Source organism: Zootoca vivipara, chromosome 9, assembly GCF_965207765.1.
Source record: "Zootoca vivipara chromosome 9, rZooViv2.hap1.1, whole genome shotgun sequence".
Taxonomy (NCBI): Eukaryota; Metazoa; Chordata; class Lepidosauria; order Squamata; family Lacertidae; genus Zootoca; species Zootoca vivipara.
Window position 1 is genome coordinate 35,321,942 of NC_142592.1, and position 144,179 is coordinate 35,466,120.

At 41.4% G+C, this 144,179-nt stretch overlaps 2 protein-coding genes across 20 annotated transcripts; both read right to left on the reverse strand.

Moving 5' to 3' along the window:
- Positions 1-1,696: 1,696 nt before the first annotated feature.
- POC1B (POC1 centriolar protein B) lies at positions 1,697-34,290 on the reverse strand. 3 transcript variants are annotated; one of them, XM_035128250.3, is made up of 12 exons: positions 32,811-34,290; positions 27,572-27,656; positions 26,364-26,535; positions 25,412-25,591; positions 25,118-25,225; positions 23,213-23,328; positions 19,300-19,433; positions 17,554-17,622; positions 17,101-17,253; positions 14,567-14,647; positions 4,941-5,219; positions 1,697-1,960 (listed from the first exon to the last, which is right to left on the reverse strand). In XM_035128250.3, the coding sequence occupies exons 1-12, from the start codon at positions 32,874-32,876 to the stop codon at positions 1,862-1,864; spliced, it is 1,542 nt and encodes a 513-aa protein (XP_034984141.2). In that variant the 5' UTR covers positions 32,877-34,290; the 3' UTR covers positions 1,697-1,861. The 3 variants fall into 3 exon arrangements, with proteins under 3 accessions (XP_034984141.2, XP_034984140.2, XP_034984142.2); XM_035128249.3 differs by lacking the exon at positions 32,811-34,290 and adding an exon at positions 29,856-30,186; XM_035128251.3 differs by lacking the exon at positions 32,811-34,290 and adding an exon at positions 29,856-30,117 and having other exon boundaries at positions 26,364-26,516.
- A 6,974-nt stretch (positions 34,291-41,264) lies between these two features.
- On the reverse strand, positions 41,265-113,495 carry ATP2B1 (ATPase plasma membrane Ca2+ transporting 1). 17 transcript variants are annotated; one of them, XM_088651838.1, is made up of 24 exons: positions 112,897-112,997; positions 111,133-111,326; positions 107,667-107,850; positions 83,265-83,691; positions 79,440-79,637; positions 69,720-69,974; positions 69,514-69,639; positions 66,465-66,608; positions 63,584-63,622; positions 61,929-62,084; positions 61,537-61,751; positions 60,878-61,120; positions 59,116-59,357; positions 57,646-57,883; positions 56,464-56,643; positions 56,292-56,379; positions 55,419-55,525; positions 53,045-53,236; positions 52,627-52,840; positions 52,231-52,442; positions 49,949-50,056; positions 49,070-49,252; positions 48,668-48,826; positions 41,265-44,642 (listed from the first exon to the last, which is right to left on the reverse strand). In XM_088651838.1, exons 4-24 carry the CDS (start codon positions 83,467-83,469, stop codon positions 44,328-44,330), a joined length of 3,819 nt encoding a protein of 1,272 aa, XP_088507964.1. In that variant the 5' UTR covers positions 83,470-83,691; positions 107,667-107,850; positions 111,133-111,326; positions 112,897-112,997; the 3' UTR covers positions 41,265-44,327. The 17 variants fall into 17 exon arrangements, with proteins under 17 accessions (XP_088507964.1, XP_088507963.1, XP_088507962.1 ...); XM_088651837.1 differs by lacking the exon at positions 112,897-112,997 and adding an exon at positions 112,453-112,829 and having other exon boundaries at positions 107,667-107,814; XM_088651836.1 differs by lacking the exon at positions 112,897-112,997 and adding an exon at positions 112,453-112,602.
- Between the last annotated feature and the right edge of the window lie 30,684 nt (positions 113,496-144,179).

Below are 144,179 nucleotides of genomic sequence, written 5' to 3' on the forward strand. Positions count from 1 at the left end.
GGATGAACTCCGCCAGGGCGTCCCTACTGCCTTGCCCTCGCCACACTCCCCCAGAACTATTGCTGGAGGCCAGGCCTACAGTGCTGCTCCTCCCCACTGGCCTCTTCTGCTTGCTGCCTGTTAACTTCCAAGCCAGGTACTTGTGTTGATCCATAAATGGCTTAGGGCCCAGGCAGGCAGTTGCGGCATCACCTCCTCCTCCCCCTATATATGCCAGCTTAGTCCTTGAGATCAAGTGGACTGGAGACACCCTCTAACAATGCCATGCTTGCCATTGGAGGGACACGGGAGAAGACATCCTTAATATTGGCACCCAAACAGATATAACAGGGCTTCTATTTCAGGGGGGACTCGCAATAACTCCATCCTGGCCTCTCTTCAGGTGGGCACCATTGCCATTCTTAGAGAACAAGGGAGGCATTCATGGTGAGTTCCAGCACCTCTTTTTCTAGAAAAATAGCACTGAACATACTAAGGCATTTCCTTAAGTTGACTGGAGATGTTTTGTCGCTCTCCTAGTGCTGCAATGCAAGCTGACCTATTTTTGCCATTTGATTCTTCAGATTTTATTATGTATTATATATTTTATGATGCATTCCAATCTGTGATTCGGTTGAATTAAGAGGAAGTTATAAAACCTTCAAGACTGCTACTTTTCCACTACCATTTCCCTCTGCCATAAAACAGGCTGCTGCTTCTATGGGTGGCAATGCAGCTACAGAAGTAAAGTGGTCATGGTGAAACCACACTCACTGCTCTGCTGATGACCATTCCTATTGAAGCCACTGACACTTTGATGAGCAGAGGTCTGAACTTTAGTTTATCCAGGGAGAAGCCCAACAACAACCCCCCCTTACTCTACTGTATCTTCTCTTTACAATGCCCCCAGGCCCGAACAAACAAACAAACAAACCCAATGGAATACATGCATAATTTGTGCATGTGTGATATGAAGAATCTGGTGGCATATGCAAAGAATCTCAGATTTAGAACACAAAAGAGCACTTTCCTAGCCTGTAAGGTTTCAAATAATTAAGAAGTTGATACGGATTTCAGTTTCCTGTAGTCAGTGAGCATGATTTCCATGCAACTTGTACAGCCTTTCCAGGCAAGCTCCTTTGAGCCTGGTGGCGCCCAGCCCAAGCCCTTTTCTGTTGACCCTAAGTGCAATAATTATCCTTGAATTAAAGACCATTTATCCAGTTCCTCTTGAATATTTTAGTCATTAGGGGAATGAAAGAAATTTGGGGAAGCGAGAATTATGGCCAATGTTCCTGGTATGAAGTCTTGTCTTATTTTGCTCCTGTTTAAGGCAGACAAGGGGAAAGAGAAGACACCCTGTTTGGTGCAGAAATGATGTCCCTGCAGGATTCTTGCATGCCACATTGTTCCTGCTCTTATACTAGCTCAGGTCTGCTCGTGCATCTAGCTCAGTATTGACTAGTTGTGGCTCCCCAGGGGTTTCCTACCTGACAATGCTGGGTATAGAATACGGCACTTTCTGCTGCAAGTTGCAACCTTGTTTTTCCTGTGAGTTAAGGAATGCCCCACATGCATCAATAAGAACTCGCACCATGATGCATGGGAAAGGAATGGGGCAGATACTGTGCCGGCACTTGACTAAACATGCGCACTGGAAACAACAGAGTTTTGGACTGTGCTCATCATGTACGGAAAATACAAAATAGATTGTATATTCAGAAAAACACAAATATATATTTAATAAACGCGCACACACAAAATTACATGTTCAAAATGTTATCAATGATTTTTGGGGAAATCACTTACACCAAAGAGGCACATTTTATTTGCTTCATGTCACTGTTTTGTCTTCCTGAGAATGCATCTGCATTGTTTATTTTCAATCTCTGACAGAGAGTAACAGTTTCTCTTGGTTCTCTAAGCACTCTTTCAGTTTATCTTCCGTCAAAGTCAGGCGCTGCTCCAAGATTGACACAGTCTGTTAGGAGAACAGGGCAACAAATGCTTATTATTGATCGCAATGTTTTATTTACAAAATAACTTCTCTTAATAGGACTAAAGAAACCAGAGAAGTGCAATATTCGATTCAGATATTCCACCATTTCAGTTGCTCATGGAAACTTTTAAAAATACATGGGGTTTTTTTTAGCCGTGCTTTCAGAATGGAATATTTGTAAGTCTAACTCTAACACATCATGGTCTCAGCATCAAAATAAAACAAACTATTGGAGAAGAACTCTAAAATCCAAAAAAAAAAATTCTGGCAGAGCATCCCTATATGTGCTATGTATTCAGTTGTATCAGACTACAGCATTGATTCAGATAATAAAGCCTCCAGCTTCTATAACTCTGGAAACTAAAGTGCTGAGACATCCGCTTTCAAAGCTGATACCCAAAGGGCCACCTGAGATGTTCTGCACACACGCCAGGGTTTTTCCAAATCTCTCCCTTCCCCCAAGCAGCTGTAGTCCTGAACAGCTGCAGGTAAGGCATGCGATGTGGAGACTGCAGGTGGGGAAGAATGAGTGAAACACACCCTCCATACCCTTGGAAGTGCCTTCTCGGGGGGTCCTCAGGTCAGAAAGGGCTTGGATGAACATCACAAATGTCTGAAATACTTTGTTGTATAAGAATCCAACTTTTCAGTGATATCTGCTTTCAAATGTATTCTCCACTGTATTGTGGAGCACATGAAATTGATAGGAATTGTGTTACTGAGAAGTGTTGAGCAGCTTTTTGTGGATGTAAGACACGTTCTGTGTTTCTCAGGTACCAGTGGAAATTGGGTAATGCTCTGATAGACCTTAATTACATCGACAATAACAAAAATGATTAAAGGATGGATTTGTTTTCTTTTTCTTGGTAATATATTTTTATTTTCACAAGTTTTACAAATTTACTTAAGTTTCAAAATATTCAAAATTTTGACTTCTCACCCTTACCTCAATGATGTATTTTATTCCCACCTTATAAAAGGTAAAGGTAAAGGGGCCCCTGACCTTCAGGTCCAGTCATGTCCGAGGGAGCCAGCGTTTGTCCGCAGACAGCTTCCGGGTCATGTGGCCAGCATGACAAAGCTGCTTCTGGCGAACCAGAGCAGCGCACGGAAACACCGTTTACCTTCCCGCCGGAGTGGTCCCTATTTATCTACTTGCACTTTGATGTGCTTTCGAACTGCTAGGTGGGCAGGAGCTGGGACCGAGCAACGGGAGCTCACCCCGTTGCAGGGATTCAAACCACCGACCTTCTGATCAGCAAGCCCTAGACTCTGTGGTTTAACCCACAGCGCCACCTGGGTCCCACCTTATACCTACTGCTTTATATAACATATTTTTATCTAATACAATTATCCTCTATTTCCCCTATTACTGTTTTCATTCTGCGGCTGATGTGTTTTTTCTAGGTGCTCAAAGTACTTCACATATAAAGCTGTTTGTTTTAAATCAGTAGATCAATCTACTAAGGCATTTGCTAATTGGGGTGGGGAGGAATTTGTTATTGGGCTGAGCAAATTTATATTATTGAGGAAAACGTCTTTCTCAACACTAGTTTAGCTCAGGTATGTTAATTATGGTGGCATATCCATGCGATAAAGAGTAGCAACTTTTATTAAATTTAAAGTTCTACTTCCTTCAGTATCTCAGAAAGACATCTATACTGGAATTGACATATGATACACAATTTCTTTCGCTGACTGATCAGAAGTCCTACTTCACGAACATTATATTGGTAATTATTACAACTCTGTAGATATATTTATGATATTATATATTTATGATAGACGAAGGGCTGAGGCAGAGAGACTGAGTGTAGCCTGCCTCGGGTCAGTGAACTCGTGAAGGAGTTACCATTTGCGAAGGCCCACCTGAGAAATTTTTTGAAGGGTGGGATGTCAACCTTTAAAATAGATAAATTTTGAACTGGGGGCCCACCCAGAGGTGTAAGAAGACAGGAAGAGTCCTGCTAGCTAGACCAAACACAAGGCCCAGCTGGTCCAATGTTCTGTTTCCCACAGGAGCCAACCAGAAGCCCACATGCAGGCAGTGGCTCTTTCTCACTCAAGTCCCCCAGAAACTAGTATTCAGAAGCTGAATTATGTGCTCTGTGAATCAGCCCACATTTGGGTTTCACTGGATAATCCCAGCTTCTAATTATGAGAGGAGAAAAACACGCCTCCAGTCTGGTAGAGAAACCTGGTGACTGGGCACTCGCTTGACACACTTTCCTTGTGCACTTGCCCAACCTTATTTGTTGTAAATGAAACCTACAAAAAGAAATGAAAACTGTTTAATGAAGGGTCTCAGCTTTGTTATTTAACCACTCCCCTGGTAGCTCTAGGTCAGGGGTTGCCAACGTTTTTTGAGGCCGGTCTGGTCTACTCCACGGCAGACTTCTTGGTGGGCCGGAGCATGCGCGTGTGCTCTCAAGCTATTTCCAGCGCTCTTTTGGGTCAGAAGAGCACTGGAAATAGCGTGAGTGCATGCACACGGGCGCTCCTCTGTCCCAGAAGTGCGTCAGAAATAGTGTGCACATGCGCACACACTATTTCTGGTGCTCTTCCAACCCGGAAGTTGGTCCCCGTGGCAAGAAAAAAAATGGCGCTGAGAAAAAAAGCATGGAATCCCCACACCGATCCACGGAACAGCCGTGGGCCGGTTCCAGGAAGCTCATGGGCCGGAACTGGCCCATGGGCCTTAGGTTGCCAACCTCTGCTCTAGGTGACAAGGAATTGTATGCAGGGATGGGGCAGGCCATTCCTCCTCTGCGCCCACTGGAGGAAGCAAGCAGGCTGCCAGAGGACGGAAGCACACTCTTCCACACCCACATATAAAATCAGCGGGCCCCTGAAGGAGGAACAGGGCTATTTGTCGCTTCACCACTAGCCCCAAGGAGCCTAGTGATTTATTATTTATTTGCAGGCAATCCAATACATGCAATGGTGTTGGGGATTTACTCACAAGAGTAAGAACATCCAGCTGCTCCACAATGTGTTCCAAGGCGTTAGTCAAAACTGGAGAAATGCCTACTGGCTCATCCATGGTGTGCGCAATATATTTACTTCCGTCTTCCAAACTTGTCCTTGTTGCTCTTGTTGTTCTAAAACTAAGTGCTGCTGCAGGTCTTTGCTGTTCTAAAACTGAATGCTGCTGCATGTCTTGGCTGTTCATTCCATCTTGCTGCATGATCCCTCTCTCTTGTTGCATGGAAGGTTGAGCTAAAGGGATACTTGGCTTTGTCTTGGATTAAAAGGAAAAGCAGAGGGTGGTAAGCTTGAAAATCTTCAGCTTCGTCTTTTCCCTTCTGGGAAGCAAACCTGAGAACTGCAGTTGTTACCCTGCATACCTGTTCTCACAAAAAAGCAAACAGAGGAGGCTCATCCTCAGCTTGCATCTTTTCTCTCTCACATTTCCCCAAAAGGACTTACCAGTTTTAATAACTCATATTCATTTTTTTTATTCTCTACTTGTAGCCTTTCACTATCATGAAGTGGTTTACAAAATAAAATTCCCTGGTGACTGCTAGCAGGAAGACTCACCATGAGACTGAACTAACACAGAAGCCTAGTTTTGCATGCCCTTGAGGGTTGGTTCCAAGGCCGCAAAGGAAGTTCTGTATGAGTTGGAGGGGCCTACTAGGCAAGCCCAAGCTCTTAGGGCCACCTAAAGTAGCTCTTTAGATCTCAGTCACAGTTAGAAGGGTTACTGCACCGAAGCAGTTTTTCCTGCATGGAAACTGTTTTGGCAGATTCCAGCCTTGAGTGTGGCAACATTTGAACCTGCCAAGTACGCAGAGGTTATTACAGACTCCAATGCAAAATAAAATAAAATCAGGACTATTTTTAAATAAGGTTGTAGGGGTGGGGGGCAGAAGTATTCTGTATGTATGTTGGAACACATATGGAAATAAAAGAAACATAAAGTGAATTCTCTGTAGCTTAAATGTAAAGGTAAAGGGACCCCTGACCATTAGGTCCAGTCGTGACCGACTCTGGGGTTGCACGCTCATCTCGCATTATTGGCCGAGGGAGCTGGTGTACAGCTTCCAGGTCATGTGGCAAGCATGACAAAGCCGCTTCTGGCGAACCAGAGCAGCACACAGAAACGCCATTTACCTTCCCGCCGGAGCGGTACCTATTTATCTACTTGCACTTTGATGTGCTTTCGAACTGCTAGGTTGGCAGGAGCTGGAACCGAGCAACGGGAGCTCACCCCGTCACGGGGATTTGAACCGCCAACCTTCTGATCGGCAAGCCCTAGGCTCTGTGGTTTAAGTCACAGCGCCACCCGCATCCCTATGTAGCTTAAATGATGAAGGCTAAAAAGATAGAGCCAAGTATTTAGCATCACAAAGCATCACAGAGAAACAAATTCTCTTCTCCACATTAAACCAAGGCTAAGTTCTTATTTATTTGTTTGTTTCATAAAATTGATATACTGCTTGATTGTAGGAAAAAACCTCAGTACAGCAGTCCTGCACGAAGGTTGTTATAGTCTAGGGGTCAGCAAACTTTTTCAGCAGGGGGCCGGTCCACTGTCCCTCAGACTTTGTGGGGGGCCAGACTATATTTTTTGGGGGAAATGAACGAATTCCTATGCCCTACAAATAACCCAGAGATGCATTTTAAATGAAAGGACACATTCTACTCATGTAAAACCACGCTGATTCCTGGACCATCCGCGGGCCGGATTTAGAAGATGATTGGGCCGCATCCGGCCCCCGGGCCTTACTTTGGCAACCCCTGTTATAGTCAGTGTCCCTGCCATTTGACAGATACAACAAGCAGGTCTGGTCAAAGGGACCAGGTGCTGGTCTCTCTGAATCTATGCAAGAAGGAATTTCTTCCATGTATACCTGCCATATAGCTAATGACATCAAACACTGGTACAATTCAAAGGCAAAAGCACATCCTTAACAGAATCTATTTAACTCCAAAGTATATCAGTTGTAAGAATTTTGCCTGCAAATAAACTAAGTTGTAGTGTTCTGGAGAAAGTTCACGCCATGTTTTCCAACTCAAAAACCATCTGCATTTAATCTCTGGCCAGGCATCACACACATAAAGCATATCTGACAGCTTCCTGTGGAATACCAGGAATGATCTCATGACAAACAAGGATTTGAAGATAGGCTTTCTAATGAATCATGACGTTGGTGAGGCATGTACTTTAAAAATAGGATGGCCAGCTCCCAGTTTGCCTTCTGATGTTGAACTTTTTTGCACTGCTCTGTTGCATGCAAGGTGAAAAACACACACTCTACCTCTTATTTAAGAACAGACTAGATACGTAATATGGGAGTTCGTTAATAACTAGATCTTCACAGTGACCTATGCTTAAGGAGTAGCTATTATAGAAATAAATATCAGTATATCTGACTGCATTGTTTGGGAGGAAGCTTATGCATTTTACTTGGCAGTCTAATAGTTTATTAAATCACAAAACCAGATGACGATAATTGAATTGAATTTCGCTCAAGCAAAATAAATACAATTAGCCAGTTTGTAATCATTTCTTATTACTCCTACCATATTACTTCCTTTGTAGCCATTTGCTACTAGTCCTTTGATATTACTTTCTTTTTTCTTTATTATAGTGCCATCTGAATTCATGACACCTTACAAAGAATGAGAGAGCAGGCCTCTATCTTCAAGGCATATACAATCATACCTTGGTTTTCAAACAGCCTAGTTCTCAAATGTTTTGGCTCCCGAACGATTGAAACTTGGAAATGACTGTTCTGGTTTTTTAATGTTCTTTTGGAAGCCTAACGTCCGACGGTGCTTCTGCGGCTTCCGATTGGCTGCAGCAGCTTCCTGCAGCCATTCAGAAGCTGCGCTTTGGTTTTCAAATGTTTTGGAAGTCGAACAGAATTCCGGAACGGATTCCGTTCAACTTCCAAGGTATGACTCTGTGTGTGTGTGTGTGTGTGTGTGTGTGTGTGTATCCTATCAGATAACACCCCCCCCCAATGTGACTGTGGAAGAAAGCAATTACTATGTACGTTTTATGTATTCCATCACAGCAACCCTATCAAAATTACTGGAATCTGCAATGGCAGCAAGACTTGGTGGGCTGCACCCTAAGCAGGTTAGGTTTTGAATTGGTGTCTGACTTTTGTACAATGTTACCCAGGGATGGGACACTTCAATTTCTGAAGTATAGCACAGATTTTTCAATTAAAGTTCACATTCCCTTGATTGATACAGAGTTCAGAAAAGTGCCTGAATATACAGAATAATAAAATGTTAGTAATAATGTCAATTTATTAAAAAGAAGTGATAAAAACTACTCTCTTAAGGTTAGGCGTTTTAATATGTTCAATTTCTTGTTCGACAGACTGATCCTATGATTCAAGAACAGGCCAAGCCTTAGGATCTTTCTACTGGCTTTACACTACAAAGATTGTTTGGCGCAGGACAACAGAGGAGTCAAGAGTCCTTGCACATCACAGCAGTTATACACAAGGAAGTTTGTACTGTTTTGGGGAAGGGGAGGAGAGAGAGCACGGCCAACTTTTAAACTGTGCACTGCTTTCTATTCACCTTCATAATCCACAGAAGCTCCAAGTCTGGCACAAATGTACCCTGCCTAATTCTATAAAATAGGGAATGGATAAGTACTCAAGGGAGGCTTCCCAGGGAGACAGAAGTAGAAGTCGCTTCATATATTCTTGCAGCTTAAGCCCTAGAAATGAGCTGTAAATCTGTGGCAATGCAAGGACCCCCTAAACCACAAGCGGCAAGACTAACAGGATTACCAGCTCCCTTAATGAAACTGACATTTTCACAGCTCACTTTGTTATTATTGCTAATTTAGCATAAAGCTGGTCAAGCTTTTGGAGGGCACCAGGCCATTTCAGAACAAGAAAAAAAAAACCTCATCGACTTGATTTTATGATAACATATGCAAGGGAAATAAACTCAGCTCCCCAGTTGCTGCCTCTGCAGCTGTGGTTGGGGAAGCCGGTTTTATTTATTTATTTGCTGAGGTTGACAGCTGTGCTATATTTAGCACAACTACAATGGCATTAAATAGCAGCTGCTTTTCAGCCATGGTCGATCGGAACAGTAAGTGGGTCTATATGGTCTGTTTGACAGATCTGGGTTTGGGGTGCGAAATATGGAAAGCCCCGTGAGTGTTGTGCTTCAGATTGCAAATGGTCTTAAAGGAAGCTTCCTGAATAGCTCGTAAATCAATGGTTATTGCTTAGCATTTTTAACAGAGAAAAAAAAAATCTAGCCTATTACAGGTGTGCTCAAGGGCTGCAGATGCAGAGGCAGGAAAAGATCCATCCTGCTACAGATGTGCACAACAGGAAATGCCGATATTCATTAGTTATGTGAGCTTGATTAACCTGTCCCATCCTCTTCAGTGTCAAGTAAAGGTAAAGGTAAAGGGACCCCTGACCATTAGGTCCAGTCATGACCGACTCTGGGGTTGCGCACTCATCTCGCATTATTGGCCGAGGGAGCCGGCGTATAGCTTCCAGGTCATGTGGCCAGCATGACAAAGCCGCTTCTGGCAAACCAGAGCAGCACATGGAAACACTGTTTACCTTCCCGCTGTAGCGGTTCCTATTTATCTACTTGCATTTTGACATGCTTTCGAACTGCTAGGTTGGCAGGAGCTGGGACCAAGCAACGGGAGCTCACCCCGTCACAGGGATTCGAACCGCCGACCTTCCGGTCAGCAAGCCCTAGGCTCAGTGGTTTAACCACAGCGCCACCTGAGACATTGGAGAGAACATGGCATTTTCTACTCCAGTAGGTATTGGTTGCATATAATTACTTGCATAAAATTATACTTCTCTGTAGATATGAATGTTAAAACATTGCATTTTTATATTAAGCCAATGTTTTCCATGACCTTTTCATATGCTATATTTAATTTACATTTAAGAATGCAAGCTGAATTTTCATCTATCAGCAAAACAGGTTGAGTTTAAAAAAGAAAAGAAAAGAGGGCACCACCAGAGACTAAAATCATCAGGCTCTGGGCTCCCAAAGGTGAGAAATTCCCTGACAGGAAGTCAACTCTAAATATAAATGCTTCAGGAAGGAGAACATACAAGTGCCTTCATAAACTACAAAAATTCTTGTGAAGACCAGAGGCGCCAAAAATAACAATATGATCTCTACAGAGAGGGGTAAAGAAATGTCATAAAGGCTGGTTTTCAGTGTCCCTGCAAACAGCTGCTGCAGGAAGCTCTTAAAATGAGAAGGACAAATAACTCAAAACCGCTGAAACATTCCCACTATTTGCTATCAAAATAAAAATGAGCCAAGTTTTATTTGCAGCAAGTTTTCTCAGACCATAGTTAAGACCTTAAAGTGAAGCCTTTTGGCAATGGTGCAGAGCAACCTATCCCTTTCCTGGTGTGGAGTTCTAGCACCTTCTCCAAAAACAGCTTGGCAAGCTCTACCCCTCCTTCTTGCCTTCCCTATCTTGTCTTTGATGCACAAGAGGACATGCCACATGAATACACCACCTTTGTCAACTGGATTTTCAGTCTGAAATGGTGCAGAACTGATATATATGGAATCTATTCCAAGCTAAAGGGATGCGGGTGGCGCTGTGGGTTAAACCACTGAGCCTAGGGCTTGCCGATCAGAAGGTCGGCGGTTTTAATCCCCCCCCCCGATGGGGTGAGCTCCCATTGCTCGGTCCCAGCTCCTGCCAACCTAGCAGTTCGAAAGCATGTCAAAGTGCAAGTAGATAAATAGGTCCCGCTACAGCGGGAAGGTAAACAGCGTTTCCATGTGCTGCTCTGGTTCGCCAGAAGCGGCTTTGTCATGCTGGCCACATGACCTGGAAGCTGTACGCTGGCTCCCTCGGCCAATAACGCGAGATGAGCGCTGCAACCCCAGAATCGGTCACGACTGGACCTTTACCTTTACTCCAAGCTAAGCAGTTCACCAATGCTGACTGTACATATCCTTTCCTTACAAAAATGATTAGTTGTAGTCTCCCTCCACTTGAAACACAGAGAATACTTAGGGAGCTATTTCACTCTCTCTTAATAGTGAGCCATCTTGGCTGCAAGTCCTGAAAGACTTGCTCCCTGCCTTGCAGGCTTTTCCGCACCTGGCCTGGGAGGGCAGCGCCTGGACTGACTCCAGCTACAAAAGCTGAGTGTTGGACCTTCTCTTGTTAGCATAATGATTTCAGAATGGCTTTGTTCACAAGCAATAATAAACGTTAAGCTTCTTCTTCTTCTTTCCCTACCAGCAGTCTCGCCAGACTAATTTTCTGCACTCTGCTGTGCTACACACACACACACACCAAAATCCAGCAGCAAGGAATGTTGAGTGTCAGTTGGAAATTAAAAAAATGGAAAAGGGGGAGTGAAGAGTGTTAAATTGTTTGTTCAAGTTCCTAACAGTTCATAGAAAGGTACTCTGAACAGAACAATACCACTGTGGGGTGCAGAGATGATATGCTGTAATATTTTGTTGTAGGTTGAAATAATATTTTGCATGTATATGGATTTTGAATGGTCACAATGTTTTGCATCTAATCATCCTGGTAAACCTTGCAATAGCTCTGTAAGACTGGGAGCAACAATACTAACCTTATTGCAAATTGTGGGAGGACAAGATGGAGATGGGCAAACAATAAGGCACGAGGGGAAGGAAAACTCTAGATGTACATTGCAAAAGCACCGCGACTCTGATGGAAAGCACACATATTGATGTCATGTGTGGGACTAAGCTCAGGAGGAACAAGTTCTGCTGGTCTGAAGGACAAGGGACAGTGAATAGCACCGACTATTTTGTTGCCTGAGATATCACTGGTGATGTTCCCACCTTTCCCTCTTTAAGAAAAGTGATTTAAACAAGTGTTTCTTTAAAGGCATACATGTGCAAATAGCAGATAGCTCTTCAGAGGCCTGGGGAAGACAATAGTGTGTTGAGGAAATGAGCATCCACTACTACAGGATCAGGTATGCATGGCATTTTATTTAGCAAGGGAAAGGTCACCCTTCAGAAGCTAAATACTTTGTTAGCTTCTGCTTTGATGTAGGTCCGTAAAACCCCTGGTGACTTTTGAGCCTGAGGCAAAATTTGAATCCAGCACCTCCAGATTCACAGGCTCAGCTTGGTTTCTTTCCTGCTACACCATAAAAGATTGCAGTTTGTCTGAACCAGTTTTCAATTGTAATTACGGCCCTACTCTAGAACCACTGAATTTCTATGCCTTACCACTCTCTCCCACTTCCTTCATAACACCACTGTGTGTGTGTGTGTGTGTGTGTGTGTGTGTGTGTGTGAACCCTCTTAGATTCCAAGAGACTTTTGGCCTTTTGTTCAAACAAGTGCATGTCTCTCATTTACCAAACATAGACTGCATGTCTTTCCTCAAGGCTGCATTCTTAACATAGGGACACAATCCAGCCAGAGAGTTTAAACTGCCATGCTGATTTCAATGGGTTGATTTCAGGGGAAATGGGCATAGAATTGTTCTGTTAAAGTGCTCAGCTTCATCTGGAACATGCACAAAGGGGGAATGCAACAGGTTTTTGCATCTTGTAGGCATGGGCGTAGCCAGGATTTTTGTTGGGGGGGGGGAAGAACCTCAGTTTGCTATGTATTTTTATTGACTTTTATTGATTGGGGGGCAGCTGTCCCTTCTCCCCCCCGGCTGCGCCCACGCTTGTAGGTCAAGACAACACACACATTCCTGTTTTGACTGTGCCCATTTTCAGGGGATGGGTGTTTTGGGTGGCATAATTTGCAATGACGGGAGGGGCACTTGGCTCAGCTATATCCTATTCATTTTTTAATTATCTGAAGGCTGTGCACTCCCATATGCGGTGTGTAATGCACATATATCTAAGATTTCCAAAAGGAGAGCAGGCAGGCAGACAGACATATACATGGTTATTCTGCAACAGCAAGGTTATTTCCCTTATCACCACCCATCTAGATTATGTGTGGGTAGGTAGGGAACTGTACTATTGTCACTGAAGAGGAAAGCCTGGGCTGTTGTGCAGAGGCTCATGCTTCAATTCCCCCAGAAAAATGGGCCTTACAAATATTACTAACAGAGTTAGCTATACAAATAGGGCAAGGGCAATGTTCTAGATTCAGATCCAGCACTGCTTCTCCGTGACTCCCTTTCATTTCAGTGGGGCACATCAAGATGGCTGATGGAAGCCTTCTGTGTCCTGTTTCAACTATTTGTGCTATAGCCATCGAATGCTTAAAAAAGAAATTGTTTACATTTAATGTTAAAGAACTAAAATTGTTTGTAAATGGTTCTGTGATTCGCAACAATATTTTCCACTTTGGAAAGCAGGCACAATTTGCTACCTAACCATACTTGATGGGATCTGAACAAGCTGGGCCAAAGATATGTGCGCCTACCACATTCAAGTTTAAAGCAGGGCAGTTACAGATTTACAGAACTGCTGATTGCCAGCTTCATTAGCTGCTGGTTATGCTTACGGACTGGCAAAGGCATTTAGATCAGTAGTAAATCATCTTGTAGGTCAGCAGGAAGCTCATTATGGGCAGACAGTCCAAGTGACAGAAGCACTTTCTGAGAGTGCTAGAGTAGTAATTTCCTGTGTGAAAGGCCTGCCGCTGTTTCTGCATTCCTCAGGGTACAGCTCTCCGAGAATGCTGCTTTTCCACAGGAAGAGGAAGGAAGCAGTTGTTCGTGATGGCTGTGAGGAATTTTATATATGCCTCAGAATCAGCTGTGAGAATCAGCTTAGATTCCCAGAAAAATGGGGGAAATGAGAAGGTGTGACAGAGAGAATTGGTGATGGAGGCAGGATGTCACAGTTCACAAGCAAAATACCCTATGAAGCTACCATGGGAAAGGAATACAGAGTGAGCATCCATGCCCAAATCCCACCGATCCACCGAGGTGTTAATGCAGCGACAAAGGAATCCTCCTTTCACACAAAGCGCTTGGTAAAGACTATTAATGAACAACACAGTGGTGCACATTTTCACTTAATTTCAGAACACATATTCTAGATCTCTAGGATCTATTGGTTGCTATAGCACATACTGAACTATTATTTGTCTTTTCCAAGTGACACCTTTGGTCAAGAAAATACTCCCTAGCTGCAGTATACAACGGGGAGGTCCCACCCAGAAAAGTGGAGCAGCTCTTTGCTTGTAGTTCACTGAACCAGAGTAGCCACCAACAGCTCTTGCCCTGGCATCTTTGGCAACAGTCTCACAGGGCTGAATTAAAAACCCTAGCAGGCAGCATTTATTGGTGATGGTCTACAAAAATCACATAATAAGAAATCTGAAAATAATACACCCAAAGTTTGAAATATATAGTTGCTGAGGCACGGACATCGGAAGTCAAAGTATTTAGGAAGCAGCAACATCAAAGCAGAAGGAGAACCTTTGGGCATAAGGTAATCTGTAGCGTTTGATACCCTTGTAATTTGGCTGTAATTAAATAAATAAGGCGTGAGTCGCAGATGCTGTGCAAGATTTGGAAGTCAACGCTACCCAAACGTATGTACAGCTTTTTTATTGCTCTGGGTTAAAAAAAAAAGTATTAGAATCAATATTTGGATTATATTTTAGTTTGTAATTCATCCTTGGAAAACTTACCAGTAAATCAGAAGGCGAGGTAATATCTACGACAGGAGGGTCAAGTGTTTGCATATCTGTGACATCGTAGCTGGGATCTATCTGTTGAAAATCAGAGTTAAAAATATTATGATTGTTTCATCTACGGAAAATGGACACAGGATGAAACCCTCAAAGACCACATGTCAAGAGAATATTCTCATTGTCAAACTATTAAATATATATCAAAATCACAGAATTGGAGAATTGGAAGGGACCCCCTTTAATATAGGAATCTCAACTAGTAATCTCAGTTAGTAGCAGCCATTTACATACAGCACAATTTTCTTCCGTATGGCTTGGTTTCTGCCAGGGGAACTGGATTTCTCCTCCAAGGTGTTGTGAGCAATTACTAGTTATGAGCCACATTCTTACTTCTAAGATGAACCAGTGCTTTTAAAAACGGTAAGTAAAAAAATGTCTGTCGGAAGCCTTATCCACAAATGCAGAGTGCTAACAGCAGGACTCTCACCGTGACAAAGCATCCTAAAATCACACAAAGCACACTAAAATATATCTGAGAAAGTCAAGAACAGATCAGTCACAATAAACGACATGATGTTAAAATATCCCTCTGTCACATCAAAGCCTTTAAAAAGCTTGCTGACATAAATTTTTAAACATCAACAATTCTGTGCAATCGGCCTGGACACTGTTTTAACTTCTTCCATGGATGGGACTTCAAGCAAAGCCTCACAGAGGAATCTAGTGCAGTAGCTTCTGGATAACTGCCCAACAGGGTCCATGTGCTCCTGTCGTCATTTAAGGCATTTTGTCCAACCGAAGCTTCCAAATTTTAGCAGCTTCTGAAGTGGATCATAAAGCTATTTCTCCTCTCTTTTCCAAGTCACCAGATTTAAAACAGTTTTACAAAACTGGTGTGTGCATGTGTGTGCAAAATAAAGGATGGCAGAAGGAAACTGAACAGTTTTTTAGGTTTAGGAAATTAAGGCCCAGAGAACGTTTTATGGCAATCTCTTTGCTTGTGGCTGTAAAATCAATCCATAACCTGGTCCTTCATCACATATATTGCCCAGGTAAGATTGAAACTATAGGACACAGTGTGACATTTCCAGTATTTAAAAACATTCATTGGGGGGTGGGGGGTGGGTCATACTGGGCTGTGCAAACTATTCTTAAATTTTAGTGCCATCTAGTGTCTGTTTGCCTTAGATGACAACTATTGATTTAAACTTTCTATGGAAAGCATATACCGGTAGAGCAGGGGTCAGCAAACGTTTTCAGCAGGGGGCCGGTCCACTGTCCCTCAAACCTTGTGGGGGGCTGGGCTATATTTTTTTGGGGGGGGGAAATGAACAAATTCATATGCTCCACAAATAACCCAGAGATGCATTTTAAATAAAAGCACACATTCTACTCATGTAAAAACACGCTGATTCCTGGACTGTCCGCGGGCTGGATTTAGAAGGTGATTGGGCCGGCTCCGGCTCCTGGGCCTTAGTTTGCCTACCCATGATATAGAGCTATCCAATACTGTACAGAATCTTGGATGATACAATGATAACATGACATGGCCTGCTATCAGCATTATTACTGGGCATCAAGAATATGACTGAGAGTATTATAAACCATCTACAGTTGGTAAATAGAGAATAGCCATATTAAAAGGTGTTATTTTTCATTAATGGGAATACTTAATAAACCCAACAATTATGGTGACTGCCTTTCAGTGTGTGCCACTGTTCCCTTCTTTTTGCATGTGCGCATGTATTTCTGTCCTTCTCTGTCTACACCTGTGCACAAATATTTATTTAGTTGATAAAGATATGTACTGATCTACATTTGACTCCTAGCAGGTTAGCAAAAACGTGTAAGACAAGTAAGTACAAACACCTGCTGGAAATGTAAAGAAAAAGAAGGTACCGTTCACCATATGTGGTGGTTGTGTAAAGTAATAAAAGCATTCTGGGAAATGATATATAATGAAATGAAAAAAATGTTTTTTAAAAAACAAACCAGCAGCTTTTTTTATTAGGAATGATAGGTACTGGCATCCCAAAGGACCAGAGAAGTCTTTTTATGTATGCAACGACAGCTGTGTGGATGCTACTAGCCCAGAGATGGAAAGAAGGCAAAGTCCCGACCAGAGACTTTATGTTTGTAAAACCAAATAAAAATTATTTTCAAAAGGAAAAAAAAACTTGTACTGATGTACATGTCTGCATTAAAGGGAGGGGTGAATATTGGGGTCTGTGCTGGTAATGAGTCAATGATTACAGATTTGAGTTACTGAGTGAACGCATTACTACTTTACTGATTTGATAACAAGCTAGTTTTTGTTGGGCTTATTTATGAACATGGGGAAATTGACCATATAAAACCTCAGGGTCTGTAGTAGAGCAAAAGAGTAGATTGAGAGGGAAAGGAATGAAATAGCCTGGAAGAGAGACTGGTTGGCTGACATTCCAGTAAGCAATATTTTGCTGCAGGTCTCACTTGCAGGCAACTACTTGTTGACTTGTAAATAGTTAGATGTTAGAAGCCATAATGTTTACCTCAACAGATTGTGGTTTTGCATCATGGCGATGAGGTGATCGAGGGTAAATATCAAGAAGGTGAGGGGGTTCATCCCCATGTAATTTTCGCATGTGATTTTTAAGAACTTTCTTGTATTCAAATGCATCAAAGTTTGTTTTCCAGAACAACACCTGCAAAAAGTCATAAATAAAAATATTGACTGATGTTTAACTCACACTTACTTTTTTGGTTTTGCGGTCCTTGCATTTGGCACGAGGACAAAATAGAGACGCTGCTAGCTACCTTGCCTCTCTTAGGCAGGGAGGCATCTCAAGGCAAGACCTCGCAGATGCGCAAACAAAGGGGCAGGGCCTCCAATTATGTCAATAAGACTGTTAAGAAAGTATTAATAAAACACAGTGAACTCTTATTTGTTTAGAGCGTCTAATAAAATTATGTTTTACGTTAAGAAATCAAAATCTTTAACAAACCTGTGCATCCACACCACCAGAGACAAATGTTTCTCCGCCTTTTGAAAAGGCTACAGAGAGAACAGGTCCCTAGTCAAAAAGAAGAAAAGAAGCCTGATTAAAAATAAAATTAAAAGACTTAGTAGTGTTTATAATTTTAATATATTTTTCTCCTCCCCTTCATAATGATGCCTATCCTTTTTTTTGCCCATCATCTTTCCTATTCCAGTATACCTGAAGGAGTGTCTCGGCCCCCATCATTCAGCCTGGACACTGAGGTCTAGAGCTGAGGGCCTTCTGGCCCTCACGGTGAGAAGTGAAGTGACAGAGAACCAGGCAGAGGGCCTTCTCGGCAGTTTCATCCATGCTGTGGAACACCCTCCCATCAGATGTCAAAGAGATAAACAACTATATGACTTTTAGGAGACACCTGAAGGCAACCCTGTACAGGGAAGCTTTCAACGTTTGAGGTTGATGTCTCATTTCAACTTGTCAACTCAAAGCAAAAAAATAAAAAAATGGAATTTTTTATTAATATTGCCTGTGTCACAGGCAGAAATTTCATTTAAGCCCTTCTCCTCTTCCACAATGCAGTTTATATTGAGGCCATAACATTGTTAGCCATTCATTAGCATGGCCTTTTGCTCCCTTTTAAACAAAAATATAAAACACGGATGATGTTCATTACCCTATCCCCTGTGAAGTCCTGCTGAGCTTCATTCTAACTCTAGCCCAGTTTCAAAAGATACACAGAACTGAGCAAGACTGCATACAAATTGGAAGCTCAGATAAACATATCGATAACACCCAGCTTCACTTTTTCTATCCCTCCAACTCTGTTTAGGCTGTCTCAGGACTGTTTCAAGCTAAGTAGATACCACTTAGTAATCCTTGTAATAGCGGCTCATCTCTCAAGCAGCGGTGGAGCATATGCCCGCGTGCTCCTGAGGGAGGCATGGTGTGGAGGGTGCTCTCCCAGGCGCGGGGTAGCCACTCGGGTACCCTTTAGCTGGGGGTGGAGCAAGCCGCCCAAGGTGGACATTCAGCACACTGCCCGCCTGCGACCCCCAAGCTGTCAAAATGAAGGGGGAAAGGGGAATGCCGCAGGCAAAGTGGCGCAGCTCCCCCCTTACTCTGATGGCTCAGGGTAGGCTTGGGAGTCGCGGGTCGGTGGCGCACCCAATGAGGGCCCCAGGGGTGGTCCGCCCACTGCCCCCCTTCTTATGCCCCTGCTCTCAAGTCCTGTGTGAACTAATGCAGTCATGGCTGGCTGGGCCTGGTGTGACAGGTAGTCCAAAAAAACTACAGGGCACCAGGTTGGTGAAATCCAGGCCACTAAGTAGTATAGAAATTTAATAAATGTTTGAGCTCAAATCTGTTTCCCAGCAGAAGCAAAGTGCCTGCAGAATCAACAAGCTGCACCAGCACACTGCTCATTCACATTAAACCAAAGTTCATCTTCCTTGTGGCTTCACCTGATGTGTGAACCAGGCCTGTGTAACTCAGTTCAGTTCTCTTAGCCTTAACTCAGTGTAGGGAATCAGTTTTACTGTAATGTGTGAAGTAAAACAGCCAAAGATACAGCTGTTGAGCATTTTGTGTTTGCAAAGTTTGCTGAAGGGTTGTATTCACAGCCCAAGTGGATACATCCCAGTAACTTTGCATTTCCGCTGGAAACAATTATGTCTTGCAAGAAAGCAGCAATGCATGAGGTGGTCCTTAGAAGCTCAAGCAAACAAGAGGGTAGGAGAGAGAACAACGTGCTACCTCATGCCCATGGAGCGTGTACAAGAGCCTTCCTCCTAAAAGATCCAAAATCTTAACAGTACTGTCGCTGGAAGCTGTGAGGAGATAGTTGCCAGAAGGATGGAAAGACGTGCAGTTCACGCCCGCTCTGTGAACTGATTGAAGTAAAAAAAGAATTCAGATTTTGATAGCAAATAAAGGAGCCAATATCTGCACTGGCTAACACTGCAATCCACAGCATGCTTATTGAGAATTGTTTTCAAAGGCACTTACTCCCAGATACATGTTCATAAGTGTGCAGCTGAAAACTGATTCATTAATATAATAATAATAATAATAATAATAATAATAATAATAATAATATAATAATAATAATTTATTTATACGCCGTCCATCTGGCTGGGTTTCCCCAGCCACTCTGGGCGGCTTCCAACAGAAAAATAAAACACAGTAATCTATTAAACATTAAAAGCCTCCCTAAACAGGGCTGCCTGTTATAAATGAAATTCATTCTCTAACGAGCAACACCTTTTGTTTTAGCTCTGCAGTAATCATTGAAAGATTTTCTACCTATCCCCACCTCTAACCTTCCTGACTCACTGCCACTCTGTTATCCCTAAACTGTGCCTTTAGTTCCCTCTCAGCAGCTTCTGTGTTGCATTGTGGTTAGGACTGCATCATTCTGTTGAGCAAAACCCAGCAACCCTGTGTTCTTCTGCAGAATTGCACACAAAGTTGTTAACAAATACACAATGGTGCTGCTTAAGATGGAGACATATAACCATCAACTGAGGCCCTTCTTCCTATGCCTCTTCTGCGAGAGGTCGGCAACGTGAGAACAGGGCCTTTTCTACAGTGGCTCCCTGCTTGTGGAATGCTCTGGCTTGCCTGGCACCTTTGTTACATATATCAGGGGAAAGCAAACCTCTTCTCCTAGGCCCTTGGATAACTAAACATTCCATGGCCTTTTAAACTGTCTCAGGAGGGGAGGTATTGTTTTGTTTGTTACTAGGTTCTGCATTTTTGTGTTTTTAAATTGTAAACCTCCCTGTAATCCTTGGATGAAGGGTAGTAAATAATAATAATAATACTAATAATAATAATAATAATAATAATAATGATAATAATAAAGCTTTGTGACTCACATCAGTGAATCCAAAGTATTCAAGAGGCAGGTTGGGAACAGAAGGCACAGAGTTATCTAGTTCTTGGGCAGGGATAATCAATGTGGTGCTCACCTGATGCTATTGGACCACAAATCCCATCACTCATGTTCACTGGCTATACTGGCTAAGGCTGATGGGAATTGGAGTCTGTCAACATCTGGAGGGGGAAACGTTGGTTACTGTCCCAGGGTAAAAGTCCAGATCTTACAGCTGAATCCCTGAACCAGCTGTCTCGAAACAATTTTTAAGAAGGCTGGTTAAATGAATGATTTGGAAAACCATCCATTTTCAAGGGGTTTCAAACCATGTCTAAGGATCTGACATGGGTTTCTGAGAGAATGGCTGTACTTTCGGATTCTCCTGCCCTGGTTTTAACTGAAAGAGTCTGTAGACCAGAGGTGAGGAACTTTTTTGGTTCCATGGGAAGTATCCATATTAGATCTAGCTTTGTGGACCCACCTGTCAATCACCTGACATCCCAGTGCCATCAGGTGATTGGGAGCTTTGAAGTTTCGATGCTGAGACTTCAAAGCGCCACACAGAGCTTGCAAAGAGACCTGCACAGTGCTTTAAAGTGCCTGAGGCTCCAGCTTTCTGCAAGCACTGGTTATGCAAAAGAGATCCAGACAGCTCCAGCTCTGCTACCCATCTGCTGGTGGTGGAGCCGACATCAGCTGTGCGAGCCAATCCCATAGGCTTTGGCTCTGCTGCAGATAGTACACAATGAAATGTAAATGAGTAAACGAGAGCTTTTGGCTTCTGAAAGAAATGAATCTCCGCACATCGGCAGAGTATTATTACAGGGTTAGGGATGGGTCTTTGGGTACAGAGAATAAGAAGCTCAAAATCTGGACCCCTTCAACAACCAAATGCAAGAAAAGCAGAGCATAGAAACACAAGCTGCTTTTATTTCTCTCTCCTAGGTCAAGCTCAAAGTTTCTACTTTATTAGAGGATTGAAAAAGATACTTGTGATTTTTATCTACACTATTGTGCTGCCATCCTGTGGCTTAAAGTAGCAAGAACACTTAGTTCTTATTGAGGGAAAGCAGATGGATTCTTTTAAAGCCTTGATCAAGACCAGGAGTCAGCAAACTTTTTCAGCAGGGGGCCAGTCCGCTGTCCCTCAGACCTTGGGGAGGGGGGCTGGACTATATTTTTTTTTGGGGGGGAATGAACAAATTCCTATGCCCCACAAATAACCCAGAGATGCATTTTAAATAAAAGGACACATTCTACTCATGTAAAAACATGCTGATTCCCGGACCATCCACAGTCTGGATTTAGAAGGTGATTGGACCGCATCCGGGCCCCGGGCCCTAGTTTGCCTACCCATGATCAAGACTTAGGGCTCATCCAGACTTCTGCCTGTCCTGCCACTTTTGCCTGGGAAACTCTGATCTTTAGCATGGAATTGGAGCAAACATCAACTGGTTTTTCTGCAAGTTGGGGTTTGCTCTGATTTAGCGCTAAAGAGCAAGTATTCCAGGGGGAAACGGCAGGACAAGCAGAAAACAACTCTGACTCATGCTTTCTAAGGTGCAGTATTGAGGAGAAAGAACATGTTGGTCAAAGAGGAACGTTTCACTAAAACAAACAGCAATATCCAAACTATGCACCACTTTAAACTATAAGTAGAATATATAGCAACCGTAACTAGTTTTACAAAGGCATGTTGCTACTTGGCTACACGTTTTAATTTTTTGTCTTTGTTTTTCTTGTTCACAATGCAGGGCCGTATGAGAAAAATGCAGTGTATTTATATTTACATCTTGCCATTCCTCCAAGATGAGGGACCCACAAATTCACAAAACACATTTGGTAGCCCTCCCTGTTGTGGCATGTTTGGCAAGCTCCTGTCCTCCCCCTGAACTTCAATCTGGAGAGGAGAAGGAGAAGCTCTCCCTATGGTTGAACTGTGTATTGGAGGCACTCCAAGTTACAGCACATTGTATCACAGACAAGCCCCCACCTTTCTCCTGCTCTTGGAGCTAGGAAGGGGTGTGTGGGATTGTTCCTGCATATGGACTGTGCTTCTCTAAAGCTCAGGGTAGCATCAGAGGGAGTTGGGAGAAGGGCAGGGTTGTAGCAGCAAGTTTTTGCTAGCTACCAAGACCAGCCAAAAATCTGGGGACCACTGACACTAGGAGCATTTACTATGAAGTAAAATAGGGCAGAGAGGTTGCAGATTTTACATGGCCACAGAATGAGCTTAAGGAGCAAGCTGGGATATTAATTCCAGTCATTGTGGTCCTCTACTGTTTATCGCTGATACAGTTTGCATAGCATTGCTATACAGCTGCCATCTTTTCAGATTTACACACACAATGCTTTAGGGATCGTCATTTACTATGGCCCTAAAGTGGAAATTGTGTCAGCAAATAAAACCGAAGAAACAACAAATGGAAGATAAGGGAACATACTTTTAAAACGGCTCGTGCAATTTATATAATTACATGCTGCTATATTAGCCATATGCTTATCAAACAGTCCTCTTTTGAAATATTAGTTTTGCATTTATGTATGCTTTCAGATGCTCAGAATGCCAGATTTTAATTCCTTCTGAAATATTTAAGCCAAGTCTGTAACATAGGCTTGTTTTATTATCCCCAAGTAAAAGATACAAGACAAAGGCTTGGCCACTGAAGTTAGCGGCAGAGATATGATTGTAACTGGAAACTTTCTGGGACACAGCCGGCATTCTTAGTTACTAAGACCTCTACTACCTTTAGAGAACTTGCAAAAGGAATAGGTTTAGTAGCCTTTTACCTCGGTGCTGCTGCAATAATTTGTTTATTCGAATGTCCCAGATCTTCACTGTGTGATCAGAGCCTGCGCAAGCTATACACGTACCATCAGGACTGAAGTCCACATAGTTGGCAAATCTACAAGGAAACATTAAAAATAACGATTTGTCATTTGTTACAAGAACATTGCCATCCACTTGGCTTACTTTATTGGCCAATGGTTTTTAATGAGTTTTCCATCACATCCTAAGGACTCAGAGCCATGCTGTCTGCCCTCACTGTTGTCTTGTGAGGTAGGCGACACCGAGATACGTTTATTTATTTCATAGTACTTACATTATGATTATTAAAAAAAAAACCTCAAATCAGTTTCCATAAAGAATAAAATGAAGTTGTTAGCAGAAGCTATACGGGTATTACTGAGCAGGATTTGAACCTAGATACCCCTTGCCAGGATACAATACTTTCTCTTGACAGCCATGCTGGGGTCACTTGCATGCCAGAAAGTCCCTCTTTTCACAGCAGTGATGGGATGTTGCTTCCCTGACTTTCTGGCCTGCTTAAACTCCTATTTCCTGCTTCCCAAACTTATGTCCCACGGAGTGAGCCCCTGGAGACTACTACTGTCAGTGTTTGTCTGTGGCTGCCTTTTTCATATTTCCTACCCCTTTCTGTTGGTTGCCTGGCCAAAGAGTCGGAATCTCAGATGCTACCCCAGGATGGCTGTGTGCATTCTCAGCTTGCCTCCTGTTCAGTTTTGCAGCTTGAGGAAATCTGAACTCCTGCCTAGGAAGTGGCAGAATAGGAATTGTTGATACTGGCTGTATCAGTGGGGCTGATGGTTAGGGGCACTGTGCATGCGTGTTAATGTGCACTGTGCATGTTGCCAAGCCTAGCCTGTGCTGATCATTGTGAGTTCATTGATTCCCTCCGTCTTTGGGTGGCATGTGCATGTTGTCACCAAGAGTTCCTGACTGGTGAGTGCCATGCTAAGCTAAGTAGACTCTGTATGCCTCTTTAAGAAATCCTACTGCTGCCAGAGATTTTCTTCTCCATCACAGAGGCACAAATACAGATTGCATTTCCTACACTTCACCTCCATCCACAAGGACAAGGCTAAAGTCTGTTTAGTCTTGCCCCATGGAAAATGGCACTGATTCTAACCACTCCTTTCTGCCCACCTCTTAAGGTGCCCTGAATTTCACAAATATGTGAAACCTATGCTTTTGACCCCCTGCCAGTTTTCCGATGGCTGAGCTCCTCAAGCTGTCAATCATTCACCTCCCAAGTCCCACGACAAAAATGGAACAGTTTTGGCCATGTTTTTGCTTTCACTGTTAGAAACCCAAGCGATCTCCACCATGTAAGAGAATTTAGCTTGTGCAGTTTATGCTAGCTTAACGATACTTGGTGTTTCATTTTGGCCTGTACTCTGCTTATTTCTTTCCTAAGCTTTTTATTTTCATAACAAACTCTAATTAGGAAAACTAGGGATTGGCTTACTACTTGGAATCATCCAAATTATTATGTGCTCTATATCTAAACAGCGTGCTTTCCAGGAAAGAGAAGTTAGTAAAGGAAGGTATCTAAACACAGCGGACTGGATTGCACTAGGTTTACTTTATCTGAGACTAAGGGCTTTTCGTTATAGCCCAAGCATGGCTATAGAGCAGAAGGGAAAACTAAAGCACACGGGAAGCACATCTAATACGTTACATCACCACAGATTACTCTGAAGAGCCAAACATAGTTACAAACCCCCTTCCGAGCCTTGTCTCTGAGTTTGGAAGGTTGGTCATGGAGACAGTGCAAATGGTGTTGCACCTCCAACACTTTGCTTCTCACAACAACTGAAGAGGCCTCTAGTTAGATCTGCAAGTGTCACTACAACACTGCCACATTCCTTTCATATATGAAGACTGCTTACCCTTCATGATCTATTATATCATCAACACAGGTTTTGTTTCTTAAATCCCAGATTTTAACAGTTTTATCATCGCTGCAAGAAACTATTAATCTTCCATCTGGTGAGTATCTAGAAAGGAAAGAAATATACCGCAGCTTTAAAAATGCCTACACCTAGCATCTAAAATCAATTGCCGCTTGCAAAGTTAGTGACCATTTTATCCTGAATTGAACAGACATGTGAAGCCGTTTTAAAAAGACAAAAAAAAGTTACTGCTTTTCAAAAACCAAGAAGGCAAAGCATGCAAACACTCACTTGGCACAGTGCACCCAGTGTGTGTGCTGGAATAAGGTAAACAAAAGACGTTGGCTGTAAACACTCCAGACTTTTACAGACTTGTCGTTGGATGCAGTAGCTAGAAACTGACTGTCGTACGAGAAGTTCACGCTACGGACTGCTGCTGTATGGCCCTTTAATGGTGTGGATTCACCGTGACTGTATATAAAATATGTTGCACATGCATTAGTCCCACAACCACATAACAGATTAATCCAATTTCCCCGCCCCCCCCAACCCAAATCAAACCTAGTTTGTATCCTCAAAGAGACAGCTTCCCTTGCTTCTTTGTCCCAGTGCAAAACCCAAAACCTTTTGCACAAAGTACAGAAGACAAAAGCAGAGCTGGGGGACTCATGGGCCAAATCGAGTCCTCCAGAACTTTCTGTCTAGCTCTTGGGACTCTTAGGCCGCCCCCGGTCCTTTGCCTGCCCTGGCCAACAGCCTCTTTGGCTGCTTTTGCCTGGCTGGAATGTATCTGCAAACTGTCATAATGCATTTTGCTTGCCTCAATGGAGATATGTGGGGGGTGGAATATAGAAGCCTCCGACTTGTACCTGGATAGAACACAGTCTATTGTACAAAGGTAAGAATAACATCCATGGCTTCACGGCCCATATTTGCCTCTGGCCCCACCCACCACTTGCATACAACCTCCAGAAGGTTTCCCTTGAGGGAATCCAAGTGGATAGCTCAGTTGGTTAGAGTGTGGCGCTGATAATGCCAAGGTTGCAGGTTTGATCCCTGTATGGGACACCTGCATAATTCCTACATTGCAGAGGGTTGGACTAGATCATCCTCAGGGTACCTTCCCAAGTATGATTATATGAATCTGGCCTCTCTGAACTAGAGGAAGGAATACTATGCCTAAGCCCAACATCCCTTCAGAAACCAAAAACCCTGGAAATATTTAATTTTCAGTAATACTTACATACATGGAATCCATAGCCTGGCTGTCCTATCTTGAGAAGCAGATGCCAGCAAGTTTCCATCTGGTGAAAACTGTACACTGGTCACACCTTCCAAGTGACCCACAAATCTGAAGGCTTTGGAGTTTGGCTTCAAGTTCCATATCATAAGAAACCTATCCAAAGAAGAGGTAGCTGGCAAGAAATAATTATAAAGCTCCACACTTAGATATCAATTTTGTGTTCCAACATAAAGGTCTCAGTTACTTTTGCTACCAATTTCATGAACTGATATAAAAATAAGATACAGAATCTAATGAAGGCCAGTCATTCTAGTATGAGATCTAGGACAATAATTCCACAGCGAATTCAGCCAAATAATAAACCACGTTACCTATTTAGTGTTTGGATGAAGAATGGAAATGGGTAAGCAAACAGGGTTGTCACCACTTATTTCCATATTTTTCAAAGACATTATTGTAAGGTGACCATTGTTAAATGCACTGTTAAATCCTCTTGTCATGGAGCTGTGATGCCATATGCTTATCCTTGGTTAGATCATCATCCAAAAGGCATTAAGAGGCCTGGGGCTGAGAAACACTCAGAAGTGTTGGGATCTTGCCTTAAGTTGCCAGAGAAGGTGGAGGGCATCAAAGCAAAACCAGTGCAAGTGAAACAAAGCCTGCAATTCTGTGTGCATTTCCTTGAACTCAACTGAGCTTATTGTTTCTCAGTAAACAGGGTGTGGCACACACAGCAGAGCAGAAATCCTATGCATGCTTATTTCAATAACTGGATTCACCCTCAAATAAAGTGTGCATGGCCTTACAGCCTTACAGTGCATTTTCAATGTCACCCATAGTGCAATCCTAAAAACATCTACTAACAATAAGTCCTCCTGAGTTCAATGGGACTAACTCCCAGATAAGTGTATACAATATTACAGCCTTAAAAGACTAGTTACCCAACACTTGCACTATCCTCCCAAACTTGCAATCAAGGCAAATAAAAGTACCCCAATAAATGCAGAGGCAGGGATCTCATTTTGATACCTGGTATTTTTGTTTTTAACTCTGAAGTGTTGAAGACAAATCATTTGGGGCAGAATTCCAAGGCATTCAGCCTCGGATTTACAACTGCCCAACAGGCAAAAGCTGAATAAATAACTTAGGGAGTATCCAAGAGACCACACAAATCATTTGTTCATTCATGCTTCAACAAATAAGCTTACCAAGTGCTCTAGTAGTTGGATTGAAGGCAACACAGGTGACTGCATCTTTGTGGCCTTTAAAATGACGGATCAAGACAGGATCCTCCTAGAGGAGAAGAAAACCTTCTGTAGTTTTCAAAGTTTATTTTAAACAGTCACCTAATCTGATCATTTGGTATGCGGGTGGCGCTGTGGGTTAAACCACAGAGCCTAGGGCTTGCCGATCAGAGGGTCGACGGTTCGAATCCCCACAACGGGGTGAGCTCCCGTTGTTGAGTTCCTGCTCCTGCCAACCTAGCAGTTTGAAAGCATCTCAAAGTGCAAGTAGATAAATAGGTACCACTCCGGCAGGAAGGTAAACGGCGTTTCTGTGCGCTGCTCTGGTTCACCAGAAGCAGCTTTGTCATGCTGGCCACATGACCCGGAAGCTGTACGCCGGCTCCCTCGGACAGTAAAGCGGGATGAGCGCCACAACCCCAGAGCCGTCCGCGACTGGACCTAATGGTCAGGGGTCCCTTTACATTTACCTTTTAATCTGCTCATTGAATTGCTAAATCAATTAATCAATCAATCAATAAAATAGCACAATCAAGCTGTTAGTGCCACAAGAGTTGAAGACCCGGTTTTCACATAATACTTAGCACAAATATGAAAGCTCCTGGAAATGAGATTGCAGCTGTTTTGTCCTCCTCTATGCCTGCTGCTGCAAGCTCAGCTGTGGTTTGGCTTAGTGCGTTGCCTAAACCCAGGACTCATAGTTACAGCCAAGCCTTGTTCTATGGCTTCTCACTCTGCTATTTTTAAACAAGCCAGCTATAGAAACAGAACAATGATACCTTGTAACAATAAACTTAATACATGAAATAATTGTGTTAACCTCTATAGAAGCATGTTTTCTATTCTATAAAAGAAAATCAATCAAGGTGTCTGTTCCGAATTAATGCATTGTCTCCCTTCTCTTACTCCCTAATTGTTCGGTCAAATCATTTTCGAAGATTCAGTAGTGTGATCCTAACAGAACTTTCTAAAGAGTAATGTTTGAATAAACATGTGTAGGACTACACTGTTAGGCACATGCTAGCAATGCATCTTTCTAGTCAGCCAGGTACAAGATTCTGCCCAGCAAGGCTTTTTGTAGCTGTCCCGGTGGCCATGTGCAAGAATGGAGGTGTGCATGGAGGTGTGCATGGGGTATGTGGGATGGAAGAGCACAGTTCCGGGACTCCCCACCGCACTTCAAGCAACAGCAGTGACATAATATGACCGGCCCTCCTTTCTCTGGCTAGTGAATGAAAGGATAATGAATATTTCAAGTTAACATAAGAGCATAACAGCCCTTAAGGATCAGGCCAGTGTCCCCTCTAGCCCAGCACACTGCTTTCACAGTGACCAACCAAATGCCCACCAGGACCCGAGTGCAACACCACACTCCCTTCCTGTGGTTTCCAGAAGCATTACCGCCTCTGATAGTGAAGGCAGAGTATATAGCCTTATCCTCCTTGAACTTGCCCAATCCTCTTTAAAAAGCCATCCAAGTTGGTGGCCATCACCGCTTTGTGTTCACTTCTTGCAGGGAAGCATGGAGGAAGGGTGGCGGCAGACATCCATCAAGGTTTAGGCGCTCCTTCCTTTTGGTGCAACTCCTACCCCAAGCTAGCAGCTGAAGTGGCACCACTTCTTTCGCAAGGTCGCTTGCATTTATTTTCCTTTTCAATAGTTTTTATCGAAGATTGTGTGTGTGTGTGTTACAAAATAAAACAAATACTGTAGGTCGTTTGCATTTCTGGTCAAAAGATGCACTTCAGCTAGCTGCAGACCTTTGTTTTTGTTTATGTTTTTATATATTTATTAAATTTTCTGTTTTACAATTTAGAATACTCATTTAAATATCCTTAAAATATCAATGACTTCTCTTTCCACGGTTCATTTTACAAATAATAAATCCCCGCGTATTTTACATAAACAAAACCATTCAGCATTCCATTATTACATCCATCTAAATTTATTTACACTGTTGAATTTATCTTAATGCTGCCAACGTTTTCAATGGCTGGATATTTGTATGCGGCTCAATGCTGCACCTCCTACAAGCCACGAAGGAAGCACCGAGGATTTTCCCTCCCAGCTCATCGCAGGCAGCAGCTCTGCTAACATGGGCGAGGGGGGGTTGAACCCGGAGCTTCCCGTGAGCCCCCGCGCTTCGTTCACCACACTCGCCGACGGAACTCCCCGCGACAAGGGAAACAACGACGCGAAAGAGGAGCCGCGCCCTGAATGCCCAGCGTCGCTCCCTATACAATCCTACCAGCGCCGCCGCCATCGGACTCCCGGGGCCTCCGCTCTTCCGGCCAACTACCTTCCGCGGCCCTGTCAAAATCCCCGCTCTCCAGACCATATCAGTCAAGTCCCGACCCAAGGCTGGCCCAGCCTCAGCCGCAGAAATACGCGGGCGCTCGAGGCGGGGAAGGGAGGAGGAAGTAGGAGAGCGAAGCAACGCAGCTCGGCCTCCTTTCGAAGCCGAGCTCGCCCATCCATGCCATCGGCGTTCGACGCGCCCTTAAAGGGGCCGGCTCTCTCCGAGGACGCAGAGGCGGTTGCCTAGCGACGGCGCGCGTGTCCAGGAGCTTTCGCGATGGCCTTGGGAGGGAGAAGAGCGCAAAGCAAAGAGGAAAGGGGGAAATGTCATCTAGAACTACGGAGAGAAGCGAAGGGAGGAGTCGCAGGCCCCCACTAAAGGGGGTTTCTGGCGGGTGCGCTTCGGCCTGAGGAGCGGGTGAGAGTGACGTTAGGTCAGTTCAGAAAAATCGTACTTCATGGATCTAGGAAGGTGGGCAATTTTTTCTCAGCTCCCCTCTGGGAAAATGCATACGCATCTATGCACATATGTGTATATGCACACCTATGTTTACATGCAGAGAAAGCTGCAGAAGTTAAAAGGTATCGCGGATGTGCAAGGCTTTCTTTTCTCTTTGCCTTAAGCATGCAAACAGCAACACAACCCACTTCTGATATGTGGGAAGAGCCTGGAATATCTTGCATGCAAAGCTATTGCTATGCCATTGGGCTTAACAATGTCCAGTCTAGAATTATAAGGCAGAAATTCACCAGGACCAGGTTTTTCCAGAAAACGCACCAGCTCTTTAGCTCCTGGCGCAGAAGTTTGCAAACAGGGATCGGGGAGAGGGAGTGGCAATCCCCCCCCCCCACACACACTGACATTCTATGACCATTATGTGTTAAATCTAATTAACATTAATATTTTCCATTTTCATGCTAAGTTGGGTAAAGTTCACCGCAAAGTCATCTTCTGAAAGAACAAGGGCTTTGACACTAAGAAAAAAATGTGATAGTTACAGCAGCTTGCTTTGGCCACCATGATGCACACAGGGTTTAGATAAGAATTAAGATTTTTTTATTTCCAGCTCATTATATAAGTTTTTAAAACTTAAAACTGTACTGTGTAGTTAGCCTACCCGAGTGACTTGCCAGATAGAAAGGCTGAATCCAAGTGTTCATATTCAGAGACTCACTACACCAAGAACAGTGATACTAGGGGACCTAGAGAGGCAATCTGCTTGTGGGGCATGACAAAGAGCTCACTCACACCAATCCTGTGAGGTGGGGCAAGCTGGGAGGCACTGCTGCTTATATTTAGTCCTCGATAGGCTAAAAGGAAAGGTGGTGTAGAGATCCAGACTTCGAGTAGTTATAATGATCTGAGCTGGTGGCGGAGATACTATCCTAAATCCCTGATATGTTACAAGTAGCCAGAGCCCAATCTTCAATTCCCAGCATCTCTCCTTGAACGTCTGGAGGGTAGGAAAGCAAATTTGTTGGGTAACATGAACATGAGCAGCTCCTGCAGCTGGGCAAAATATCAGAGTTCAAATAGAAAGATCATGTTTATTTAAGTCAGTAGGAGAGTAGAAGAAAGGGGAACAAGCTTTAAAAGAAAGCACATATAACTAAAGCAGTCCAAACTATTTACGAAAAAATGTATATTCATGCAAAAGCAGCATAGGTTCATCCTATGCAGGTTAAGGCAGTCTTCTTCAACCTTTCGTTCGGCCCTCAGATTATGATGCAGCACAACTTCTTTTATCTCTGACCACTGGCTAAGTCGGCTGGGAATGATGGGAGTTATAGTCCAGCAATATCTGGGGATCCAAGGTTAAAAAATGGAGGGGGAAAAATTGGATCCTCACTCCTTTTATCACAGGAGATATTTGTGGCAGGATCAGACTGGTAGGGTCCAGGATCCCAGCAGCAGGTGGAACTAGAGCAAATGGCAGGCAGAGCCAACTAATTCTGGCTTTGTCCACATCTTCCTCCATGGTGAGTTTTACAGGGATTGAGGAGGAGGAAGCTGACAGCCAGGCATCCCACCCCCAACTGCTTGCAGGAAAGAAGACAGGCAGGTAGGGAGCTGGCTGAAGATATTTTGAAGGTGTGGCAGTACTGTATCTGCCCTTGTGGACAGGGCAGAACCCCACTGGGTTCCATTGAAAGGCGTTACAATTTTCCTACAATTCCTGAAAATTCTCAGCTTGGTGTCCATCTTGTAGCAAGTTATGTGAAATAGCTTGGCCAAGTTTCACCACTCTGTCAGCTTCTATAGAAGACTCCTGTACTCACTTCTTCCTTCTGCCGGCAATCATCAGCATGGGATTTTGATGAGGTGACTGTGCTCATTTAGGCACAGCACCATTCAAAACTTGAGTCACCATCTCAGCAGGAAAAGTCTCCTCCAGTGCTCAGATGTCATTTGACAACATTCGCCTTAAATTAATACATCATGAAATTGTAAAGAATTGCACCCTTCCACCTCTTTTCACACCACCAATTCTTTTGTACAGAGTGTGGACAATTTCAGGGTGCCCATTCTGAATGGAGAATTGCCAGAAATAAGTATGCTGCTTTCTGTAGACGCATGACTGCAATGGCAATGCATGTATAGCAAAATTTTGTTTCAAATGAACTTAACATTAGGAGATAGATGTCTATGCAACTGAAGTAAGACATCCTAGTATAATGATTCCCTCCCTCCTCCCCAAAACACCTGGGCACAAAGTAAAGAGTACCCATTTTACTGCAAGTTCCCTAAAGCAGGCTGGAAAAAAACCTACAAAATTTACAGATTTAATCATCATCGTTATTAAATTTATTACCCACCTTTCACCAACTATTTGACTATTCACTGCTTCATACATTGTTAACCTAAGATCATGAAACATCTGAGAATTGCTGCTGCAAGGTATACCTGCCTGTACGAGGCTTGCCAGCAAACACTGCCCACAATCCTCCTGCATGTTAGGGAGATAGGCATCCTGTTTTTGCCACATGGTCTCCTTCCACCTCCTCAGATGTCTCACGAGGAAGGATGTTCAGGCAGCACAGGTCTAGAAAGGTTCGTCCTAGACTGAAGTAGACCACTCAGTCAGGCACCCTAGGGTGATTAGAGGGAAACATCGTATGAATGTATCATAAAATGACATTGTGCCTTTCACAGACTTTATAGTCAGGAAAGACCGCTTCAAATGATTCATTTCTGGTGTCACTCATTTGTTACACAGAGCATTTGTAAGCCAAAGAAGAAGAAAACAGCCTGTGTTCAAATATTATTATTTTATAGATCCTCACAATTCCTGACCAAGTACTGTGGATGAAAAACTATTATGTATTCTTGTGTTGTGAAAATAGCTAGAAGTTTACATTTTGTAAATGTGCAGTTCATTTTATTAAAAAAGTGCAATTAATATTTATCACGTAGTTTCTTTTATTTGCCATACATGCAATAACTTCAAAAAGAAAAGAGGATCAGGAAAAAAAATGCAGCTCTATCATGCCAAGATGCAATAGGATTCCTTGTGAACAAAAATGTGTTCACCACTATGCATTATTTTTAACTTATATGTGATGAAATGGGACAACGGCACCCTGTTTCAATATTTCCAAATTATAATTTCTGAGAAATCCAACAGAATTTGAAAACGTAACGACAAAGGGACAAAAGCAACAACTTCTAAGTAAAGATGTAAGATATGTATGGATATAGATACAAATTATTTGTATCAAAGTAACAGCAATAATTCACATTACGATTGTTTATTTTTGCATTTGTTTGTGTTTGTTAAATTGTAATTTTAAATAATAAAGAATCATTTGTAAAAAAAACACCACAAAGTAACAGCAAGAACGAGACAGAATTTTCTGAATGAATATGGCAACCTGTGCCATAGCAGACATTATGCATGTTTAAAAGAAAGTTTCCTTAAACTGTTATTTAAACAGCTGTGTACTTTAGTCACACTATATAATTTTGCAGTTAAACTTTGTTACTACAACTTCTGTTACTACGGTTTGTGTGTGTGTGTGTGTGTGTGTGTGTGTGTGTGTGTGTGTGTGTACCAAAACAGAGCTATTTGGAAATTAAACTAAATTGGTAATAGGGTACAAATCTGCAAAATATCCCTTAATAAACGTATTTGGATATGTCAAAGATATAGTACGGTAGGATTAGTGGATGCAGAGCAACTAAATATACTTGCAATAAATATACATTTAATCGTCTGTTACAATTAGAAGTAATAATTTATTCTTAAGGTGGGTAAATAAGTAGATTATAAGAATTTGGGAACTGGTCCACAGGGTAAAGTTAACATTGGGAAGGTACTTTAAGATAAACAGATTGCTTCATTTTTCAATGTACTACTGTAAATAATAATAATAGATATTCATCCGTACAGGCTATTGAAAACAAGTTAGTGATTTATAGAATAATTCCAGTTTGCTTAGTACTTTTTATGGTTCCTTTTACCTTCCTTTTGTTGTTGTTGTAAAAACTAATTATACATACTTGGAAACTTTTTTTATACTTGTGTGTTATACCAATAAAAAAACCCACCAATTTGAATAAAGATGCAAGGTTTATGTTATTTAAAATCTAGGTTTAAAAATAAAGTTCTCTTGAATTAATATCCAGGTTTTTTCCCTTCAACATGCTCTCACATTTCTGAGAGATGAAAATTTTCAGGGGTAATATACAGTATTCTGTTTCCTTTGTATGAGAATGCACTAGAGACTTGGGGCAACTTTATTATTTGTTTTATTTACTAATCTACAGGACGAGCATATCAGAAACACACAATAAGTAGCTAATCTTCTAGCCCTACAACAGGTTTTCAGATCATGCCCTTGCATTCAAAATTGCTTCACCTTTAGCCAGTTTATAGCTTCTTTCTCCCCAAATGTATAATTGCAGCAACTTGTTTCAAAAAATTTTTCCTATCTCTTCTCCAGCCAGGTTGGTGAGTATTTGCATTACAGTGGTGCCTTGCTAGACGAATTTAATTCGTTCCACGGGTCTATTCTTATAACAAAAAAATTGTCTAGCGAATCCCATAGGAATGCATTGAATTTTTTTTTAAAAAAAATTGCCCATAGGAACGCATTAATTGAATTTCAATGCATTCTTATGGGAAACCGCAAATTCGTCTAGCGAGGCAACCTCCACTAGAAAAATCCTTTCTTTAAGCAAAAATTTCGTCTTACAGGGCGTTCGTTAAGCGAAGCACCACTGTATTTGTTATTTGGGTTCTATTCATGGAACATCATTTGCCATTAGACAAAAGATAAGATCCCCATTTCCATAATACAGCTATGCCCATATATGAAATACAGGACAAGGAAGAACTGCACTTACACCAAATGATAAATGACCTGGGAAAGAAAATAAGAGAATCTACTGAGGTTTTAACAAGAGGAAGAGTAGGATGTAAACATCAAACTGCCAGTGCCTTCTCTAAAGTGTGGTGCAATAGAGAGCACAATTCCAAAAGGCTTCAGAAAGTGATCAAGGGGGTTGAGCAACTCCCCCATGAGGAACGGTTACAATTTGGAAATTGCTCTCTAAAAGTTAGAAGTGCCAATTATCCAAATGTTGAATTGCACCATATGAACGGGGCCACAATTGTTAATATAGCCATACCTGCCTTCAGGATTCTGGCTCTTTCTCTCACACCGTAATTTCTGTATCTGCGCCCTTACAAATCCAGTTTAGCTTCCCTTGGCAGCCTCAGTTCCAAGACAAATATTCAACATTTCCCCATCTCCCCCATCTTCAATAATCCCAAACACTTGCACACAACAGAGTGCATCCTGTCCTGCTATACCCAAACATCCCAACAGATCCCAAACTTGTCAGAGAGTAGCTCCTAAGTATGTGCTACTGATTTGGTTCAGAGGAGATTAATAGTAGAAATCACCAACATGGTGCCCTCCGGAAGTTGTGAGCTACAACTCCAGTCACTCCCAAGCATTGAGTCATGCAGGCTGGTACTGATGGGAATTGTAATTCACAACATCTGGAGGGTACCATGTTGGCCACCGTTTCTGTAGCACAAATGTAGGCAATGTCTAGGAAACCTAAGGCCAGGTGCCAATATTTTCCAGTGTCTAGGGATAGAGATGCACATCCATGAATTTGGCAGCTGATGTTGACTGAACCTGACTTTGACAGGGCAAGAAACACTGAGGATGATTGCTTTTGAACTCATGGAAGCTAGGTTTAGCCAGTGTGGTGTAATGGTTAAGGTGTTGGACTATGACCCAGGAGACCAAGGTTGGAATCCCCACTGGGTGACCTTGGGCCAGTCACTGCCTACACCAAAAGGAGCAGATAACTCGCTGATCCCCATTCATGATGGGGATCAGGGATTACAATTGTTCCCCAGGAACAAGGAATTCCCAGTAAGTGTGGGTCATAAGCTCACATTAAGTCCCCGCCCTCACAGGATTGAAATGGGGAAGGAGGAGGAGCATGGAACACCTTAACACAGTTAGTGGTATGAACTACTCTTGGCCACTGATCAAAGAGAAGTAAACCATCCACACTTTCAGTTTTGCTTAAAATCTGATACCTGTCTAGCCTACAAATGTTTAAAATTAGCCAACAAGTCCAAACATCGACCCTCCAGGTTCAAGCTTCTGTAAAGTTACCAGATGTTGCTGGTGAGCAGCTACACCATCTAAGTGTATTGTGTACAATTCATGGCTGTGCAAGACCAATTTATAGGTGACTATCACACACATAACCAGAAGCATCACAGTAAATGCTTTTTTTTTGTCATTACCAGAATGATCTGCAAAACAAGAATATGCCTAAGATGTGAAATTATTTTAAGAGCTGGAGAAGAATGGTTATTAGCAAAGCCAGATAAAAAATAAACATGGTTTTCACCTGAACAGAAATGGGAACGCACCTGCCCACACTTAGCTGGAATCTTATTATAAAGACAAGATTAATGATGGCCAAGTATGGTGGTTTGATGAAATATATGAAATTCCAAGGCAAATAATTAAGAATTATGGACAACAAAAGTACACACAACAGAAGTGACATGTTTCAAGAGGGACTATTAAAGGGAAAGCATAATATCTATTAAAAATAATAAAAAAGGCAATGGCTATGCTAAGTGAAAATAACATTCATTGGTCAAATTCATTTGGACCCTAAATTCAACACAAGCACTTTTAACATAGGATTAACAGTCACCTTGAATTCAAACAATAATTTGTGTAGCAGGGATTCTACTGTTTAGTAAATACAAGTGGGTCCAGCAAGGAAGTCTTCTAGTGTTGAATTTTCCTGTTTTTTAAAGGTTCCAACCACACAGGCCCCTTTCCAAGATACTCCATTCCACCACCACCCTTCCAATAGCCAGCATTCTGTAGCCACAGCATGCCCAGACCTCATTAGGGATGGACGAATCTGCCAATTTCGGTTTCTCATTTCCTCCCATCTCAGATTCAGTTCTCCACATTTCCACAGCAATTTCTGAATTTTCTTTTTTTTTAATCTTCACAAAAATTCAATAATTCAGAACACATTTCTGCAAGCAATTTCACCTTGTAAATGCTGTACATTGCTTTCACTAAAGTCTGCAATGATACACACATTATTTGGCTGTGGAACTGCATTGTAATAATCAGAGGAATGTGAATTTCAAAGGACGGCTTCACAACCTAGTGTGGAAAATACAAATTAGGTAGTTTCTCACTAAAATGCAAACAAAATTGAATTTCTAACCCCAACACTCATTGCACTGTTTGGGTTGGGGGGGGGTCTCCTCGGGGTTTCTCAAGTATTTTGCTTCCCCCCACCACCCTGTTTATAGCCCCTCTTGTGCATGAATTGTCTGCAAAAATGATTCACACTCTGAGAATGAGCTTGCTATTGGTGGATAAAATGGCTTACATTATAAAGTGTCCTACGCTTCCTGCAAGGATCACTTCTGCTAATGGACGAATGTAAGAGACAACCAATTTCCACCCAGTCCTTCTCAGTGACTGCCTTCCTCAATGCACCATTACAAGGGGGTATCCTGGTCCTTAGGAGAAGCAGAGTGAAAGCATGAGATGCCCCACGGGAAGGAAGCAGAAATGCCCCAGTGAATGAAATTCTTTGGAACCAAGGCGCTAGTTACTAATCTATATACCATAAGTGGGGTCGACGCTTACTGCTGTTTTAGACAGTTTGGGTGTCTAAACTTCAATGGGCATGTCTAATGAGTTTATCTCATACTGATGTTAAGGGAACTAAATCTGAGAGATTTTACAATATGATGCAATGGGAGACAAGGATCATTCCGTCAGCCAAGGCCTTAAAATCTTAGACTAACTGCAAACATTGATACAGTCAACTAATATAAGATTACCTGCAAGACTGCCTGGAAGAAATTCTATTTGTGGTGAACTATCATACAGCAATGACTCCAAAACAGGCATTTCCTTGTTGTTGCTCCTGTACTATGGATACCTTCCCTCTGCCATATGTGAAGCAACAACTACCTGTTGCTTCAGATGTCTCGTAAATATCTTTTTACCCAGGCTGTCCCTGATTCATATGATTGGGCCCCTTTTTTGGTTTGAATTTTTGCTTGTATATGTTTTGCTGGTTTTGTGTTGTATTTTTGTATTAAGAAGATATTGTTTATTGCTTCTATGTTGTACTACTTGAAAAAAATGTTTTAAAAGGCTTTTAAATAATAAATACCGGTAAGTGTATGTGGTACATCAGCAAAATTGAAATATTTCCGAATTCTATCAGATCATTATTTGGAGAAATGAAATACACCCTCAACCAATATTGTGGGGTACTGCCCACATCTGGCCCAGATATATAGGAAGAGACACTAAGCCAAGGTTACAAGAGTTTAGAATCATACCCTCCAACATTGCAGAAGGTTGGACTAGATGACCCCCCAAGGTCCTTTCAACTCTACAGTTCTGTGATTCTATGATAGTTTTATTTCGAAGTGTGAGTAATTCAGATGAACAGAATATGTCTGTAGCTGTGATGCTCTGCATTGTGGCCTGAAGTGTTTTATTTGCAAATACATCCTGGTATTACTTAAGCTACTACAAAAAAGCAAGAAGGTGGTTTCAGAGAAAATACATTGCTGTTTTTGAGACTTAATTTTTATTTTAAAAAATTCATGACAAATTAAGCAGCTTACGTGTGACTATACTGTAACTGGATTAATGATACTTGGATAAATTCTATCTGCTATGATCCTAAATCAGGCTTCCTCAACCTCTGGCCTCCAGATGTTTTGGCTCACAACTCCCACGATCCCTAGCTAAGCAGGACCAGTGGTCTGGGATGATGGGAATTGTAGTCTCAAAACATCTGGAGGGCAGAGGTTGAGGAAGCCTGTCTTAAATCAAAGACTAGTTGTCTATGAAAAGTGCTAGAATTTCTAAACACCTCAAGAAAAGAACAAGAGGAAAAATATTCTATCTTAAGGAGAAAGCACAAATGAGAAGGTCAATGCAGAGACAACTGAGTGAACGTTGTCATGAGTTTTACCCTTTTCTATTGGAACTACCTCATAGTCTTAATATATACAATTAGTTTTGCTCTTTATTCACAAAGAAAAACAATTCTGCTGCAGAAAAGAATTCTGCTGCAAAACCAAGGAACAGTGATCTAAATTAGTCATTACTGGAGCCCACAGGTGTCATATCACTATAAGTTAATTTTGCATGGCATGTTTACAATATTGCATAACATATTTACAATAGTTAAAACACTCAGCTGGAGAAATCCAAATTCTTGTCTGCTGAGCAACTGGATATTGTAACCATATCCATGTAGCTCATCTATGCTGGAGGAGTCTTCTAATTTCTATTCCAATGATGGTGCAGAAGTAGAATTCTTGTATAGGGACATTCCTGGAAAAATGAGTTGCCTATGTTCTACGATAGGTTCCTAGAATGTTAATTTGTCCCTTTCAAGCATGAAACACGTGCAACAACTTTCACTGAGTTTAATTCGTTCTGGTGCTAAAACTGAATCAGAGGCTTCACCAGATTTTCTGGGTCTAACATTATGTGGATTGAATTCTCCGACCCACTCATAAAACAATAAAATATTTACATAAAATTTGGATATGCTGTGCATGAGATGCAAATTTGTCTTCCTTTGTGAGAGGAGTGGAGAGTCCAAACATAAATCTGTGGTAACTCCTGTATTAAAATGTTTGACGGAATGTGAACAGGTGAAACTTTCCTCACAATTCTATTTCTATACTAGGAAATGCTTAAGCTGTTGAATTATGGCCTGCTACACAGCTGTTAAAGGCATAATAATTTACCTCCAATGCCAACCATAAACCAAAGCCTAGGCTGCAATCCTGTACCCATTTATCTGAAAAATTAGCCCATGAAACACAGAGACGTACTTATGTATACAGTGGTACCTCTGGTTATGAACGCAATTCGTTCTGGAGGTCCGTTCTTAACCTGAAACCGTTCTTAACCTGAGGTACCACTTTAGCTAATGGGGCCTCCCACTGCTGCCACGCCACTGACGTGCGATTTCTGTTCGCATCCTGAGGTAAAGTTCTTAACCCGAGGTACTACTTCTGAGTTAGCGGTATCTGTAACCCGAAGTGTTTGTAACCCGAGGTACCACTGTACCATTGTACTGTAGGATCAACTATGCAGTGAATTCTGGGCTGCTTTGGGAGAAATGTAATAAAATAAATGAGTGGGTGTGTGAGTGCCTGGTGATTTGGCTAAGTAGGAGATATGCCAAAGCAACTTTGCAAAGTTTTCACATTTTGCACTTGCCGTTGGGTGAGTAGATTATTTAACAGCCACAGTAGTATTTGCAGAAAATCGCTTATTGTGAGTACCTGATGTCTCACGAACTCACCACAGCAAAACTGCATGCTGGTTGAAGGGGGGGGGAGGAATGGCTAACTACAGAGATTCAGAGGACTAGAGTATGAGACAGAAGCAGGAGAAATGCAGTAGAGGAAAAACAGCAGCTCTTTAGGACTCTAGGAATCCTCCTACTGCCTATCCAAACAACTCACTTGTTAGTCACAGCTCTGACTTAACTCATAAGCTAAAACACTGAAAGGCAGCAGCAGCCAGGCTGGTTCATCTCACAGAAATCACTAAGTACTTACTTTGTAAACTTTCTTTGTAGAAGAGCTAGAGACTTGATAAAAAAGAAAGCTTGTACACCGGTAACCTCTATGCCTGTCTCGTGGTGGGCCTGAATGCGGCTCCAATATTTAGTCAGCATTCATAATTCATTAAAAAACTTCTGCAAACAGAAATTCTGTACAAGTTTCCATATTATAAAAACAACACAGTATATATCACTCACACAACTCTAAGAAACAGATGCAAAGCTGGTTGCTTATTTAGAATAAAGTTATATATTTCAAACAAAATAAATACTTTGAAAAATTTCAGTCCCCATCCAGAGACAGATAAACAGCACATTTATTTATTTAAGTTACATTGAGCAAGCTAAAAAAGCCTTACAACCAGAGAAAGCAATGTGGGGCTCAGCAGTTGAAAAGCAGCAACGATAGTTTGATAACTAACATATTATGGTATGTTGCTTTCACAGTAGTAACGTTATTGAACAAGTAGTCCCAATTTCAGATTACACTTACACTTGCTGTAAGACTCAATGTACTGTCGGTCAACAGCATCAAAATGGATAATTTGTACACAAAGTCTACAGTTCCTCAAAAAAAAGGTCTGAAATAATTCACAGTAGATTTTTGGACAGTAGAGTGCAATCATGACTACCATTCAGACAGAAAAAACCCCAGGATTGTGTTCAAATAGCAAGGTAAAAATGTAACAAGTACTATTACATTGAATCTCGACAGTTAAATTTCACTTATCTATATCTGTTGCAGGAACACTCTCCTCCTGGTTACAAGACTGTCACCTTCCCAAACTGTATTTCCTCTCCACTTACAAGAAGGAACCTCTGGAATAGCTGTTACATAAAAGTACAAATGTAGTGTGACTATATAGTGAATTTTCCAGAAGGGACTAGGAGAAACCATTCATGAAATTTGAATGAGTCGTTGGTTGACAGTGGGATACAATGTGCAAAACCTTCAAGGATGGCTATATATGCCCACTGAAGAGAGTTGGTTGAATACCAAAATCCTAAATATTTTACTTGAACATTTGTACATCATTTCATTGAAAAACTGCAACAATCTGCATTTGATTTAGGCATTACCTACCCAGTGTAGCCATTTCATTCTCGAGTTGTTTAATTCTACACACTACATATATGGTGCATCCTCTTCTCTTTACCTTGTTAGGTTAGCTTCCCCAGAACTACTCTCCTCAAACTAGGTCAAAACACCACCTACCATCAGAGCTGATGCATGCCAGGTTCCCTTATGAGAAAGGCACAGCTCTTACAAAAGGATTTAAAAGCAGATCGTTTTGAAGAGTGAAACCTAGGCGCCTTCAGCCATGACTCAGAACGCACAAAGAGCTACTGTCAAGGGTCCTGTTTCACTTTCCCACTCAGCAGTACTTTCATCAAACTACTTATCTGAGTTATTTATTCTTTTCCTCTTTGTTTGGCTTCACTGGCAAAAGAAAAAAAAAGTATCCAAGACTTGCAGGAGGAGAAAATGTTTTAGATGCAGAAAAGAAATCCAAAAGGAGGAACAGATTGTTACAAAACACTGCTTTTAGAAAAATCCAACTATCAGAGACTCAATTGTATGTTTTCCATCTTCTTGCTACCTGTACTATTTTTGGCCCCCCAAAAAACTGGTTTATAAGGATAGTCAATACTTGCCATCTGACTTCATTTCCAAGAATTCTGGTTTTCTTTTTTAAGTAGTCATGGGTAACCTTATAGGAGAGCACATTTTGCTGCCAATATTAAGACCTTTAAGCCTTGAGAAAATATCCAGCCTGATTCGCAAATCTCATCTGTTGCACCAATGAGAACAGTGAGTGATATTCAGCACTGCACCAGTGAACATGAGACAGGACTTCCCCTTCCCTTAGAGCCACCTCCCATGCCCCCTCAAGCTGCTCCAGTGGGACCCCTAATCCTATGGGGCAGATGCTGGGGGCATGCAGGGGGGAGGAGAGAATGGTGAAGTTCCAAGTCCCATCGCACAAGCAAGACTCACTTGCAAAAGCTGACTGACACTGTTGGATATCACCCAGTGTATTTTTATTTATTTTTTTGGAAAAACTTTCATTAACTTCATTCTCAACAAAGCCACCAAAATCTATTTTTTTAAAAAACCAACAATTTGTAAAGATGCTGAATACTGTAAAAAACATTGCCGCATATTTATTTTAACAAAAGGGCCGATTTATTTATTTTTTTTACAAATGAATTTCAAAACAAAAAGAAAACATTTATGCTACCTACTAATGACTTTCCAAATGCCAGCAGCCCTCATGCTGTAAAGATACTAAAGATCAGAAAAAATAAACAGCTTCACTCACAGTTCACCAAGACAGCACTAAGCTACTGTGTTTAGACAAAAACAAAAGGACTAAGGTTCTGATGTATTTTGATTTAATCCATTTTGCCTGAGATAACAAAAGTATTTCAAGCAACTTCCATCTCATTGTCCTGCATTAAACAATCCTCTACTAAATTCTGAACAGAAGTTATTCAGTAAGTTTCTCAATTTTTAAATTTTGTACAGTTGCTTCAAAACCATTAAGTAGTAAATGTTTAAGAAACTAATTAGGACAGAGGCCATAACTTCATCAGAACACCACTGCTCATGGTTTCCCCCCCTTGTTTTTTGTTTTTACAAAGCATTAGTGTTACCTATTTGGCTATTAGTAGTAGCAATTTTATCTACAATATTTAACAAGGTAAGTTGCAGGCAAAATTTTAGTACAGTTTCAATAGAAACACCCTTTCCTGAAAATACAGCAGTATTTGATGGACTAATATTTTCTGCATCATTTATAAGGAAGCTTCCCATCTATGAACAGGAACAAAAAAGTATCTACAAACCTTGTAAACAGATCTGTATCATTTATAAACATAAATAATCCAAATTATTAACAGCCAACAGCAGAAATGAAAAATCATCATCAATTCAGTGATCCAGAGCTCCCTTGCCCTTTCCAGACCTCTCCTCAAAAAGGAACAAGAAACGAAAGCTCCGCTAAGACATTCTTAAGGGCCATTTTTAAGTACAGCTGATGATCCACAGGTCACTTAAACCAAGTTACTGTTTATCTGTCAGAGTTCATTATTACTCCCACCCCCAAAAGCACCCTCAAGTCTGGCAGAAAGCTTTTTTTAAAAAAATAAATCTACATTCGTACAAGTATATCTTCTTGTTGAAGTCCAAGACAAGAATACCATCTTGCCCATTTCAGTGGGTGAGTGAGAAGACCCAGTTTCAATTTGTTTCTTTACAATGCAGCTAATGTATTAACATTCGGCTTACAATCAGAGTGATGTTTCCAAACTATGTAGTGGGCTCCCTGGGGATGAAGAGGTAGCAGACTTGTTCAAGTCTGTTGTAAGATGAATTCCACTGTCAACAGCATTGTTATTTTTGTTGGGAGAGGGTGGAAGAGGAGTGGAGTTTCGTTTTGTTGGAGCATCATCTTCAGCATCGGTATCATCAATAAGGGGAATATGAGTCTCAGAATCTTCTATGCTAAACTCCGGATGCGTCATAAAATTGTGGATCGAACTTCGTGTCTCAGGTTTTTCTAATCCTTCATATAAGGAACTACGAAATGCATTCACCACTCGGATCTGCAAGGATGAAAAGCGTAAATGTCACTATACAGCAGATTTGCTCTAAGGAGAATACGGTTTTTATGGGTTTGAATCCACAGACAGCTAGACATGAGTGAACTGAATTTGTATGTAATGCAGTGGAACTTGCAATAGACTGTGAAAATAAAAATAAAAATGGAAGAGCATTTCAGGAGAGCACTGCCAGGCTTCAGTAGGAATAAAAATGTCAAGTGCCTGTAAAAAATGCAAAACCCTACAAAGCTGAACTGATGCTGCACTTATAAATTAAACATGGACTAAGTGATAAAAAAAATTAAGCCAATCTGAAAAATCTACTACAATTTAAATGAGTAAAACATTAGACTTCTGAAACCATAAAGATGGTAGGAATTTTGGAAGTTACTTTATAATCATGATGAGAATTGTGGTGTCTCCTGGAATTATGGATTGTCTGAGTATGAATAAGGCAATAGTAAGCAGTGTCAAAATAGCTGGCATTCATTCTAATATCAAGGGGGGAAAAACACCCTTTACAAATGCAAATATTTGAGTATATACCATGCAGAACACTTGCATAGTCATTTGTATCACAGTTTGCAGAATCAAGAAGAAATACAAATATAAATACCATAAAATACTATCTGTAAGAGGCAGTTATTTGATCCCCACACATCATGTATTTCAACCATATTACATACCCACAAGCATACAGGCACATTCAAAAGACACCAAAACATATGAAACAGCTGATCCATGATTATGAATACAGATTTTAACCTTCGTAAACACTATATTGCAATTGCCTTCCAAACAACTGAAAAGGGCAGCATGATAAAAGACCTCCAATATTTTTGCAGCTCATTCAGTTTTACAGCGAAAAGGCTACTTGCCTAGAACTTGTACATCTCAGTTTGTCAAAGGAAGTTTAATCCTGTGAACAGCTATGAATGTAATGCTATCTTCTAAATCGTAATCCCATTATGACATTTCATATTATAACTTTTCTGCTATGAAAGGAAACCATCTGATCCTATTCCAAATAGAACCTTTGCAAAACTGAGAATCTGTGTTATAAAATTACTGGTGTTTTCACTTGTACAGCATGTAAATTTGATATTTATGAAAACATCCTCATTACAAATGGAATGCCAGAACACACATTCTTTAGTCAGAATACATATAGAACCAAGGGACAAGATTTTATTTTGAACATAAGCCTTTTTTAAAATCCCAAACAACTTCTTTTTAGTAGGATTATAGATTTTTGAAGCATCACATCCTTAGTTAACCAAATGCTAGGTCAAAATGTGTCAGACAACTTATGCGAAAAGAATGTTTACATGGTCTACTCACATTATCAGCTTGTTTCAGGGAAGGGACTTGTGCAAGTCCCCTCCTCAATGATTATATTCTAATCTTGTGATATGCCTGTTCAAAGAAGAATCTCATACCCCAGCCGGCCCACCCTTGATGTTGCACTAAAAGTTTGCATTTCCAACATGACAAGGTTTTCTTTGCTATCAGAAGAAAACTAAGTCCAAGAAAAAAAATTCTTGTGCTAATGCATCAAAACTTCTAGGCAGAAGTCAACTGCAGACCATTTTAAAAGATCTATATTGGAAAGAGGTGTTACCTTTCAATACACTAACAGTGGCAAGCAAGTTGTGTACATGTGAGTTTGCATGCATTTTTATTCCTGAACTTCTGTATCAGTATTCATATAGGGCTAAGCAGCACGTGGAGGCCAGAAGACCACCAAATTGATTTAGACTGGTCTACTGGGAAAGACAAGGCATCCCATGCACAGAAAGGAGACAGTCACCAAACTATCAATAGGAAGCAACAGAAAAAATTGCTCACCCCTACACTTTCAGTATTATGGACACTATTGGAAATACCATTTATACTTACTTTTGAAATATCTGATGTTAGTCAAATATTTCATGTACTTTCTAGAAGTTTGATGTTTGAAACATACTGAAATTCAAGCGCATAAAGCTCCAAAAACATACAAATCCCACAACATCAAGACAATAGCTGCAGACAAAGAAAACTTACTACAAGAGTTAAGCCTTTGGGGCCTTTCCATTTATATGGGTACCATCCCTCTTTCATGCCACTCAAATATTTCATGAGAAGCAGTATTTCTAAGAAAGATTTCTCAGAATGTCAGTGTAGTTAGGCACCTTTGTTATTTTGAAAACAAAAAAACCCACCAGGCACTTTCCTTTATGGGGGGGAGAACACCCACTTTTCCATTTCCAAGTATTTTTCAAAGTTGGCTAGAGATTGTGGTTACACATGCTTGAGGTATTTTAACACAAGTATTTAAAGTTCTAAGTTACGTCCTTTCAATCTTAAAGTATTACTAATTTTAGAGGGCAGTTAGCACATACAATGGCAATATTGTGGGTGAAAAAGGCACAAGAAGAAAAAAACTAAGAAGTAACCAAACTGAGGTTTACATATAGTTGCCAAGATGACCGGGGGGGGGGGGGATACATCAAATTACCTGATATAAGTAACTGACTTGAAACAACTACTTTGAATTAATGAAAGTATTTAGTTTCAAGTCTCAGTAAGTAACTGAACTCCTGCAACTTTGAAGGAAACCCTATGTAAAAGAAAGAATGCGACAGCTAGACTAGCGACTGGGAGCGGCCACCAAGACCATATAACACCGGTCCTGAAAGACCTTCATTGGCTCCCAGTGCATTTCCAAGCACAATTCAAAGTGTTGCTGCTGACCTTTAAAGCCCTAAATGGCCTCGGCCCAGTAAACCTGAAGGAGCGTCTCCACCCCCATTGTTCTGGCCAGACACTGAGGTCCAGCTCCAAAGGCCTTCTGGTGGTTCCCTCACTGAGAGGTTACAGGGAACCAGGCAGAGGGCCTTCTCAGTAGTGGCACCTGCCCTGTGAAACACCCTCCCGTCAAGGAAATAAACAACTACAGTGATACCTCGAGTTACGAATGACTCGAGTTACGAAATTTTCGACATCTGAAGGAGGAAAATGGCCGCGCACTAACGAATTCTCCAACATCCGAAGGGAAACTGTGGGCGGCTTTAGATAGGGTTTCCCCGACTTACGAAGTTTTAGATGCGGTTTCTTCAACTTCCGAATGTTCCGTCTCCCCCCCACCCATGCATTCCTATGGGGGAAGTCGTGGTGAGCGGCTTTCTTCGACTTACAAAATTTCCGACTTACGAAGGTGCCGTCGGAACGGATTACCTTTGTAAGTCGAGGCACCACTGTATCTGACTTTTAGAAGATATCTGAAGGCAACCCTGTATCAGGAAATTGTTAATGCCTATTGTTTTACAATTTTTTATGTGCTGTAAGCTACCCAGAGTGGCTGGAGAAACTTAGCCAGATGGGCGAGGTATAAATAATATTAATTATTATTAAATTACTTTATTTACTCTTACAAAATGATGAACCCTCAATATTTTATGTATGAGTTATGCTCAACATGGATTTTTAAAGTTGGATTTGCAAGTCAAAGTTGTTCCTTTCAATATAGCTAAGCTAGCTATACCAAAGTTGTAATTCAAATTGTACTTCCCTTTAGCAAGGATATGAAAGCCAGTTACTTATATTTGCCAGCTTTAAACATTTAAATGAACTGTATTGTATATCTTCCTGCAAACAGTCATTCTTGAAGGCATATACTCAAATATTTATAACGTTTTCCTGAATATTTTTTAAGCTCCCCTCTGCTAGAATCAAGGCACAATATGTGCAGGCTCACAGCTTTCATTGTAAATCAATAGTTGCAACTGTTCCACCTGTGTTGTAGCCCTCTACGGGAAAAAAAAGGGTTTCGAGGACTCCATTTTGTGAGAAAAAGTATGAAAAGTCTTAACGATGAATTTAAGGACTGAAGAAGAGAATGAAACGTTAGGTGTGTGAATTAGGAAATGTTAATTTCATGCACTTAGGAACACGCACTCACACCCCACAGTAGTAGAAGCAGTAGTAGTAGTAGAAGTAGTAGTAGAGGAAAACACTACATGTGTAGGGGTAGAAACATTTGTTACATCATGATGCTGGCTGGCGATGGAAGGTTGCCGCCTTAGAGCCCCCTGAATAGAAGTTCCACTCTGGAAAGCATTCACTACATCCATCTGCAAGGAATCAGAGATTGTGACAGCTTGCTCAGCAAGAGAGAGAGAGAACAAGAGAAAGGAGCATCCCATCTATAAAACATATAAAAAGGTAAAGAAAAAAAGGCACTTTTATAAAGCAGGTAAAGAAGCAAGAGGCGCATTTAGAGATGAAGTAAAGAAGGAATTTGAGGGATTAAAGAGCCAATCATTTGACCACATAGCAAAGAGTTCAGTCACACCGTTTATAGCTACCCCCCAACCAATGCCAAGAACAACGGGAAGATTTATAACCCCCTCATCCCTCACCATCTCCTACCTGTTCCAAGACCATACCTGAGTTTGTATCCTGTTTAGGCCCCTAAACCACAATATCTGACCACGCCGCAGTTCTCTTTCAGCATGATCAATCTCCTCTACATCTTCTGCCAACTCTTCTTCTGGAATCTCTTCCTTCTGGGTTCCATGACCAGCTTCTTTAAGGAATTTCAAGTGGCTGGTTGGAATTGTTGATATCAACTACAATCATGAGAAAGAAGTTAACAGGCTTGTCAAAGCTAATTATAACACAAGCTGTGATGAGGAATTCTGGGAATTCCAGATAAACAACTGCGATTTCCCACCCACCGACCACAACATTTACTTTAAACCTTATTTCTAACAAAGCAGAACAGACAGTGACTAAAGGAGGCTATGGCAAACAGTAGGTAGCAAGCACAGCAGCAATAGATGCAACCAAGGCAGCTTAGTAACCGACAACTCACGGCAGCAGGAAAAGAGATTGCTGGCTGCATTTAACTGTGCCACTCACTGGCACATTCACTCAGGTGAATGGAGACAGAAGCAATTTTTAGTGATTTCCTCCACTTGCCCCCCACTGTGTCCTTCCTAAATATGCTCCAGAGGGTTTCCCCAGACCTTTGCAGCAGGTTTAGGGAGTCAGGGGGGGGTGCAGGGAGGAAGACAGAATTGCCAAAAACTTGCTCCCCATTCCACTGAGAGAAGTCTTACCATCAGGTGAGTGACACTGCTAGCAAATTCTTCCTTTCCTAAGTTCCCTACAAAAGTGGGAGTAATGGAGCAAGTTGCTTACAGGGGGAAAGCCACACTTGCTACAGGAGGAGTGTAGGATGTACGGTACACACACATATTTTTTCAAACAGAAGCACTGATAATTCCAGCAAGAGAACTGCACAAAAAGCTGTTGTTTCTTACCTGGCCCCAGAGAAGTGTTCCCATTCCTAGAAAAATTGACCAGAGCCATTGTTCTGCTGTAAGCTCTGAACAACTGAAAGGTTTTCCTCCAAACTGCACAATGACGATCTGTTAAGAAAAATCACAAATATTATCACTACTTTATTTTTAAAAGTCGGTGCTGGCTATGCTGCACCAAATATTTGACCCGTCTATTCCGAAAATAAAACTCTGAGCTATTTTTCTGTTGGATTTTTAGAGCCCTCCAGAAGCTTGCTTTTGTCAATGCATCTGGGCTACTGTTTGTCCCCACCACTGGCATCTTTCGGTTGACAGCTAGGTCATGATTTGTGAAGCCTCTGGGAAACTGTGATGGGGTGATATTGTTATCTCTGCTTCCTGGAATGTTATAGTTTAATTGTAGTTTTATATTGGTACTTTAATATTTTATTTTATTATGTTGTATTGCATGTACATTGCCCTAGGTTTCCTTTGGGAAGATGGATGGAGGAAAAATGCAATGAAGTAAATAAATCAATACAAACTATGAATGTGCATTATTTGCATTTTAAGGGGAAGTCACCAGGGCAGTTCTGGGAGGAGACATTCATTTTTTTGGAACCATACAAACATATTTAATACTAGTGTCGTTCAGCCCGTTTAGAAAACGGGCGCTAGAGGATATGTGTTAAGGGCAGGTCCCTCATGGAGGGAGAGCATGCGAGGGGAAGGCGTGAGGGGAGGCGGAGTCTGGCGCTTGGGCCTAGCCTCCCTCAGCCATGGCGCGTTTTGGCGCGGGCTTCGCCTACGGCAACGGGGAAAGCCTGGCCGCCGGAGCCGCAGCAGCAGGATCCGGAGCCGGGGGACTGGGAGGCTTTGGCGGAGGCGACCGGCTGGCCCGTCAGCAGGAGCGCCACTACCAGCTCCTCTCCAAGCCCGTTCAGTAAACGGGCGCTAGAACGTGTGAGAGGAGCGGCACCTCTTTATTGAGGCTTTTCCTGACTGTCAACTGAGGCGGGGGGAGGAGAGAACGCATGCGCGGCCGACGGCCCGACCAACCGACCCACTGACTGCTGAGGTAACCCAAGCGCCGCCAACGGCCTTCCAGTTCCTGCTGCGCAGGCGCGTCAAGCGGGTGGGTGGGGAAGGAGAGCGGCGGCGGCCGTGTGAGGCACGGCACGGTGGGAACCAGCCGGGGAACCTCGGCGAGAGCGAGTTGCCATGCCCACCAACTTCATGGTGGTGCCCGTGGAGGCACTCGGCAGCAGCGAAGAGGGCCCCGGCACGTTCCCCTGAGACCCGCGACGGCGGCTTTCTGTCCCCTCTCGCAGCAGCGTCCGGCTCCCGCTTTCCTCGCGCCCGCTCGTATTTGCTGGTCAGCAGCACGCCAACCGCTCAAGACCTGAGCCGGGTGGCAATGTGAGAGGGGAGTGCGAGGGCGAGCGGCGGTTGGCAGAGGGGTGGGGGGGGTGGGGAAAGCGTGTGTGTGCGCGTGTGCAGTCTCTGCTGTCCAATCCCTGTGTCCGTGGGGCACATGCGCATTAGCGCGGAAAACGGGACACAGGGACTGGACGCAGAGACACTTGCATATTATTATATAGGATTCTAGTGCAGGTCTCCAAAACACTAGTTACTACGGTAATTCTGCCACATTCTGACATGAATATGCTTAGCTTTAGTTGACAGCGGACAGATCAGAGTCGAAAGTTCAGTCTTATCTAACATGCAAATATAATGCCCATTTAATTGTGAAGAAGAAGAAGAAGAAGAGGAAGAGTAGTTTGGATTTGATATCCCGCTTTATCACTACCCAAAGAAGTCTCAAAGCGGCTAACAATCTCCTTTTCCTTCCTCCCTCCCACAACAAACACACTGTGAGATGAGCGGGGCTGAGAGACTTCAGAGAAGTGTGACTAGCCCAAGGTCACCCAGCAGCTGCATGTGGAGGAGCGGAGACTCGAATCCGGTTCACCAGATTACAAGTCTACCACTACACCACACTGGCTGGATTTAAGTCACATACGAAAAGATCAGATTTCCAAACAAAATTGTTTTAAATGATCATGTTGGATCTATGAATTCATCAAAACAATGGGCAGAGATAAGGACCTTAACTGTCACCTGTATTTTATCTCCAAATTTAAAGCATTTCTAAAGATGTCAGCCAAATTACATACTATGTTAGACGACCTGCTAAAGATGCTGTATCCTGACATATACATATAGAGAGGGGGGGGGGGAAACTTTGGCAACAAAAAGTAAAAATTCTTTATCAAGTACTGTAACTTCAGGAACCAACCCACCTGTACAATAAATGTGCCCAGAACTATGGTACAGAATATAGCATTATTGAAAATTCCTTCAAATACATTCCTTTCACCGTGGATTTTTCGGGCATTTATTTCATTAAAAAGCTGCATCATAACAAATGTATTAAACACAATAGTATAGTGCTCTGAAGGAGGTGCGTGAAGAGGTGCATTCCGTCCACTATCAATGTCAAATATTTTTTCACCTGTGAAGGGGAGATTAACACTCTCAGTATCTTGTGTTGATTTAGATTTTCATGTAAGACATTACCATGTAAACATCAAATACTGAAGAGTTCATTTGAAGACTGAAATAGCTATTTGAGAGGCAGTCACAAAGCAAGCACTTAGCTTCTAAAAAGTTAAAGCTTAGGAATCTAAAATTCTTACCAGCAAACAGGAGTGTAAAGACAACCACAAGCTGATAGCAAGCATGGCCCAGAATATTCTTCATCATCGTTCGCGAGATGAGAGGTTTATTTCTACCGTAAGGCTTCCTCAGCAAGAGAGATTCTGTGGGTGGTTCCGTTGCCAAGGCAAGCGAAGCCAGTGTGTCCATTATGAGATTTACCCATAACATCTGAACAGCTTTAAGTGGAGAATCCTACAAAAACGATACATTTCCTAATACATAAACACAAATATCCTAGAAACCAACAAGCCATGCAGCAGTTAAATATTTTCTCCAATGAGGTTTGGTACTGTGCTTTTAAAAATACATCTAGTAAATTCACTCTAAAAAGCTAATATCATCAATTTATACAAAGTGTGCATTTTCACTAGTTGAAAATGAACGCATAATACCTACTTGTGTAATACATGCTCCCGTGAAAGCAACAATTACTGCAACTACATTGACAGTAAGCTGGAACTGAAGGAATTTGGAGATACTGTCATACACATTTCGGCCCCACATAACTGCTTTAACAATGCTTGTGAAGTTGTCATCGGTGAGAATAATATCAGAAGCTTCTTTAGCTACATCAGTTCCAGCGATACCCTGAAAGAAAAATCCCAAAAAAGTCACAACACCATTCCAGCTATACACATTGCAGTTAAAAAGTGCACACACAAGTCCTGAAAACACTGGTCCAAATATTACTATCTTCCAGTGGTCTCAAGCTTTGCTTTTAACATATATTTCAGTATAAAAGCTATTATTACGATGCACTATCTTGATAGCAAGTTTAAGTCATATCCAATTGTTTAGGCTAGACACTGTCAGCATTTGTATATAAAAATCAGTTGCAACAATTATTAGTTCAGGTTTCTATCTGGAGATAGAGAGTTGTTGGCACTAATATTAACTGACTTAATAAAACATGCAATCCAATCCTTTGCACATGCAGAAGAAAGTCTGATTTCAATGAGTCTTAGTCTAACGTACTCACTACAGAATTGCAATGCATAGACTCTACAAATCTTGAAAGTGAATTTCATCTGCTCCCATTAGGGATGATTACTGATGAAGCGGGTGGTGCTGTGTGTTAAACCACTGAGCCTAGGGCTTGCCGATCAGGTCAGCGGTTTGAATCCCTGCGACGGGGTGAGCTCCCGTTGCTCGGTCCCAGCTCCTGCCAAACTAGCAGTTCAAAAGCACGTCAAAATGCAAGTAGATAAATAGGTACCGGTACAGCGGGAAGGTAAACGGCGTTTCCGTGTGCTGCTCTGGTTCGCCAGAAGCGGCTTTGTCATGCTGGCCACATGACCTGGAAGCTGTACGCCAGCTCCCTCGGCCAGTAAAGCGAGATGAGTGCCGCAACCCCAGAGTGGGTCACGACTGGACCTAATGGTCAGGGGTCCATTATGAAGCATGGCACATAAGCTAGTTAAAGCTATTCCAGCACAATAAACCCATAATGTAAGTATCTGAAATGGCACATTTTGGCTTCATTTGTCCTTTATCAACATTTTTTGCTTAGATGAAAATAGCCTGATGCTCTAAAGCTTCTTTTGTTAACCTCCAATGCCACTAGGTGGCACAGTAGTACAGTTCCTGAATGTCCCATTCACATTAAGCAAATTCCACAACTTCTAGTGGAGGAAAGCAATAGGTTTTGGAATCTAGGCATGGTCCCTTACGTATCATTCCAACAAAGAAAGTAGTCAGCTACTTGTGTCAATATGATTATGAGCTACAAAATCTGAAAAGTTGCTAGTGTTAAAAACTGTTGGTAGTATAAAGCATGTTACATATGCAGCAACACAGCTATTTCCCCCCTTTTATTCAACTAAAAAAGGAAGTGTAATCTTAAAATGCTACTACATATTGGAGTAGTATGCAGGGAATCTGAAGCTTCACCTCCCACAAAAGCAACAAGACCAATTCATTTCTACTTCTTGGAATGATCAATGGACCAGATTCAAAAGAAAAAACACACACATAGAAGCATTCATGGTTCAGAGTCATGTAAGTGACACCAAATTCTACAGAGATAAGCTAGTCTACACTCATCTTAATTGCAGTGTCACAATTACACTATGACAAGGAAAAGGAACAGAAGAAACCTGATCTCAGCAATAAATGCTCAAATGTAGTATCAGCTTAGCATGAACCACATTAACTTCTCATGACCCAGCACGCTTCAGATTAAAATGGCCAAAAGTGAGTTTCATACAATCTGACTTCAAGCAGTGACAGCAAAATTTCTCTCTGAGGTTTTCTTCACATTCCGTTTTCCACTTCTTCCCCCACTATCCGTTCAGAACAGCCCAGAGAATGCTCAATGATGTCTTTATATGTCTTTACACAGTCCAAGAATTTTAGCTATTTTAGCTGGTATTATCAAAACATAGGTTTATTGTGCCATCTCCACATTAATAGCTTCAGGTTCCTACTTTTGATTTTAGATTCAGAGACACAAGTTACTCCACATCCCACCCTCCACCAAGAAAGCTGCAATATTATATACTGAAAATTCAAGTTGTGCTTCTATCCCAATTGACACAGTGAACAGATGGCAACCCAACTACAGTCCTGTTTCACTTTTCATACATGTGTAAACCTGTATATGGACAGAAAGCCGGGGGAGCTGCAATCAGTTTTGCTCTTGTCACTGCTAAGTGTAAGTTAGATGTATTCAATCTTTGGTATAGATCCAAATGTTCATTACAATGAAAACTGGCAGTGCAGCTCAGCAAGGAGCACTTATCAAAATCAGTAGACAACAGTTTAAACTTACCATGGCAAAGCCAACATCTGCTTTTTTCAATGCTGGGCCATCGTTGGTACCATCACCAGTCACCGCTACAACTTGCCTCTGTTCTGAAACTGTGCTGTCTATTATACCTAAAATGGAAGTACAGATATACGAATTACCATCAAAATACAAATCATGAGGTGATGTTTGGCCTTAACCTAATGTTATCCGTATTAACAAGAGATATGGCCTCCTGATCCTAAAGACCTTTATCCAGTCAGTGAATAATAATAATAATAATAATAATAATAATAATAATAATAATAATAATAATTTATTATTTATACCCCACCCATCTGGCTGGGTTTCCCCAGCCACTCTGGGCGGCTTCCAACAGAAAAAAACCACAGTAATCTATTAAACATTAAAAGCCTCCCTGTCTTCTAAAAGTCTGGTAGTTGTTTTCCTCTTTGACATCTGTTGGGAGGGCTTTCCACAGGGCAGGCGCCACCACCGAGAAGGCCCTCTGCCTAGTTCCCTGCAACTTGGCTTCTCGCAACGAGGGAACCACCAGAAGGCCCTCGGTGCTGGACCTCAGTGTCCGGGCAGAACAATGGGGGTGGAGACGCTCATTCAGGTATACTGGACCGAGGCCAGTGAAGAGATGTCCTTGAATAAATGGTTGGACGTCTTTTCTAAAATACTTTGCTTAACACCTCTTTAAAATTTTGCCCTTTAATGCCTGCAGAGCAGGGTTACAGATTTGAAGGATGACCTTGAAAGCCCTAGATACAGGATTGATAGGATCAATACAAGTATCATGGGCTAAAATAAAAAGTTTATTCTTCCCACTCCCCGCTCCAAAGGAAAGCAATCCGTTATAGTCAACTCTTCTATTTGAGAATGCTTATTTACCTTTTACCAGTGTGTGTTTGTCAGTGGGGGATGATCTTGCAAGCACACGAAGCTTGGGCCAAATTTTGTCTATTCTCTCTTGTTCTATCTGTGAAGATAATTTAGATTAGCTTAATAACTAAGCAAACTTTCAAAAATCAAAAATCAAGGGAATAATATTAACCAAACTTACCTCTCCTTTTTCATTACGTATTCGTCGGTTGAATTCTTTACCTTCTATGCATAAGAAATCTTCACCAGGATGCAAAATGCCACATTTTAAAGCGATAGCACGGGCAGTGTTGATATTATCACCAGTAACCATACGCACAGTTATACCAGCACGCTGGCATTTTTTTATTGCATCTGGTACCTAATTTTTATTTTGAAAAAAGAATAGTTTATGAAGAAGCTTTGCTACATGGACATGCTTGAACATTATTTATCCACAACTCTCTGCCCTCCAATCTCCTGCTTACTTAATCTCAAATTGTCCTTCAGTTGAAATAATATGCCTTAACACAGTTCCATAGATAATTTTGTATCATCATGTTATTAGGCATATATTCCAAATATAATCATGTATATTTGGGTGTTAATGGCAGGCAACAAGTGGGCACCTATAACAGTTAAGCTCCTATAGCTTACAGTTAACTTAATAAATGCACTTACCACTAAAAACATTTGGGTGACCCATCTTTGAAAGGTTTTTAAGGCTGAGAGAGAGAGACTGGGACTGAAGTCTCCTGTTTAACTAATGTATAAAATGTTTCTTGCCATTTTGAGACAAAGCCTAATTCTCAGACATTTGACACAAGTTTTGTTATCAAACCCTGTACCGCAGCAGAACACTTGCTATCTAAGAGAACTACGACTTAAGCTTGATCAGCAGGGCAGGAAAAAAACATTCTGCAAATGTCTAGTAACTTTTAGATTAAATGCACATGCTGTTTATACTAAATATTTCTCTCATTCGGGGTATTTAATTAGGGTTTTTTTTTAAAAAAAAAGTAGCTGATTTCCACCACCACCACCTAATGCATTAGAGCATGGATAAAGGCATGTTCTTAAAGAGGCACAGGGATCCACCTCACCTCACACAAATTCAGGATGTGATATATTTCCCTAAAAATGACACCATCTGTAGCAGTTACTTTTCACTCACAAAAGGGACTTGAAGATGGAACTCAAGACAATCAAAATGAAGATGCGAATTTATCTTTATTTGGCTCTATTAGGTCTCAGGAATTATTTTAATGCCTTGACATGCTTACACCTGTTTTCGAAGTAAAGTATGGCATTGTTTCCAAACAATAAGTTATTACTTTAGCAAAGAATGTTCTAAAACACACTTTAATGAAGATTTTCCGCCTACCTCATGCCTCACAGGGTCTTCAATGCCTACAATAGCAATACATGTAAGCCCAGTGACAATGTCATTTTCATTGTCCCATTCTGGCTCAGGTTCTCCAGCTGGGAAGTCTCTGAATGCCAGACATATGGTTCTGAGTCCCTCTGAGGCCATAGGCTCAATCACAGTTTTTACAATATCATCACGGTCCCTTGGCCTGAACACTTTGGGTTCACCATTAGCGCTCAGTATCTTGAAGCATCTGAAAACAAAAAACAAACAGTTTTCAAGATTCAGAACACTTAATAAAAAAGGTCATCTGCATCGCAGGTACTTTCTAGGGCTAACATTAAATATTCCTAAATCTTGCAGCAGCTAGATACACATGCATCCCAGCACAGATTTCATGAAGAACATGGTTGCCTTCTCATCCCACCTCCCTGTATGAGAACATTTTTATGCCAATGTTTGGTGGTGGTGATAGGGAAGGTAAAGGCTAGTGAAGGCACAAAAGTGGGGGAGGGGGAGGGGGAGGGATTCACAGTACGGCATTCCTACCATGTTCTAGGAGTATCTCCCAGGAGTTTATCCTGCTCCCCTTTGCCAGCATCTCACAGCCCAGCAGTAACAAAGGTAAGTCAAATGCACCCAAAATGGGAAAGGTTTTCACTCAGATGTTAAAAACATTTGGACAAGGCTCAGAAGAGTAGCAAGATCCGTTCCAGTAGGAGGTGCTGTAGTCCTGGCATTGTCATATTTTATATATAGGGTAAGTGCTTAGCAGATCATAAAATGCATATTCATATATTCACAAGAATGTCAAGGCTACAAGCCAACTCTACAAGTCTTCACAAAAGAGGGAACTGTTCAGGAGCTGAATTGCCATGTTTTCCTACAGACCCCCCCCCCCATATCTTCCGCAATCAGTTCAGTGACCTGTAAGATAAAGTACATGATAGCCTGAACTGCAAACGCAAAATGACTGTTTCTAGCTCCCTTTTCACCCAGTCCATGTGAACAAGTTTACCCTCACTGACCACCAAACCTTGCAATTAAAAAGTAAGAAAAGAGTACAATTCATTCAATAGGCAGATAATGAAAGCTATCATCTTAAAGGGAAGACTAGCAGGAAATACTTCACTGTTTCTATGATTAACCAACAAGATTATATATCTAATCTTTAGCAAAAAGTAGTCATTGCATCACACTATGCAAGAAGCTTTCATAGAGACTAAGCAAAGTTAAATGCAACATTGTATTCACCGGAGACTTGGAAGGTAACTAGCTTAAGTTTGGGACAATGAAGCATTCAGATATGTTGCAAGCCTTAAAGCAACATCTTCTAGGAAAGGTTTCTAAATTAGCTAGTTCTAAGAACTCCTGACTTGGACAATGAAGAAATACAGCGCTTAAATGCCAAGTAACTGAAGGTACCATTTCAGGAATTTCATCACACCGTTACATGATAAAAGACCACAAAAAAAGTTAACTTGCTTTTTAAGTACTATCTCGGAGGCACCCTTGCTGAATATCCGGAAACTGCCATCAGAGTTCTTTAACACAGTACTCATGGACTTTCTAACAGAGTTGAAGGTGTAGACTTTGTAAAGTGCCTCTTCTGGTATTTCATTTCTAACATCCTGGTAGTCTCGTTTCAAATCCAGAAGCAGTCCCAGCAAGGCACATTCAGTTTTATTACCAACATGACGGGGCAAGCCACCTTCCTTTTCAGGAGGCTGAAAGACAGAATAAACCCTTGAGAAGGAATTTGTTTCTGGTTCAAGGAAATAATGAATAGGCAGCAGCTTAGAATTCAGCATCTCAGAAATCATACACTGAAGGTTCACAAGTTATATGCTGAAACTGGATGCAAATTTTAGCTTACACACATCTTAAAAGTATATGTCACTGCTTAGGGGGCAGTTTAATGTTCATAAAGTGCAACCAATAGCAAAATTTATATTACTAATTTGTCTTCTCAAGTCAGAGTACAAGCACTAAGAGTCAGAGACAATTTCAGGAGTCATATTAGTTCTTAATAAGCTGTTAAATTAGATTCAATGAGTAACTAAGGGTCAGTTCTTACAGACTGGCAGAGTAATGGTGCAATGAGAAATGTCAGTTGCACATTTCAATACCAGGCAATGGGTAAACAAGACACAGAGACACATTTGTAGATTGGTGTTCAGCATGCCATGGCCCTTTGACCAAGGCCAAACAAAAATAAAGGATAGTGTCATTTGTAAATATGTCCTTAAATCAGTACAACTGCTAGTTTGCAGGTATGTGGGCCATAATGCAACACATAAAGCCAAACTCAATTCACTAACCATGCTCTGTAAGCTGCTCAATAAACTTGTTTTTGCTGCCTACCTGAGACTGCAAAAACAGGGGGTGTTGAGCACTGTCAGGCCACACAGAGAATGGTTGGTGTTTGGCTTGATGAGTCTGCTAAGGCAATTCTTGCATATTTCACTGCTCTTCCCAATCAGAGCAACAGATAAAATACTGAAAGGACAAGAAAGCTAAAATGACAAGTGAAACTTTGTGACTCCAGAACAGTTTCAGTAGATCATATACATTAGTTCTTGAGAAATTTGAACTAATTAAGCCATGATTTAAGTAAGCCGAGGCATAAAATGATGATTTTCAGAATTAACTGATGCTATTTTATCCAGAAAATAGACAAACTTTTAATTTATTATTATTTATTATGCTTTTATTGTTATTGCTATATCCCAGGAAATACATTTCAACCTAAAATGCATTGAAGAGCAACGTAGAGCCATTTGGCATTTCAAAAACCAAATGTAAAATAAATATATAGCCAAGGAAGCTCAAATATCATACCATATTAATATTCATTTCAATTACCGTATTTTTCAGTGTAGAAGACACCCCCATGTATAAGACGCCCCTATTTTGGGGGACTACAAATTAAGAAAACACCCCCTCAGCACTACCCGTATATAAGATGAGCCCCAATTTAAACCTAATTTTTTGGTTTAAAAAACCCTAGTCTTATACAAAGAAAAATACAGTATATTCCCAATAGTGATTAAGAAGGATCAAAGCTTTCCCATCAGCTTAGTAATCTTTCAGTAATGTACATAGTAAACATGTTTATTATAGAACTCTGAAGAATTTAAATGAGAACAATCCTTCCAAAGTTATAAGACCTATTGTTTCAATGGGAGATGTTAAAACACATGCTTTAACTCTACCACTGAATCAATAGTTTCCAATATACACTTACCAAGATTTTGGAAGTATAAGCAGAGTTTACAGAGATTCCTGTTACAAGGTATGACAAGGTTTTCTCAGGAATAGCTTGTGCCTCAGGAATTTTTTTATAATGTTTTTCACTGATGTAAGCTTGGACTACTGTCATTCTGTTCATTGTCAATGTTCCTGTTTTATCTGAGCAAATGGCTGTTGCATTTCCCATTGTTTCACAAGCATCCAGATGTCTGACCAAGTTATTATCTTTCATCATTTTCTATAAAAAAGGGATTAAGTCAGTCTAACAACATTAAACACATTTTTAGAATTCACTTTCATTGTGCATGCTGAGGCTGAGATTCCTCCATAATAAATATTCAATGGATATCTCATATTTAAGCGTTATAATTAGTATCCAGAGGGTAAAGATAAAATCAATTGGCAGATGCATCAACTATAAGGGTTATTTTAACAAGCATATTCCTTGTGTTTGGAAGAGTTACATTTAATGCTGAGTGATTACTTTATGACCACAGTGTTTGTAAATATAGGTTGATGCAGAACCAACAGAACAAGCAGATAAACCCTTCAAAAACATTTCATTGATCCAGTTTCTTAGGAAAAACATCTATGAACATATATCTATGCTATATAGTGTACTACTATACAGAAGCATAGGTTTCTCACACGTACCTTTACAGAGTAAGCCAGTGAGATAGTAACTGCAAGCGGAAGACCCTCTGGAACTGCCACAACCAGGACAGTAACACCAATGATAAAGAACTTCACAAAGTACTGAATATATATTGGTGTACATTCAGCAAGCCAAGCACGTTTCTGGACCCAGAAGGTATCAATTACAAAATATAATACAAGAATGATGACTGTGACTGCAGACATCAGCAATCCTTTTAGGAAGAGATGAGAACCAGTTAATCATTCATATTATTGACAAAACTATAAAAATAGGTCTCAAAAACTCATTTCAAAATTTTAATACAAAGTTAAGTTTGAGAAAAGATCTACAGTTGAATGCCTGTTCATTAATAATCTGGCATTAAGGATGAACACTAAATAAGCCGTACCTGCTTTGCCAATCTGAACTGCTAGCTTAGTGAGCTTTCCTTGAAGAACCGATTTTTCTTTCTTGGGCATATTGTTTCTTTTTTTGTCGTCTCCATCACCACCATCTTCACTTTTTAGGGGCTGCATTTCCATCGCTGCACCATCCTGAGCTTTTGCTAAGTTTAAGGGAGAAAATAATAGATAAACCACCACTCCTAACACTATAGAGTAAACCTCAAATTAAAGATGTAGTCATTGACATTTGTTCTATATCCAGAGCAGCATGTATTTAATATTCTGAAATTCAAGGGGTGAAGGATAGATAGCAAGACTGGCTTATGTGACCAAATTTCCAAAATTTAAACAGGATGTATCATGTTTACTTACTTAATACCCTAGTGACTACCATTGACTTCCACAAATCCACAACCATTGACTCCCTACTCCATGTTTGCCTGCTTTGCACGCCTCCAACAAAAATCCTATTAGCTAAATTCTGCAAACTACAGAAAACTCTAGGAAAAGGAATGGTTTTTGCTTAGTTTTAGGCACATGTCAAATGCAGGGGGAAGGCATACATGCATCCTTTCCCCCAAGTTTTTCTCCAGTTCAGAGAACTCAAGGGGTGTTTAGTGGAATTCTCGTTATTCCTGCTGAGACAAAGACAAACAGCATTCTGACATGCCCAACACAATGACGAAGGGCACTACTCATTGCCCTTCTTACCTGAGTACTCCACAGGGTTGGGGTGCATGAGAGAGGGCTCCATGACAAACAAAGATATGCAGCTCCCTGGATACAGTTATTTGCATCTCAGGCCACAGAGAATTTAAAAAAATGGCTTGTGATAGTAAACATGGGTCTGTTGCTGAAATCTTCACTAACTGGACATCACAAGCAGAGACAGGGAAAGTACACCAAGGGAAAGTGACAGTGGGCTGCCATTTTCAGACACAATCCTGTGTTTATAAGAACAGTGCTATACCCTCACAGAACACGGCAATAGAATACTGACTTTTCAGACTATCAACTGGCGTGAACTTGCTATAAAACCATGGTCAGATTGAGAGGCGGCCACAGAATTACATCCTTCACTCCTCCTCCACATTTGAGAGTGAGCCACTTGGAACCCCAGCTAGAACTCCGTATTAAGCAAAAGTCCAGCTTGGCTTTAACTTTGGTGAATATTGGCACTGATCGAATTCTTAACTGCAGTTTAAGCTCTGTGTTGGGGGAAGGAGCATATGAGCCTGTGGTCCCTTTTCAATCTCTTAAACATATTTAAGAATAGGGGAGGAATTCAATGTTGTGCTTTAACAAACAGCTTGCCATAAGGAACAATTGTTCCTCCCCTCCCCTCACATGCTGTTCTAAGGATGCTCCTGAGCCAGCGCCCCCCACAGCCAATTTTTTTGGGTACAGACACCAGAAAGGGGAGAAGGTTCCATTGTGCAAGTGGAAGTCCTTACATAGCGCTTCCACTGACAGGGTGCATTTGCTGAATCCCAGCAGTTCCATATATCCTAGGATAAGATTGTGAGGGCAAGTTACATCTATTAGATGCAAGATTAAGCTATGTATAGTTTTAAAATGTGATGCACAAGTTTTGCCTAAAAGTTATGGTTAATCCGGCTTGCTCAAAAATCAAGTTAATGTTGTAAGTACTGTTAATTACCTTTGTTACGATTTTCAATAGCCCCATCTTGTTTTTTACCTGCCAATAAAAAATAGTTGTTTTTAGAAATCTAGGATCAAAGCACTTTTAGATTTGGATGAGATCTTCTGCTCAATTATCTAGTTTTAAAGGGCAACAGCATGAAGAGGAGACTGTTTATAATTTCTCTTATAATTGTGAAGTCTGCATAAGCGTTTATTGCTGTGCTGGATGAGGCTCTTTCAGAGTAATTGAGTAGTTTTCTGGACTTGAGGAATGCATACTAATCTAAAACCATACTAAATGTATTAGCAACTAAATCAGGTTCTTTTAAATGCCAGGGTTGGGAAAGGGGCTGATGGCCACCAGGATCACAGCATGCAGGGAACTGTGGCTTAACCCTTCCCTCCCCAGTCATGATATCATTGAAGATTCTTCCTCACATCCCATTCACCTTCAGAAAAAAAGCTCCCATTGACACTACTGGTAGTAGGAGGCAATTTTCATTTCAACTGTGGCTGTGAAAGAAAGGGCTCAATCTCCTGCAATGTTCCATATGAAGTTCAGCTCTCCCTGTGCCTAGTATTAAATATAAAAAAACTTGACATAATTGCTAATGACACATTTAGAATCATGTCTTGCTTGATGCTAAGGTGCAGATCCCAATGTGTTTTAGAAGACAGTTGGAATGTTCAGATTTAATTTCACTTAGAATAAGCCTGCAATTCTTTAAATGTTGTAACAGTGTTCAACTGTTCAGAGGCGTCATGGTTTGGGGAAATTTTATGCCTCTGAACATCGTGACAGGAGCTGGAAGGTGATTAGTTTCATATATAAGCTTACAATACATATGTACAGTGGTACCTTGGTATTCGAACAGCTTAGTTCCTGAACAACCCGGAACCCGAATGCTGCAAACCCAGAAGTAGGTGTTCCGGTTTTCGAACTTTGCCTCGGAGGCCGAACGTGCTCCTGAGCTTCCGTTTTCACTGTTGCACAGTTCATTTGAGACCCCCCCCCCCATCGTAATAAAGGGTTTTTGCATCCTGTTTTACCCTTGCGCAACTAATTTAAGCCCCCCCCCCCATCGTAATTAAAGCCTTCTGTTTCTGATTGCAGTGTTCTGAGGTGATATTTGGTGCTTTTGTTTTTGCTATTTTTTGTGTTTTTGTTTGTGTGGCTTTTTCATTTTTGTGACTGTGGCTTGTTTTTCATTTTATGATTGATTGATTGATTGTGTGATGGATAAAAGCCCCCTATCCAAACAATGACTACCATCAGTGCAGGTAAGAAATTTTTTTTATTTTTTTTATCAATACTGTCTTATTTATTTTATAGTACAGAACATTGATTATTGCTTTATTTTATGGCTCAATGGTCTTGTTAGTAAAATTCATGTTAAATTTTTGTTTTAGGGCTTGTTTTTTAAAAATTGGAACGGATTAATCCATTTTGCATTACTTAATATGGGAAGGTGCACCTTGGTTTTGGAATGCTTCGGTTTTGGAATAGACTTCTGGAACTGATTAAGTTTGAGAACCAAGGTACTTCTGTACTTATAAGCTCAAAAGTTGAAATCTTCCTCTACCCCCAACCTCAATGAGTTGTTATTCTATTCATGAGAAACAGGGGAAGTGGGGGATGATTTTAACAAATGAGATTCTTTTATAGCTGTAGTTCAAATGAAATGAGATGAAATGTTTCTGCTACTCCTTTTACTGGTTTACCCAGTACAAGGATGGAGTGCATACAGCCCTAAACCTCCTCACATTACCACTTCAATTGCGTGTTTATTAGGTTACAACAAGTAATAGAATTGCTATTAATCAAAGTCCTGACATATCAAGATTAGTAATGGTGAGTTTGACATTAATTCAAGTAAATGTGGAGAGATTTCTCAGTATTGATTAGGTTCACACTAAAAAAAAATTCTTTGAGTTCTGAGCTAGAGCCAGGTCATCTATGAGGTGCAATACAAACCAAAGAGGTGAATATCAGTTTCCAGGTGCAGCAGTGTAATTTTAAACAATATCTGAATACTGTCCATAGCTGCCAAGTCTCCCGTATTCCCCGGGAAACTCCCGTTTTTCCAGCTGTCCCCAGCCGAAAAAACGGACTTTTTTGTTTTATTCTGGCGCGGCGGCCATTTTGGAACTGGGCGGAGCATGCTCAGAAGCGACTTTTGATGCTGCTTTGCCCAGTTCCAAAATGGCTGCAGCGCGACTTCTGGTGCAGCGGCCATTTTGGAACAGGGCAGAGCAGCATCAAAAGTAGCTTCTGAGCATGCTCCGCCCAGTTCCAAAATGGCGGCAGCACTACTTCCGGTTTGCTACTTCCGGTCCAGTCTCTTATTTCTCAGGCCGGAACTTGGCAGCTATGATACTGTCCCTCCATGGCAGCTGTTGTTTTATACCTACCTATATAGGTATTGCAAAAAAATAAAATAAAAAAATCTCAGGGGCCAGAGGAGACGGTTAACTTCAGAAGGGACACAACAAATGAAATGACCTTTCTTTGAATAAAAAAAAATACCTTTCAGGTTTTTTTTCTCTAGTATAAAAGAGGGAACACCCTATAGTCTATGGAGTTTACCAATTTCAGGCGGCCTCACTTAACACATGCTATTTTTGTGATACTGTTAAGAGCACTTGAGTGATTGTATTAAGTGAGTAATGAAGTGTCAGCTGAAGCAAGTTGGGAATGTTAATTTGAAAGACTTCAGAGACAAAATTGACTTACCCTCTTGGACAATGGAAGTTGCAGAAGCAGGAGTTCTATGCAGTTATTTTGTACCTGCCTACATTGTTATTCTGCATAGCCAACACCACTTGCAGACATTCTTACAGAAGAGAAGCCAACTACAAAATGCATCTCTAAAGTCCGTCTCAAACTTCATGCTTACTTTTCTTGTCCTTTTTCTCTTTTTCTTTCTTTTCTTCTTCGTCATCACCTCCAGCACCAAGCAAGGTAAAGATAATTCCAGTTTGTGAGTTTACACCTACAGCAGTAACTACCATTCGTCCAGAACCTTCCATTACATGAGTACCTGAAATGTGAAAGCATTAATATTCATGAAAAGTTCCAGACAGGCTTATGCTACAAGTTAGCGAGAAACTTATTACAATACTTTCATTAATTTCCTATAGCAGAAACACGCATTTGATCAATAAAGGATATTCAGAAAATATAAAGAAGGGTTTTATAACACCCAAGAAACGCTAAGCCAATAAAAGCCATTCAGTAAGACTATAGCCATTTGAAAATTTTGTGCCTACCAACAGTCAGCTACTGGCTAGCCAATATACAGCTGATGTGCAAGATCACTGGTAAATGCCTAAAAACTGGCACTATTGCATTTATATCCCCCTTTCATAGCCACCTTTCGACTAGGTTCTCAGGGCAGTATACATATGATTACTCCCATTTTAGCCTAACAATCTTTTTGGAATGGGTGTGTGTGCAATTTTAGGAGTAAAGAAGTGCACAAGTAAACCCAGAACAGTCACCCTTTACATTATGAAAGCCCCCCTGCAACTATTTCTCCTCCAGCCAATCGCCTTCTCATTCCGGCCCGTGGGTTATTTGTGGAGTATAGCAATTCGTTCACATTTTTTTCAAAATATAGTCTGGCCCCCCCACAAGGTCTGAGGGACAGTGGACCGGCCCCCTGCTGAAAAAGTTTGCTGATCCCTGCACTTGATCCTTCCCTGCCAGCACTATAGTGGGTCACCCATAAGAAGCCCCAAACTGCTTTGGATAAGGTGCAGGAAAAAATAAGAGCTGCCATTGTACTTGTTTACCAATTTCTCCTACTTTCCCAGTCCCTAGTTTTTTGGGGGGGAAGGGGGGTATTAAATGTGAGATGGGGCAGCTGAAAGGAATGTTTGAGATTCCTGGAGATGTACCTTCTGAAAGGATATCTCTCTCAAAATAAAACAAAAGTCCATTGTATTAACAACTTTCTCTACATTTGTAGAAACAGCCAAGGCCCATCTAAGCTGGAAGTAAGATGGGAGTAAATCTGCCACATTATGCCTGTATTATTCCTCCCTTCCTGGATTCAGAGTTTTGTTCTAGTGATCTAGCCAGCAAGCCATGCTGCTTTGTCCACCTGTTCCAGATTTTCCAGCAATTCATATACTGAGGGAAGTGAAAGTATTGTGCACTGTTGCACAATCACAACAGATCATACATTGGGGGCGAGATGAAATGGAAGAAATGGAGCAAATGCTGAAAGAAAAGGGATGAACAGATGGGTTCTGAACTGCAGAGGTACAAAAAGGAGAAAAACGAGTTGGTAACATGTTATGCAGACACTTGCAAGCGGGGAAACAGATGGGCTGCAGACTTGTGGTGGTGAAGACACAGCATGTGCTATGGGGCACACAGAGAAGGAGGGATGTTTAACAGAGGCCAGAGAAAGAAGAAACAGTACTATGGGAGCAAAGCCAAGGAGGGATTAGCAGAATGCACTGAACACAGTTACAACTGTAGCAAAAAATGCTTTTCAGTAGTTAATGCAGCTGCCATGCAGTCATGCTGGGTTAATAAACTAAAGTGGCCCCTGGAGGAATTTGAGTTGGGCGCTCCAGTAAAGTCCTTTACGCTAGAACTGCTTTTTATAAGACATTTTATTACAGTGGTACCTCGGGTTACAGATGCTTCAGGTTACAGACTCCGCTAACTCGGAGGTAGTACCTCAGGTAAAGAACTTTACCTTAGGATGAGAACAGAAATCGCGTGGCGGCAGTGGGAGGCCCCATTAGCTAAAGTGGTACCTCAGGTTAAGAACAGTTTCAGGTTAAGAACGGACCTCCAGAACGAATTAAGTTCTTAACCCGAGGTGCCACTGTACAGTTATACAAAACTGCAGTGTAGCATTAGACTGGACATAACATTCTTAGTATTAACACACCTATGTATTATAATGCATGATATCAAGTTGATAGGGAAGGAAGTTTCCAAAAGAAAAAACACATTCCAAAGAAAAGACCACATTTCAGCATTCCCATAAATGCTGCTTTTCCATAAGCTGCTAATGCATCTAAATATTGCAATCAGTCCTGTATATCTGGAGCACATCTGAGTTTCTACTGGAATACTTTAAATCTTAGGCCATGATACACACTCCGACAAGCCCCATTAGGTTAGTTAAGGGTAGTGTTCTAATAAAATCCATTATATTTCAAATGATTTGTAAATATACTGCCTTGCAAAGATAATGCCTATCTACCTCAAGTGCACTGAACTGAGCAGATGTAAGTATCACCAACAGCAAACTCAGGTAGTGAGTGCTGACAGATATGAAGCCAAAACAGGGCCACTGAGAAATATCAACATGCTCGGGAGAACGCTCAGTTTGTTATTGTTCATGGCTATACTATATAAGGTAGTGAATCAGTTAATTCCAGACTGGCAATAAGGTTTAAATCTGCATAGTCTCTGGAGTATAGTGGAAATCAGTAGCTGTCTATTTACACAACTGAATTCTGTCAACTAGAACACTCTGCAGTACTTCTGCAGTCTTAACCATATAACTCACTTCAGGCTTTGAATGATTTCATCTTTATTTCATTGATGAGGAGCTAAATGAGGGCATGCTGACTAAATTCAGAGAGTCACCACATCCATATTACTAGCGTCTAATAAAACTACTCTACGAACAGTGTTTGATATATATGGGAAGTTGAGACATTTCAGCGATGCACACTTGCTTAAAGTAATCACTTTAAAGATACTTGTATGTCTGAAATCCTATCTGTTGTTAAGACCCATCTTTCCGGCCCTGAGAAGGTTAAAAGCATGATACATAATACATAAGAGCACTAGATCTTAGCATGCTGTCACCTAGAAAGACAGTGTTTCACATAGCCTAGTTCTTGAAGTAGGAAACTTTGTCCAGTTTCCAAAATACCTCATGCTCAGTTCTTAGCTATCATTTGATCACTCACCTGAGAGCAACATAGGATCTCGATCAGATGTTTTCTTAACATGATCAGATTCTCCAGTCAGTGAGCTTTCATCAATTTTGAGGTCATTTCCTTGTATAAGTACACCATCTGCTGGTAAAAGGTCACCTAAAAGAGCCCAAATGGTACTTTTAAAATACATTCAATAAGAAGTTACCAGAGATGACATCATAAATAAGTATATTTACCATATTTTACTTGTGCAATATCACCAACAACTATGTCAGCTATAGGTATCTGGATGACTTGGCCACCCCTGATGACAGTAAACTTCTGCTCTTGTTCAATGCGGCTTTGCAATCCCCTAAATTGTTTCTCTTTACTCCAGTCATTGAAAGCTGTGACTAATACCACACAAACGACAGACAGGAGAATTGCAGCTCCTTCGATCCAGCCTGTTTCACTTTCATCCTCGTCTTCACCAGCTGCTACTGTTCCACATACTGGAAAAAGTAAACAAATAATCAGCACCACATACTCAAATCTTAATATTGTTCTGCATTAATCTTAAATCTGAAATTTATTATCCAAACTTTATTGCACAAGAAACCCAATTATACTGACTTAGGCCCCATATCAAACACACAACAAAGCTTGAGTTCAAAAAATATGGTCAATGTTCATATTAGGTAAAGGTAAAGGGACCCCTGACCATTAAGTCTAGCCATGACCGACTCTGGGGTTGCACACTCATCTCGCATTATTGGTCGAGGGAGCCAGCATACAGCTTCCAGGTCATGTGGCCAGCATGACAAAGCTGCTTCTGGTGAACCAGAGCAGCACAAAGAAACACCGTTTACCTTCCCGCTGTAGCGGTCCCTATTTATCTACTTGCACTTTGATGTGCTTTCAAACTGCTAGGTTGGCAGGAGCTGGGACTGAGCAACGGGAGCTCACCCCGTCGCAGGGATTCGAACCGCCGTCCTTCTGATCAGCAAGCCCTAGGCTCTGTGGTTTAACCCACAGTGCTACCCGTGTCCCTAATGTTCATATTATGTGGGTGCAATTAGGCTACCATGACAATGGTATCCTACCACTATATTACAAGTGCTGTAGGAATATTTAGTTTAAATGTATCAGTCAACAAGGGTTATATACACACAGCAGTTTAAAGTGCATTCCACGAGAGCATACTTTTCATGTCATCCACATGATTCAGTCGTCTTCCAAGTGGCAGTCCACACACCCCCCCCCCTTCCACAATATAATTTGGTGTTTCCACTGTGGACACAGACATTCTTTTTAACTCACAGCTTTGTTCAAGTTTAGTACATTGGAAAACTTGCACCTCAAAAATAAAATTACCTCAATGCACAATTACCTGTGCACATACCCACAATGGACCTCAGGTTTCCGGAACTCTGGGACAAGTAAGGAAGTACTAATTGAGGGGAGGGGACAACACCTCACAGTGAGAATACATCCTATCAAGCACACCACGCTAGTGCACACCTGTGGCTCCTAACTGGTGGTCTGTGGAGCCCAAGGGGTCCACAGCACCATTTACATAACAAAAACTACCATAACATTTTCAAAAGTAGGATGTCTATGGCTTGGCTATTCAAAAACAGGGGGTCTGCAGAACATAAGTTAATTGTGAACCACTGGTGTAGACAATAAAATACTTAAAGAGTTCAAATGAATGCTCATGTGTGGATGAAAAATCAGATCTGTGTGACACACATGTGCATTAAGACTCTGGTATGTATACAGCCAAGGTATCTATGCCCATGCAGGGTGTGTGGGTGTTTCTGGGGAAATATCCCTAAACCTCCCCCTTGGAGCATTCAACAGTTAAAGCAGAAGTGGCTTGGGAAAAACAGAGGGGTTTGCACATTGCATAGAGCTTCCCTGCCTTTCACCTTTGCCCACTACAGGTGAGTACACAGAGACTATTAATAACAGGCCAGATGTCTATGTGCTGCAAACAGACCCATGCAATCTCTATTCTTCCTGTCTATACTAGATTTGCCATGATCTGGAAGTGGAACAAAGGACTGACGGGGTCCTTGCTGCTCTCATTTCAGAGAGGTAAATGGAGGGCTTGTTGCAAAATTATCGGCAGTTTTGAACAGATATTCTTATGCTTGATCATTTTTTGTTGACATACAGTGAATGTGGAAATCCCGAGGAACATGACTCCTTCACACTTCCCACATAAGATGTTTTTTCTCCATTTCCCAAGACTAAGATGCAACCGAACGCAGAAATATCAGCAATAGAAGCTGGTATTTAACTACATTAGGAAGAAGGCTTTAACACAGAAGTAATTTAGATGTAAATCTTGATGTATTTTAATTAAGAACCACTCCTAGATAGTCAAGCCCAGGTATGGAAAACCTTTGGCCTGCCATATGTTTCTGAACTACAATTCCCATCTTCCCTGGGTACTGACCATGCTTGCTGGGGTTGATGGGAGTTGTAGTTCAAGCAGTATTTGGAGGGCCAAAGATTCCCCACACCTAGTCTAGTCCAGGCATTCCCAAACTTTGACCCTCCAGATGTTTTGGACTACAATTCCCATCTTCCCCAACCAGTGGTCCTGTTAGCTAGGGATCATGGGAGTTGTAGGCCAAAACATCTGGAGGGCCGCAGTTTGGGGATGCCTGGTCTAGTCCATAACTAGAACATAAGTAAAAGTTCTGGTAGCAGAGCTTACATCAATACTTAAAATTCTTTTCTTGTGATCATAGGATTTAAAGTTTCTACCTTTTCCATTGCACATAACAGATTCCCATATTCAATTTTTAGCAGCTATAGGCTTATAAAAAGGTAGCATGATGTGGACCAACTCTTGGCAGAGTACTACAAGATTTCTGGATAAATATGTAAGCAAATTTGATCAACCAAGAACATCGCCCCTGAATCTCTCCCATTTATTTCAAGATAAGAGTCTGATCCATTCTGTCCAATAACATATTCCAGGTTCTAACAGATTAAAGTCAAGGATAAAAAGAATGTAACTGTCAGTAGACAACAAATTAGAGAGGTGGTTAAGTTTTCATGTTTTGCAGCAAAATATTCCCCATGAGTAAGTCTGATGCTGACACACACACACACACACACACACACACACACACACACACACACACCCCACTAGCGGAGGTCACATCAGTATTACCGTACTCATTTTCGAGGATTAAGTCTATTTTGAAGAGTTTTGACAAAGGATAGTCCTATTTACCCCAAAGAACTGAATCAACTGATGTCAAAGAAGAAAGAAATGAGAGAGAATGGGTATGTTTTTAAACTCTCCAACTATCTATTAAATGATTAATGCAGAACTCTAGATGTGAGAAGAATGGCAATAGTTTGACATAAAAGGTACAATGATGGGCAGTACATTCATTATGTTATCTTTTTCCAGTGCATGTATATCTGGTTCAGAGTTTAAACACATCACCCAGGTCAGATTACTTTATGCCCAAGAATAGGGTAATGATGGGAATGCCTGAACAAGAGAACTGCTAGTCATGTTTCAGTTCTAAAATTCAGTCTTGAGCCTGTTTGGAACTCTTTGGCTGAGGTTATTCATAGGTGTGGCCTTGGATGTCTCTAATATACATATGACTTTCTGTTGTTTCTCTCCTTTCTATCAAAACTAGGTTAGGCAGTGGACATTACGAATCAGTGTTTGGGCATGGTAATGAACTGGGGAACAGGCAATAAACTGAAACTCAATCTAGACAAGACAGAAGTATTATTAGTGGGTGGTCTATCCAACAAGCTGAGTGGTGCACAATCTGTTCTGAAGGAGGTTGCACTCTCCCCAAAGGAACAGAAGCATAGTCTAGAGCAGGCATCCCCAAACTGTGGCCCTCCAGATGTTTTGGCCTACAACTCCCATGATCCCTAGCTAACAGGACCAGTGGTCAGGGATGATGGGAATTGTAGTCCAAAACATCTGGAGGGCCGAAGTTTGGGGATGCCTGGTCTAGAGGGTGTTCCTGGATCCAGCACGGTCTCTTAATGCACATGCATCTTTGGTAGTTCAGAGAACCTTTTTATCAGCTCAGAATGATATACCAGTTTTGATATTATCTGGACAAAGATAGTTTTGCTATAGTCATCCATGTTCTGATAATTTCCTGTGGGGTTTGCTCTCGTCTGCTTCTGAGCTCAATTCAAAGTGCTGGTATTAACATTTAAAGTCTCAAGTGGCTTAGAGCCAAATTACCTGAATGATCATTACCTATAGGCCCACTTCTACATGTTCCTGCCAAATTAGCTGAAGTGGAAGCCACAAGGGAAAGGGTATTTGCAGTAGTGGCACCCATTATGGAATATTTTCCACCCCCCAGGAGTTTACCTACATTGTGGTATTTTTCAACACCTTGTAATGACCTTTTATTTCCCCAGGCTTTCTTTGTTTGTTTTATTACTAAAACATGTTGCACTATTTGTTTTCTGTTGCTGGTTTTATTATGTTGCTGTTTTAACTGTTTATGATTTTAAAACCAACTTCATGGTTTTAACGTGTGTGAACTGCCTGAAGAAATTGGGGGGGGGGGCAGTACAGGAATGTTGCAAATAAATGAGTTTGGGGTCAACCTGGGAATAAATTTTTACTTGATTATCCTGGATCTCACAGCTTTTGAAACCATTCAGCACAGTATACTTGTGGATCACCTGTTCAGGCTAGGACAGGTTTTGACAAATCCACTCACTAGGTTTAATTATGATGATAGCTTTCCCTGCTCTTGCAAATGAGGTGGTGACACATTTCAGTTTTACTATTGTTTGTGATTATTTGCTGGGGACATCATCTGGCCCAGTTCTTCCATGCCTATGCTTTTTCCTTGGTTTCCTTTTGGCAATGGCCTAAGTCAGTGTTTCTCAACCAGTGTGCCTCCAGATGTTGTGGGACTACAACTCCCATCATTCCTGACCACTGATCTTGCTAGCTAGGGATGATGGGAGTTGTAGTCCGAAAACATCTGGAGGCACACTGGTTGAGAAACACTGGCCTAAGTGAGGCTCTCTTACACTATGGGCTTAGTAAAATAAAAGCAAACGAAAGGGTAAAATTCCAGTTGCTACCCCACCCTGGCTGAGTAAAAAAGACAGGGTGGAGAACAGATGTCCTGCAGTACAGCTGAGCAGGAAATGAACTGGGGAGAGGTCATCTGGCCCAATCAGATGACTCCTGCTCATTTGCATCTTCTTGTCCAGTGGCGTGAGTGGGTAGAAATACCCCATCCAGAATTCACTCCCCTTTTGTTGATGGCATTCTTAAGTTTAAATTATACAATTATTTGAAAGATTGTTCAAATTTCCAATTAAACCCTAAAGGCTGCATTTCAGCTGTCTGAGAAGCCTTCGTTAAACTAAGGTTCCTTGTGTTTTACAAGTTGAATTTTTCAAAAACAAGCAGCCTTAGAATCAAATTACATAATTGGGAACAGCTAGAAATTAGGTAGTGCTTTATCAATTAAATAAAACAGATTTCTCTCATCTCCTCCCCTTTAGAACACTGTTCATGAGAGGCATTAAGAGCACAGTGATATGCTTGACATTGCATTATTTAGTCAGATCACTTGCCATAGTGGTTGGTGGAGGAAACAAATCACCATTCTGATAACTTTAAATCAAAGACAATACACACCAAAAATTTGTTTCATCATTAATTCCATTTAAAAGCAACAACCCCATTCAGTTGAGGGGGGGTGACTGCTGCTGATAAATACAATCTAGTTTATGGGGGGGACTTTAGGGTGTTAATCACTAAGTTTTACTCAGAATAAACCCATTTAAATTAATGAGCATGATGAAGTTAGGTGCATTAATTTCAATTTTTGTAATAAAAATTTAGGTATAAAATTAATAAACATGTTATTGGTCAAATTCCATACTTTCCCCCGTATTCTGCGGTATAGTAGAAAACAATGCAAGTATCCAATACTTGAACTATAATTGTGAGGAAGGAGAGAAACCATTTAAATCAACCTACATGAAGCCTGAGTTACTTAATTTTAAGACAACTTCTGCTTTGATAAATTCATATGTTGTTGTTCTGTCTAAGTGTGACAGACAATCTGCGAAGTCATGGCTTAGAAGTTAGAGACACTTTATTACAGTGACTTCAATACCTATCAGGCAGGAGTCAGCTGTGGAGCGAGGTATGCTGTGTATGATATGCTACAAAGTTCCATCTTCTGTCATACTTTTTAAAATTTACATGAAAATTGAGAGATAATATGAACAGGGGGGGGGTTAATTACATCCTATTTCTCCTTTTTGGTAGATCCACAAGGTACTAAATTCTTTAAATGGTACCTATGGATAACAACTGAATGCATGATAAAAGGAACTGAAGGAATAATACATGATAAAGAAATCTAGGCTAGACTGATTTTATTGTTGGCGATACTTCTGGAGAGGACTTAATTTCCTTGAAGAGCTGGGCGTGCAAGAGATGGTATTCCTAGAATCTCAGTTAATCACCATAGCCACGAATGCTTTATACCATCTTAAGATTTTTAGGCCAACTACACCCACTCATAGAAGATAGTATCTCTGCTGCATCAAACATGCTTTTATAACCATCAGGGTGGACTGATGCTGCACTCTTGTTACCATATTTGTAAGTCAGGATATGCATGAACCTCATGTAGCGCATTCATGTGATCCAATCCTGGCTTCTTCAGAGGTCACTAACCCCCATAATTCTTGGTTCACATATAATGGAAAGCCATGGTTAATTGCAGTTGCCTGGTTTGTTTTTCCACTTGATCAAAGGAAGAAGTGAAGTGGAAGCAAAATGTCTACATTTGAGTGCATGATGGTTGTGCACATCCAGATTTATTAATCAATGATTTGATTTTCTAAACTAGGCAATCATATGGGTGCATTCAAATAACATCCAGAAAATCTAGTTATCTCCTGCTTGGACTACTGCAATGCACTCTACTTGGGGCTACCTTTGAAGGTGACCTGGAAACTGCAATTAATCCAGAATGAGAGATCTGCATTGGCTCTCAGTACATTTCCGAGCACAATTCAAAGTTTTGGTGCTGACCTTTAAAGCCCTAAACGGCCTTGGGTCCTGTATACCTGTAGGAGCGTCTTCACCCCCATCGTTCACCCCGGACACAGATCCAGCGCCGAGGGCCTTCTGGCAGTTCCCTCATTGCGAGAAGTGAGGTTACAGGGAACCAGACAGAGGACCTTCTCGGTAGTGGTGCCCACCCTGTGGAACACCCTCCCATCAGATGTCAAGGAAATAAGCAGCTATCCTATTTTTAAAAAGACATCTGAAGGCAGCCCTGTTTCAGGAAGTTTTAAATATTTAATGCTGTATTGTTTTTAACACTCGATTGGGAACCACCCAGAGTGGCTGGGGAAACTCAGCCAGATGGGCGGGGTATAAATATATTATATTACTGTATTATTATTATTATTATTATTATTAAACTTCATTTAGTTCCAAAAGCAGCAGTGCATTACATAGCCATTGGTAACACATTAGCACCTGTAATGGCACAACTGCAGTGACTTCAAACCTATTCAGTTCACAATCTGAAGTGCTAGTTTTAACCTTTAAAGCTGTAAATAGCTTTGGTCCAGATTGAGCAAAGCAGCAGTAGAAAACTTGTAGCTCTCCATATGTTGTGGGACTATAACAACATCATCCCTGATAACTGGCCATAGTGGCTGGCGCTCATGGGAGCATGAGTCCAATGATATCTTGAGGGCTATGAGTTCCTCACAACTGATCTGAGGAAATGATTATCCAACCCAAAAATCATCAGGAGCGACCCTATTCCAAACATATTCTGAGACCAGATTAATGTATGAGCAGTAGTTTCTTTTCAACAGTATTACTGCACGCTGTCCCAGTGCCAAAGTCATATTCTCTTCTTCTAGAAATAGGGTGAAAACCTTTCCTACTGCTACCCTTCAGATCTATGGCAAAATAATAAGGCCTTCATTCAATGAGTAGGCTTTAAAACAATACTGCCAGCCCCCCCCCTCAAAAAAAAAAACACATTTTGCCTGCTGCTGCTATGCAATATACAACGCAAGCATTTTAGGATGATTTCTGATGTTTGGGCACGGTTGTATCAAGTTAATTGGAGTGCTTATGTTTTATTGCAAATAGCTGTGAGGACTCTCTAGAGTTACATGGCTAGGCACAGCTTCCACTCCACCCCACCCCAAGAAAAAAGCATCCATATCTAACAATACACAAAATAAAGGTATGTACAGAAATGAAATATGCTTGAGACATGTAGGAAGCTCAGTTTAGTGGATCTTCTAAGCCATAATCTAAAGCAAAAGAGATTAAAGAGAAAAAAGTGTAGGCACTGATTTTAAGAAGGGCAGCAGTTAATTTTCAAAAGGGCAAGTGACAAGGTGACTTATCTGAACTACTAGCATGCCAGTCCAGTCATATTTAGCACACCAGCATTTGCCATGGTAGTCACCATGCAACTTCTGAAACCCGAATCTCTAAACAAAGTTCATGGTGCACATTCACTGCATGCTTGGAGACACTTATCCTGTTATCAAGATTTCATGTTAAAGTGTGGAAAATACTGGGGGGAAATGTATCAGCCTTGGTACAATGGTTAAACTGTTATGTTAAGACCCACAATTGACCAGATTGGTTTTATGCCAATATTTGCTTTTTACTGGAGGTAGAACAGGAAGTAGTACTTATTTATATTTATATGCTGATGAACAGGAAGTAGTACTTATTTATATGCTGCTTCTGTGCCAAAAGCTCCTAAGCGGTTGACAACTATAAAATCAATTATAATTAAAATGCACAACACAACTTGAATGGGTCATGAAAAGATTCTTAAAGTATGCAGTCAAGCAATCCCATTAAAAAGTATAACAATTGAACAGTTAAAAAAATAGCTAAAAGAATACGATCAGAAGTTCCGTTGAGGGGAATGTTTGCCTAAAGTGGTATGCCTTTAGGAACCGATGGAACACCAATACTGATGGGGCTTCTCTTATTTCAGAGCCAGAAGTTCCTGTATTCCAATGCTTCAATTTAACTACAGTGGTACCTAGGTTTACGAACTTAATCCGTTCCAGAAGTCCGTTCTTAAACCAAAGCACTCTTAAACCAAGGTGTGCTTTCCCATAGCAGCGGGGGACTCAATTTACAAATGGAACACACTCAACAGGAAGTGGAACATGTTCTGCTTCCAAGGCAAAGTTCACAAACCAAAACACCTACTTCTGGGTTTGGAAGTTAACATTTACATTTTCACTTCTTGATGAGAGCAAGGAAGAGAGAGCATGAGCTTAGGTTCACTCCAGGAAGGAAGGGGAAATTAAAGAGTACACCTCAAAATTACAACAATCTCTTACAATAGCAAATACATTGTGAAAGAACTTTAAATATTTGGTTCAAGTGCTGACTAGAAGTCATTCTACAAACCAGAATTTGCTTATCATACAGTTGTACTATGAAGCAATTATAATAATGAAGCAATAAAACAACTTAATGACTTCATGCAGACCAATTCTGCAATACAAAGATTTCTGCAAATGAGACATGAAGGCTGGCAACATCAAGCCTGCCATGTGGGAATCTCTTGCAGACGACAGACAGGTCATGTAGCCACACCAGTGACCAGAGGAAGAATGATCGCTGGGAGGGGGGCAAAGAAAAGAAACACCGTGCTTCATCTGCACCAGCACAACCAGACACCTTCATCTGCCCCAGCTGCAACAAAACATGTCTCCTCCATATCAGTCTCTACAGTCACAGCAGCTGCTGTAACTTTCTGATGGTTTGACTTCACCCACAAAGGTACATGCCTCCATTGTCTCCCAAGACAGAAGGGTGCAAACAACAACATAACCAAAACATAAACTGGCAGACAATACCCAAACTCTGAAATACATTTTGAGGTACACAAGTATAAAGAAACAAACTCTTTACTTACCTGCTTCATTCCCTCCTGGTGGTTGGTAAAAAGAAAGGCCCAATGATACTATGGCTGCAATTTCTAATATAATTAATGTAACATCCTGTAGTGCTTCCCATACTAATTGAAGAAATGTTTTTGGCTTTTTAGGAGGTATAAAGTTCTTCCCAAACACAGCTGCTCTCCTTTCTATATCTGCTGGGTTTCCACTTAAGCCTAAATATTAAAAAGAAAAATACAATTTTAGAGCAATTTCATTATCTATTACATCATTTAACAAATCCCTTTTTGCTACGTAATTCTACAAGTATATGTTGCAAAGTTGCTCTTTTGTTATTTAGTGAATTTAACAGGACTCTTTATGTCAGGGGTCCCCAGACTTACCGGGCTTCGGGCCGGTGCCCGCCGCGCCGACCGCACGGCAGGCCGGAGGGCAGGGGAGTGCGCGCCCGTGCGCATGCGCACACACACACGGTCGGAAAAAATCGCCGAAAATCGCTTGTGCGCATGCATATGGGCCTCCCCCGACCCAGAAGTGCATCGGAAATGACCTCTTCTGGGTCGGGAGAGGCCCATACGCATGCGCACAAAGGATTTTCGGCGATTTTTTGCCGATTTTGAAGATCGCCGCCGCGCCGCGCGCCGTAAGAGCGGGTGGTGGCAGCGGGCGTCGTCGCGGGCCGGATTGGGAGGCCAATTGGGCCGCATCCGGCCCGGGGGGCGTAGTTTGGGGACCCCTGCTTTATGTCTTATGCTTTCTAGAAGTTACAGAGGTATGCAATATCAAGTGGAACTCTACTGTAGACGTTTCTAACATGGGGAAAAGATAGCTGCAAATTTCTCCTACCCACAGTGTTACTTGACTAATAGTGGTTTTATTTGAGTTTTCCCCACAAATATATGTGCTGCAGAGTCCAAACAAAGCAATTCCCAAAAAAGTCAAGCATTTGTTTTGGAGCACATCATTCCAGCTCCTGAAATTCCTAGTCACTTCAGAAACTTGAGTTCAACAAACAGGAGAGTTAAGCAGAAGTCTATTTCTGTTTTCCCAGTACAAAAGTAATTCTTTTTATAACCACAATGCACAACATGGCAACACCTATCTAGATGCTGAACATCATAATCATATCAGTTTATTGTGAGGACCATGCCTTTACACAAATACGTATCTACACAACAATAATTAAAAAAATATTAAGGATGCTGAACATCAGGAAGCAAAGCTACATCTATAAGGGGTATTTTCATTTTTACAGTACTAGCTGGAACAAGCCCAGGTTTCTCCCTTACACATCTTATCACTTGCTATCTGTGGTATTTCAGTACTACATTCAACCGGACCTCATACTCATCCACATTTCAAGACGAGTGTAGTACATATAGAAGCAAGTTGCGGACTCACTGGGAAACCTTCACCATGACTACTGAAAGCTTCTTGGATGTTTAAATAGCTCTTCAGTTGAATATGACAGCCCTCTCACAAGAATCATTTGTTATCCAACATGGATGATATTTTTAACACAATTCAGGCCAGACTCTGTATCCCTATTGAAATTAGTTTACAAGTTCCATTCTATTATTTTCCAATGAATTATTAAAGACACAAAAAAAGGATTCTCCCCACTTTTTAATGTAGAAATCGCTGTAAGCTGAAGAGGGTGGGGAATAATATCATGTCCTACTCTTTCATATAAAACTTAATGGAGCAACATTTATTCATCACATTGTGTCTCAAAATTCTGCTCCAAGGATTAATGAGAAAAGGAAAAAAATACAAAAGCTGGAACAGCAATCACTGCATCCCCCCCCTCCCCCTGCTACAGGAAGGAATTATTCAAGAAGGAATTATTAGCAGCAGGAAAAAGGAAACACTTCTCTTCCTTCAGGCTACTATACCATAAAAAGCAACCGTCCATTCTATAGAGATAAAAAGGTTTAGCAAAAGATACCTAAGCATTGCAGGGTACTAGAACCTGGAAACAGATACTACCTTGTAGAGTTTGGTGCCTGAACATTTCAAGACAAAATTCTTTTCAACCAAACATTAGAAAAATCTCAATGGAGGCACTCTGCTCCAAGAAAAACAACATGCACACCTCATAGATATGCCCACTCATTTTCATAATTCTGTGATTTACAATGTATCTGTTTTTTTTTAAAATACATTTTATTCCAATTTTCCAAATTCAACAAATTAACAAAACCAATCTTTTATACAAAATCTTATATTCACATCTTTTACCTTGCTCCGCCGAGCTATGACTTCCCCCCCTCCCTTCATGCGGGTTTCTTGTTAATTCCCTTTTTTGCAGTTCCTTTTTTAACATATTGGTCAATTCGTACAATGTATCTGTTTTAACACTTTTGCATTTGTCTTGTCTTTCTGGCTGTTCTGAGTAATTAATACACTACTAGCCCCAAACAAAATTCATTTAGGGAGTTTCAGATTCCACAAATTTTGAGGGTAAACAAGGCAGTCTGTGAACAATGAGTTTAAGAATGTTAAAATGTTCTCCAGCATGGCACAGAACTGATATTTAACACAACTGTAACTAGAAGTGTTTACAGAATAACATTTGTATTGCTGCTGGAAGTGCAGTATTGCATGTAAGAGGTTTCCTCCTTTTTCTGGAAACTAGTGACTGGTGGAATTTCAAAAACAAGAACAGTGATCTTAACCTGATGGTATTGAGTGTCTTCACCCATTGAGAGCTAGTTTAATGCCCAAACATAAATTGCCAATTATAGAGTCATTTCATATCCTGCTAATTATGGAATGGCTGGGGTAGGCATTGGACAAATTAATTGATTTACTACATATTAAGAAGTTGGGTAGCTGTGAAACTCTTCCCACAGGCAACAAAGGTTTAGCAGAAAAGCACCATCTCACTATCTTGAATGGTTTATTTAAATCTTTATCTTATTTTTTTCTTCGAAAGAAAATGTTTAAAATAGTACATTTAAACACATACCACAAACTAAGGTTTCGTTGCCTACACACACAAGTTCCCTAGACTGGGGGGGGGGCATTGCTGTTCCTCAAATTCAGTGCATGTGGCTCTTGCTCCAAGGAAAGCCTTCCCCCAAACCTGGTGCTCTCTGGATATTTAAGACTACAATTCTCATCGGTCCCAGTCAGCATAACTAATGGGAGTTTTAGTCCCAGCCTGGCTGGGGAAGGCTGCTTTAACAGCTCATTTTACTTTGTTACCTTTACCAACATGCAGAAACACAAGATTTAAAGGATTCAATTTGAGGCTCCTATCAACACCCCTAGGCATCGTTCTAACAACCAACCCCTTATAACAGAAGATGTAACTTCTGAATGGATTTTAAGTACAGCTGCAAGCTGCAAGGCATTTGTGCTAGGTTAACCTTAAATATTCAAGGAAGTATGTAATATGTATTTCTACAAAGTTTTTATGTACAACACCTTAAGTTGTCTAACATTAGTAACTTCACATACTACACATAGTTTACAAGAACTAATGTGTAGGAGAACAGTAGGCTTTAATCAACATCTTATTAAAAACCTGGTACAATCAAATAAGACTAACCAAAAATGAAAATGTCAAATTTTACATCAAATGTATTATGTTCTTCTACCTCAATAACTATTGTCCCAAATTTTGTTACTAACTCTTAAGCGGTGTCCAATTGTATAAATGTACAGACAATTGAAAATATATATATAGTAGATCCAGGCCAGGAATTTCAGCCACTGACCAGTGAAACATCTTAGGCAAACAATGAATGCATCTATACAGACCTAAATATTTTTCAATATAAATTTTCCATATAAATGAACACACATTTTGTAACTTTTTGAATTGAGATTCTTACCTTCATTTGGAGAAGTTTTCAATCTTGTACAGATTCCATGTGCATCTCCATAGCAATCTTGTATTTTATGCAAAGCATCTGCAGAACGCAATTCCATAAGATCACGAAGCTCTTCAAGTGTAATGCCAAAGTCTCCATGATTGGAATCTTTTATAGTGTATTTTACACCACTGTATGCTACCGAGTTGTTAGCCATGTCTCCCATGATGTATAGTGTTCAAGGAAGAAGTTATTTCCAAGGAAAAACAATTTTTTATTTGAAATATTTCCAAAAGGAAAATCCTTCAGATATGAAAACCATCAAAAGTGCAGATATAAACCACCCAAAAAGATGAGAGCCATTAGATACCCTTTCCAGGAGTGTTATCTTGAGTGCAATCCCATTGTTGGTTCCTTCATTCCAATCCAAATGAAAGGGGAATACAATCTGCAAAAGAAAGAAGATCATAGCAATAAGATTCAACATTGCTCACAGAAGCATCACAGCCTATTATTGTCTGCTATGCATCTGGCTGGGGATGCAGGTGGCACTCTGTGTTAAACCACAGAGCCTAGAAGGTTGGTGGTTCGAATCCCTGCAACGGGGTGAGCTCCCGTTGCTCGGTCCCAGCTCCTGCCAACCTAGCAGTTTGAAAGCACATCAAAGTGCAAGTAGATATAGATAGGTAGGTAAATGGGAAGGTAAACGGCATTTCCGTGCACTGCTCTGGTTCGCCAGAATCGGCTTTGTCATGCTGGCCACATGACCTGGAAGCTGTACACCGGCTCCCTCGGCCTATAATGCGAGATGAGCGCCACAATCCCAGAGTCGGTCACGACTGGACCTAATGGACTGGACCTTTACCTTTACCAATGCATCTGGCTAAGCAGCACTATGACACCTCTGATACTCAGTGCCTCTTCTCTACCTCTGATGTTCTGCCAAGGGCCTACCCCATCATTTACCTATCCACTCCTTGTTCTCTTACCAAAACTTTGCCTCCTCGAGGCTTCAATACCAAACTAGCTTTCCAGTCCACCTTCCTGCCCCCTACCAGTTGCCCCTCTTCCTCTACCCACTATTTTGACTATAGTCACCTAAATCATCCTCTGTCCTCCCATTTCCTGGTTGCTATCTCCCTTACCATTATCATTCCTCTTGTCCACATAATCAACCTCTTTGCCCTCTGGCTCTTTCCCTCCTGCATTCATTCTCCCTCATAAAAACACTCCTTAGTCCATCTTCCCTCTCCACATCACCCCAGTTCCCTTTTTCCTTTGCCTCCATAACTCCTAGAATGTGCTTGCCTGTTTACTCTGAACTTTTTTACTTCCCTTCCAAATCTAGTCTTGACCCCCTCAATCTGGTTTTGACTCTTTGCATGCCACTGAAACTGTTCTTTTGCTCTTTAAAGCAAAATCTTCAGTCCTTATTTTTCTTTATCTCTCTTGCATTTGATCAGTTGGTCACACACGCTCTCTTTATTCTCTTTAAGCCTTAGGTCTCTGCTATGCTGCCCTTGCTGGTTCTCCTCTTACATACTGCTTTGTTGCTTGCTCTGCCTCTCTTCCTGTTTCCACTGTGCCAATATTTTAAACTGTAAATGCCTCTCGATCTGTCCTCTCGATCATCAGAATGTACCAAGCATACCAATGGTGTTATATAAATTCAATGAGTTAACAAATACAGCACTAAGGTAGTGAAGTGAAATGCTCAAGTTTCTAAGTAGTAAGATAATTGAATAACGGAAGCTTTAAGACTCAAATTAATACACCCTTTAAATCTTTTAGTATCACCATTCACCAACGTGCAGTTTAATTTTCTTGGTATCAACTTGAATAACTTTACAGTCATACCTCTGGTTAGGATTGCTGCGGGTTGTGTATTTTCGGCTTAATAAACCCGGAAGTGTTTACTTCCGGGTTCCGCCACACGTGCATGCACAGAGGCATTCTGCATGCTTCGCACATGTGCAGAAGTGCTCTATCAGCGCTTCACGCATACGCAGAAGCACCGCTCCGGTTACGTACTTTTCGGGGTGAGAACGGCACCCCGGAATGGATCAAGTACGTATCCAGAGGTACCACTGTACATTAAATTGAAAATATTAATTAAAGGTAATCAATGGGGACAACAAGGAGATACTTTTACAGATATTTTGCAGATCCAAAGCACACTCACTCAACTTACTCAGTTGTAACCATATCCTGAGCTTCTGGCTATAAGCTGAAGTCAGGACTGAGCTTCCTTTATGACAGGGGTCACCAACCTAAGGCCCATGGGCTGGAAGCCAAACTGAGCTACTGGCGCAGCATGGCGTGGGGACTCGCTTCCGCAGTGCTGGAAATCGCATCTGCGCAGACGCCAAAAATCACGGGGGCACGTGCTCATGCAATCCAGCCCACGGAGGGATTTCCACGGGATCCAGCCCAGGCAAGATAAACCTTGCTGACCTCTGCTTTATGGACATGCCCTAGCTACCATAAGCCACTATGCTATGTAAATAACTAAATTACAGGCCAGGTTAACCAAAGCAAGGCAGTCTTCAAGCTATTTTACCTCTGAACAACATATCTGATATAATCAGTCTTAAAATTAACTCCAGAAACCTTCTTCCCAGCAGAAATGCAAAAGGATTCAAATGATTTAACATTTTCAACTTGCCATATACTAAGAAGAGACACCACTCACAACATCAATCTCTTGCAGGAATCAACAGATACCGGTACCACCTTATGAAGAAGTCCATTGCATGATGCTGGAATCAGGTCCTCAGAGTGGCAACATCTACCCTTTGTGACTCCTTCCAAATATAATTCAGCCAAGTGTCATCTCTATTGTCTTTTTATCACCTGCTGAATACTTTCCTTTTCAACAAACCTTCTAAGTGGAGATTTTAATACCAGCTGGTATCTCTATTGGATTTGAAATTGATTTTATATATGTAAATGCTGCTGCTGTTGTTTTTAAGTTGATTTATATGTGCTTAGCTGGTTTTATATATGCAATTGTGGACCAGCTGAGCTTTGTAAGAACACTACTTCCCCAGATGCTGTCTGGAACACTCATGTAGGCCCACTCATACATTGCAGTATTGCAAGCAGTGCAACATAAGTTCTTATCCAAAATATTGGGGGTATCTAGATCTATTCTAAGGACCTAGACAATTCTAAGGAAATTGCCTGATTAGAGGTGGCTTTTCGTTCAGTGGCAATGCTTACCCAGAAAGTGGCCATCACCTGTTGGCTTAAGACAGTTTTTTGGCTTCACTTCTAGTTTTATTGGTATCTGAGGAAGGATTCCTGGGAAGCTAAGATGTATGCACTTTTACTATTTGGGCTTTTCATTAGCCCACTTGATTATGATGGGCTACAATTGTGCTCAGTTCTCCATATGACTTGACTGATGTCAATTTTCAGACCACTATAGAACTAACTGTTGGGTGCTCCAATACAATATATAAAGATTTTGTCACTCTTCCTGGGAAAGTGCCCCCATTATTTGTTCACATGAGTTAAGATGGCTCCTGATTAATCCTTACAGCTGACAATGGTGAAAGGAACTATGGGACTCAGTATGGTGTGGCAAGAAATTGCCCAGATGGATGCCCCAAAGTAGAGGACTTGGCACACTTTTTAACAGAATGCCCTTTGTATTCAGATTTAACTATTTGATATCTCAAGCCCTTAAAATGTGGGGATCAATAACTCCATTCCTATTGGCCACTAGAAATCACAACAAGTCATACAAGGGCAGCCAAATGTGTCAGATTGGCTCATGAATACATTGAAAGCAACTTTGCTCACCCAGCAATGGCTATCAAGTTATATAACCAGTCATCAATACCCCTTTATTGGCAGTGCTCACAAAAGATTCTGGGGATCGAAAACAACATTGGGACAGCCTGATAGATGCCTCCAGTTATATCAGTGCTAACAATTTTTCAAGATAAAATTCCAAAATGATGCAGAGTGTATGAACAAAAGGAGAAAAGTATGCAAAACAAGAAAAAAATAGCTCTACATATGCATCAAGAAAGCTGTTTTTTTTTACAACTACCCAGGAAAAGATTTTGAAAGGTTCACTGAAAACATCAACTTGATGTGCTGCAGCGGAGAAAGAAGTAAATCCAGTTTGGGGAATGATTAGGAAAGCAATTAAAATGCCAGATAATATCATAATGCCATTAGATGAGCGCTGTCCAGCCACATTAAGAATACTGTGTACAATTCTTGTTCTATGAACCATAAAAAGGAACATATAAATTTATCAATGAATTACAGTACCTTTACACTGAACAATGGTTGAAGTGGATGCTATGGTTTAGTTTGAAGAAGAGACACCTAAAAGGGGGGGGGGGGTACATGGAAAAGGCTTATAAGGTTACAGAAGTGGTAGGGTACAAGTGGTAGTAAATAAAATTAACTGACAGTAGGTTCAGGACAGGAAAACAATACTTACAGAACATAAGAGTTTTTTAAAAAATGTTATTATTGGTATTTTAAAAACGGTAAGACGTATTCATGGAGGTCTAGCAATGACCATTAGCTATGGTAGCTAAAAATACAACCTCTGTGTAATAAGGCAGCGTAAAAAGAAGTGTGAGCAACACAGCTATGAAAGATAGATCTTCTCCGCAGCACATTTAGGTATTATGCCCCATTGTCATTTCCTTTGACATGGTATAAGGAGAATTTACTACTCCTTTTAAAAGGATTATAATTATTGCATCTCATCTGGAAGGATTTGAGAGACAAAAGTGGTGGCACAGAGTTGGTAGTGCCCACACCATGTCACTTAAGCTGCCTTACATAGTTCCCAACTGAGAGTAATCCACCTCTTGGAAAGCACCCCAGACTGCTTCACTCACAGTAATTTATTTTCTTTTTGACACTGTAGCATAGCATAAGTCAAAGAAAAAACAAAAAGGTTTACTTTTTAGTAGGTTTGCTTAGTGATACACTAATGCAGAACAGACAGATATTTGCGTATGTGACAGGAATTTCTGCTCAAATATCACAGTGCTGGCATTTACTGTACAGCTGGTAGTATGGAAGAAACACCAGGAGGAGCTGTGAAATTATTATTTTGAAGACAATTTACTTTAGTTGTGGAGCCAACAAATTATCTCTTGAAATGTGTACACAATTCTGCTGATGGACTCTAAGGAATCCATGTTCAACCCAGGTGATTGTAATAAAGTATGAATGGGTGTTCATTCCCAGGATGTTCAAGGTTGACTTTGTAGCACATGTTTAGTGATGTAGCAGTCTGGAACCCCCAAAGGTGGGAGATGAAGTGTGCATCTGTGTGTGAGGAATGAGGACTTACAATAATTACTGTAAGTTGCCTCTGTGCCTTACTAGCTCATGCATTCTGCATGTTAACAATATTATATTTAAAGTTTAACACTACCCTTCTAAAATCATGTCTCTCTTCCCACATAGGGATAAAAGAGATCCCCTTAAAAGCAATGACTAGCAGTATCATTTCAATCAAGATATATTTCATAGCTAAACAGAATCCAGATGCTATCCATAGACCCTGGCTTCACATCTTGTCAATATCGCCAATTCTGATGACAACATGCTGCAAGCTTACATAAAGGTATCAAACTTTGTGCTCCCAAAATGAATTGTACCACTACAACATGCTATTTTGCTGACTTTAGAACTAATGTGCCATCACAAGTAGGTGAAAAGTAAAAGCTTTTAACACCCAACACCACCACCGGTGTCTGAGCTGCAAAATATTTTTTGAAACATTCAGGAATCGAACTATTCTAATAGTTCATTTCATAACCCACAGTTTAATCTTTGGAGAATACTATGTAGAAGGTTTGACCTTCAGCTACACATTATCAGCAGCCCAGCTCCAGTGAAGGCTCCCAAAGTGATTATCTTAGGAAAGCCTTTGCTTAAATCTAATTAGCTCAAAAGTCCTTACAAATCTGTGAAGCACCACATTGCAGCCGTCAGATAGTATCTTAGTTTTGCTTTCTTCTTAGTTTTCTAGCATTACTAAATATAACTGCTTACTCAACAAGTATTTAAACAATGTTTTATTAACATTTAACACTGCCACAGGGCAGTCTCAACACAATTAGTGTTTTCAGCCAACTTCAACAAAAAAGAAAAGAAAAATGAGAGCCTATTCATTACTTCCAAACATGAATCAATTTCTATTGATGATTCCACTACTGAGCAGTATAGAAATTTAATAATAAATTTGGTAAACATTGGCCAATTTAATAGAATGAATTATATAACCTCTCCTTCACTTGGTGCCACTTATACAATTATTACTGAAGCATGGCAGTTTCATTGAACAAATATATTTTGTGCAGACAGTAAGGTGACATGAGGTATGTGATATTATCAATATTAAAATTAATAAACTTGTGTACATCTTTCATTGTACCACAAGTATTTCCAAAGGCAAAATGAACCTGAAGTGCTCGATAAAGAAATCATTATTCCACTGCGTAACCTTTAGACTTCTCTAGTATTTTGGAAGGCTTTCAGATTGAAACCAATCTTCTCCCATTTCAGAAAACAAACCAGGAAGGCCCGTGTGTGTGTGTGTGTGTGTGTGTGTGTGTGTGTGTGTGTGTGTGTATTACTGGGCAAGGACAGTTACATTCTGGTAATTTAATTATGTGAAGGCAAAATTGAACTCTTAGACCCAAGCATTCAATCCAATGACTACCTCCCAAAGATGCTGGTACTCAGATCAAGGCTTCTGGAAAATCTAAGGAGGCACAAGATGTTTGTCTGTAAGCAGGACTTTCTGTGACAGTACTCACCAATATGGTGCACCAGCACCTCAGGTTTTTTGCTGCCTTTATAAGCACTACTTTTAGCTACTGCTTTTGTCCCAATGGGCAATGCTTTAGATGATTTTAAGATTGTGATAAACAAAAACAAAGAAGAAAAATGGCAGCACATAGTAATTCTGAAATCCATATTAGGCTACAAGAGTAGTTAGCTGGCTGCCTACATTCTGTATGTCTATATGGTACACTATACTGCCATTCTTTTAATTGCAAATACTGAGCTTTAATATTTTAATCATACTTGTTTCTAGTTTTAAAAATTACAGACTAGAGCTTCAAAAAGTATATTAAGCCTGAAGAATCCAAAATGAAGTATTTTTGACACCCACAACCTTGTTCCCTGGTCATCTGTACATCTGTGCCTATATCCCTCTACCAAGAGCAATCATTCCAATCCAACTAAGTGAATTTTATTCTATATATTTATTGTATATACCACGTCTATTATGGTGCTTAGACTGCTAAAACATTTTCCCATATTAGTCAGAATCAAGATTACCCTGGAGGAAGAAAACCCAGTGTAGCCTCTGCTCAAAGCAGCAAGGTTAATAAAACAGAAGTATTTGGAAAATGTGCAGTAATCTCCTCTCAACTAGTCACATTACTGAAAACTAAACTTAGTGATAACAATGTTGTCAATACTGCCTGAAAAACATTCAAATGCTAGATAAGCAAGCTACAAAAATATTTCCATTTCTGCATCTAAAAAGATGTAAATTTATAAATATTGACGTATATAAGGGTCAAATACTGGTAAGCTCTCTCATCCAGCACCAGTGTTGTCATTGCCTCTCAGAACCTCTGCAACTCCTTTACCCACAAACAACCCAAAAATCCCCCTGTTCTGGAACAATATAACTGACCTACTAGACTTTCAAATCCAACAAGGCATCACAATGTGGGTTTTTCCATTTTTTTCTGAATTGATGCAGATATGATTTAGCATGTTTATCTGAATTACTATTCTACATAGCTCTACAGTCAAGGTTCCTTCAGCACAAGGATTTCCGTTTTGCTGCAGTTATCTCCTCCTCTCCATTTCCTAAATCTATTCTGGCAATTCCTCCAACCCTCCAAAGAAGATTTGTTGATGGCACATAAGGGGGAAATTCCTGCTTTGCTATTAGGAATCCTTGTGGAATAGGCTTCTACTATTAACACACCAATTTAGTTGCATACAGCCCTGATATCATGTTACTATTAAAACTTTTTTGGAGGGGAGGGGAGTTTCCAAAAGTCAAAAGTGGTAGACTTAAATACAACTGGGGAATCAAAGTGCTCTTTAATGTAATTCTATATTTAAAAAAACTCAATTTACTTTGAAATTTTTATTAGGATTCTTGGAAGTATTTTAAACACATTTAAATAGGACACACTTCCCTTGCATGATACTTTATGTGCATAAATGAGGAGTAATTACTTGATTTAAGTTAACTGCAACTTTGATTTTATATTTGATTGGATATGTTTCTATTCTAGCTGTCAGATCCAGCCTGTACTCAATATGTTGTATGAAAATATTAACAATGCACCTTCTCTATAGAAATCAGTATTTGTGAAAAGTTTTTAAATACTGTACATACTCTATTATATTCTGACAGTATATAAGCCATTGCAAATGTTATACATTTCTATTTTCCCTGCCCTCACGTCCTGGATGTTAGGGGACTCTGTTTAGGAGCTATAATGTTGTGAACTATCCTATAATCCATGTTACCAAACACTCTTGCAGTAGGTAGACAAGAAAGCTTTAGTAGAAAGGTAAAAGTAAAAGGACCCCTGACCGTTAGGTCCAGTCGCGGCGACTCTGGGGTTGTGGTGCTCATCTCGCTTTACTGGCCGAGGTAGCCGGCGTACAGCTTCCGGGTCATGTGGCCAGCATGGCTAAGCTGCTTCTGGAGAACCAGAGCAGCTTAAAGAAACCCCGTTTACCTTACCGCTGGAGTGGTACCTACAGTATTTATCTACTTGCACTTTGACGTGCTTTCGAACTGCTAGGTTGGCAGGAGCAGGGACCAAACAACAGGAGCTCACCCCATTGCAGGGATTCGAACCGCCGACCTTCCGATCGGCAAGCCCTAGGCTCAGTGGTTTAACCCACAGCGCTTAGGCAATTGATGTATTACAATTTAGTACCAAACAGTGTGCAGAGTATTTTCAATTTTTGTGAACTTATGCTGAGCAATAACATGCATGGTGGAGAAATCCATTTAAATGCAAGCAGTATCTATGAACATCTTTTTTGTTGCAACATACACAACTTTGTATGTCGACTTATCCAATAATTCTCCAGCAAGTTCCCACTCATTCCAAACAAATGACTTGAAGATTAACCATTTGGGCTGGTTCAACCAACTACAGTCAAACAATGTCCAATATTTCATGAAACAGCAATGGTTACCAGCTTTGGAACTAGAAATATTTTTGTTTAACTTCTTTATCTTCCAGTTTCTAAAGCTACATATAACAAACAAATATATATCCCTTCCCACAAGAAACATTCCATGCATATACAATGCAAATGATAGCTGCAAATATTGAACAACCAAAACCAGAGCACAGTGATTTAAGTCAAGATATATATGGTCATCTAAACACAACCAATTACTCTCAGATACATTGATTGATTGCCTTGAAATCAGCAAAAAGGCATTAAAGTGATCAAACATTTTACCATTGCTATTCAAGAACTGACAAAAAATGTAAAACTTAATTTCTGTACCATACCAAAGAACAGACATCTTTTCAAGTCATTCATCTGTAAATCAACTGAATAATACATGCTCCTTTACAGCTTAATATAGTTAAAACAGGGAGCAGCTGCACAGGTATTACATACCGTAGTTGTAATTGCAGCTACCCAACAGCTTTTAGAGGATGTCAATGGCAACATGTTAAAATTCAAATAAAGCTAAGTAGTTCAGACAAATGCTTCAGACTATTTTATAGAAAGAGATTCTACAGTAGGCTTCATCAACCTCAGCCCACCCAATGTTTTTGGCCTACAACTCCCATGATCCCTAGCTAGCAGGAGCAGTGGTCAGGGATGATGGAAATTGTAGTCTCAAAACATCTGGAGGTCAGAGGTTGAGGAAGCCTGTTCTACAGCATCCAATAACCTTCCCTTCTAAATACACCATAAGAGAAATACAAAAGTACAAGCCATGACATTCCCAAATAGTTCAACACGCATTCACTAGAGGTATTCTCAGTAATAGAACCACCATGTACAATTTAGCTCATACATGCATTATATATTTATTTGTTGGATCTGTATTCTGCCTTTCCATCAAAGGATGCTCAAGATAGCTGTGTTTATAGATAGAGCTGGCAACAGCAAAATTTTGTGATGATAATATGTAAGAATATTCAGCCATTGTGTGTGTCTGTATTTCAACTGGGGAGAAAGGAACACTGCCTTCCCAGAATTAGTTTGCACAAGATGGGAAAATAGAACTTTTTCACATATGCTAAGGAAAATGAACAGCACCTGCCAACGGGACTTCATGTACTCCTAGAAACTAGAATCAAAGTCATCTGAGTGTTTTGAACATCCTCAGAAAGAAAAAAGGTCCATCTGGGAGGGAGCAGAAAGTAACTGTTTTAAGGGCACAGTGTTGCACAGTGAGCACACAGTCAGGTTTGAAGGATTTGATTTCTATTAGTAAGTGGATATAAATCTTAAAAGTACACAGCTTTCTAAAGAATTTTCATCCTTTAAAAATGTGGAAGCGAACAATTGCTGGCCCACAGCTTTAACTTCCCGAGCCCCATTGAAACCTAATACTATAATTGGCAAAACTGAACAACCTGACACATCATCGTATTACTAACAAAACTTCTCTATTATGCTTTAGTTAGCATATATTCTTAGCTGAGATATCTTTATATATATTGTCTCCTAACTTCCAAAGCATAACCAAAATTGAAGCTCACTGATGTATCACTATTATGTATCATTGTAAATATATGCCACAGCAAAAACTGAACATTTAGTTACCAACTTCTGAAAAGCCAGTAAGAGGGAACACACATGGTATTTTTGTTCTACCAAGAGGTTCCCTTGAGGGTGGGTAGATTTCAGCAATATACGGGACTTGCAAATACACACGCACAATTCTAAATTTATTGGTAAGAATGAAATGTCAAAATAAAGTGGGTTTGTGATCTAGTCAACAAAAAAATGAAAAGAAATTTCTTCATCGTGTTTTATTTTCTAATAGTTATAAGTTAATAGTTTTACAAAAATCCCATCTGGCTATAAAGCTGAGGTTACAAGTTCCCTTTTGAATTAAACTCAAAACAATTGCAGAAGCCACTCTCTACAGCTTTGACCCTGCTTTAAACCCAGTTACGTTATACAGCTTGCCAATTTAATTAAAGATACTAATTTCAAATTTGGTTTTAATTAGGCCAGACCACCTCCCCCAATACAGACCAAGTCCATCTTTAAGATTTTCAGAGAAGTCTTTTAAGAAGTAGGCCTTTGAAATACCCTCCGAAATGCCTTCCCTTAGGTAATTCATGGGGTGAATCTTGACTCTTAATTTGTTATTTCTCTGTTCTGTACATGCGTGTTTTATATGATATATAGTTTTGCTTCAACTTGACTTTAGCTAGTCCAGAAAATTTTATGGACGGTTATGGTTGCACTTTTATTGCTTTTATGTAAACTGCACCATAATTGCACCATTTCTGTTGCTATAGTAACCAAATGACTCAAAAGTTCTAAAAGGTGGTTGCCAAACTATAGTCCGTGAGCTTCATGCTGTTGGTCCTATTTGTGACTGAGAAGAACTGTGGAAGCGACAGCTCCTCGGTCATTCTAAGGCTTTGCACTGCATGCTGTTGGAGGCCGAACATGTTTTGCAACCCAACTCTTCCATGGCTAGTGGAACAACCCACATTCCCCTTCTCTCACAGTCACCCTTCCTTCTACCGTATATTCCGGTGTATAAGACGACTGGGCGTATAAGATGACCCCCAACTTTTCCAGTTAAAATACAGAGTTTGGGATATACTCACTGTATAAGAAATACGACCTGGCGTATAAGACAACCCCTGACTTTTGAGAAGATTTTCATGGGTTAAAAAGTAGTCTTATACGCAGGAATATACTGCAAATCAATTTCATTTTGGAAGTGTGGAAGATTACTGGATGAAAGAGGAAAGGTAGCAACATATTTTACCCAGTCCTCCAACTCTAGTTGCAGTAGCAACTGACATCAGTTCCGGTAGCCCTTCCCACCCACTCCCTCTTTTGGAGTATGTGCCTGTGCACCAAGGATGTGGCAGTCAGCAAAAGACCTGGTTGAAGAGGAATGTTTTTGTCTGGTGCCTAAAAAGATATAATGATGGTGCCAGATGAACTTCGCTGGGGAGAGGATTCCACAAATGGGGAGCCACTTTTTAAAAATCCCGTTTTCATGTTGCCCCCCTCCAGACCTCATGTGGAAGTGGCACACGAAGAAGGGCCTCAGATTAAAATTGCCACAGAAGAGTAAGGTTGAATAAAAGTGCATGAGATCAAGCTTCTAAGGCTGTAGCGCTATGATATCTACCACTGATCTCAGTGGGGCATGGGAACTGCTACAGGATGAGGCGGAGGGAGAAAGAGAGCCAAGTTGCAACTATGTTTAGAAGAGAAAAGTGGCAGGGGAAAATAACAACAAGTTTAATAGGATTTTTGAAGATAACAGAGATTACATCTAGAGTGCTTTGAGTAGAAGTCTTTTCAGTCCTTTCCCACCCGTTTCACAGATGACTTGCCTTTTGCAACCAATCCCACCTACACACAAATTCCTCAATAAATTCCACCCATTTCTGTTTCATATGCATCCAATGCATTAAATATTTGCATTCATTATAATTGTGTTTTATTGCTTCTTTCATTACTTGTACATTGTATAATTTAATTCCATGAATTCAAACTGTATTACAACAAAATAAAAAATAAACAAACAAGCAATTAAAAGACAATTTAAAACCATACAGCATCTGACACAATGCATTACAACTGTTGCAGCTGCTAGAAAAACCCATTGTGGCCCACCAAGACCCTCAGCAAGTTTCCAAGTGGTTCACAGAAAAAAATGTCTGGAACCACTGTTCTAAACTCACGAAAGAGTCAAGAGACAGAAAGGCAACATCTGTAAACTGATGAAGCATGAAAGAATAATAGCATCTAAGCATCTACTAATTAATTTCCAAGAAATATTTTAAGTGCTCACTATGAACAGGTGAACTCTGAACTAGAGCTACAGGGTTGGCCTTGTTTTACCCTTCACAGTGATACACAGCTACTGATGTAATCAGGATCCACCTATGGATGTGTGTTCAATGTGACACCAACAGGTTGATAAGTAAAATTCTGACCATGGAAAATGTAAAGAGCTCAGATAAGTGTCTTATTTCTATCAATTCTATAGAATTTTATAGAACAAAATGAAATTTTGTTTTATATAATGAAGTTTTATACTACAGCTTGAAACTTCTGTGTTGGGGACTTCCTATTTTAAACAATATTTTGAAGTGGTAAAAGCAGCCAGTAAATTCATGTGTACAAGTGTGTTATTTGTACCAGATTTAAACAGAACCTCAAGGGTGATAACTTTATATTTTATCACAGCAAGGGACTTTTTCTATAGGCAATGAACGGTAGGGTTAGAGTGAGACATTGCATGTTGTTCTATGTACCGTAGATTTCCTCTGCAAAGTTCCAATTTTTAAAAAATGCCCCCCCCAAAAAACCACCCAATCCTCTTGCATTTCTCTGCTCAGACTGCCAAGGCTAGAGAGACTATTTAACTCTTTCTCCACCTTTTCCACACTCAAGTGGCAGTCTGCAGAGGCTAATTTTGATTAATAATAACAGAAGAAAGCAACATGGAATTCTGTATCGTAACTAGTCTGTCTTTTAAGGAGCTTAAAAACAGGATGAGCTGTAGTGTCGTATTTGCAACTAGGACAAAGAAGGAAACCAAGGCCATTGAACAGGTGTCCTAGCAAGTTCTAACTGTGAACGTTGAGTTAAACAAAATTGCTAAGTTGAAAATATATAATAAATACAGCCATTTTGTATCACCATTTTAAAAATCACCCCAAATCAAATATTACAGAGGAGTTATGAAAGCTTGCTAGCTGTGATAAAAATATACTTATTTCTACTAATTTTAAGACACGGTATACAGTTCTGAACACACTGGAGGCAAGAAAAATCAAGTTCAGCTTTGTTTCCACTTTGTTGGAGGACACATGATTTTCATGTAAAAGGTAAAGGACCCCTGGATGGTTAATAGATCCAAACAATGTTAATTGGATATAATGTAAGATGAAACAATTTAGCCCAGAGAACAGAGGAATAAAGTTGCATACCTGTAAGGCTAACATTTATACTGTGCACAGGTGGTACAGATTTTGGACTGCATCCAACAACAGTTCTCCTCAAAGTAGGCTCAATGAAATTAAGAAACGTAAGTAACTTAGGGTTGTCAAATTCAATGGGTCTATTCTGAGTAGAACTTAGTTGGATTGTGCATTATGTAGCACATCATTGATATGGAATTTGCCACAATAATATAGAGTGGCAGCCACTGATTTGGTTGGCTTTAAAAAGCAGATTAAACAAATTCTTGGATAATAAGGCTATCAAGAGCTACTATCCATGCTAGCTGCATATCAAGTATCTCCAGCATCAAGAGGTGGGAATTCTCTAACTAACAGCTGCTGTGAGAATGTTGTGATGCTCATATCCTGCTTGTGGATTTGCCATAGGCATCTGGCTGACCACAAGATGTTGAACTAGATGAGGTTTGGGTTTGGGTTATTATGTCTTTAATGGTAGACATTTTGGTAAAGGTCTGAGAAACAGCCCATAGGATTGCATGGTCCTTCCCAATAACACCTCTTCAAAACCATCCACACCTTGATCATGGGTTAAATGTTATCAGTATGTTCCAACTGTTGATGTTAATTAACATTTGAACTATTAAGACCTTATGACTTTGTTGTCACAAGATTGCCACTATATGACCTGGCTACCCTACTGAACAGTTTTCCTTTGCAATGCATCCCTTTCACTCCCAATCCGAAGCATGACAAATGACTTCATGTGGTATTAAAGAACTCCCCCAATTCCTGGCTCTTTTGCACTGCTTAACAGCACTGTAAGTTATACTCACATTTGTATTCAACAAAGTAATCCTGTTAGCATAATGACTTTCTGCCTATGCAACAGGATTTTCTTTTCTGTGCCTCCCCTCCCGCCCCCAGCAACTGATCTAGAGGGTTAGCAGGGGCATGTCAGGATGTTTAGCATTGAAGGATGATTTTTATTCAGTTATGAAGTGGTGGATTCCCAGGCTACCACCAGGTGAACACGTGTATTTTCCTGGATTGCCTTGTTCTGTTTTGTTATTGGTGTTTTTCTTCTCCACTTTCTGAGATTGCATCAATGCAAGATTTAATTGGAATACAGAGAACTGGCAAACACACTACAAGATTTAACCCCTGCTCATCAACTCACAGAGGAGGTTGAATTCTGCTCAGTTAGGGTGACCCCATACACTTTGCAAAGCTGACCCACAATGTGAGATGAGAAAAAGATCTGGCCCACCAGACGAAAAAGATTCCACACCTGTGAATTAGCAGAACAGAATAGGGTATTTCTGTCTATGTTTTTTAAAAACGTATCCATGCTTTACACTATTTGAGAAGCTACTGTCTAATATGGATCGAAGACTGGTAATACAAAATCAGGATATATAGATAAATTAGAACAAGGGTTTGTGAAAACCCCATGAAATGCCTTAAGGATGAGCAAGAAAGTCTTAAAACATTTTAAATGTTGTATTTGGGTGTAAACCATACAATCAGTTATCTGTGTTTTTCATTCATACAGCAGTGAAGTTGAAATACAATCAGTTATCTGTGTTTTTCATTCATACAGCAGTGAAGTTGAAATACTGAAAATGATAGAAAACTGAAGGATCAGAATCAGTATAGTATATTTTTGATGGTTGGGGTAATGAAATGAATTTTATAATACACAGCACACACACACGGTTTACTTGACAGAAAGCTTTTAAGCAGATTTCTTATAACGGATGACATGTGTAGAAATGCAGTTTGATTTTTGAAAATGGAATGTTTAACACTTTGTTTGTTTTAATTTGTATGCGAACTGTTGCTACTTGTTGTACAATATATTTCAATTCATAATAAAACTGAAGGACACCAATGTATCTGTCATGTGAAATAAGCACATGCCATGAATTCCAAACCTTAACCTTTCACAGGTCCCACTGATGTTTTTGAAAGCTTTCAAAATATGAATCCTTAAGAAAGGCATCAACAAAACTGTTTGCCACATTCACGAAGGTGAGTGTGACTCTGCTGACTGGTGAGCACAATGAGAGAAGCAAGTCAGTCTCAGCACTGAAGTCGCAGAACTGAATAAAAACTAAACAACAACCACCTATTAATTACAAAACATGAAATGCTGGAGTTAGTTTGGCAGGTGCCCAAACAGCCTTGGTGATACAGGTCCAAACCACAAAGTCTGTCCCTGCCTAAAGGCACTTATGATCAATGCCCAGCAATGCATTCTCCCCACTTCATCTTTCCTTTAGGAAAGGCAGATGTGCTCAGGACTGGACCCCTGTGCTTAATTTAAAGACATAACCCCCCCCCCCAAAAAAACTCATAGATAAATATCGCTGGGGCTTATTTCCCAGCTAGATACTTAGGATGTGTAGTATTGGAAGTATTCTACTTCTTTACATGTGGATCAGTATCTACCACTAGAGAGTACCAATCCATTTCTCATTTCTTTGCTTATTTTCTATCCCTTCATACTGTTATGAAACTTCAGCAATGTAGAGGCAGTGATCCTCAAAGGCTACATTTTAAAATGTTTCACTAACTTTAAGCAAAAAGTCAGATTCTGGGAACTCCAAGTCAACACAGTTATGTGCAATTCAGGGTTTTTCCTCTGGGACTGATGGGGGCTATAATCCATAACATCTGAAGGTCACCAGTTTGGGGAAGGCTGTCCTACATTCCCACAAAGCCTCAAGACCAGGAAAATCTCCATAGTAGTATTCAAGGGGGTGTGAAGAACTGCAGCCAGCTACCAAATTCTGTGCAAGTATTTTGAGTACACAGGTTCCTGTGATTCCAATCATACCTGTATACAGAACTAGCAAAAAACCAACCAAAATATTTCAGTTTCTGAGTGGAAAAAAAAAATCTCAAAGCTGAAATAATGCTAGAGATTCCTGTGCAAATATCCTAGTACTGTATAAGGTAAAATAAGGTGAATGACACCTGAATGCTTAAGTCCAGTCAAAGGCAACTATGGGATGCAGTGCTCATCTCGCTTCAAGCCGAGGGAGCCAACCTTTGTCCATAGACAGCTTTCCGGGTCATGTGGCTAGCATGACTAAACCGCTTCTGGCACAACGGACATCGTGACGAGTGCCAGAGCGCATGGAAAACCATTTACCTTCCCACCATAGCGGTACATATTTATCTACTTGCACTGGTACACTTTCAAACAGCTGGGTTCACAGAAGCTGGAACAGAGCAACAGGAACTCACCCTGTTGTGCAGATTCGAACTGCCAACCTTCCGATCAGCAAGCCCAAGAGGCTCAGTTGTTTAGACCACAGCGTCACCCGCACAGCGCTGTATAAATCAGCTTCCCCACCTACTTCAGTATCAGAAGGAAATATTTCTTGCATTACTTAGCAACATCATTGGTGCTTGTACAAAAGTTTAAAAAGTTCCACTGTTTAATAATCTGAAGATTACATACAAAAGTGCTTCTACGTTTGAGATATCACACACACACAACCTAAATATTAAAGTTACTAAAAGCAGATTTGCCTGCAACAAGCAAGTTTGTAGGAATGAATGTTGTTTCATGTCAGAATACCAGTATTAAACAGTCTAGTTACTGACTTCAGCTGAAAACATGAGATCTCACTAGATGGCATCATTTGTCTCCATTTCCTAAGATTGCAATTACTATATTGATTTAAGCACTATTTGTACTACTGAAGCAGGTTCTAAAACACAGCCATAATCTGCTAAAACCAGTTGTTGCCCATTACCCCTTCCCGACTATTAAAGGAGTACTGTGATGCCATGGAATGTCTGCAAACATCCGTAAGCTTAGGAAAAACTTGCCAGGGGAAAAGTGTTCATGAACAGTGCAGTTTCCATATGGAAAGATGTGGTTACGCTTGAGAGAAAGATTTCACACTAGGCCTACAGACCAGAGACATGCATGCTGTTGGCAGTAGAGGCAGAGACAGGTGTGCAGAGCAGGTAGTTTTAAGGCTGGAAACCAGTGTGATGAACACTGGAACTACAGCAAGGAGGCCCAGTGAGCAGTGAGCTTCAAGACAGAAGGCCTGAAGTTCAGGTTAGTCATTTGACCATTACATAACTATCCAATAATGGTCAAGAATTTAAAGCACCACTTTAGAACCACAAGACAGGCTATGAGCCCAGGTTAGCTTGTGAAACTGTGAAATTAACTATTTGTAGCTATCAGTGATACAGACAAGGAATTTTGTTTAAAATGAAATAAACACATCACATTTCTTTCTCTAAGGGCCTCAGAGCAAACTTAACAGCCATTTAAAAAAAATATGTTGGCTTTTAAACATGCTTATTGACCTAATACAGTGGTACCTCCGGTTGCGGACAGGATCTGTTCCGGAGTTTTAGTCGGATCCCGAGGTTGACCACTTCTGCGCATGCATGCGCAGCAAAACACTTCCGCTTTCACAACCCAAAGTTTACATTACCAAGGGTAATGTAAACCGCGGTGCTTCCAGTCGGGATTCAGGCCTCATCATGGGACTGAAACTGCCTTGGTCGCACTGGTTGATGATCTCCGGCGGGCTAGGGACAAAGGTGAGAGCTGTTTCCTAGTTCTGCTGGATCTCTCAGCGGCCTTTGACACCATTGACAATAACATCCTTCTGGACCGTCTAGAGGGGCTGGGAGCTGGGGGCACTGTTATACAGTGGTTCCGCTCCTTTCTCCAGGGTCGTGTCCAGAAAGTGGTGTTGGGGGATGAGTGTTCAGACCCCTGGGCTCTCACTTGTGGGGTGCCTCAGGGGTCCATCCTCTTCCCACATGCTTTTTAATATCTATATGAAGCCACTGGGAGAGATCATCAGGGGGTTTGGGCTGGGTGTTCATCAGTATGCGGATGACACCCAGCTCTACCTCTCTTTTAAATCAGAACCAGTGAGGAGAGTGAATGTCCTGTGTGAGTGCCTGGAGGCGGTTGGAGGATGGATGGCGGTTAACAGATTGAGGTTGAATCCTGACAAGACTGAAGTACTGTTTCTGGGGGACAGGGGGTGGGGGTGGGGGACTCCCTGGTCCTGAATGGGATATGTATGCCCCTGAGGGACCAGGTGCGCAGCCTGGGAGTCATTTTGGACTCACAGCTGTCCAAGGAGGCGCAGGTTAATTCTGTGTCCAGGGCGGCTGCCAGCTCCATCTGGAACGCAGGCTGAGACCCTACCTGCCTGCAGACTGTCTCACCAGAGTAGTGCATGCTCTGGTTATCTCCCGCTTGGACTACTGTCATGCGCTCTACGTGGGGCTACCCTTCAAGGTGACCCAGAAACTGCAATTAATCCAGAATGCGGCAGCCAGACTGGTGACTGGGAGCGGCCGCCGGGACCACATAATACCGGTCCTGAGAGATCTACATTGGCTCTCCGTACGTTTCCGAGCACAATTCAAAGTGTTGGTACTGACCTTTAAAGCCCTAAAGGCCTCGATCCTGTATACCTGAAGGAGCATCTCCACCCCCATCATTCAACCCGGACACTGAGATCCAGCGCCGAGGGCCTTCTGGCGGTTCCCTCACTGTGAGAAGCAAAGCTACAAGGAACCAGGCAGAGGGCCTTCTCGGTAGTGGCACCCGTCCTGTGGAATGCCCTCCCATCAGAGGTCAGAGAGATAAACAACTACCTGACATTTAGAAAATACCTAAAGGCAGCCCTGTTTCAGGAAATTTTTAATCTGTGATATTTTAATGTATTTTAATGTGTGTTGAAAGCTACTCAGAGTGGCAGGGGGACCCGGCCAGATGGGCGGGGTATAAATAAATAAATTATTATTATTATTATTATTATTATTATTATTATTATTACTGTACAGGGAAGGGATCGCCTACACCTAAGTAATGCATGTAACACAAGACTCTCCTTCAATTGGTGAGCAGGCAGGTTTTACACCTATCTTTTCCATCATATTATGCCACTACAAGGTGCAGATCTCCAACTAGAAAAATCATTTTGCTTTATAATTTTTAAAAACTTTCTAACACAATGGGCAATATTTCACCAATTTACAAGGCTACCCATCTATTGTAGCATTGAGTAAAGTAGGAATGAAAGGGGCAGAGGGAGCTAGTAATACACTTGGCATAGTAATGGGGGGTGGGGGTGGGAGTACTTTGTGCTATAAGGAGGAAGGGGATTGCTTGCTTTTAAAAGGGAAGCAGGCTTCAATTAAAATACTTGTATCTTACCCCAAGTTTATAAAGATAATCAGCCTCTCAAACACAGAAACTTTCCATAATGCTTTAATTTATCCATTCAACATGAAAGGTAGTTTTCCTCCCTCCAAACCACTTCTAAAACACAGCTTTTTATGTGAAAAAGAGCCCAAATTATTTAAATGTTTGTACTGACAGGAGGAAAACTTCTACCCCTAAGGTACAGCCATCCAGTTTAAACCAAAATTAGTATTCTCTTCTGCTTCAACAGGGTGTATAGTCAGAGAAACCCTTTTCAAGTACCTACTACTACTGATGAGCTTTGAGCTATGGCTGCAAATACACACACACAGGCTTTTCTAGTTCCCTTTCTTACAACAGCCACATCCTGTACCCCCAAAAGTTGCTATTCAACCAAGATTCAAACAAAGTGCATAAGAATTCGACCAGAGGTTTTAAATCACTCACAGGTGCGCTACGTTAATACACTGGAGCAGGATTTGATATCTACCCAGGTATTCTATGCTCTTTCCTCAGACTACACTAGTCTGATTTTAGAAACATATCACCTCAAATCAGTATAAATTGTACTACAACCTTAGATAGTTGCTCAATTAAATTTAAAAGGTACCTCCAATTAATTAGCCAGTAGATTTTAAAGAATGAATGTGTAATATAAACAGCATTCTTAAACAAAAATTACAATTGCAAGGAAAGTAACAGTGCCATCTTTATTTTATTTAAACATGTTGTATACAACTTTCTATAAATACTGTACAAGAAATACAATATAGAGGTATTCCTTTCTATACCTGAGAACATTGAGAGAGAAATGATAACTGATACATTACATATGTAGAAATTCTGACTATTAAGTGGATTAAGCCAAAGGCCCATCTGGTCCAACAACCTGTTCTCACAGTGGCCAACCAGATGCCTATGGGAAATCCACAAGCAGAACCCAAGTGCAATAGTACTTTCCCCCCACTGTGTTCCCAGCAACTGGTATGCAGAGATATAATGTCTCTGACCCTGGAGTGGTAGGCTTTAAACTGTGGAAACCTGAGTATTTTAAATGGCCAAATGTCTGACTCGGCTTTCTCAAATGTATGGTATACGTCAGTTAACCTCATTAAAGCAATCTTGATTGGCCATGAACTTGTCAAAAGATTAAGTATGACTAAATTTGCTAACAAGGAAAAAACATTGTTTTTAATAATGTATTTCTGGTACCACTTAATACCACTTGTTACTTATAGTCAGAATGTTGATAGCAGGTGTGTGTACTATTGACCAAACTGCCAGTTTAGACTTTATGGTCACTGAAGCACGTTTAAACACCTTTCAGGTAGCAGTCAACACAAAACCAACCTTAGTACCAAGCCTGATTACAAAATCCAGCACAAAAAACCCTCAACCATCTACAATTTAAGATGTGCAAGGGTACATAGCCAACAGAATTCATCTGTCTTCAAAATGCCTTTAATAAAATAGCATTTTCCTTAGGGAAAGCATCCAACTACGATTTAATGGAGTGTTTCCCAAACTTGGGTCTTCAGCTGTTTTTGGACTACAACTCCCATCATCACCAGATAGCAGGACCAGTGGTCAAGAATGATGGGAATTGTAGTCCAAAAACTCTCGACCCAAGTTTGGGAAACACTGGTTTAATGTGGCATGCTAACCAGGCCACTGACAAGTATTCTAACAGGGAGGTGCTAAAGCTGAAAAGGTGCTTATTGTAACCTTATTAAAGAAAAATACAAAATGTAAGGGATTAGGTGGCAAGATCAAAGGTTCAACTCACTCCTTTAACAAAGATCACCTCTGCCTTCACCACCCATGAACTGCAGAAACATAATGGAAAGCAGGAGTGTTTGTGGTGAGCTTTTGCAAAAGGCAGAAAAAAGTTGCATATGCCTTCTGTAGGAGTTTAGCATGATGGCCACATAAAATGCCTCTCCCTTTCCACAAGCCTGTCCTGATGTCAAATGTTTGACAGGCATCAGGACAACCACAAATAGTGGCTGGCTATCGTGCAAAATAAAAGTTTTGTGGATATCTGCAGAAAGATACAGTGGTACCTCGTCTAGCGTCCACCTCATCAAACGCCCGTTCCATCGAACATCTGTGGCAAACCCGGAAGTACCAGAACGGGTTACTTTCAGGTTTGCCGCTCGTGCATGTGCAGAAGTGCTAAATTGTGCTTCGTGCATGCACAGAAGCACAAACCGCTCCGCGTGTGTGTGCTTTGTCCAGCGTCCTTTTCAGCCAGTGACCGGAGCTCTGAAACGGATCCCAGTCACAAAACGAGGTACTACTGTACTTTCTTCAGATTGAAGGGATCTGTCATCAGTCTCTGGATCTTTGGAATCTTTTGAAAGGAAAATGCAACATTCTGACAAAATATGCTTTGTTCCATGATGCTTTCCAGTAGAAAAAGAGAATTAGACAGCAACTTGCCAAAGGCTACCTGGAAATCATGGTTGAACAGTCAGTTGAAAACATTGAAGCAGGAAATAACTCGGTATGACTTAGGAAGACCTCAAAGACTAGAGAAAATGGAATGTTCAATAGTTATTAACTGGACACAAATGGATAGTTGGGTTATCAGAGAAGACTTTAAGTATAATATTTTTGTGATGTCTCAAAGCAACTACACGTCAAGATTGTCAGATCTGATAAATAAGGTTTTAATATTCTTATCTGATACATTAATTAAAACCCACAGGCCCCAAGCAAGATCTACTCTCAAAGCCTTTCCTCTTTTTTAGGAAGGGTGTGGGGACACGTTTCAGTGGCAAAACCTGCCTAACGTACATCATGCAAACCAACTACGTGCCACTCCTTGGATATGTACAGCCCCGGACTGCCAGGGAGATTCTAAAACTCATTGTTTGCAATCTTATTTGTGAGCCAGCTTCAGTTGCATATCAACACACTTCAGTTATGTTTTGTGTTTCTCCAAGCTCAGAGTTTTCAGTAGAGTTGGCATCAGTTTTTCCATTGTGTTTCAACCAATCAATTTAACTATGTGCTGTACCTGTTATATGAAGATCTCACCATGTGAACTGCTGGAAGTTTAATCTGCCATTTGGGGTAAGTAGGGTTGCTAGCTCTTCAACTGCTCAGGCTAGCTGTGCCTTTAAAGGCAGATATTATTAGGTGTCATTGTTTATTTGCATGCTGTAAAGATATTCTGCCTAGTGATTCTGCAGAAGCTGCTGTTAAGGCTGAAAAACAGGCCAGCATGGGTTGTCTGGTCAGTTGGCAACCCTAGAAAAGATAGATTTAAATATGTGAGTGAAGAAACCAATGGAAGTACAGATATAAACAAGGATGTAGATGTACAAGAAAGAAAAATGGGTAGCAAGCTCTCAGAGTAGCACATTAAGGAGTGAGCAAAAAAAGAGTAAATGTTAAAAGATGCAGGTGCAGATAGACTTTGCGGTAGAAAAAGAGGAAAACAGAAAGGGTGTGCAGAAAAACCTGCTGGTATGGAAACATGAGAGTGCCACAGAGTGCAAAGAAAAAAGAAGGATTAGAGGTAGAAGCACAGAGACCCCAGGTGGAAAGGAAATATAAGGAGATGGCAGCAGACTGGTGAGAAAAGTGTGCATGCTCCAATGTGTGGAGAGAGAAATATAGGGAAAGAATGTTTTAATAGGTAAGAGTACAGATAGAATGTGTTATGTGCAAAAGATTGGCAGACTGAATTGTATTAAGACACAGACTGTTCTGAAATTAAAATAGCCGTGCAGCCCTCTTGTAACAAAAATGAAAATAGCCCTCAGTGCTTTGGGTTGCCTCTTCCTATTCTGAAGCATCAGGTGTATCACAACTGGAGATGGGGGTCTGATCTATGACTCAAAAGGTTTCCTGGGGACAGATGTATGACGTGCGTTTTCCTGGACAGTTTATATATTATGCAACATGGACATGGTAACGTATATGAACATCTACTACGGTAGCTTGAACACTTAACCACAAGTTTGGAGACAGGAATTTATGCCTAGCATGAAAGCACCTAGTGTAGCCATGCAATTTCCCACTCACCTGCTTGTTGAAAACTGCACACTGCTCCATCACTGTGGAGAACTACTTCTGGGACTTTAAATCCTGGAGTACAAGAGAGTATATGTGCAGCCACCAACAGAATATGTTTTCTATACTTAGAAATGCAGCAAAGGTATGGGCAGCAGCTCTACAGAAGAAGTGGGGCAAGAAAAGATAAAGGCAGCTGGGAGAAAGAGAAAGAATCCTGTTAAGTGAAGGAGGGAGTTGGTAAGTGCTGCTTCAAAACTTAAAAGGCAGAGTTAGCAACTCCGAAGGTATTGGCATTTCTATTGCAAGGCCTGTCAACTTCTGCTTTTCAATTTTATGGTATACAGTATTTGAGATTACATTTTACAACATCAGGAACGAACAGGCAAAATGTTACCACAACTAGGTACCAAATGAATGAGATCCACAAATGTGTATCTGTATACCCATTTAAATTTAGTTCAGAAAGGCTCCTATAAGAGTGCAGAACATATAACATGAGAGGTTATTATGTATATGGGGGAAACTTTCTAGGTCCCAACCATGTTTAAAGCTTTATAGGCCCATGACCAGTACCTTAAGTTGTCTTATACTCTAAAAGCACCCCAAACCTATGCTACTTGATTAAACGTTGGATCCATTCTTCTGGACTACAAGATCTGCCAACTACTGTATTATTATTACCATGATCCAGCATCCAAAATGGCTGACTGAGAGACAGACAGACAGATACACACAAACCATTTTAATATGAAGTTCAGATTAGCTATAAGGTATTCATTAGCTCTAAGAAATGGAAGTTACATGAAATGTAAGAGCGACAGCTTTTCTACTTATAATATGCAGCATGATGGTGGTCTTTGGTGCTAGATAAGCTGCCTCCTCCCTAGATAGAAACTACCCAACAGTGCAACCCTATGCATGCTTACTCAGAAGTAATTCCCAATGTAATTCAATAGCACTTACTTCAAGGTAACCATACATAGAATTACAACCCAATTTGCAAGATCCAACATACATAGATAGCAAGTACTTTCTAGTATTATAGGTGTGTATAAGGTGTGTATGCCCATAAATGCCCAGCGTTCAAGGTAAAATGAAACAATTTTTCTTAGCACAAAAAATATTTACATTTTAAGGGAAATTCTCCATTACAACCTGCAAAACACACACACACACACACACGTGTGTGTTTATATATATAGGTTTATTATGCAAAGGATAAGGGACAACATGCCTTATCAACAAGAAAACTAAACCATTAAGTATTTTCATATGTACAGGGCTGCACCACCCACCTAAAACATATAGACTCAGTGTCCATTCGCTACCAACTATCCAAGAAGAAACACTGTCACCTGCCTTTATTAGAAACTAGATCCCAAGGCAGTTGGACAATAACCTACCAACATGTGTGCCCAATAATAAAGTGTTTAAATCTTCATGAGAGTCATTTTTGCTGGTTTTTAGAATCTTACAAGATTTACCACCTGCTATCTTCGTGCCAAGACTAACTGTAGCATGAGTAACGCATTTCAAAAGAAATATTGCTGAATACAACTGATAAATCTAGAAGTTTTTTTCCTTCAAAAAATAGAATTTCTATTCATTGTGAACAGATCAATTTTAATCTCATGTCAAAAACCATTTCAGAATGAGCCACAATACTCAAGTTGTCACCTGTGAAACATTTATAAATGAGGTTGCTACAACCATTTCAGAACAGATCACCTAAAATAATCTATATTTACAAACCCAAAAACCAATGACTGCTTGCTATTACTTAATTTTGCAATACACAAGGGTGGGATTTCAGCGTATTCAGTTGCAGTTATAGTCTGTGGAACACGGCCTTTAAGTAGAAGCAAAATGCAAAGGCATCTGCTTCCCTCTGGTTTGATTTTAATAGGAATACAACTTGCAAGGTAACATACATTTTAGTATAAATATTCACTATTATCATTATTGTGTATTTGCAACACCAGAGGTACTGCCCAGAAATAACTATAGAGATAAGTATACATCTCATGTAGCCTGTGTGTCATCTTTGAAACACACCATGCTGCTTGCTAATTCTGAGTTTTAAACTTGAAAGACAGTGAGTTCATGCTAACTAGAAACAGTCATGGGGTTTCATATTGAAAATATGTTGTAGAAACTTAGGAAGCTGCATTATGCCAAGTTAGATTACTGGTCCATCAAGCCCAGTACTGTAATATTAGAAGGGGCACTGCTAATCAATAATATGAAATGCTCCCCTTGTCATAATCAGAGCATCAACACACATAGCTATGCTCCTCTTTCTCCATAAAGACAGCCATCTAGGTGATAGATTTGCTACCATTGCATTAATCCACACAAAAAACTGTTTTACAAATAGATCAACACCTAAACAGAAACAGTTTAATCCATCTTTTATTTCAACTCCTTTTTCTATTTGCATCCACTACGCCATAAATACTGTCACTTCTGATCTGATGATCATGTAGACTTCCACAATTGGAACTGAAGTTCTAAAATGTTAAGGACCATAAGGTACTGAAAGGTACTTATTTAATGTGTGATTATTTCTTCATACTTAGCCTGCATTACTATAATAAAAATACTAATTAGTATTTAAGATCAACTGCCAATGGGGGGGGGGTGTTTTGGCCAAGAGACCAATTACTACATCGGGTATGGACATTAAGTGTGTATTTCTAGTATTCCTATGGTATCTCTTGTATGAATATAAATTCTACATAGTGATGCTAAACCATTACATTGTGCCTTTTGATACCCTTGGCTTTGTTCTCATTGCCACAGGATCTGCATTTGGTTGTATACATATATACTATGTGAGTGTCGTATCTATCCCCAATTTCTATGGCTGCCTTCCACAATGTGTTGCCCTATGGATTTCATCCAACAGTATTTCTCATCAGCCTCAGCCAGCATAGCCAATGGTCAGATATGATGGGGATTGTAGTCCAGCAGTATCTGAAGGGAACTACATTGAGGAAGATTGCTTTATGACATAGTAATATTTTACATTTCTATTTCTTTTGGAAATTACTAAAGAATTATTAACCTCACATACTTCATATATCTTTGGCAGGGGGTAGGCTGAGGCTACAATAATAGAGGCATGTTTTAAAGGCAACAAGTGAATTAATGGCAGAGATAAGTTTTCAACCAGGGACTTGCAGGCTCCCAGTCTCAGCCACCAACTCTTAAATGGATGAGCAACCTAAGCTTGATTTACAATGATAAAAAGCAAGGCATACTACTCTGTGAATCAGCAAATACATTGAGTTCCTATACTTGCATTCGTAGAATGCGAGCAAAGCAGTTCAGTTATCTTAAACATCTCAAAGGGGAGGGGGTGAGGGATAAATATAGCACAAGGGAAAATGGCATTATTCAAGACTCTTACAACAGAATTTAATCAAATCCACAGACCAAGAAGAGACAGGTACTTCAACTAGGAACCTCCTACCTTGTTCTAATGAAACTGGATCTTTGCCAGCATAGTCTTCTACATTAGGAGTGGTTACAGTAGGTACAAATTGGCAACAACAAGGTCAGATACTCCAAATGTTTATCAGTTAGTTTCCAGGTAAGTTGCTCACAAAAGTTTTTCCTCCAACTATATCCAACTTTTTACATCCAGGAAGTATATGCGCCAGCTGTCTGGAAGATGAATGTGAAGATATTCCTGGTCACCCATCTAAGTTCCCTTTGGGCAGATAGTAGTGTGGCAAACAAGCAGCGCTTTCTTCCTATGAAGTACACACAGCAATGTTCCCCCTCAATCCCACACCTCATCCCACTACTGCCACCGTGAAGGCATCTTCATGAACTCACGTGGTGTTCACATCCAAAGGTTAGGCAAACCACTTGGCGGAGATGACAGGGTCATGAAAACTTTCGATGAAATGGGATAAATCCTAAAGCCACCTTCCTCACATACAAACGCTTGCCCCGGGGAGGCTGCTTTGGTCAGCCTTGCCGGCCCACGCGGCATTCGAGGGCGCTTCCAAAATGTTCATAACCGACACATGCAACTAAACCATTAGTAAATCACTTTAACGTCGTGATAAACCACACAGAGGAGCTCGTGCAGGGAGAGAGAGAAGCCTGACATCCCGCTCTATTTCCAACCACAACCCCTGACTTGAAAGGAAGCAGTCAGGCTTAGCAGGTAGGAGCAGGAGGACCCTCGGCCGCTACCCTCCGGCTCCCGGCTGCCTTCCCCAAGAGGAGAGAGGCTGGCCGGGTGGCTGGGCGCCCCGCAGGGCGGGTAAATAGAAGCTCAAGGCTGCCGAGGATGATAATGCCGTGCATTGGCGGCGACGTAATCCCGGCTACTTAGCCCGGCAGAGCAAACCGGAGACCAAGAAGCACCTTCACCTAACGGGCGCCCGGCGGCCCATTCTAAAGAGCAGCTGCCGCCGCGCGTCGGCGGACCAACCGGAGAGGCATGAGGGGAGAGCTCTCTCCCTTTCCCTCGCCCAGCTGCCGGGCCGGCGAGGAGGGGGCGGGCGGGCGGAGGTGCTGCTCCCGGGCTGCCCTCAAGGTCACGCCGCGCCTCGCATCGAGGCGGCCGGCGTGGGCTCCCCGTGGGAAGGAGGGGCGCGAGCAGGGCCCACTGCGCCGGCCAGGTCTCCTGCTCCTCACCCCCACCCCGCGGTCGCCTCCTTCCGGCAGGCTAATCCGCCTCGCCACCTGCGCCTCCGGAGGTGCCCCGTCCTACGCCCTCGCCGCGTCCTCTCTTCGGGCTGCCCGGCCGCACGCTGCCCACCCTTCCGCCTCTTACCTCAGGGTCCGCTGCCGCCAAGCCCCACACGCGGCCAGCGCCGCCGCCACCACCTCCAGTGCCTGCCTGCTGCACAGGGTCCCCCCACCCCGCCCCAGAGCGCGCGAGCCCCAGCCGCCGCCAAGCCCGCCTGAGACCGGGAGGGAGGGGAGGGAGGGAGCTGGCGGCGGCAGCAGCAGCCGGAGCGAGGGAGGGAAGGAGGGAGAGGGGGAGGAGGGAGCCGGGCGCCCTGCCCCGCCCTCCGCGGTAGCTCCCCAGCAGCAGCGCCTCGCCCTCGCTAGTCAGCGGCAGGCAGGCGCGCGGGCAGCGCTCGGCTCCCTTTGCGGAGCCATATGCCGCGCGGGAGGGAGCCGCTGCCTTTGCCGCCTCCCAGCCACAGGCTCTCCTTCTCTGCTGCCCGCTCGCTCGCTCGCTCGCTCTCCACTGCGAGGGTCGGCCACTTACTAGTCCGTTCGCCCGCTTCTCCTGAGGCGAGCCGTCCTCCCCAAAGCTACGGTAGCCACCAGGTTCCGAATCGGCTCGGACCCCCCCCCCTCACTCACACTCACTCACACTCACTCACACGCTCTCCCCGGTCCCCGTCACGTGACAGGGTCTCGCTTGGGTTGGAGGAAGAGGCGGGGGTCTGAAGGCGCGGCGCCTTCACGGGTAAGGGGGGGCGGGGGGGAGAGAAAGGGCGGAGCCTCCGATTGGCACTGGCTCCTGAAGGGCGGCGCGTGCCGATTTCTCCGCCTCCCCTGCCTCCCGCTATTGGTCGGAGTTGCCTGACGTGCTTGTTTCCATGACGTATGTGGGTCGGGCTGAGGCGTTTGATGAGGCCCGGCGGGCTCCGGGTCGTTGACTTTGCCACGAGCGTCTCCCTGGGGAGGGGCGGGGGGGAGGCTAAGGCGCTTTTGCCCCTCCTCTTCCACCTCCCTTGCACGTCCCCGCTCCATTGGGCCACCCCATCCCCCCACAAACTGCGGGCAGGGGGTCGTCTGGAGCCCGCGCGGGTCGCTCTGGCCGTTGACTCACTTCAGGCTGGGAAAGGCGAGGAGCGTGTGGAGGAGGATTTGGGGGGAAAGCGGGGGGAGGGGGCGGTTAGAAGACCCAACTGCCAAAGCAGGCGGAGGTCGCCGTTTGTCAGCTCGCGAGCGCGAAACATACGCCCTCGAGGAGACCGCAGAGAAAACTCCGAGCGGCGTCTGCGATTGAAATGACAGAACGAGAGAAGAGACTTCGACGTGCCTGAGCAATGGGCCGTCTTAGGGAGGAGCGGGAGGTGGGCCTGAAGGGGTTAGAAGGCAGTGCACACAAGCCAATGCACACGACGTTCCCTCAGAGGGCCGGCATTTACAGACACAGACCACGGGAGGAGGCAGAGGCGACCCATTTCCGTCACTGACACGATGATGATGATGATGATGATCCGGGAAGGGGGCGCTGGGAAAGACAGGATCTCTCGCTCTGCCGCCTGTCATGTCTTCCCTGTCAGAACAAAGATGACGACGCGTGCTGCTGCTTCGTGTTTAGTCACTTCCTCGCCTTGCCAGAGCAGTTGCTTATGAGGAGCCTCGCGGCAGCGTGTGCATGAGAGGAAGAGGGTGAGGGACAAAGTGAAGAGCTGCCGTTTATATTATAGAAGATCATATATATAAAAGCGAGGTGGTGCTCAGCCTTTAAATCCGTATTATTCTCCATCGATGTCGCTAGCCCAGTCCTAAACTGTTTGGTCCTGGGGATGCATTATAGCTGGGTGGCTTCCATGCTCTCTGTGGGTCAGCCGCACACACGGAGTTGAAATGAAAGTTGAGGTAACAGGGAAATGATACCAGGGAAGATTCCGTTCACGTTTGGAGGAGAATCCTGCTTGTCTTTCGCCAGACATCATACAAAAACACTGTGCCCAGTTTGTTTGTAGGTCCATGCCTGTTTTATGCATAGACCTGCACCAGGTCCAGGACTTTCTGGATCTGTGTCTGGAAGTAGGAGGAACAGTGATCCACTGTATGGTTCCAATGTGATACAGATGTCAAAAAATACAGGAAACACACACCCTGGTACAGACAGAGCATCAATGATGACAGTATTATGGAACCATGAGGCTTCCTAATCATCATATTGGCGCCTTACTGAACACAGCTTCCGCCTAAATCAGAGCTCCTGATTTAGCTGTTGTTTCCACCTTCTGCTCATTGGCACTGTATGCCCAAAGAGGGGCAGATACTGTTCAGTTCTCACAGACCGGCTTTCACAGGGCTTCCCTAATTTCTGCGTCCTCTCATTTTGCCAGGTCCAAATACAGTAATGCTTATTCTTAGGCTGGTCTACACCCATTGTCTTCCAATACACTTGTACTAAACTTAGAAGCCACATGAATAGAGTGCACTCTGAAGTAGTGCTACCTCTTGCATAATCTTATTCCTTATCATAAACTAATACAAAGCTCTCACATACAATTGCAATAAATGTTCACATACAAAAATGTGTCATAATATGTGTCAGAAAAATGTAAATGTTACCAGGGTGGGGACATTTTAAAATATTAGGCATCCTGCTTCATTGCCCCCAGCTCATCCCAAATCTGCCTCTGGATTCTGACTGTTGAAACTTGTGCTTGGCACAGCTGAGTGATCTTTATGTTCTTCAGTAAATTCAGTAAGTTTTGCATGTTCTTCAGTAAGTCCTAGCCTTATAACATTTTTCTTCTCTTGTGTCTTCTCATATCACTGGCAAAGCTTCCTGGGTGAGGTAGGGCTGGCTAACCTTCATTGTCACTGTCCATGGATGGAGCAAAAGATGCCATTTCAAAAGCACAATATTTACTCCAAAATCAGCAACACAGAGGAGACTTACTTGATTTCTCACAATACTCTTTCTGATCAAAGAAAGCTTTTTCTGACCAAAGAGATGTGGTGAGAGGGTTGTGGAGAAAAGCTAAGTGCCTGGTTATGTCTTATACAATGAAAGACGAAAAAGGACATGATAAAAGTTTTTCCTAATCATAAAAAAAATCTTAGAATAATTTATTCTCTTTAATCCCATGGCTAGCACAAGAAGAAAGAAATATAGAGGACAACAGTGCAATAGAAAGAGAACAGAAAAGGAAACAACCAATTTAACTAAATGCTTTCTACCTGCATTATGAGTTGGGCACTCTCATAAACAATCCCAGCACTTAATGGGGGTCCCCATCAATGCTTAAAGTAATAATCTAAAATTTTTGTTTGAGATTCTTTGTGAATTTGATCATATATAATTCAATAGAGCATGTGATATAAAAAGTATCTTTTTCTACCTTATCAGATCTCCACTACCCAATACTTGGGTAGTGAGGACATAATGGGCCCCAGACTGTAAAGTTCTGTGCCTTGTGCATACATACAAATGATTTTAAAGAAACAAGCCTGGGATGTTTGAAATTATGGTGATAGGTTGGGGCATGGCAGTGGGTAGGGTGAGGAGAGGCAATGCAGGGCACACTGCCTACTATAGAACAGAGCCCAAGAGTCAGTATAAATATACCAGTCAAAAGAATCCTATCAGATCTGTTGAAATGGCTATATACTACAGTAGTTTATGCTGTTTCTTATTTAGCCTCAGTTTGCCTCCCTCACGGCAAAGTTCTTCTTTAAAGAATGCAATCAAATAAGAGTCACTGCAATATTTATTTCCTTTCTGAATGCAGCTGAGTATTACCTTATGCCAGATATATTTAGGTCAATTGAAAAATCAAAACAATGAACAGACACATCCTGCAGACTAATTTATGTGATTTTCTTGCATGTCTTCCCAGTAGGAGAGAATATACAAAATTCTCTTTCTTTCTCTCTGCAGATCAGTGTCCTCATCTGTACTGATCACTGTGGCTCAGCAAGACTTTCCCAGATACTGTATTTTAAAAATTGCATTTGGGAACACAGCTTTTGGGACTAGCAGATGTGTAACACTCAATTCCTCATTTTCTAGGTCCTAAATGGAAATGGTAACTATAAAAAGCTAATGAGATAAGTTCTTAAGGTTCAGATACTGAACCTGGTGATCTCACTCTCTTTGAAATGCCATTTTTAATGCTACAGTTTTGCTTCTTCTTTGGAAATAATTATATCCTTTTATTTCCATAAACAAGAGAAAAAGGTAGCAAATTCAGATACACATTTCCTCTCATCTACCAGGAGGCCTTAAATATAAAGCTGGCAAACCCTGTGGTCTGGTGGTGTGGTTTCTTAATTCTAGATCAGTCTAGAACGATATTCTCATCCACAATTTTATTTTATTGTGGATGAAAAGGTTGACCTAATTCGGCAGTGTCCACCAAGGTTTAGCACCAGTCTGGCCACTTTTTAAAGAAGCACCATCTCCCTGACCAGAAAACCTATCCCATCACTATGGGATGGTGAGATGAGATGAGTGGTCAACACTTGAGCACTGTCTCCAGTGCCTCCTTGATACTCTGGGCAGCTGCGGGATATGAAGCAAGCCAGATAATGACTAGAGTACAACTGACACAAGTGAAGTCGATCGAGAGGAGGCCAGTGCACATAATGTGGCAGTGCAATTAGTGAAGAAGGCTCATTTCACAGTGTCTTGTATCCTCCAGCAGCCAGCAGGCAGAGCTCTTTTGGGTGGGTCAGAGGTTGCTGAGGGCTGCTGGGTCTGGGTCTGGCTTCGGTCACCCTGGTGGGTGACCTTTGCTGAGAGTGAAACAAGGGTGGCACATTACCAAGGTCCACCCCTGTTGGGAGAGTGTTTCTAATGTCCCAGGCAATTACACTACAGGGTGCCATGAGGCATTATCTTGTCCCCTATGCCATTTAACATCTACATGAAGCAATTGGCAGCAGTCATTAGGTGCCACCAGTATGTTGATCGCATTTAGTTCGATTTCTCCATGACATATGGAACAGCAGAAGCTGTGCATGTCTTGGACTGGTGCCTGGGTGCAATGGTGGGCTGAATGAGGGAAAATAAACTGAACTTTAATAATAATAATAATAATAATAATAATAATAATAATAATAATAATAATTTATTGTTTATACCCCACCCATCTGGCTGGGTTTCCCTAGCCACTCTGGGTGGCTTCCAACAGAAAAATAAAATAATCTATTAAACATTAAAAGCCTCCCTAAACAGGGCTGCCTTCAGGTGTCTTCTAAAAATCTGGTAGCTGTTTTTCTCTTTGACATCTGATGGGAGGGTGTTCCACAGGGCGGGCGCCACCACTGAGAAGGCCCTCTGCCTAGTTCCCTGCAACTTGGCTTCTCGCAATGAGGGAACCACGAGAAGGCCCTCAGTATTGGATCTCAGTGTCCGGGCAGAACGACGCTCCTTCAGGTATACTGGACCGAGGCCATTTAGGGCTTTAAAGGTCAGCACCAACACTTTGAATTGTGCTCGGAAATGTACTGGGAGCCAATGTAGACCTTTCAAGACCAGTGTTATGTGGTCTTGGCGGCCGCTCCCAGTCAGCAGTCTAGCTGCTGCATTCTGGATTATTTGTAGTTTCCGGGTCACCTTCAAAGGTAGCCCCACGTAGAGCGCATTGCAGTACTCCAAGCGAGAGGTAACTAGAGCATGCACCACTTTGGCGAGACAGTCTACAGGCAGGTAGGGTCTCAGAACTGCGTACCAGATGGAGCTGGTAGACAGCTCCCCTGGACACAGAATTGACTTGCGCCAAAATGACTCCCAGGCTGTGCACCTGGTCCTTCAGGGGCACAGTTACCCCATTCAGGACCAGGGAGTCCTCCACACCTGCCCGCCTCCTGTCCCCCATAAACAGTACTTCTGTCTTGTCAGGATTCAACCTCAATCTGTCAACTGCTATCCATCCTCCAACCACCTCCAGGCACTCATACAGGACCTTCACCGCCTTCACTGGTTCTGATTTGAAAGAGAGGTAGAGCTGGGTATCATCCGCATACGGATGAACACCCAGCCCCAACTCCCTGATGATCTCTCCCAGCGGCTGCATGTAGATGTTGAAAAGCCTGGGGGAGAGGACAGAATCCTGAGGCACCCCACAAGTGAGAGCCCAGGGGTCTGAACACTCACCCCCCCATCACTTTCTGAACACGGCCCAGGAGGAAGGAGCGGAACCACTGTATGACAGTGCCCCCAGCTCCCAACCCCTCTAGACGGTCCAGAATGATGTTATGGTTGATGGTGTCAATAGCCGCTGAGAGATCCAGCAGAACTAGGAAACAGCTCTCACCTTTGTCCCTAGCCCACCAGAGATCATCAACCAATGCGACCAAGGCAGTTTCAGTCCTTTAAATCCTGCCAAGATGGGGGTCGCTGTGAGTGAGTGGCCGGTTGCCTGCTTTGGATGGGGTTGTACTCCCTTTGATGGATCCAATTCACAGTCTGGGTGTGCTTTGTTACTGTAGCCTCAGGTAGCCTCGGTGGCTAGGAGTACCTTTTATCAGCTTCAGCTGGTTTGACAGCTATGGCTGTTCCTGGATAGTTTAGCTTGACAATCATAGCTGTCAAGTTTCCCCTTTTCTCGCGAGGAAGCCTATTCAGCATAAGGGAATTTCCCTTTTAAAAAGGGAGAACTTGACAGCTATGTTGACAATGTTAGTTGGTAACTTCAAAACTGAATTACTGCAACACACTGCATGTGGGGCTCCCCTTGAATTTGGTCCTAAAGCTACAGTTAGCACACTTGCTGAACAGAATGACAACCTGTCACTCCTGTTTGGAACTCTGCACTGCCTGCCAATTGTATCCATGCATCTATGATCTTAGGCAATGCACTCTTTGTGGGGCTGCCTTTGGGCCTGATCTTGAAGCTTAAGCTAGTGCAGAATACAGTGGTTAGACTGCTGATAGGGGCAGACAGCCAACAGCATGTGAGACCTCTGATACAACATCTGCACTTGCTGCCCATATGTTACTGGTCCAGGTTCAAAGTTCTTGTGATAATATACACAGCCCAGAACAACTTGAGCCCAGGATATCCTAACGGCTGCCTGTGCCTTTACATCCAAGCTCAGTCACCGAGTCCACCTGGGGAATAGATGTTAGTTGCCTCCTGTGTTTCAGAAGGCTGACTAGAAGCTTCATACAGAAGTTGGACATTTAGAGTTGCTGGTCCCATGCTATGGGAATACTCCTCCAGCAGAGATTTAGCAGTCATCATTGCTGCCAACCTTCAGACATATTTTGAAGATATTTTTATGTTGAAAGGCTTATTCAGTTGCTTAAACTTTTAAAAAGTGAGCCAGCCATTCTTATTATCATTTTGTATTGTTTGTTTGGTGTTTTATGCCTTATGTACTTTAATTTTTGTTGCATACTACCCTGATATTTTATTTGAGAAGCGATCTATAAATATTCCAACAAGCAAGCAAGCAAGCAAACAAATAATGAACTTGCACTAGCCCATATTGGTAAAGCCTCACTCCAGCATTCTCTGTCTAATGGGCAATCCATGTCTTGCAGATTTGCAAAAGTAAAAGAAAATACTACATATTAGTACAGCAAATCAGTAAATGTCCTTTATTAACCTTAGTATGGCAACTATGCTGGCACATCTCTACTTTTTAAACTTTTTACTCCAATATTTTTAATGTGGATCTTGTAATCATATTACAAAATCTAGAAATGAATGTTATAAGATTAATTTGACAAGGTTGCCTTAGCCTTCTTTTATTACTCCTTTATTACTCTACATGTGGTGGGCAGAAAAGAGGGTTTATCACATAATGCTTTCCTCTTGAGTAAGTGGGAGTGGAGATTACTGTCTTCACACTAGCTTGTTGTCAGCAAGAATAGCTTGCCATAATTAATTGCTACATGAAGTAATTTATTCCTTTTCTGAGCTAAATGGGTACCTTGAAGTCAAAATGCCTCTTGCAGTAGCTCCTGGGGATGTATGATGGTATGATGCACAACCCACCAAGAACATAAAAAAACAAAACTAGTGTATTGGTCCACAAGGGGAGGGAACCTCCAAAATCCACAGTTGGGCAAAACCTTTATTTGGACTAACCAGAATGACACAGAAGATTCTGAGTTTCCAGAATGCTTTGTCAGGCAGGATGTTACACAAAGCAGGGGTGACAGGGAGGAATAATCATGATAATCATAATCATAGTTAAAAATTAGGCCAATGTTGTTGCCTGTCCTGACCCTCACTGCTGAATTTCTGTTTCTACCGAATTCTTTAATGCACAGATCTGAGTGATGCATAGGCAAGGCACAGCATGTGAATGACATAGTTAAGTGTGAGCTGAAACGTTGACCCAACAAGCTACACACACTCTGTCTCTTCCTATTCCACAGTGGAGTGGGCACAAGCCTTAGCATGGCAAACAACAGGTGTCTGCGCTCTAGGCAAGCAAACAGGCACTTCTGTGAGTGGGCTGAACCTGTGAGTTTTGTTTGTGCCAGTGCTGGCATCTCCATGTCCTTGGAGCTTGCTCAGTATCCTAATTTCTCTCAGATGCCTATTCCTAGCTTTGAGTCTGATGCTGGTGATCCCAACATTGGGAAGCAGGAGGCTAGTTAACATGATGTCACAGCACTGCGGCCCATAGAGCTAAAGACTTCCATAACCACTTTTGCCTGGGCTCAAGGAACAACTTGCCTCTCATACTAACTTGTAGTTCAACAGCACAAGCAGCAGGTCATGGCCATGGAATGTGGGATAAGCTGCAGGGCTGTCCCTTTAAGGGAGTTCTCCAAAAGAGGTCAGAGGTAGACTGGTAGTCTTCACTTCTGAACCTCGCTGGAACAAATGGTTAATTAGGAGCTCTCCTTGGTCCTGTAACAACCAACCTTCCATGATGCTTCCTCCATGGGACCAGTAGCGGACAGGAAGGGACAATGTCCATTTTTTCTCTTGACAAGGTATGACAGTATTAATTAGTGGTTGATCTGTTACTGCTGCTATTACTGTTGTACTACTGTGAAGTATTTATTTAAACACCAATCCTGTCTGAACTGCACTGGCTACCAATTAGTTTCTGGGCCCAATTTAAAGTGCTGGTTTTGACCTATAAAGTCTTATGTGGCTCAGGATCCCAATAGCTCCATGCCTCTCCCCTTATGAACTGACCTGGACTCTGTGATCCACTTCTGAGGTCCTTCTTCAGGTTCCTCTCCACACGGGAAGTTGAAAGAGTGGCCAAAATCTCCCTGAAGGTGTTGAGATGTCATTCCCGGAGGTTGTAAGCTGCCCATGATTGAACATGCAAGCCTAGTAGACCTTTATCTTGTTCAGTGTTGCACATTGCCTGGATACCTGTGTTAAAGGCAGTATATAAGTTTTTCTAAGGAATAAATATACCAGATGGTAACATCCTATGGTGTACATTTAAATTAGTTGCCTGTATTGCCCTGCCAAGTGATGATGATAACTTCCTTTCATGGACTTCTGATCAGATGCAGAACTGTGGTGTGATTTTCTCATTGCTTGGCAGGAGGTTTTAATACAGTTTTTTTGAAGTTGTGATTCATGCCATTGGCTGACAGTGGTGGCGGTAAAACTTATAACATGATGCTCTGCAATACATAGGGAGGACTTCTAAATGTTACAGCAGAGAGCGAAAGAACTCACCACAAGGATGCTGTTTTCACCACACTTTGCTTAGTGTGCATACCATTTAGCTCAGTTTCAAGACTCAACAGACCCTCACCAGTAATCCTGTTCCAGACATAGGGAGCAGCATGGCAGAAAGTGCAGGGGCCAGGAATGGGACAAATGGGACAACCTGTGCAAGAAAGGAGGGGCTGGGATTGAAGAGCATGAGGAGAGGCAGAAAGATGGAGAGTTTTAAATAAGGGCCTTGCTGGTAAATGTTGGAATGAAAACTAATGCATCCACTGGGTTTTGTGTGTGTGTGTGGTTTTTTTTCCAATAAAAGCAAACCACTCTGATGTCAGTTTGATGAGATCTCAGCAGTTCTCTTCACAATGAACTGCTTCTTTTTTCGATAGTCTATGTCTGAGGTCTCTCTAAGGAGATGAACTTTTTCTCACAAGCAACAAAGAGCTATAATTATGTCATTGATTAAAAACCCCTTCAGAAGCAAATACACAAACTATACGAAATAAGAAGATACAAAATATACCAAATATACCAAATACACCAAATACACAATATACCAAATACACAAACTATACGAGATAAGAAGATACAAAATATACCAAAGCTACTCTTGTAAAAGAATAACAGACTCACTGCTAGCTGGAAGAGTGAAATAACAGACTCACTGCTAGCTGGAAGAGTGAAATAAATCACTTGGATGCCTCTAAGTGCAATCCTATACATCAGGGTGGTCCAACACACAGCCGTTTGGGGCAGCCCTTGCCCTCAGCCCTGCTAATGCCATTCAGCGGCTCTTCCACCTTTTCCCGTCCTGAAGAGGGAGGGTAAGAGCTTGGCCCCTCTTCCCTCAACAACAAAAAAGCACTACCCTGATTGACAGCTGGGTGGTGAGTGACCGCCTGCCAAAGATTGCAGGGGTTTGGGCTAGATGACCCTTCGGGGTCCCCTTCCAATTCTACAGATCCCCCAACTCAGTTAACGACTGGCCTGAAGAGGCCACATGTGGGGGGAAGACGGTGGGGGGGAAGTGGGATAGACGGTGGTGGCTGTGGCAACTGGCAGGCAAGTGTGGTGGATGTGGCGGCTGTTGTCCCCCTCCTCCCCAACCCCATGCACTCTTCTTCATGGGGCTCAAATCATTTGGACTAGAAAGCTTCTAAAATAATGTCATTATTATTGTTGTTGTTGCTATTAGTTTTATTTATACCCCACCTTTTTTTTATCCTGACAGAGACTCAACGTCCCTGACAGGGAGTCGACCTATTAGTTGTGTATTTAATCATATATATTCAATTTAATATATTAAATGTGTATATTAAATAATATTAACTATAATGAAAACACTTTAATTCATGATATGTAAATTTAATTCCGTGTGTGACCCACAGGTTCTGTGGTGAAGTACTCTTGTGGCACACTTGGTCTGAGAGGTTGAACCACGCTGCTATACTTCTCTACTCAGAAATAAGTCACATTGAATTTAGGAAGGCTTATGCCCAGGTAAATGAATTGCAGCCAGATTTTCAGTTCTAGTGTGGTGGAACTCCCATGGTTTTTGGAGGCTGTTTGCCAAAATTTGCAGTAAATTTCATCTATAGAAATTTAGCAGATGCCTTCCCTATCACTTCATGTTTAGAAACTTCATTAATGAGCTCCTGTATATCAGGATAGATAGAAAGAAAGATGGCAGCCCTACTGTTGGATTTTTATAGACTTGATTCTCACTGCTTAGAAACTTCAAAAACTAGCACTCCTTACCAAAAAGACCAGTTAGACAGAAGAGCTTCTCCTGAAATAAGATGACAATTATTATATTTTTTCTCTCCTTTTCCTTGGTCCCCAGCATTTTCATATAGATAATACATGAAAGCTGTTAAGCTAAATGGTCTGTATGAGTAAGACTGAAACTTTTATTTGTTAATTTTATAGAGCTGTTAGTTAGAGATAAACACTTTGACTCCTACACTCATCCTAATCTCCATATGTTCAGTTATCATAGCCACATAAGCACACATAAGAATAAAATTTCAGGAAACAGTTATCTGCATGTCACAATAATGTTTCCTTGGAGGTACTAATTTCTATCAATATATTTGACTTTCATAGCCTTACTAATAATTACCTACAAAATCTATATACTTAGTACCATGTTCATAAACAATAGAATCTCTGCTTCTCAGTAAAGGTTTAACAGACAAAATAAATTGAGCTTTCAGCAATGGGACTTTATTATTTTTTCAGTGTGTAGCATAATATTTTCACCATGATGGTATGAAATATGTCAAATAAACTGTTCTTAAAATATTTTCACTACATTCCTAAGATTCCTTTATGCCTGATGCCCCAAGTAAGCCAATGAACCCTACCCGCTACTAATACTTTCAGAATAAGTGTCTCTGTGATTTATCATCCTTAGTTTTTTTTTAATTAAATGTTTTATTTACCAGAGAATTGGAGAAGGGGTGGTCGTCCAGCAATTTTTCCTTCCACCAAACTACCAAATATCTCATTGCATCTTTTATTTATCTCTTTTAAAATTAAGTGTGTCATATGTTTGAAAAAAAAGCATTTGGGGATGGGGAGGGTAATATGTAGAGTTAGTTAAAGGAACTGTCTGATGCTATGCATGTTTATTCTGAAGGACTGAGTTTAATGCAGTCTACTTCCAAATAAGTCTGCCTAGGGTTGCAGCCTTAAGGAATGTTGATGTGGATTCACAATGGGTCATTAACATTGCCAATTTCTCCTGCTACAAAGAATCAGATCTTTGCAAACCTAGTCTTGAAGATTTTCTAATGTTTAGGCCTGACAAAGAATGAGACAGACTCCCATTTCTCCTGGTCAAGAGAGCCATGATACAGTTGCAGGAAAGGGAACATAAGTACTGATTCTAGAAAAATAATTAATGAAATGCTTGTGTAGCATAGAATTTATTTTATGTTTGAAGTGAGTCAAACCTAATATATTCCCCCTCCCTCCACTTTGCCTCAGTGATGTAGATTGCATTTGATTTTTGAAGGCTCCATTTTCTGGTGACAATGCACGCTAAAAAAAATTGTTCTAATGACTCAATCATCCTACACATTGAATTTAAAACAAGGAGGATGCCTCATACCTTCAAGAATCTTTGCAAATGGTCTGACACAAACCTCCATCCTTATACAATTATCCATATATTTGGCAAATCTTTGCTGTATATGGTCCCAACTTATTAGGGACTCTGGCCACAAACTAGGGGCCTTTCATATATTAGCATGTGCTTAACTCAATAAACTCAGCTGAAACATTACAAATAAGCCTGCTGCTTCAGCCTCTGAAGTGCATTCTCTTGACGAGCCCAGGAAACACATGCACAACCCTTTATGCTCTTTTTCTGATAAGTAATGTGTAATCATTAAGATTAATCCTCTTTTTTATGAGTAACATCATTTCGTTGACTGATGCTACCTTAGTCCTCCAACCAGGTCAGTGTTTTCTCTTGACTTCCTGTCTTTCTTTCTTTCTCTTCCACCAGAGAGAGATTGTGATGGGAAGATGCCTCGCCACTTATTTGTGTCATCGGCTTAGTTCTTACAACTCAGTAAGCCAAACATGCGTAATCTCTCTGAGCACCTCCTAGCAGCTTTGCTCCTTCGCTGTCCTTTTTGCTCCTGCAATGTGCTAAGCTAAGGTTTGGGCTTAGAGTGTCATGCAGTGGCATAGCGTGGGTTACCAGCACCCAGAGCAAAGCAAGTATTGCACCCCCTAACCCGTGTACCCTGCTTGGCACACTCCCAAACAATGTACAGTGGTGCCTCGCTAGACGAACGTCCTGTAAGACGAATTTTTTGCTTAAAGAAGTGATTTTTTGAGCGGAGGTTGCCTGGCTAGACGAATTCGTTTTGCGAAAAATTCATCTAGCGAATCGCGGTTTCCCATAGGAATGCATTGAAATTCAATTAATGCGTTCCTATGGGCAAAAATTAAATTCAATGCATTCCTATGGGATTCGCTAGACAAATTTTTCATCATAAGAATGGACTCGTGGAACGAATTAAATTCGTCTAGCGAGGCACCACTATATATAATCAGTGTAAAGAGCACCTAGGTATTGATGGGTGTAGTTGACAGAGCTTGCACCAGCCCAAGGCTTACTCTATGTGCTTGGCGTGTGAGAACTGCCCAAAGAGACACAGACTAAAACAGAATCCCATCCTTCGAATTCTGTAAATCACTTATAGAAAGCAAGATGTAAAGTAGAAAGGGCTAGATTAAGGAGTCAGGAAGTTTAAAAGGAGCTGTCGTATATGGCAGTTTTCCAAGATTTCAGGCAAATATGTTTGCTTGCTTGTTTATTATATACCCCACCTTTTATCTAAAAAGCTCAATGTGGTTTATGGAGTGTGGCTTCTTCCTATTTTATCCTTGCAACAACTTTGCGAGGTAGGTTAGACTGAGAAGCGATGACTGGCCCAAGATCACCCAGCAAGCTTCATGGCTGAGCGAGGATTTGAACCCTGGTCTCACAAGTCCAGTCTAACCACTCTAACCACACAAGTGCACTCTAACCACTGTATCACAATTATTCTTCATTGTTATTTTAATTAGAAATTTTAAGTAGTTTTCAACTACTTAACTACAATCTTATGAATTGATCCTGAGAGCATATAGATTCAAAGCATGTGCTGGATCTTTGAGTCATACGTTCTCCCTACGTTGCTCAGCTACTTCTCTACAATGTTATCAAATGTATTTAGCAAAAATCCAGACCCTTTTACTCCCTTATAGGATCTGATGGGAAATGAACAATGGTAGTATGGCTCTAACAGAGAGCTGAGACTTTGCATCTACAAAAGAAATACTGTTCTGCACAGCCCAGAGTCAGTTGTCTGATGCATGTATGAAAAGGTTGTGCAAAGATGTAGTGATTATTATGCGGACTGAAATCCACACATGACTCGTTTAAACTCAATAAACTTAAAAATAAAAAACCCAATCAATTTTATGACCCATCTACAATAATCTATAATAAACCCATGTTAACCACATTCTTTTCTCTCTCTTTTCTTGGAACACATAAACTATAATTACTTATTTCATTGGAGCAGTCTACAGCAGAGTGCCTTCAGGAAATGACTTACATAAAGAAGCTGCATGAGAACAAATCTCCTAATGCTAATTTATCTATCCTGATCTTTAACACAGTTTTAGCACATTCTTTTGCAGACATAAAATAAAAAGTGCCTATATATCCACTTTCCCTGAGGTCTGGGCTGCTATTAGAACCCAGTCCAAGTTCATCCTGAAACTTGGATTTTTGGGAAACAAGATGAAAAGCATAACAAAATCATTCCTAAAAGCATACCCACTTATGTGTGCAGTGGTTTCCGTCATGCTAATATACCCTCTCCTTCATGTGTTTTCTATGAGTGTGCAGTAGCTCTCTGTGTACACCGAATAACAGGATGAATCAGGGTGTTCCACGTCATGGAGGTAGCAGGTGAGGAGCCTGCTGGAGGCGGGCTCTGTTCACCATCCACATGTACCCCCCTGGCATGTGCCCCCACCCCAGCTGCCCAGCTGCCCAGTCCACCAGGGGGGTGCAACACTTGCCCCATCCCAGGTGCTGGCAACCCTTGCTACGCTGCTGATAGCCACCACTATGGTGGTGGGTGGAGGGGTGAGAAATAACTGGTTGTCATAAAGATTTAGTAGTCCATGTCATGCCATTGTTTTCTTTAAGCCCGCCTAAACAATGGATATCACACTGTGAAGAGCAGGGCATAAATAGAGTTCAGAAAATGTGCTGCTTTAGAGTGATAAGGAAGTAAATTATATGATATGGTCCATAATCCTTTTGCTTCACCCCGTATGTGTCACATCTGATTGTCAGAGTATGGGTGGCATAAATTAATTAATTGTAGATGGTAAGTTTTCACTTGCCAGCACCGCCACCTCTGCATTCTTGTTTTAGTGATAGCAGTATTTGTTTTGAAATGTGTGTGCAGGAGCACTCAAAAAATGAGTCCAACACTATTATACAGTACAGTGGTACCTCGGATCAAGAACTTAATTCATTCTGGAGGTCCGTTCTTAACCTGAAACTGTTCTTAACCTGAGGTACCACTTTAGCTAATAGAGCTTCCTGCTGCCGCCGCGAGATTTCTGTTCTCATCCTGAAGCAAAGTTCTTAACCCGAGGTAGTATTTCTGGGTTGGTGGAGTCTGTAACCTGAAGTGTCTATAACCCAGGGGTTCCCAAACTACGGCCCCCGGGCCGGATGCGGCCCAATCGGCCTCCCAATCCGGCCCGCGACGACCCCCGCCGCCCGCTGCCGCCGCCCGCTCTTACAGCGCGCGGCGCGGCGACGATCAGAAAAATCGGCAAAAAAACGCCGAAAATCCTTTTTGCGCATGCGTATGGGCCTCTCCCGACCCAGAAGAGGTCATTTCCGATGCACTTCCGGGTCGGGGGAGGCCCATACGCATGCGCACAAGCGATTTTCGGCGATTTTCCCCCCGCCCGTGTGCGTGTGCGCATGCGCACGGACGCGCACTCCCCCGCCCTCCGGCCCGCTGCGCGCCCACTCCCCTGCCCTCCGGCCCACTGCGCGGTAAGTCTGGGGACCCCTGCTATAACCTGAAGTGTCTGTAACCTGAAGCATCTGTAACCCGAGGTACCACTGTATGTGCCGTCTTTGCTACCCTGAAATGCTGATCTAGGGGAATTGGTTGAGGGCCCACTCACCTGGCTGCATGAGCGCATAACAAATCTGCATGTAGTAAAACACACACCACACACCAAACATGCTTGTGAATGCCATTCTTGGTTAAAAGGAAGCAGGGCCAGAGAGACCCACCTCTGATCATTTGTTCTGGTCTGATCAAGCAAATCAATCTCAAGGTTAGCCAATGGACAATTTTCAGCTTCAGCATGTTGAAATAAATTAATACATGCAAGTAAGTGCATTTCCCTATGGGCAATGCTCACTGGCATTACCATAATTTGTCCTAGTAAGTGAGGGGGAAATGATGGTGATCTTGTGCAGACACAGTGAAATTTATAATGGATAAAAGCAAAATGATGGGGATGAGGGTGGGGATAAAGCCGCAGTCCTATCAGGACCCGGTTTGCGGGATTTAGATGCTACATTAATCTCCTAGGTGCAGTGAAAGCATGTCATGTGCTCCTTTTTATCACAACCCAGCTTGTTTTTGCCATGGCTTTCCTGTTTTGTTGCAACGCTAAAAATATGAAACTGATGACTCATCAGTTCCAACCAACATATATTTCAGTTGTGTGGTTACACAGACACACTGTAAATAAGCAATTACCATTGTTGCTGGGAGATTTATTTTTTTGTTGCCGTGCCAACAATACAATTCTAATCTTTGTAGTTATGTTTACAAGAGAGGTGCTGGAGAATCTGAAGATCAATCAATGTTGATCAAAACATTAGACAGTTACTTGGCATCTTTATATAGATTTCTGTCACCTTTTGGGCCAGATGAGTTTGTTCAGGCCCATTAGTGCCCTGTTATGGAAAGCAGGGACGCGGGTGGTGCTGTGGGCTAAACCACCAAACCTCTAGGGTTTGCCAATTGAAAGCTCAGCAGTTTGAATCTGCACAGTGGGGTGAGCTCTCTTTGCTCTGTCCCAGCTCCTGCCAACCAGGAGTGACAGGGGCCAGGCAAGTCGCTCACAGGGGCGGGGTGGTGATCTATCAGGGTGGGTGGGTGGCGCTGCGAGCTGTCCATATGGTAGGCAGCGTGGGGTCCCGAGCTACCGCATCACTCCCAGGAGAGACGCATGGCTCGGGCGCGCTGCAAGTCAGGCCCCACGGTAAGTGCCGCCCCCCCGTGGTGTGCCATTTTGGCACCCCCCTCAAGGATGACACCCGGGGCAGGGCACATCCCCCGCACTCCCCTTCCTACGCCCCTGCTGCCAACCTTGCAGTTTGAAAGCATACCAGTGCAAGTAGATAAATGGGTACCACTATGGCGGGAAGGTAAACAGTGTTTCTGTGCGCTCTGGTTTTCGCCACGGTCATCCGTGCACCAGAAGAGGTTTAGTCATGCTGGCCGCATGACCCGGAAAGCTGTCTGTGGACAAATGCTGGCTCCTGCTTCCAGAAAGCGAGATGAGCACTGCATCCCAAAGTTGAATTCGACTGGACTTAACCTTTATTATTTAAAGTCCTTGCACAGCTATTTATACCAGTGCATATTCAAGTCCAAAGCTGGTTTTCAACACTGCATTCTAATTGTGCAGATTTGGGACTCATTTCACAAAGGCACATTTAATGACAATTAGAGATATTATGGTTGTCAAAAGGAGTGTTAAAGCATAGGATCTGAATGAATTGCATTACAATGTTAGTGTTGCTTGCAGCATGTCATCTTCATTGTGATGAATTTTGTTTCCATGAAATTGATCTGTACTGGGTTTTTCACCTTACACTGGAGTTGAATATAGCCTTAGAAAGTGTCCTTTATATCTATTACATTAATCATATCTATAGGTATTATCTGTGTGGATACGAAGAAGGAATTTCTGTTTAAAGTATCATTGGGACATTTTAATTTTTTTAAAAAAAATGGCATGTAACTTTACAAAGAAATATATTTGTTTAGAAAGTCGGCCTAGGAAAAGAAAAGCTTCACTGACATTTTAAAGCTATTAAATTCATTGTAGAAAACCATCAATATGCATACGGTGCTAAAATGCATTTTAAAGGATAGGCTGCAAGCAAAGTGATATTTTGTATGACAGAATTTTTAAAAAGCCATCTGCTGCATTAAGAACATTTGATATTTCACCATGGTATAGGCATTTGTCATCAGTGTGACTCAGATGGCATGTAATTTGCTCTTGAAAGTATTCTCCTGCAGCCCTGTAGATTTCAGGAGTCATTAAATGGAATTACCAACAAAAGTCTAGAGAACAGCAGTAGGCTGCCAAATAGCTGGGCTGTAGATCTTCAAAGCCTACCTCTGGTTCCTTGCTAGGATTTTTTTTTTTTAAAAAAAAAATCTTAATGTGTCAGCTGTAATTATACTCAGAAGTGGCATGATACTAGGAGATGCAAGTATAAAATGGTCTTTTGCTAGTGCTTCTTGTTATAAGAGACAGTTGAAATCCTTTTGGATTTTTCTCATGGTGGTATATGGAAACGTAAATATACAGCCTTCACGCTTGTATATGACCAGCAGTGCTAAAAGCAAGAAACACATTTTGCAGCAGGCATCTATTAGCTTGGAAGGAAGGTTTCAAACCTCACAATGCTCGTACAAAAAGCTCACACTGTTTGTGTCCACACCATCTGTGTCCTATATTTTTCCATCCTGTATCCCCTTTCATCTTATTCTAACCCTTATTAAATGAAATTTAGCAGGCCAGGGACTATAGAATTTTATTTATTCCTTTTATTGAATCAGCAGTGTTGGGCAACCACCTTAATAATGAAGAGATGCCTGTACCACACACATGATAATAAGTGTTGGAAATGTAAAGAAAGAGAAGGGACGTTTTATCATATGTGGTGGACTTGCCCCAAGGTAAAAGACTTCTGGGATAAGATTTATAATGAATTAAAGAAAATGTTTAAAAATACGTTCATTAAGAAACCAGAGGCCTTTTTGTTGGGGATTTGGGGGGGGAGATACCAAAGAAAGAGGTTACGGTTTTTTTGTATGCCACAACAGCAGCGAGAATGCTGATAGCACAGAAGTGGAAGACACAGGAGATACCTTCAGTGGAAGAATGGCAAATGAAAATGTTGGACTATATGGAACTGGCTGATCTGACCGGAAGACTCCGTGACCAGGGGGAGAAAGCGACAGAAGAAGAATGGTCAAGTTTTAAGAGTTATTTGAAGAAATATAGTATTGTAATTGATTAAGAAGATAGGGATTTTTGAATGTTACTAGGAATTGCAGCGTAGTATGAAAGTAAAGTGAAGAAAGATAGAGGACGAATATATTTACAGAATATTAGAAAAGAGGAGTGAGATATAGTAACCATAGAAATGGATAATGAGCTAGAATTGCTATATGTGATTAATAGTGAATCGCAGCGAGTAGGGAGCAGAGGAAGTCGTAGTAAGAAGATTAGAATAAAGATTTAGAATTGTGATATTTTTCTTTTCTTTTTTTCCTGTTTTGTATTTGTGTGTATATGTATTCTTCTACTTGTTTTTGTTATTGTATTGTTACTTTATTAATGTTAAAAAGAATAAAATTTTTTGAAAAAAATAATAATAATGAAGAGATGCCTGGGAATTTGGGCCATTCTTGTTCATGAGACTGGAAATCCTCGAGGCCAGAATCCTGACTGTCTTCAGTAACACTTCACTGGGGATGAATCGGGTCCCAAAGCAGCATACAAACATGGCATGATTCTGGGTGATTGATTATGGTCAGCACACAGCTGTAATATGTGTACATCCAGGTGATCACTCTATAACCTAGACACAATGCTCTTATCAAACTTAGAAAAGTGGGGAATCCTTCCTTCCTTCCTTCCTTCCTTCCTTCCTTCCTTCCTTCCTTCCTTCCTTCCTTCCTTCCTTCCTTCCATAATAAAAAATACAGAGGGTAAAAGCATGAAGATAAAGTTAAGACCCCATGGCGTGCTATGGTCCATGGGGTCACAAAGAGTCAGACACGACTAAACGACTAAACAACAACAAAGTTAAAATGGAATGGAAGGAAATCCTGTTAGAATTTTCTGATCAAGTAATACACTTTGCTTTATCACTCCAAGGTGTGCATTAATGTCCCAGTGGTGTTATTCTGTGCAAGCTGCAATATTTAAGGTACCTCCAGTTCATAGTGATGAAGCAACATCTCCTCAATAAATTGCAAGAGGATGTAGCATGCTACAATTGCAAGGGCCCTGTCAGTCACATAGGTTTCCTACTTTAAAGCTGCTGGGATTGATTTCACTGAAAGTATAAGACTGATTGCTATGCTCACTAGTTTCTAGTTAATCCTAGTTTCTTCTTCATTATCATATTTAACTGAACCTCCTTTGCAACCTTGACCCCTCTCCCCTCTGCCTCGACTCTGAGGGCTTTTCTTCATTGTCACCGTAGCCTTGGCTATAGAGTTTTATGGTAGCTCCTCTGCGTGCCATTGGATGAACTGCTCTGATGTCACATAGAGGCTTGCCAGATTTGGTCTCTGAGGATGCTTTTTGCTTAGGTTTTTTTAAAAAAAACACAAATGAACAAACAATTAAACATCTATATCTATATTCAGAGATTTGTAAGGAAGTATATAAATTTTAAGCATTTCATGAATGTGAGCATTCAAAAGCAATTTTGTGGGTACAAATTCATCCAGGACTTTTGAAGTTCTTTGATAATATTGTATTTCACACTTAAGAACCTGATTAAGGAAAATCCAGGCCTCTGTGTCATGTGCTTCTTTTAGCTGATACAAAATCAAGGCATGGGTGAGTCACTGGAAGCACATTGTATCTGTGCTGCAACATCTTCATTCCCTAGCTACACTGGTAGGGAGGAAAAAGACACACACCCCCCCATGACTTTTATATTTGAATGTCTGAAGACCCATTGAAGAAATGCTACTGTGAATAGCTGTTCAACCCAATGCCACAGTATGCTAATGACTTAGGCACATGATAAGCCTTGATCACATTTTCATAATACAGCCTGCATTCTGCTCCCTAAAGACATATACTGTAGCAGATAATCTAAATGAAAAATGTGTTCGTGAAATGTTTCTTATGAACACCTACCTGCTCAGATGCCTTTTTACGTCAAATGCTATCATAATTTTATTGAACAAACTGCATATTCAGCTTCTTGCTTCTCTTCTTATGCTTTATACTGAGTGGGGCTGCTGGTCCATTCAGGCCAATGCTGCTTTCTCTGACTGGCAGCAGCAGCAGCCCACAGATTCAGAGAAAGATGTTTCCAGCCCCACTTCCTGAGAGCCTCATGAATGGAAATGGAAATTGAGGCAGGGACGTTTTGCCTAGAAAGCACGCTCCCTACCACCCAGTTGCAGCCTTCCAGTTAGTACTACTTCTGGTGTGAGGGCATATTTCTTTTAAAGTACAGTATACTTTATTTTATTTTATTTTAAAATCTCTCTGTTGGACAGGATCAGTCAGTGATTCCCTGGCTATTCAACATTTGCAGACAAGGCATTATGTTCTACACAAAATATGCACACTCCTTTCCCAAAGGTTAAAAACAAACTTAAAAATGAATATTCAGAATTATCACATGCTACCACACTTTTCAGTCTGTATATTCAAATGCTTGCATGAGCATCTCTTTAAATGAATGAATGAATGCTAGTATGTGGGTAGGTCACTGGGATGAAGCTCTGAGAAGGTTTGAGGGGAAGCCAGGAGGCAGAGGTCATATTTTGGTTTCTGTTAGCTGGAAGCAAAGAAAGAATGGCCATGTCATTTTGATTTGCTGCTAATGGTCATGCAAGGGGGGGGGGGGAAGGCAATGGAATAGAGAAGTGAGGGAAAATTAGGCTCAAGGCAGAATAAAGTACCGTAAGCAAGAAATGGCCAACCTTTAAACAACATGCTTGAAACCCTCATACTGCATGTATGATATCTATAAAGGGAGGGAAGCTGCTTTGCTGTGGAGGGATAGTTATTTTTCTCCCCTTTTACACGTTGGCTCCATGTTCACATAGCCTATGTTTTAACTAATTCAGAGCTCCAAGGATAAAAGGTGTCTGTAAGCCAGCAAATAGACTACACTCATCCCTACAGATCACTCTGCGACAGATTGAAAAATAGTCTTCGTTTTCTTTCGTATCTCCAGAACACCATCTGTGAGAGAACACAACAGAATGGAAATTGCTCATGCAAAATGAGTGGGGGAAGGAGAAATGGCAAAATTTCACAGTATGTGGCTTAGGGAAGTTGTTTGGCTGGTTCTTGCAGCTTGCTGTCTTGGTCTCAAAGAGTGAGAGAGAGAAAGGAGGCAACTTGGCATTTTGGAGAGCAACTTCCTTTCATGAGTCAGCCAAAACCAAGACTATGAATGATACTTCAGCTCGTCTATCAGTGTATGTGACTGCATTTGTTCAAATGTTCAGGAGCCATTTAAAATGGAAGCTTGAGCAGTCCAAGGAGTGATAAAGACAACTTCAAAAAAATAATAATCATAGACTCCACATTCTGAATATAGGTAGTCTGGCGTAAATCAAAACACAGATGCAGAATAATGGTTGATGTTGGCTTGAGCTCCTTGATGAATTGAGGTGTTGCTATGCTGACTGAGATTATTGTTGTTCTTTTGCACACCATGGACTTGTTCTGCCATGAAGCCCTCCATGTTCCTGAGAGTTTGATTACAGAGATCTAGGATTGTTCTTCAAAGCAGTTTGCTTTGGTAGAATTTCAAAGTTGATAGTCCTGGTTGTGGCTGTTTTTTAGCCCACTGAGAAGGGGGGGACAAGGACATGAGTGTGTCTATCAACAGCCTGATTAATACTCTTGAAAAGAACAAGAGGGCCCTCCACTGTGAGTATGGCAACAAGTCAATGCTTTTAGCTGTGTGATTCTGGGGCGAAATATGTAAGTTTATCATGCCCTGGACAGAACAGGGTGGTCTTTCATAGTTTGCAGCCCATCTATTGCTTGTACAGCTCAAAATATGAAGTATGGTGTTTCCATGCTGTTGTGGTTTTCAGGTGGGCTTCAATCACATACCAGCAAATTCAGGCTGTGCAAATAAAAGTTGATATGTAGCTCTTGCATAACAAAACTGCTGCCTACATTTCCCCCAAAATGGTGATAAGCGATGGGAAAAGGCACAAAAAAGTGTATTTGTGTGATGTATCATTGCCTAACTTTCTTGCAAACAGGAATGACTGCTCAAAAAATGGTGGACATCAACAAATCTCCCTACAAATGAATCAGGATGAATGCTCAATAAACAGGTGATTTGGAAGTGTCATTTGTTACGATATATTCCTAACAGATGAAATGATAGAACTTGATAGAACAATTTGGAATTCATATTTAGACAGGGACTAGGTGGTGACTATGGAAGAATTCTGCAATTTTGGGGTTGGATGAAAGAGGATCAGGGATAAGAAGTGCAAGTATCCAGATTTCTGACTATTGGGACCCTTCTGATTTGTGAGCGGTTAACATACTGCCAAGTTATTTTTATGCTTTGCCCCATTGAAAATGAAAGGAAACTTTTTTCAGACTTGATTATATCACTGGGAATTTTCCATCAGGATCCACTATGACAACACAATCCCAAGGCCACTGGGCAGGATTATGGCCATGGATTACATTTCGAATCCACATCATACTGTAGAGCATCGGTTTTAAATGCTGATGGCCCAACCAGAAGTTCTACAGAGAAAGTGCCATTAGCACGTCCTCTTCCAACCCAATGGTTTCTGCATTGCCATACAAATGTATTGTTGGAACCTATTGGGATCTGTCAAATGTTTCTTTTTATGAACACTTATCAGATTCTGAAATAGAGATCATTCCCTCAAATCATAAAGCACCATTACGAGATTGCCTATGAAACTGCTTTATTCTAACCGTTTCCAGATGTTACTCTGAACACTCACAGAAGAAAGAGTGGGGTAATTCCTGCTGGCTCCACCACTGTGCATGCTCCCTCAAAGACTTCATAAAGGGAATGAATAATACGACAGATGAGCAAGCCTGGTGGGAAATCTACAGATACTTTTTAACATTACCCCTTTTAATTAGAAACTCATTCCTTGCAGGCCTAATGGAAGGAGTAGGTTTTAATGTGTCTGGCATACAACTGCATAATAGGCTTCCATTTACACATACTTAAATAATTAATTATGAAGAGTCGTTAATGGCAAGACTAGAACATCATCATCTAAAGCAAATGCTTCACAGTTGACTTTACTGAATAGACAATGGTAGGCTCCTAATGAACAATTCATTTTTTATAGTTCTGCATATTGTTTTGACTACTATTTACTATACTCTTTCTTGTCATTTCTCTCCTATAAATATTGCCATTGATTGATAGCTTTTAAGTTCATAATTTGAAATGTAATGTGGAAACCTTGGGTCTCATAGCTTCTGTGACATCATTGCAGTTCAGCAAATGGCTGATAGGAGAGCACATTTCAATGAATTGTTTTCCTCATCCAAGTCCTGAGCCTTGAATGGTGCAGAAAAATCACCCTTTGTGTGCAGGTGAGTCCAGAGGGGTTATCTACCATAATCAGGCCCAGACCCAGAGAACCCCAAGTCCTTTGATTCTCCCCCCTCTTTCAAATCAAGGCCCCAAAGGTATGCATACAAAGGGATACAGAAAAATCTCAGAGTCAGAATCCAAGCTGTCCAGTGAGGAATTCTATGAGAAAACTTACAAAACAGCATTGCAAGTGCTGAAAAATATTGTTGAGGATTAACCTTTTATAAACTTACATGAACTTGAGTTGAACTAGTTCATTTGGTAAAAAGAACATGCCTGAACTAGATCCTATTTTGGCAGGATGAGCTATAACTAATTCCTTTTTAATATGAACTTCTCAAGCCTTGCATGGCATCCATATTCTTCAAATTAGGCTCTGCCACAAACCAGAGATATAATGTTGCTGTTGCCAGGGACCCCGATGTAATCTGAGCAAATTGCTGGTTTGTGCATAGACCATACATTTCAAACCAAAATTCCTGCAAACCACTGTCTTCTTTAATCCATCTGGGATGCAGTATAAATGTAGGATGGAAAAGTCTATCCTCATTGATTGAGAAGATCAGAATAATAAAAGTCCTGCTAGATCAGTCTAAGACTCATTCTACCTGAGCATCCTGTTTTCCCAAAGTGGACATCCAGGGAGTTTGTAGACCATAGCCCAGGCATCCCCAAACTTCGGCCCTCCAGATGTTTTGGCCTACAATCCCCATCATCCCTGACCACTGGTTCTGTTAGCTAGGGATCATGAGAGTTGTAGGCCAAAACATCTGGAGGGGCTGCAGTTTGGGGATGCCTGCCACAGCCCTTTCCTGCTGTTGCTGCCTGGAATGCCTGTATATGGAGGTTCCTATCACTACCACAGTTAATAGTCATCGACAGACTCCCTGAATTTGTGCAATTCCCTTTCAAAGCCACCTATGCTGGTGGCTGTCTCCACATCTTGGCAGCAAATTCCATTAAGTACCATGGGAAGAAATACAGCCTGTCTTTTCTGAATTTACAACCAATCAATATCATTTAGCTGTTTCTTGATTATAATATTGTGTGAGAAGGAAAACAGCAGTATTCTATCTACTTCCTCCAAATTGTGGATAATTTTTTGAACCTCTCGATAATCCGAACTGATCTTTTATGTACGGTACTAGGACGTTGAGATATCTTCACAAATATAAATCCTTTCTCTTGACTATATTTTAAAGGTTAGCCAGCTGACTCCATGGCAGAAGGAGAATGTAGAAGATTGTGTGGGAAAGAATGGAGTCAGAATGAGACATCTTGGTTTCTTAGAGACTCCAACACCCCACATCATTTCCTGCACAGACTGTACAGCTAAAGAGGCCTCAGTTACCAGAGCCTACTGCTCTCAAACAGTCTGTTGTTAGTAACAGATGACTCACACCTTTTCCACTGCAAGCGGCACAGTACCAGTGTGTGGAATCAGGGGCTTTTCTTCTACAGAGAGGAGCAATGTAATATTGGGCGCAAACAGCTTTCCCTTTCAGGACACATTTTCCCCAATGTTCAGAAGAAGCTGGGAGACAATGTTCCAAATGGAATTTTTCTAAACTTCCAAGGAATGCAGCTGGACAATTAGATGAGTACATATTCAATGTGACTTGATGGAACATTTTTTAGGGCACGGACAGGCAGACTTCAGGGTTGTCAGATCTACTTGTTTGTTTGAATGTTTTTATTTTTTACTAGAACCCCAAGATCTACCAACCAGAGCCAAGTGCAAAAGCCACATATTTTGGATTAAAGAACAGTCTGCCTCTGAGCATGTTTTGAGCCTAGGGAATTGTTTTCAGTACCAGAACTGAACTAAGTTGAGCTCTCGGAAATCCAATCCTGGTTAGCTTTCTATGTTTCAGTAGCCCAGTTTTCAAAGAAGAAGTCATTTTATTGTCAAATCACAGATCCTTGCTGGTTTATTGCCCAGGGCTCTGATTCCAATCTTACGTCTAACTAACCCCAGTTCTAGAAAACAACTGTAAGACCACTACTCTATTTGGAAGGCTTTTAGGGGCTACAGTCACCCTGTAAGTTTTATTTTAAACCGAAGGGTAGGATATTAGTGAATATCACTGATATGAGTGAAAATTGACACAGAAGCACATGTTAATGCAATGTCATAAAAAAACCCAGTTGCAAAGCACTTTAGGGTGAGCCATTCCAACAGTAGAATACCAGATTAACATACAGTGAGGAAAGATTGCAAGTCTTTGGTAAACATAATCTGAATTGCAGTTAAAAAGATAAGGTAGTGTGTTGTGATGCAGAAGATTGACTGGCTCTAAAGGTCATCACTAATTTAAATTTAATTAAAAGAGATACCCTGAGAGCAACACACCCACTAGTTCAATGGAATGTTGATAAAGATTACAGGTGTGCATTTTAAGCTTATTTGAGCAGATTTACATCTCACCCTACTGTTCTAGCCACATGGCTTAGGTTGCTCACCAGAGCAATACTCCGTAAAAATAAATACATTCTTAAGGGATAACACTCAAAAGGAACTGAAATGTATAGAAAACTGTCTCAAATGTCTCTATATATTCAGTACACATTTAGGTGAAGGTGTTCAGCATCACCACCTGCAGCTCCAGTGTACCAATGGGTGATAAAGCTTCGATAGCATCACATACTGTATTACATATGAAGCTTTGATAGTATCACATACTACATAGTTATTGAAGTAGATGGTTTTATATGCTATATAGTTAGGTTCCTCGGTCTCTCCTCAAAAGTGACCGAGCAGTATATGACCCGAAGAGCATATCTGGTGGAGACTGATTATACTTGCAGCAGAGATCTGCAGAGCGCTGAAAGCCTTGAGCCAATGATAGACAAAAAATGCTGTTGGGTCTACTTCAAATATAGAAAAATCTAGAACAGGGCAGCCAAACTGTTCATACCAGGTGGGCCACAAGGGTACTTTGACATGGAACCCGTGGGCTGCACACTGCCTTGTTGTGTGGGTGGTGGTAGTGGTGAAGGAACAAGGCCAAAATGTGACCTCCCAGCCCTGTGTACTGCCTGAATTTTGCAACGCTAGGGAGGTGGCGCTTTACTCATGCTTCTTACATTATTGTGATAGGAGGGCCAACCCACCCTTTTCATAGTGAGAAAGAGCCATTTCCTATGGAAGTGTCATGGCTGTTTCTATGGAGCATTCATTCCTGCAACCCACACCTGCAGCCAAGCATATGTTCATATTAGGAGGTTAAAACACAGAAAGATCATCTTCCCCTGCTGCTTATAAAGTCACATTTGCACGGTGTTGTTCACATCAAATAATTCTGGGTAATGCAGAAGCTCCCGTGGTCTTGCAGTGATATACTCATGTCATTAAAAATGATTACTTTGCCCTAATGGGCAAGATGACTTCATCTGACACTTGAGATCTTTTTGTTATCCTCACCCCTGCAACACCTGCCCCCAAAACTCCTATTCATAAAGCTATCATCTGCACATATGTGAGGGCTGTCTCAAATGTTCACATTACCACTGACTCTACATTCAGTGACGAGAAATACACACCAGGTGTTTGGTTTTTTGCCCAAAATAAACAAATAAAGGATCAATATGGATTGTGGCTAATGGAAATATGAATGTGGCTTTAAAAGTTAGCAGTGGGAGTGCCCTGGATGTGGAGTTACCACTGATTAACCTATTTGTCTAGGGAGGTCCTCGTTCAGTAGCTCAAGAAAATAAACAAAATATCCATTCCAGTCTTCTTTTCAGTGTGTCAATGTGACACTGATATCTGCCACTAATTCTAATTTGTGTGACTCCCAAATGGATTAACAACATTTTCCTTTATGCTTTTATTACCAATATGTCAACTTTTAGGAGACAGCATAGCTGTGTCTAAGACTCCAGTCTTAAGCGTACTTATTTGGAGATTTAGCTCTATGGAGTACTGCCAAGTCAATATGTTTAGGAGCTGGACAAGCAAGAAGTACTAATTGCTGTGCAATGGGGCCTGTGAAAGAGAACTTATATGTAGATTGTGTCCATTGTGAGAAAAAACACACTATTGTGCCTTTAGCATAAATACAGCTGGGAGCTATAGGGTGTTTGTATTGTTTTCATTAGTCTACTGCATCCCCCAATGGTACTATTTGAAATTAACTTAACACTTCCTTATTCTATAAATATTGTATATGCATTTCATTACCATTTCATATAATTACATTTGTTTCCAATAAAAGTTCCAATAATGTTTTTTTTTATGCAAACATTATTTGCATAAACAGCAACATGCAACAAACTTTTCCAAGTTTCTTTCTGGAACAATTCAGCAGTAGCTTGGTACGCCAAACCATAAGTCTTTAGCAAATGAAGAGTTGCCAGATATACAGAAGCTTCTATTCTTTTATCAGTAAATACCTCTGGGTTAGCCCCGGTGTCAGTTTACAATAGAAAATTCCAGGCATTGCTCAACAGCAAACAAACCCAACCCTTGAACTTAGAATCACTGTTCTTTTAACAGTTCGACAGCAGACAATCCATTGTTTTCCATTTGTTGCATACCTATCAGTTCTGATGATTTATCTCATTTGAGCGCCCAGCTTCCAACATTGTTTTGCGGCTAAAGATTACTAGATTAACCATCCAGTCACGTATCATGCAGAAAACAAATATAAAGAGAGAAAAATGCACCGTGATTTAATGCATGTTTACTTAGAAAGAAGTTCTACTTTGTTTAACTGGGCTTGCTTCCAGATATGCCTGCTTAGCTGTGCAGCCTTAGACTCGACAGTTTATGTCTTTGTCATAAACCACAGTCCTTACTTGAGTTTCTGGAGTTTTCATTGACAAATTGTATCGATCCTTTCCCCCCTTCAACATAACCATTAATTCTGACCCTCTGAAAATGAATTGTCCATGCCAATTCCCCTTACAAAACACTTATGGTGTTTGCTTTACTACCAAGACAACAACAGCAAAAAAACACAATGGATAGTTGTTCACTGGTGTCAAATGCCACGTTTTAAAAAAGTTAGACAGCCCAGAAAAATGGAGTGGGCTGGAACAATAGGAGACGCAAAATACAACAACCCTTCAAAATCTGCACTCTTCTGAATTTTGCCATGAAGTTCTTCAGCCAAGTAACTGTCACGAACTGCCAGAACAATGGGGAGGAGGAAGAGGATCCTGGCGAGATGGGGGACACACCGGGGCAAGCTGGGGAGGGGAAGGAGAGGCTGACGTAGGAAGTACTCATGGGGTGATGAGGGGATGGGGGTCAGTGCACAGGAATCAGAGTGGCAGGACCCATCACCAGAGGGGGCCCTGTCTCCATGAACATAGTGGGTTCTGAGGCATAGGGAGCAGTGGGTGGGGTGCTCCAGGAGGCAGAGGCAAGCAAGGGCCTATAGTCCAGCTCACTAGCTGACCAGATGGGGCTTGCTAGCTCTGGGAGGAGGTGTGTGATTTCTCCTTAGCTGATTCCTCCTCAGCTCTTTATATCTTGGGTATCTTTGACCAGCAGTGTGGCTCCAGCGCTGGAGGGTTCCACCAGCATAGCCTGGGCGTTCCTCCAAAATATGCATAGCAGGGCTTCTGTCAGATCCCACAGCCCTTCAGCCAACCGATCTTCAGTAGAAGACTGCACCCCAAAGCTTGCACTTATAATAGCAGGTAAAGGCAACTCATAAGTGCTGCCCAAACAACAAAAGTTTACTTCACGAAGGGCTTAAGATTCCATCAAGACTTTGAAAGTGATATGCTGAAATCCTGGGCTTAGCATTGTGTAATACATCATAATGCTCTTTCATGCAGAGTTTTGATTTACTTTACAGAAATCTCTGTGAGCTGGATTTCTGACTTTTGCCAATATGGGCACAGACTTAGGCCCGCTGTATTAACTTACTTCTAAATATATGCAAGGGAAGCCTAATAATATTTGTTATTTCATTTGGGGCCAGGAAGGAGTCAAATTAAATTAGGGGTGCATGTTAGCTACTTATCAGGCCACAGAAGCTTCTCTGCAGATAGTTTTGTCCTATTCGGATAAGAACAGGACTCCAGTGCTTTTAATAGCTGCATAGGAACAACACTGGTTCTCTTGGGTTGTACGACACATGCTATTTTACTTGGGACTGATTTAAATGGGACTGGTGTTCACATTTTAGAACTGGGGGTTAGGTTTCACTGTGCATTGAAGTGTTATGGAAAATTGCCCCTAAAATGCGCAGCCTTTTAGGAAGGACAGACGCGGGTTGGAAGCTCCAAAATTTGAACTCCAAAAGTTCAGCTCCGCCTGGAAATGACAGAGACCACACAATGCTGTCAGGAAAAACAAACTGATCCTTTTATTACAGAAAAGAAAGAACTACCGGTACAGCTGTAGGGTCCCTGCCTCAAAGAATGTAGGAAGGAACCCCGGGAAATGGTGCATCTCCCTTTTATACCTTTCTGTCCCCACATGGAAATCCCTGGACTGGGAGGGATGGGAAAGACAAGGAAAATGGGTGCTGATGGGATTAACTGGGTGTTGATACGGCTATTTCTTCATATGATGAAATGTCAATTGTTCTCCTGTTGCTGATGGGTTTCCCTTTGTTTGATCAGTCTAGATGGGAGTTGAGGTGGCCGGTAGGTGTTTTCCCCCAGGTCACACAAGGATGATCCCTGGGATTATGTAAAAGGTGACACTTCTGGAGGTTTGAATAAACTGTCCTAGTTAATCCATTTTTGTCCATGTGTGTCTTTTGAATCAGGGTGGCTATGGGGCAAGGTTCAGGTGGGCTGGGTCATGCAAGGGTTATGCAGCATTTCCTTTTACAGGAGACTTATCTAATACAGAGAATTCTATGCAAAAGGTAGTAGTCCTGATATATAAAGGTTCTGAGACATAAAACAGCAATTCTAATACAGAGAGATCCTAGCATACGTCATGAATAAGACAGCAATTCTAATACAGAGAGAATCTAGAATAATTTAAGGGAAAAGGTTCTGTAGTGATAATCTAAAGGAGTCTGGGGCGGAGGGGAA

Coding starts and splice junctions, on each gene's coding strand:
- ATP2B1 (XM_088651839.1), bottom strand. CDS start 83,469: ATGGGAGACATGGCTAACAACTCGGTAGCATACAGTGGTGTAAAATAC. Junction 66,609..69,513: donor AGATCCTATGTTGCTCTCAG/GTGAGTGATCAA, acceptor TTCACATTTCAG/GTACTCATGTAATGGAAGGT. Junction 57,884..59,115: donor TCCGAGATAGTACTTAAAAA/GCAAGTTAACTT, acceptor TTTTGTTTTCAG/ATGCTTCAAGATACTGAGCG.
- POC1B (XM_035128249.3), bottom strand. CDS start 29,945: ATGGTCTGGAGAGCGGGGATTTTGACAGGGCCGCGGAAGGTAGTTGGC. Junction 27,657..29,855: donor GTCCGATGGCGGCGGCGCTG/GTAGGATTGTAT, acceptor CTTCTCCTCTAG/GAGGATCCTGTCTTGATCCG. Junction 26,536..27,571: donor TCCAACTACTAGAGCACTTG/GTAAGCTTATTT, acceptor ATTTCTTGCCAG/CTACCTCTTCTTTGGATAGG.